The 144179-nt window shown below is 37.5% G+C and overlaps 10 protein-coding genes across 11 annotated transcripts in view; 6 read left to right on the top strand and 4 right to left on the bottom strand.

The window, feature by feature from the left end:
* The window catches only part of LOC114532144 (succinate dehydrogenase assembly factor 2, mitochondrial-like), a 5303-nt gene extending 2073 nt beyond the window's left edge, over positions 1-3230 (top strand). The window contains exons 2-3 of the mRNA XM_028553720.1: positions 1391-1426; positions 2746-3230. Of these exons, the coding sequence (XP_028409521.1) occupies positions 1391-1426; positions 2746-2968 (259 nt within the window). The 3' untranslated portion in view covers positions 2969-3230. The remainder of the gene's footprint in view (positions 1-1390; positions 1427-2745) is intronic.
* Positions 3231-3875: 645 nt separating this feature from the next.
* On the top strand, positions 3876-4876 carry LOC114532180 (alpha-1A adrenergic receptor-like). The gene has a single exon (XM_028553756.1). It carries the CDS (start codon positions 3917-3919, stop codon positions 4865-4867), a length of 951 nt encoding a protein of 316 aa, XP_028409557.1. The 5' UTR covers positions 3876-3916; the 3' UTR covers positions 4868-4876.
* A 24971-nt stretch (positions 4877-29847) lies between these two features.
* LOC114532127 (transcriptional regulator Myc-B-like) lies at positions 29848-37361 on the bottom strand. Its single transcript, XM_028553705.1, has 3 exons — positions 37259-37361; positions 36324-36969; positions 29848-31473 (listed from the first exon to the last, which is right to left on the bottom strand). Exons 2-3 carry the CDS (start codon positions 36964-36966, stop codon positions 31025-31027), a joined length of 1092 nt encoding a protein of 363 aa, XP_028409506.1. The 5' UTR covers positions 36967-36969; positions 37259-37361; the 3' UTR covers positions 29848-31024.
* Positions 37362-54029: 16668 nt separating this feature from the next.
* Positions 54030-61075, bottom strand: LOC114532128 (transcriptional regulator Myc-A-like). Its single transcript, XM_028553706.1, has 3 exons — positions 60869-61075; positions 60267-60764; positions 54030-56462 (listed from the first exon to the last, which is right to left on the bottom strand). Exons 2-3 carry the CDS (start codon positions 60760-60762, stop codon positions 55894-55896), a joined length of 1065 nt encoding a protein of 354 aa, XP_028409507.1. The 5' UTR covers positions 60763-60764; positions 60869-61075; the 3' UTR covers positions 54030-55893.
* A 31375-nt stretch (positions 61076-92450) lies between these two features.
* LOC114532130 (histamine H2 receptor-like) lies at positions 92451-93743 on the bottom strand. The gene has a single exon (XM_028553707.1). It carries the CDS (start codon positions 93387-93389, stop codon positions 92451-92453), a length of 939 nt encoding a protein of 312 aa, XP_028409508.1. The 5' UTR covers positions 93390-93743.
* Positions 93744-97665: 3922 nt separating this feature from the next.
* On the top strand, positions 97666-116048 carry LOC114532126. Its single transcript, XM_028553704.1, has 10 exons — positions 97666-97679; positions 112509-112613; positions 113220-113276; positions 113411-113550; positions 113709-113793; positions 113944-114100; positions 114235-114428; positions 114609-114762; positions 114873-114991; positions 115319-116048. Exons 2-10 carry the CDS (start codon positions 112578-112580, stop codon positions 115628-115630), a joined length of 1254 nt encoding a protein of 417 aa, XP_028409505.1. The 5' UTR covers positions 97666-97679; positions 112509-112577; the 3' UTR covers positions 115631-116048.
* Positions 116049-119667: 3619 nt separating this feature from the next.
* Positions 119668-128172, top strand: LOC114532125 (nuclear inhibitor of protein phosphatase 1-like). Of its 2 annotated transcripts, none has more exons than XM_028553703.1 (7): positions 119668-119731; positions 119802-119862; positions 120613-120763; positions 121688-121938; positions 123369-123513; positions 125786-125850; positions 126569-128172. In XM_028553703.1, exons 1-7 carry the CDS (start codon positions 119673-119675, stop codon positions 126884-126886), a joined length of 1050 nt encoding a protein of 349 aa, XP_028409504.1. In that variant the 5' UTR covers positions 119668-119672; the 3' UTR covers positions 126887-128172. The 2 variants fall into 2 exon arrangements, with proteins under 2 accessions (XP_028409504.1, XP_028409503.1); XM_028553702.1 differs by having other exon boundaries at positions 120610-120763.
* A 3956-nt stretch (positions 128173-132128) lies between these two features.
* LOC114532112 (serine/threonine-protein kinase 24-like) lies at positions 132129-133976 on the top strand. Its single transcript, XM_028553692.1, has 2 exons — positions 132129-132373; positions 132791-133976. The coding sequence occupies exons 1-2, from the start codon at positions 132149-132151 to the stop codon at positions 133604-133606; spliced, it is 1041 nt and encodes a 346-aa protein (XP_028409493.1). The 5' UTR covers positions 132129-132148; the 3' UTR covers positions 133607-133976.
* A 2474-nt stretch (positions 133977-136450) lies between these two features.
* Positions 136451-137260, top strand: LOC114532143 (putative ankyrin repeat protein RF_0381). The gene has a single exon (XM_028553719.1). The coding sequence runs from the start codon at positions 136451-136453 to the stop codon at positions 137258-137260; it is 810 nt and encodes a 269-aa protein (XP_028409520.1).
* Positions 137261-138753: 1493 nt separating this feature from the next.
* On the bottom strand, positions 138754-141073 carry LOC114532142. The gene has a single exon (XM_028553718.1). The coding sequence runs from the start codon at positions 141025-141027 to the stop codon at positions 138754-138756; it is 2274 nt and encodes a 757-aa protein (XP_028409519.1). The 5' UTR covers positions 141028-141073.
* Between the last annotated feature and the right edge of the window lie 3106 nt (positions 141074-144179).

Below are 144179 nucleotides of genomic sequence, written 5' to 3'. Positions count from 1 at the left end.
GATATAAATTTGGTTTGAGAAAGAGATGTTTGAAACAGAAACTACTTCTATAATAATATTCTTTTATGTTTGCATGGTGACATCAATAAGTAAATTTAGCTAATGTGTATAGGTACACCACATAAGTATTTAATACTGCAAAGCTTTCGGTCTGTTAACCCGGGCCTTCATCAGTGCGATTACCTGAATACACATCACTTAAATATCACGTACAAAGTGATTTATTTGGATGGCACTAAGTACTATGTACATAGTCTGATACCAAGTAATGCTGCCAGTATATTTTAACTTTTCCTTGCTATTGTGATAATATCATGTGATACACTTTAGCTGTTAATAATATTTTCTTTCATTAGAAATTCTAATTGGATCGGATTGTAATATATTAATTAAGAACTTCTCATTCTTTGCCAAAGCTAGACCTTGTGACTAATACTCTAGTAATTAAAGTACCTTGTTATTGCCTTTATTTGGTTCACAATATAATTGAGGAAACTGTAATCAAGCAGTGACTGGCTCAAATCTCATATTACTTACTATATTTGGGATATTTATACTTTGTGATATCCATTCAGTTTATACTTATACCTATTAGAAATTAGTATACACCCGACTATTGTCTATTACAAATCCTACATTCTGATTGGCTACTCAACCATTCTCTATTCGTGATGGTGAACGTTTGGGAAAAATTCGCTCGCGCGACCGTAAAAATTGAATTAATTAAATTATTTTTCGGTGTAATTGCGGTGTATCGATTATTTTCTCGAAATTAATATATCTAGGTACAGGGTGTATACTAAAACAATTAGACAACTCGCCTTCGTTGACTATTCGCTCATAGACAACTCGGACTCGTTGTCTAATTGTTAAATGGTTTGAGTGAAAAGATTTAGCGTACTTTAGTCACTAAATCACTCATGTTTATTTACATATTTAATGAAAATAATTACTTGGGCTACCTGTAGTAGCCGAGCCTAAGGTTTCGTGATTATTATTTTTTGTGTGTGTCACAGGCCTAAGGCCATGTTACACAGTGCAATTTTTCTTCCAACTAGCAACGCAATTCTACTTTTAAGAGATATAAATTAGTGAATAGTCTTCAAAATGTAAGCGTAAGAAACGCCATGGAGTATAATAAAGACAAAAGTTCGGTAGTTGCCAAATTTACATCTCTCAAAAAAAGAATCGCATTGCAAGTCGCAGGCAAAATTGCACCGTGTAACACGGCCTTCAGTCTTTACCGCGGACAGTCGCGTATTTACCGTGTATCAATATAGCTCAGTTTCAGTGCAGTGTATTTATTAAGCCCGAGTTAACGCCTACTGGGCGTCTTGTTGATTCGTAAACTATAGGAATTATAATATTAACATTGTCCTTTTTCTTTTAGGAAAAGAGGAATGTTAGAAAATGGCTTGTTGTTAAGGTAATTCATCAAAATGATGTGAGGAATGAAGTTAAACTTTACAATTATGGCCTCTTTTTAATAGTACATTAGAAATGATCGAAAAGTCATATTCGAAACATAGCTACTTGTTATAGCGGATTAAATCGCATACAATTGACAATCCAAGCAACAAGCTTGCCCCTCTCGATCAAAAATTAATTTCAACAAAGGGGTTGGCCAAGCGCTTCACTCCTCCCTCCAATGTGGCCCTGGTGCCAGTTTTTTAAAAGCTGGTTAGGGTAACGCAAATCTTTCTTCATAAAAACTTCCGATAAAACCAGCGTCTTCACAGCGTGTGGCAGCGTCTTCACACAAGTTCTCATCAAATGTCGCATTTATAGAATAGGCGGAAAGCACTTCTTGACGTTTCCCATGTCTCTGATTTTTTGAACACGAATTCATTCCATTTATAGTAGCTACTATATAGCTTTAGCGATTCAATACCAAACAGTTCTTCAGTTGTTTTGTTCGTAAAGGTTGTGTAGCCAACGATAAAATTGTTTCGAGTAATGGACCTTTCCCCTTTTAGCTTTTAAGGGCGCAATTGCTGACGGTAGTTGATTATCAAGGTCAATTTGAGTTGTGATTTCGCCGTGTTCATGCAGGAGAGATTCAGTTTAAGAAAGAAGCAAAAAGAATCGGCAGAGTTTTCTTACAAACAAAATCACTTCAAAGCAGAACGATATCGCAACCCAAAGTTGATTGATAATCAACTACCGTCGCGCATTGCGCGCTTGAATGCTAAAAGGGGAAAGGTCTATTCGGTTAAAGTAGGTGAACCCGCGCCATGGCCTTCTATAGAGCTAGGTGGTAAATGTCAAGATGCACAAAAAATATACAGCACGAAGTTACCTCTGCATCTTCACTTCTCGGGAGAGTTTTTAGCCAGTATTACTTCCAGTAAAATGGATCTGTGTGATTGGTCTTTCACGGAAAATTTCGATGCATTACGACATGAAAACCAGAAGAAGTCTAGCAGAAAATTTTATTTATATCGGTCGTAATAAATGAGATGCCCGGTTAAAATGTTTGCAAAAAATTATTTTGTTGTTTTTATCAAGTGTGTGACTCGCTGCTGATAAAAATTCATGCATTTCTTGTTTGATTTAAAGTGCAAATGCATGCCTTATGCCTTTACTTAGAAATATATGACCTTAATCTTTTAGTAAAAGCATCACCTTTATGCAGAGGGCTCGGTTTATACAGAAAGACCTTGGCCCGATTTTTTTCGATAAAGACCTCGCTCTCGTTTACTAAGAAGCCAATAATATATTTCATGATGTTTTATTTTAATTTAGTACATTCGCGGAAGGATTCCTGACAACGTCTAATGAAAAGTTATTAGATCAGTACGACACTCTGATAAATGAACCGACAAACGATTGGGATATTTACTACTGGATGACTGGGGTTAAAGAAACACCTGAAAAGTATGAAAATGAGGTGATGAAGATGTTGAAAAAACACGCGCAAAATGAACATATGGAAGAAAGAATTCGACAACCCGATCTAAAATTTTAGTTTTGCAGTCAGCAGTAATCGTATAGTGTGGTAACAGACATTGCTGTGCAATTGGGTGTAAAGAGATTTGCGTATAAATATCGGAATGTAGCAGTTAAATCTTTAAAACACGGGATATTATGTATTTGCTCCAGTAGGCATGGTCAAAGCACTAATAAATAGCTGTGGCGTTTCCCCATCGTGCGGCCACTTGGCTGAGAAGTGGATATGTAAAAACGCCGTGCATAATTCTTCCGGTTTGCGGCATATTGTTATTATACCTGCACATCTGTAAAAATGCATCCTACTACTAAATTATATTCGTTGTGCAAAGTTCCATGTTAGTGTATTTTTCTTCACTGTTATTTTGTATTTCTGTTGCCTGCGCTCAAGGAAAGTAATACCACATTTCGTATTTTTGGGTGACGTAATGTTTCCCTACGCCATCATGCAAAAGGCGGACTACATCCCCTCATCTGGTTTCTAAGTGTGTAAATAAATGTCGCATTGAAAATTCAATCTCTGCCAATGCGTCGAATATCTCATTTATTTTCTGTTCTCATTTCCTGCTTACGTATGAAATTATAAAAACCAATATATTTCATTTCATTTCATACAAATTTAAATTAAAAAAGGTTTTAACTCATCCAGACGAATTATGTTATTATTGCACAAACAATGCTGTATGAATTTCCACCGTACAGTTGTTCATCAAATGAAAATATTTACATTGAACAGAATGCCGCCTTTTATAAAATGTTCCGGCCTCTCTACACGTACGCCAGTATGCGTCATTAAAAACATCTGCAAAGCCCTTTAATTTCTATACATTATTTACAAAGAGGGTGAGATCTCATTTAAAATTACATGATAATATACCTCCCGGATCATCTCCCACGAACTCACTTTGTGTCGTGTGCGGAAAGAACTATACGTGCTGTGAAGATACGTTCATTCCCAACATTCAAAATGTTTTACAATTCCACCCGTCTAAATCAGAAGCCCATCCTTGGTTCAAATGAAGCTGCCTTCCTTGTTACCTTCAATTCACTTCAGATCATCTTTGGATCTGCTGCGAATTTACTCGAGATCATATTCTTTCTACGGAGGAGACATCTGCACTTGAGTGTGTCGGATAAACTCACGTTAAACCTAGCTGTGGCTGATCTTGTTTCCCTGACGACATATTTGCCTTGGCGAACGTACCTTTTGCACATACGAAGAGCAACTCGTGATTACCAATACTACACTTCCTTATTTGTTTTCTGTATTTTCAACACTGGAAACGCCATCGTCCTTATGAGTGTTGACAGATTTGTAGCCATTATTCGTCCATTGAGATATCATTCTTTGGCTACTGGAAAAGTAGTTTGGTTTGGAGTATCCTTATCTTGGAGCATAGCGTTTACACTTTCCACGGGACATTATCTAAGTTATAAGAAAGTATTGCTGAATATTCACGCCGATTACGAGTTTTTTTTATCGTGTTTATCTATCGGACATATGTTTTTAATGTCCATAATTTATATTGTCATCCTGAGGGCAGCGAAAAAGCAAGTTAAAGCTGTTTTATTGCTCCAAACAAACTTCCTAACTCCAGATTCAGACTCATCTAACTCGTTATTCATTTGGAACTACAGGAAGAGTGCGTATACAACGTTTTCTATCGTTTGTCTATTTTACGCCACGTTCTTGCCATATTCTGTTTACAGAATCGTAACGACATTTGATCATACAATTACAAAGACGTCAAAACGTATAACTTGGCGATGGCTAATGTCTTTTAGCTTTCTAAATTCGTGTCTCAATCCTTTTATATATTTTATTAGCATGAAGAGGTTCAGATCGAAATTAAAACATGGTCTTTTGAACATTTATACCAAGAACGTAGCCTGCAAGAACGAGACCTCCCATGTCTAGTAAGGTGCTCTCTATACAAGCTCTTGAAATATATATATATTTCATAGCTATATGCTTTATCATTTAAAAATTTATCAACAAATTATTATAATGACAATAAGAACTTTATTATAAGATAACCATTACTGATAAAGTGCTATACTTTTACCGTGAGGTCCATATGAAGATCAAATGATTCCGGTCTATTATTTTAAGGGTTTTTTGTTTTAGGGCCTGTTTACATGGAGCGAGTTATCCCGGCTAGGGGATTCAAGACTGATACGTTATCACATGCATGCAGTCACATTCACATTGTAGTACGATAATCTTTAAGAAGTACTTTACATTAACAGCCGATCTACATGTAAGAAGATCAAGATTCACCACTGGGATAAATGCCGAAATGAATGCTTTTTATAGATTTTCATCTCAATTTTTGTGATTCGTCAGTGATTTGTTGAATGAGTTGCTACGATAAAACGGAAAGCAAGACTTGTCTTCTTGTCATCTTTCTTTATTTTACAGCACAGACAAGATTTAGGATTCCTTAACCAGGAAATTAATACATTTGGTTTTCTACGAAAATAGAAAATCCATGATTAATTGGAATATTTTATTGATTTCAAAAGTGGATTTGTCAAAATAGTCGTTTACTGTTGAGAGAGATCCAGTGACGTTTTTCATTTCTTTTTAATTAAAAAGTTCGATTCTAGTCGTATTCGTTCTCAGTATGTTGTCAATAGAACTTATTAATTTCCATTTGGCAACCTTGCATATTCAATTAAGATCTCCGGACTGTTTTGAGGCATGTTTACATGAAGCGAGTTATCCCAGCTGACGAGGTAAAAAGCGCATCACATCAAAAGCTTAACCTGATTAGTCTTTCAGTACTAGGTTACCTGCAAGGTAGGGATTGCTGCGGGAATTAAAAACAAATTTAACCAAATATCATATAAGAACAGGATTGGAAAAACTGTACAATTGTTAAAAAAAAGTGAAATTTTTGCGTTGAAATTTGTGAAATATGTGTCACACGATCACGTCGCAACTAATTTAACAAAGGACGTGTTAAGGTGAAATTTTTCTTGCAACTTGGAATTCTGCTTGTAATCAGTAAAGTCAATGAAGATATGCCATATGGATTGGAAAAATATCAACGCAAAACACGTGCTTTGGCATTCTACATTTCTCAAGAGTAGAGTTGCTTGCAAGTTCCAAAAAAATTGCATCGTGTAACAGGGCTTGAACTAAACCGTAAAGTTAACAAAATAAGAATGTAAGTGACTCCTTTTGCAGGGCAATCCATTGTATTCGGCGACCCTTCGGCATCGTCGTCTTGCCTTAAATAGTTCAAAGAATTGCTATACTCGTTTGCTGTATTTTCGTATATGGCAGATTGCCCAGACCCACTATGACGATGAAACACGAGGCTCAATGATAAAGATGTAAAAATAAACTTCGATTATCAAACTAAACTGTGGTCTAACAATAAGATAAAATAGGAAATACTATCAAGCGCAGAGGTGCAAATGAAATCGAAGATATAATCAGTTCCTTCAAAGAATTGCTACTCATTTACTGTATTTATATACATGCGGCAAGCGACAACGAAACACGAGCCGCAATGACAAATATGTAAAACATAACACTTGGATTTTAAATTTTAAACACTAAATTACAGCTTTTCCTGAGCTTTTTACCCCTAGTAAACCTCACACTGAATTAAGCGCAGTACCGTAGTGTAAATGAAACCGAGAATACAAACAGTTTAATAGTTCAAATAAATGAAATTCGAATACGGCAGACTGCCCAGGCACACTATGACGATGAAACACGAGGCGCAATTACAAAGATGAAGAAATAAACTTGGATTATCAACACAAGCTGAGTCAAAACAAGTCCAAACAATCAGCAATATACTTAAAATACAATTTGATAGTCAATACTGTATATCGCGCGTCGTACGATATGCTAAACGAAAAATCTAGACATCAATGCGCGAATATTTGTATTGTGAATCAAAACAAATTACAGTAGAAATCAGGCAAAACGACAAGCAACTGTCAACCATATAATAAATGAAAACAAAGGCGAATGAAGAACAGAATGAATGTTAAATCTGGTCCTCTTCCAGACTTGGACGTTTGACTTTTAATCCATATTGGTATTTAATCCATATCACTGAAACGTGAGATTAATTTGTGCACAACTGCGCATACAAACAGGCCTGGTACAACTGCGTCACTGCGCACAACCACAATGCAACGTAACCCTAAAAATTTGCTTTTCACTGCCTACTGCGCCAATTAGACTGCTGCTACGCTCGCTTGCTTCAGGCTCGCTCGCTCCGCAGCAATGAATATATGCAGTTTTCACCTCGCCTAGCCGGGATAACTCGTGTGAAAGTGGTTTAAGCTAACTTAAGCTAACCAGCTTTTGAACAACCGGCCCTTTGCCGTTAAAATGTAATATTTTGAGAGTTGCAGTATCGTGCTGTTTTCAGCAGCGATATAAAAATGCCATAGCCTGAACATGAGTAGGCAATTTTAATATCATTTATACTTACGTACTGATTTCATCGATAACATTTAAGAGGCCGTATGTCGCACATGGCGTTGTATAGCTTCTTGCATAACTAAGGCCTGAACAGATTGCTGTCGACAGATATTTGCGCGAACAGATAAAAAATAGGAAGCGATTCTACTTTTTCGCGACGAATTTTTTCGTAAACCAATCACATCATCGGATTTCAGATATCGCTTCGCGTCACGCAAATAAATTCGCCTAGTGGAAAACGGGTTATTAAATAAATAATACATATACGCGCGTCTGCGAATTAGCGCAAGATTTCATGCATGATCATACTCAAACCTCGGTAGTACGTGCTCTCGCTGACTAGCGTCCAACGCAATCACAATAATGTTTACAAAATCAGCACGCAGCCTAGCCTAATATCAATTTAACTGATATATATGGAAGGCGTGAAATAATAAATGCCAGTGGTTATCATTGATTTTATCGCGGAGCTAGAATAGAACTGGGGCGTTACCTTTTTGAACGAATCAACATACACTATATATAAGTACGATATGCAGACTTGAAATTGTCGTTCAAAATTTTTGTTTGCTTTATATTTTCTATAATTTTGTCATCACCTTATAATATAATATAATACCATGCACTCTTGTTATTCCAAGAAAATTCGACTTTATAGTTCTATATGGAAGCAAAAAATTAAACAGGAAAAGACATGCAGTAAATGGTTCAGTATCAATCATAACTCCGGCCAGATACTCAATGGAACAATGCTGCATGCATCCATGTCGGAAAGTGCATGGATAATGTGAAACGAAAAGTGATAAAGAATTTTAACTGGATGAAGTTCCGGGAGTCCATAGCCCTATGTTCGAATAAGGGCTGCCCGTAAGTCTAAGTCCTTATACATGTTGAAAAAGATAGCTGGATAAATCGAAAGAACTTATTACATATTTTAGTAAGCATTTGTCGACCCCTCAGCATGTGTTGTTGGTCGACCCAAAGCAGTGTTAGAAGAATAATAGGGCGTTTTTGCACGTATCAACATAGATAAGTACGATGTATAGCCATAAAAAAACTTATCGTTTAGAATTTTTTGTTGCTTAATTTATACTTTCTATAATTTTGCCATTACCTTATACTACCACTCTTTATTTAGTAGAAAAATGGTCTCCACTAAAATTTTGTACGGGAAGCAATGGACATGCAATGAAATGATTCTTATCAGATACTCGATGGAACAATGCCGCATCTGTATCGGAAAGTGCACGGATAATGCAACCGCAATATTGATAAAGAAGTCATTGTAAATGTCTGTAAATATGCATTTTATAGGCACTGGGCGAAACTATAGCCCTATATTCGAATAAAGAACAAGGAGCGGAAGTGCGTTAGAAAAAGCTATAGCTAAGCTAAAGCTTGTCATTTTGACTTTTCAGACTTTTCATCTGCTAAAAGTTCAAATTAGCTCGTTTTCAACTGTATTTTTTCCACTGTGAAACTATAATTACTTCGATTAATCTCCTACAGGAATAATAATTTATTTATACGGCTGTGACTACGCCAGTGATTGCATGGGTCTGTTCTACAACTTCGATACCGCGCTATTTCCAGCGTTTAAAACGAAAGCTACTTCCCTATAATATACAATCCAGTCCGTGGCATTATGACAGCCATCATCATATTCTCATGGAAGGACGAACTTAGTACAGCGTATCGACATGTGTCTGAACAGTCTTGAAAATAAAATTCTAGAACAACTGAAGGAAAAGGCAAAACAAAAATGGATACCTATCCTGGATGTCAAACATTTACATACAAACGGTTTATTCGAATGATTTGGCGCGCGTGCATTATAATAGTCATGGTATATTGATAAACGCATCGAAATCTTGGTGTTCTCGTCGCTAACATTAAAATTGATGTATGGAAATGATTCGTGTGTCAACGGCATATTGACATTATGATATATGAGGACAATTAAATCAGGGTTAACGTATGAATTGAGCTGTATCACAAAGCATATATACATAGAAAACAAATTTTAAAAAGAACATTAGTCTAATGGTACTAAATTATAATAAACACGAATGAAATGCAAAAAAGTACACAAAGGACAGTCATCTTATTGTTTTATTTTTTGTTGAATTTACGTGAATCTTGAGAGCTGCTTTACCATAGGCGGGCCTGAATTTGACTTGCGCGTGTGATCTCGCGCGCGTGTCGCGTTTACTTCGTCTATATATTATCACAGTAATATTATGACAAGGTAGGCAAGAGTTCGTCAAAAAAATGTTTTTAAACAACATCTAAAGACTTGAATGGATTCATTTGTAAAACCTGGACTGGACTCATTTGTAAAACATGGACTGGTTTCATACTTTCGTTTGTAAAACATGGACTGGACTCATTTGTAAAACATGGACTGGACTCACAATAATAGTGCAACAAAGGCTGGAGCTCAACGTATTTCTTTTTCGACAACTTTTCAACCTATTCAACTTTAGGATATTAACTGTGATTTTTACTATGGTTCATGAGTTACGTAAATATAAATCTACGTTATAACTATAAGGGTAGATATAGAAAGATGGTAACTGATGACTTGCCAAAAAACTGAATACTGACGAAGTAGAAAAATTTAATAGAGCAACACACAGTTTATGTATAGAGTGATATATTCTATGGCGATACTGTTATAATATAGATCAATGATTAATTATAGATTGCATGCATGTTTTACAAATGCGTCCAGTCCAGGTTTTATAATTAATGAGTCTAATCCAGGTTTCAAAGTCTAGTCCAGTCCAGGTTTTGCAGCATGCCGCGTTTGGCTGATATCTTTAAGAAAGATGACGTTTCCTAGTAGGCGGATTGACCGGCCGCTAATAGGTAGAGTGACAGTATGCATGTATATGCATTCAGAGCCAATTAATCCTCTAAAACTCTTCCCAATTGCATTTAAATAAAAAGTTCCCCCTTTCGAATCACCTTAACAACTATGATTATAATATTAATACGATTACTATAGTTAGTGGCAGAATTTACCAATCAGAGTCATGTATTTCTAAGTTAACTACGATTTAACTACTCAAAATGTTGTTTAGAGTGACAACCGCCCCCTGATGGTATACGATTGCAATTATAGTTTACTATACATGACTCTGTCTGATACTTTTAAATACACGTTTGAATCTAGACCTGAATTTCTTCATGCCAATGAAATATATAAAAGGATTAAGACATGAATTTAAGAACGTAAACGACATCAACCATCGCCATGTTACGCGTTTCGACGTCTTAGTTATGGTATGATCAAATGTTGTTATGATTCTGTACAACGAATACGGGAAGAATGTGATGTAAAATAGAGAAACAATGCAGAATGTCGTGTGGGCGCTTCTCAAGAAATATACACTCGCACTGTATTGTGAACATCTACCTGATTCGTTTTTAAAGCCAGCCAACTGTTTTGAAATCTTTTTATGTTGACTTCTTGCGGTTTTCAGGATGACAGTGTATATGGACGACATTGCAATCATCTGAACGATGGATAAGAGCGATAAAAAGAACTCGTAGTCTCGATGTACATTCAGTAGTACCTTTTTAAAGCTCATATAATGCCCTGCACCAAGTGCCATGGCGAAACCCCACGATATTGCTACACATATCCACAGCACTCTACCAGTAACCAGAGAACGGTACCTCAAGGAGCACGTGATAGAAATAATTCTATCGATTCCAATAAGAACGACAGCGTTCCCAGTATTAAAAATACAGAAAACAAACAACGAAGTGTATTTTTTCGCGTCGTCAGTCGTTCTTCGGAGGTGCAGAAGGTACGTTCGCCAGGGTAAGTACGTCGTCAAAGATAGAAAGTCAGCAACAGCTAAGTTTAACGTTAGTTTGTCAGATTGGCGGTTGAATTCGTGCCTTTTCGTAAAGAAAAACCAAATTTCAACAGCGTTTGCGATCGATCCAACGATTATTTGAAGTGAATTGAAGATCACGAGAAATTTAGCCTCATTGGCACCCATAATATAATCAGACTTCATGACTCCACTTGAGCTCGCATTGTTATAAAACATCGCTAAATGTCAATAGCTGAATGTCAATTCTCCAAATTCCGCGCGGATTATATTTTCTGACTGAAAACTTGTGATAAAAAAATGATTAAAATATCTTTTGACGCAGTCGGAAACGTACATGATTATAATCGGTCTAAGTACTGACGGCACTTATGAAGACGCGGAATTAATGTTATATATGATGAAAAACGATAAAATAAGGAAGACATCTTTTATTTGCCATTATATTACTGTGTAATCTTATCTTCAGGAATACACAAAGACGAAGACTGCGTATATAGGTCGAGGGTCGACCGAGTACGTGCTTTTAATGTAGTATAATGACGTTTGTCGCATAAATTTGACGCATTTAGGGAAAAACAAACTAAAAATGTGGCATATCATTAATTATTAGAACAAAGATGACATCTTATAGCCCTGTTTCTCGACACGCTATGTCATCCCCTGTCGATATGTAATTAACATGAGAAGGCGTATTTCCTATTGAAAATCAAGCCTTAAAGCATCGAATGTAAATATAAAAGCTCGACCCTCATTAATTATTAATACAGCAGCGATCAATAATGCATGTCTCTGTCGATTCTGATTCAGATTGTGTCTATATCTTTAACGTGCGTTCACACGTGCGGCCGGAGGAATTTGACGACATGCATGTACGAAATCGTGTGGTTATGATGTTCATGCAGTAAAAATAGATACAATTTCGACCGGTTCTAAGTTAAAAAAAAAATATGAATGTTAAAGTGAAAAAATTTGTTAATTAAGTTAAAAATGCATTTAAAATGTGTTAACTAAAGATCAGTTATATGTTATTCAACCGGTCGTAAATTCTTTCAATCCCATGTGAACGTGATCTTACGTATACTATTTTGATTAACGAAAATGAGATGCGAATAACATATCATTTTAAACTTTTAATACATTTTTTTAACATTTTTTTCTTAATCTTTACTTACCATCAAAAGAAATAAGTCGGACATAAAATGAGTATATAAATGTGGACACCCCCCCCCCCCATTAAATAAAGCTAAGCTATAAATCAAGTCATATTGTATACAAGTTTCATATTTTTGTTTTATGCTTTCAAAAACTGATGTTAAGCTCTTATAGTTGTGAAATCGTCCCTTCATATAGTTGCGACGTTCGCCGTAAAAGTCAATGTTAACGCCTTTCTTATCCGCCGAGAGGCTAAGTGAGCCATGGATTTCTGTCCGGAGCCGTTTGGTCAGTACATGCGTTGTTGTTATCGTTATCTTGGGGCATATCAGTGGAGGGGGCAGACGTTTGAGGTGCTACGTGTCTACGTGACGCCAATAGCGACGCCATCACAAAAGTCAAATTTAACGCAATGCATTTATGGAGCACCATCCATGATACGCCTCGATGGAGCCCGAGCAATCTTTTGGACCGAAACCCCTCCTCCTCAACGCAATTTTACAAATGACGAGCTGCCTAAAAAGAATCAAATCCCTCTAGCAAGGTATGACGTCTATACAAGCGTATGACGTTTCCCCACGTGATACATAATTAACACGACATACAATATCTTGAATGACCAATAAAAAGTACGTGTTTTACTTCTGCACCGTGCGTTCTAATCTGAACGAGCTTGGAAAATACACGGATTTGCCTTGCCTCCATATTGTCGTAATTTGTAATTGTCGTGAACGAGTCACTTTCACCAATGAGAAATAGTCCGGATGTGAATTTGGCCGTTAGTATTTCTGTATTCTTATAATCATATCGGTCACTGCACACATATAGAAGTATTCAATTACATCAGCCACATAGACATGCCTACTGAAGACACTCACGACTTAATCACAACCAGGCAATAAGCCTGACTTCCATATTGCCGTGAATAAGTCATTTTCACTGATTAGAAATAGTCCGCAAATGTAATTACTCTCCCTGAAATTTTTTCCCACAAGAACGCTTGTTCGGTTGCCGTTCGGTTGCGGTTCGGTTGCGATCGACCGATAGAAATTTGCGATCGACCGATAGAAACTGCGACGACCGCAAGAGGAAAAATACTATCGGGATTGCCTTTCGCTTCCGAACGGAATGTTATATGAACTGCTGAGAACGACAACACAATAACCAAATTGGAAAAAAATTAGGAAATGTCCGTCAGACCGGGGTTTGACCAAGGTCAACCGCAGTTTTTGTTAGGTTATTTTTGGACAGCGCTGTAGCTGAGCTGCAATTATTGCTGGTTACGTGTTAAACGTGTTTCAAGAAGTTATTGAAGCGATTTCTTAAAAAATCCAATCCTACAGACATAGCAAAATATGTGTAGCATAGCAAAATATATGTAAAATAATATGTGCAGTATTGTGCATGATTATTATATAGTTACATCCCGTATCTTAATGTGATTTTTTCTAAAGTCGTTAATCAGTACGTAGGTTAAGTCGTGAAAAAAGCCGTAAATTGCAAAATGATTTCAAAAAAACGTTATAAATTAAAGGATGATTAAAATAACATTTACACGTTTAAAGATGTTCAATATTTTTCAACGTGGTAAGTTGTTATTTAATTCGAATATTGGCATGTTCACAATATTTGGTGCAATTTTCCTTTTTAATGCATGGAATCGAGCGAAAAGTTAACAAATGAAATGTTCTTATTCGAACACTCACAACTTACCCTCACGTTATTATCTTTCAAAAAGACAAAAAGAAAAATCACAGCAAAAAATGAACCTAAGATGGACTTTGTCTCATCCAATTCAGGCTCCAAAGTCCGTAAACTCTTTTCAGTATGTTTCCTTTCCATGTGTACCATATATTATTAATAGCTATATACAACGTATTTTATTGAGAAAGGTCGATGTTGCATGCTAGAAACTTAAAGACTATACAAAGACCTCGGTCTGATCACAGAGTAATTAGATACAGAGCTGGAACTATGCAAGTGCCTGAGATTTAAAGTGATAAGCAATTCTGCAATTTATCTTAAGTGCATAAAATGCTATATAAATGACGATATTGTAAAGCTTCGATTATTCGAAAATGTTTGAGCAAGAAATCCAAGCCATTTTGAACATTTCAGACACTTGCCGAGCATGCGCTGTTGGTCACTTTGCGCTGACGCGCACTAAAAAAGTGGATGCAAAAAGCGCCCTATTTAATTTCTATTCACTACCTATATAGTTCCAGCTCTGCATCTATTGTTTATTCTGTCACCTGATATTCCATTTCAGACCTTGTGCTCGGTAAAAATGTAGTCACTGATGCAGGTCAATTACACTCAGCTAAATATTAACTAACATGCATACACGTAAGAAGCACGCATTAATTATTTGCTACTCGGCAAGAAGCACACCCCTGTCGACATTCACTCGCTTTAGTCCATTAATTAAGAATCTCAGTTCAACCGTAAACAAAGCGATACGAGTCACTGTATCAGGCATTAAAAAATCGTCTCAAAATATCTTGAATTCCACCGTGTAATGATTCCACTCCCGAGGCCGGTTGCATCAAGCTCGTTTAGCTTAAACGGTGGTTAAGTTCAAAACAGAAAGCAAGTCTATCGTTTTATTCAACAAGTAAACTACATGTTTTTAAGCTTGTTACAAAGATACTGTTTACAACTACATATTCAGTGCATAATATTCAGTCAGGTTGACTCATTCCAAAGAGATCTAAGAGTATTTTTTAATTTTGACTTATCCACCGATTAAGCTAAACGGGCTTGATACAATCGGCTCCTAGGGCGGGTTGTTCGAAAGACGTTAGCTTAAACGGATAAGCCAAAATTTAAAAATACTCTTATAGATCTTAGGACTGGCTGAACCTTCATCTGATGCAATAAATATGTATTTCCATTCACTTCAATTAAACAATTTACATCAAAATATTTCAGCCGAATTGCTCGATAAATTGCTACATAATTTTGTTTTCCATTTTTGAACTTATCCATCGTTTAAGTTAAACGCCTTTCGAACAACCGGCCGGCCCCTGAAGAATAAATGCATTCAAGGGGCGTATCAAAATTATTTTTTTCAGCTGTCGCGGTATTGTGCCTTACCCATACTTTTAGAAATTAATATTGAAGACTAAAACACAATGGGAAATGCTGTGAAATCTAATATCATTTTTTCACAATTTTCGCGATATATTAATTAATTGTCTTCATGCAGGTGTCTCGAAATTGGAGATCATTATAAGTGACTATATAAAGTTGTTAAGTTCGTAACATAATTTATTTATATAAATATAATTTTCATCGGTGTATTGGATCCGTAAAAGAAAAAGCTGCAAAAATGGCAACAGGGAATGCGTCAATTTCAAGCGACCCAGACTCGCTACAATCCTATCTCAGCACTGAAGAACGAGTAATTTTAACTGTAGTGTTCTTAGTATTGAGTTGCTTTGGCCTTTTTGGCAACGGAGTTGTTATTTACGTTGTAATTTCTCTTCGACATTACCTTGACGTTCCTGCGAATATATTTATTCTCAGTCAAGCGTTTTCAGACTTTGGGACAGCATTATCGCTGGTTATTTATATAGTGCATATGTATGTCTGGATTTGGGACGTATTCTTTTGGTACACGGCCGTTGTTTGGTTGGCTTCTTTAGGGAGTTTATTCTTGCTTACTTTAAACCGTCTGCTTTCGGTGATTGATCCATTCGCCTATCCACGACGGATGACAGCGACTCGAGCAAGAGGATTGGTAGTCTTGAACTGGACATTAGCCCTAACTGTCACTATGTACCCACTAATGATACCGTGGAACACGTTGAACACCAATCTTGGACGGTACTACGTCGTTGTGACAACCGCTTGTGTAATATTTTTCAACATCTATCTATTTCGCATGGCAAGTATTCAAAGTAAAAAAATCAAACAGCAAAATCGAATCGTTACCGGATTACAGGTATGCATATTAGTTTGTTTTTCAAATTGGTAAACATGGCGGGAGTTTCAACAGAGTCGAGATATAGAAAAGGGCGAATGGGGTATTTGATGATAAACTAAGCAGGGCCAAAACTAGTGCGATCAAACGGGGAAGAGGAGGGAGAGGGTTTGGATGTTTACATATTCACACTCTGCCCGACAGATTTCTTTTAAAAACAACATTGCGGAATTTTTTTTACACTTGCTATTTTTGCTGCGATTTTATATTATGTGCGATTTTCCTCTTTTAATTGATGTGAACGAGTGAAGAGTGAATTGGTTACAGATGTTTAAATAGAGGCCATTACACCTAAAAGCATGCATTCGTATTTATTACTCGTTTACAAAGGCATAATAATATGTTAATTATGTTATCTTGTCTTTTATAGAAAAACCTAAAAGACGATTTTAAGTCTGTTCGGACTCTTGCCATCGTCGGTGGAACTTTCTTGGCATCTTGTTTACCATTCACAATAGTTGCATTCATCTACGGAGATGATAAAATGTCGATTGAGTTTCAAAGAAATGCTGCCTTCACAGGAATACTCATGCCTATCAACGCAATCCTCGATCCAGTGATATACTACTTTCGAAGTCCAGATTTTCGTGCATTTTATCGGAAGTTTAGGAGATCTTGTCAATCTCACGAGGTGAACTCTACCCAAACTAACCGTCCACCCAGAGGTTTGTGGGCGTACAGAGCGTCACGCCAGATAAAACCACTTGAAATTGTAGCTGTTTCAGCACTTTGACCGCGCAAAGGCGTAGCCAGGAGTTTGGGGAAGAGGCGAGCCAGCAAGAACCAAGGTGATGCCAGGCCGGCAGTGCGACTCGTGACAAGGTTCATGATATTAACATTCTGTGCAGGATTTTGTGGCATTAACGGATGGACAATTTCGATGGGCAAGATCGCGGACAATTTCGATGGGCAAGATCTGTGCGATAGGCAGCAGTCAAAGAATAATAAATACTAAATTTAATACATTTTTAGCCAAGCGGATCGAAAAAAGATTATTCAAAAATATCAGGCTTTATTGAGATTAATCTAGAGCTATAATAGTCATTCGGTTAATTTGTATAATTAGAGCTTCTTATTAAATACGAGTTCGAGAAAGAACAATAAAACAAACTTTCAATATAACATCTTGCAAACCCATGATAGGAGTTTCAATGTAATATTTATTTCGACTCGAGTACAAATTTCAATGTGATATTTATTTCGACTCGAGTCAAGATGAAACGTTTGATAAACCTAGCTTTGTTCAATATAATTATTTCACTTTCGTCGGACGAGACTGGTAATTCAAGATTTTCCTAAATACAACCGGGTTATTCATATCCATTTCAGATTTTTTTACTCTTACTCGATACTCATGTTGCTATGGATACATTAAGATGAATATTGGTTGAAAGAAAAATGTGAGATCGGAGAGAGGAATTCTTCGATTTGGAGGACGTCGACTCTTCAGAGGATTAATACCGTAGAAATATAATTCTTTTTATGTCCTAAGCCCGCTTTCTACTAGGAGAATTTATTCGCGCGACGCGAAGCGATATCTTAAAATCCAGTTATGTAATTGGCTTGCGAAAAAATTCGGTGTGAAAAAGTAGATTTGCTTCCGACTTTTTATCTGTTCGCGCGAACTAGTTCCGGCTGATGGAGAACGGGCTTTACGTATAACCTAAAGGCTATATAGCCTAAAACATATCATGACAGTTTTAATTACGAGATATAGCTCCTGTATTATGATATGCATAATTATACACAGTAAATACTCTAAATTTGTATTTTGCAAAACGCTATTGCATGGGATTACATCAACTCGTATAGCCAAAAATAAATTCATAGCGCTTTATTTTACATTTTGCAGCAGAACCTTGTCAAACCATTGGCAAAGTAATAATCGTTAAGGCTCCAGATATTGTACTTGTGTCACATTATTGTTATTAGACTGTCCTTTTTTATCGTATAGATTTATTTGGAATTTTTATTGTACTATAAAATGTCAAAACGATATTTGTGGTGTGTTTTATGCCAGTTTCGTTTATGTACAATACTGTTCCGGTAACACAAAGGTGTTTTTCCATACTGCCTTTTTCATTTTTCTCCATAAGATCACATTACCATAAAAGGCGTTTCAGCTGTCGTTCCAGCAATTTCTTCGTATTCGTTTCAGCTCAAGCATTGACCCCTACAATTTGTGAGGTCAGCACACAGTTCCATTGTCTAGATGCATGGCTGTAACCTTGGTCCACTTTTACCTGATTCTGGCATTCCCTAAATCGACTTTCAAACGTTTCTTAAATAACAATCTATATGAAAATAAACTGTACATTACAAAAGGCCTTAACTATATCGGCGGTGGACATTTTAAAAAGCAAATTTTGACTAAACATGACTCAATATATGATACAAAACGCATATTTATTTCAAAGTCATCCTCAAACAGAGTGAGATACAAATTTACTATACACAACTTAACAACACTGTTGAAGAGCAATCATCGTGATGTATACCCCGGTGCTAGGAAGCTTTAACGAAATATGATGAAATGTGACACAAGAATTAAATCTATCTATCTATCTATCTGGATATTAGTTCGATTTTATGTACAATATTATTTTACATAGCAATGTTTTAAGACTGAAGCGATTCTCGTTAAGTAATGCCTTTATACAGCAAATTATATTCCAAATTCTAAAACTCAATGTCATGCGCCACACTACAAGAACGAAATTCGTATACATGATTCTCAATTTAAGAGGTGATCAGTTCTTCGCTAATTCTACTGTTTCAGTAACTTTATAATGTGGTGTTTAAACTCATATTATTAATCTGACACTGCAGAAAACAGAGAAAAATTTCACAGTGTTGAAAAGGATTTGAACTCGCTTCCTCGATTAGTATGAATTCGATATTTCATTTTTGCAAGGATGCTTCTTCTGTGCTCTGCCATTCCTTGGATTTGTATGCTTTTGTCTACGTGCAATGGCGCAATGCATGCAAGAATCAATGAATGGATGGAGCCTGGAGGAAAATAGAATATGTAATCAAACCTAGGTTACAGGCTTATAGCTATATAGATAGCTGTTAGCTACTACTTTGTCTTTTATATGAAGAAATTGTTTGTTGTTCCGTTAATTCTGAGAGATCGCGGCGTTTTAGTAGCAGTTATAAGAAAAATTTAGGCCGGCCAGTATTAGATTAATATATTGTTCCGTATTAGTTTATTTTTAATACTCGTTTACATAACCACACCACTTTGTATTTCGTTCTTCTTTGTTCCCCACACTATTTTTGCTTCTTCCACATCGCCTATGACGATATTCAAGTTCGCATTATTCCATTTTTCTGAGAGATAAAAAGGATTCAATAAAAGGATGGTCCCAAACAATGAAATCGTGGATTTTAATTTAAACAAGGTTTCAATTTCATCAAACACAAAAACCATGCCACAACATCACCATATACAGCCATGCAGTACAATCAATTATACATGAAACCTTCTGTAAAGATTCTGAACAAAATGCCTGCTAATGGCCTTTCAGCCTCAGCTAACAGCGAGCTATAAGCATTCGTTCTAGCGCTGAGTTATGTATGAAGTACAAAACTGAGCTAGCGCTGGCCGCGTGCAGATATATTGGACTGATAAGAAAATAACTCCCCACATCGACGTAGTTCCGTTTCACAACGTTGTTGCGGTATCCATAAATGATCATAAACGATGTTGTGCGACTAAGAATGAAATAAACTTTGCAATATTGCAAGTATAATCATGACTTTACTATATTAGCAGGTCATTTCAAACGCACGCGATTTTTGTTACCGAAAAAATTGTCTTGAATTGATTTTTTGTTAATTGTGTTTTTAGTCTCTGGAGAGTTCCTCACGTATCCACCAAAATTAAATAAATCTGTAACATGCATTTTCTCGTGGAAAATTTGCCCGGTTTTTGTATTTTCCAAAATTTTAAAGCAAGTTTTGTAGTAGACTGCTCTATATACTAAATATAAACTGATCTATATACTAAATTGACTCAATGGAGAGACAGGTTCTTCTCCTCTTCCAGGTTTCGTTGGACACGCCACTGTTCACGTCATGCAAGCCTTTCCTTGAACGGCAAACTCGTTTGCAAAGCCATTCGTAAATTGATCAAGATACTTTTCCTAATTTATTTGGTATAAAATATTGCTCTGTCTTTGTGTCTCTACGAAAGTGATATCTTTTGTTTTCCCACGACTTGATTCGTTGTAATATACACTTTAGAACTGAGTTCAACGTCTGCGTGTGGTCATGAAACTATTCAACTTGTCGGTTAGTCATTGCAACTATTAATCTTCTTGGCAAACAACGTGCAGTTGAGGCCATGGGGGTAAACGTCTACCATGAAAAGAGTAGCCTTATTAATATGCAGAGTTAAGGACTAGGACTAATTGGCGGTACCCAGGTCTTTGGAGACCCCAGAAACTAAATATCTACCTATCGCCAGAAAAAATAGAGAAAAAGCATGATGGTACGAGTAGAATATGTCTAACGATAAATAGTGCTTCCACAGGATCAAATTTACCCGCCCCCTCCGTCCGTTACGTCACTCCTCGAGTCAACGTGTACGGCTGTATTCCGCGCTCACACTTGAACTCATTCAGTAGGAGATTTCCAGTTTGCTGTTCGTTGACTGTGAAAACAATAAATTTCTAAGAACATGAATGATTATAATAACTCGAAATTTACATAGCAGGACAAAATCGTCAGGCTGAATGGCTACGCCACTGGAGATTTCAATTTTCTTAAAACGTATCCATATAGTGGTATTTTCAGTCGAATAAGAGCTTGATTTTCTTTTAAATCTTTCCATTGTTATAAGAAAGAACTTTCTCATTGATCGAGGGTAACCAAATTTAGACGAGAGTATGAGTGTGTGACTGCATGAGCCTTTTGAATGAACACGTTATTAGACGTATATCAGTGATTTGCACAATCATCTTCAAACAATGTCATAGCCTTGTTGTATAAGGTAACGGTTCACATTTGCAATATAAAGTCGCTTTGTACGGTGTTTTAGGTGAAGATGCGCGCGCAGAAAAACAGGAGAGCTTGGGATGCGGAAATCCCAATGAACCGAAATGCGAGTTAATGAAACGGCCCAAATGCCGAGTGAAAAAAACACAACAATAAAAATGCTATTTTACCTTTGTTTGCTCGAAAACTTAGAAAATCTTTCGCAAACTGTGTACTGTACTTGGTCACATTTTGTGCATGCCCACGATGCTGTAAAGGAGAAAAATGGAAGAGCCATGTTAATTCTTCTTTTGAGAGGTGTTCTTCAAACTTTGAATTTTTTTGGAAAACCACCATGAAATTTTAAACGTGTTTAGTAAAGCAAGTTTGGGCACTCTTTAAAATTTTGATCAAATTTATATTTGCAGACGAGATTTTCAAACGAATACAATCGGTAAATTCAAAATACAACCCCGAAAACTTTTGATTCATTGCCAGCAAATGAAAACGAATTGACTACCTAAAAAATAGAAAGCAAGCTTAAGTTTATCATTACAACTATATATTCAGTGCACGATATTCAAGTTGACTCACTCAAGAGAGATGTAAGAGTGTTATTTAATTTTGACTTATCCACCGTTTAAGCTATACGGCCTTGATACAACCGGGGAAAATAATTAGCTAATTAAATTACTCATAGGGGGCGTCAAGTGCTGTTTTGTATGATGACATGATACTTATAGTGTGTATGACATCATATACTATATTATAGCGCCTGTACTATTCTTAAAAACGACTTGGCGAAACGTTTTAATAACAACTGCGGAAACAGCTTAGCTCGAGACAGTTCCACGTTGTTATATGACATCATACTTATAGTATGTATGACATCATATACTATATAGCACCTGTACTATCCTTAAAAACAACTTGGCGTAAAAACCTAATAACAACTGCGGAAACAGCCTAGCCAGAGACATTTCCACGTTGACATGTTCATTTGAATAACATGAAGTACATACTTCTAAGTAAGCATTTAAAATGTATGTCACCCTTGGACACACCCTTAAAGACATCGAGCTCGTGATAAAAATTCTTTGACTTCAAAAAAATATTTCTGGAACATATGCCAATAAAGACATCTTGAGATTTGCAAACTCGAGAAATGAGAGTTGAAGATTGGTATGCTGTGTTTGCACAGATGTAGGTGTTTGCTGGAGTATGTTATGTGCTGAATAAAATCGACATCAACAATAAATCAACAATGCTTGCTACGAATCTTTCAAACAGCCACTCTTATCACAATCCTTGCGCACAAACAGCTGGGTGGCCGCTGAAATAAGAAGAGGCACATGCATTCGAAAAATCCTAACGAACCAATTTTACGGAGTTTGGGTGGTGTCAACAGACATTGGACTAGACCATTTTATTGCACTGATGTGAATTTGTTTTAGCTAAATTCGGTCAGGTATGCCCATAAGGGTCTGAAAAGTGCATTTAGCTTTAAAAATACATGAAATCGTTATAATTATACTGTGTATTATGCAAATGAACAATTATAAAACGCACTGTTGACCGTATACTGTACGTACTAAACTGAACACTGTTCTAGAACAGAATGCACATACCATTACACACACTTCTGGCGCTGTGTTCTGAGTTATCCAGAACAGTGAATGGAGCAACCCTACTGTGTATTATGCGAACAGTTATAAAACTTGTTGTTGCATGAAGGCATATGTAATAAACTGAACACTGTTCCAGAAAAATATGTACATCCATTAGACACACTTCTCACACAGTGTTTTGAATTATCCGGAACAGTAAATGGAGCAGCCCTATTAACATCTTTGCTTGAGTTGTCCACGTGATTATTGCGATGCATTGTATTCAATATTCCTTTTCTCTTGTCGTTGTTTACTGTAAAAATCTATTCCTAATGCTTCAAATACGTACTGCATGCATAGATGTTCCTTCCCAAGCTGAATTTACTGAATATTGAGAAAATATTACTTGAATGAAGCTGCACTCTTATTCAATGCCCTATGAATTCCAAAAAAATTTTTTGGGGTCAAGAATTACACATCACGTGATGTGGGAGGGGCAGTGACAATACCAAGAGGAGTGCTTCCTATCTCTTTCGCTAGGTAACCGTCAGACTCTTAGTGTTAATTAAGGAAGGAAAATCAAAACAAAAGCTAGCTGACAAACAGTGATCTCTCAGACACACTCGAGAAATGTAAAGCTTGTACATGTGGAGTGGTAGTTACCTCAGTCACCTTGTAATGACCCCATAACGCTATTTCTACTGGTATACAAGCGAGATTTATATTCTTTGATAACAACTCATTTTATTGATCACCCAATTGATGAGTGTGACCGAGTGATCTCTTTGAATAATGAAAGACATATATTAAGTGTCGTTATGAGTTGGTCATTGCAATGAATGAGAGAGAGCCTTTCGAGAGGAAGGAAGAAAAAGTATCCGGATAAAATCTCTAAACACAGATGAATAGATGAAGCACATTACCCAGTGATTAGCAACCCGTGACTTCGACCTTTTACGCGGAGTGGCGTACTAAATGCATTAACGATCCTTAAAAACAGCATTAAAAACCGCAAAATAACCGTGAAAGCTAACAACAATGATGACAGCAAATATAACAACAATAACACCATGAGCAACGATAATATGCAGCGATAATGTAAACGATACCCAGTGCATGATTAGACTGAAAAAGAGGCAATCAACACATGTATTAAATATCCATAAATTGGTGCAGCAGTGTAATTCTGAAGTCAAATCTGGGTTTATGTTTTCAGACTAGGTGGCGGAAATGGATGTACGCTCCGTCGGTCTGTGCTGTATTTCAAGTGTTCAACTGTGTGACTGTAGGAACGTACGTTTAAGTAATCATATACAAGGTTTATAGCTTTTAGGTGAGTTTTTAGACGAATTCCACTCCTATTAATCGAACCATATTCCCCTAATATCAATTAGCGCTTTATCATGCAGATTTGGTTATTAAGGACCTCATAAGTAGAGCAGCTCTGTCTTATCTGGAGTTTAGTCACGGCCCTTGATTCCCGGGATAGCATACATAAACTGCTTTGTAATCATTAGCGGAAAGTAGACCCATGCAAAGTAAACAAGTTGAACTGTAGAGCCTGTTATCCGGTTGTGGTTTGTGCATTGATCCGATCCAGTAATCAGCAAGTTGATCCGCGAGAGTAATTCAAGAACGTCTTTATCCTGCTCTATATTACCATTGTATTCAGTAATCAGTTTGTCAGCCTGCATAAAATGCTTCTTTATTCTGCCTTGCTTAACAATTGGATCCAGTAATCCTCTAGTCAATCTGGGAAAATGCGTCTTTGCTCAACTTTACTTTTGAATTCAGTAATCATGAAACTACTCGTCAAACTGCGAGAATACTTCTTTAAGCTCCTCTATCTTCACTATGATGATCCAGTAGTCAGCTAGTCAACCTGCGGAAATGCTTCCTTTTTCTGCTTAACTTTACTATTAGATTCAGTTAACTGCGAGAATTCTTCTTTATTCTGCTCTACCTTAGTATATGATCCAGAAATCAGATAGTCAACCTGCACTGAAAATACTTTTGACCCTCCAGGGCTTAACAATACACACATTACACAGTAATATTGACCCTCAGAAATATTCCAGATACCGCGTCTTCCCTTTGTTATACGTGCCAACTTGTAAGAAATGTTCTAAGCTGCATGCAGCTACTGGATTTGACTTCATTTTTTGCAATCTAACGGACTGAAGGCTGAAGCCGCCACTATAGCACTTATACAGGCTTTCAATTCTTATGCTGCTGTTTTCAGAAAGTCTGTCATTAATGTAATAATTAGGCCTGGTGATAACAACAATATAATAAAAAAATTATATTATAGCTTAAACGAAAACCTGCATATATAAACGCTGTTAGACTCACAATTTTATATAAGAGCAGGTCCGTGCAATTGTATAACCTTTGAAACAATGACTAAAGCTTTTGCTACCTTGGCCCATTTGTTCTCAAATGAGTTTAAATTAAAGAAAATTGTGCCTGTTCTTGTAAATCTGCATGGGGTGCTGTCAAAGAGACACATTGAAAAAAATCTTTTGAGTCGACCAAATATGCGACTGCACCTGTCAATAAACAAGTGCATTATTTTGAATAACACACGTTGAACTACTATTGTCTGTAACTACTCTTTGACCAGTCCTAAAGTGTTTTAGATAAGGCTATCTCCGTAAAAGGCGGCGTTTATTATTTAACAAATTTCCTGTCCCTTTCGGCAGAGAATACACTCGTTCGAAATCAAAGCGCGGAGAAGTAGATAAGATGGTTAAAACATTGCCATTGGGTGATTTAGAATAATTATAACGCGGGACCCTTTTTGTGTCTCACCGCTGATCGCATTTTTTATCTCAATTATGTCTGCAAAGAAGTGCTTGCGAAGGTTAAGAGACCACAACGTTACTTTGCATTGCAATTTAGTTGCAGAAAATAGGTCAGTTTCGACAATTTTTAAATCTTTTTTTTTCCTTTTCAAAAGGGAGGTGATTGGAAGATTGCAATCACATGCATCTTAACAATTTCATGACCAGATTGCAAGATTATTTTTCGTGTGTTTTATCAAAACTATTACCGGCCATTGTTTAAGGAAGGAAACCGTAAAAGCTCAGACAGACAGTTGTCTCTCAGAAACGCTCATGCCGTGAGTGTGTGTCTGTGTTACCCGGCTTTTCAAAATGCCCGCTTCAGCGTTGATAAATTTTGTTTACAACTTGAGATTAACAGCATATATACAAGCATGGGATGACAAAACCCAGCGTGCATGGAAACATGTATGACCCAGCAATAAAAATATCCACTGAATGTATTGAGCATAAGCTCATTTCAATAGATGCATGCAAAAGCATTCGCGATTAAAAAACATCTGTAGCTTTAAGCTCTATCTGTCCAAGTTTGCAAAAAGTGGGTTTTTCGGGCATTAGATAACAGTCAATCTTGTATATATATAGATAATTTTAATTGGGAGAGCTCGAAGTAAACCTCCAGAGAAAACCCACTTATAATGCCTACGCTTGTTGGCGCTAGATACCATGATGAACTTATATCTATACAATAACAACCTGACGGAGGGGAAACCTAAGCTTATAAAATTCACACAGATTTGTAGATCCACAAAAGAACGTACTTTCAATATTGCATATACCAGTCTGTTTTAATGCGAAGAGCACACATCCTAATCCGATATCATTTCCTTATATAGAATTAGCACTAAAATTAATGGTCAATGGTCTGCCTTGTGGCTCCAAAACCTCTGGAATGAATGATTTTCTGGAAACATAATAAATGACTAAAAGTTTACTGGTACTAGAGGTGCAGAAAGTATACTTTCCATAAAAACAGTCATAAATCATCTCATATTGTTTAGATAAACGCTACATGCAGTCAATATAAGTAAAAACGTGAATGCAAGCAACATTTCACAAGGAGCTATATTGCGCCTGAATAGACCTTTCCGGTAATTGATTACGTCAGAACTTTACCGTTTCCAATTTAGGACGACCTTCAATGAAACGGATTTCAAGTTTTACTCTCGCGAGTTATGTGCAAAGATGTAAAACATCCTTCTTCAGCACATGTGTCAGAAAGAATTTTTAATTTTGACCAATAAATGTGAAGGTAAGCCAAAACACGAGAATGAGGTTGAAGGGCCGAAACCGGAGCCTCGTTTTCGTTTTATGGCTTAATTATTTCTACATTTATTGGTCAAAATGAGAAATTCTTTCTGACGCATGTGTCGAAGAAGAATGTTTTACATCTTTGGACATAGCTCGCGAGAGTAAAACTTGAAATCTGGAAAGGTTACCGGGAGGGTGCATTGTTCAACACAATCAAACCAGGTATTATTATCTAAATGTTTTACATACTCTTATCAGCGGCATGCATGATATCACTGACATTTCACTAATTTATCAGACTAAAAATGTGTCGTAGTTATTCACCAGACCCGCTATCTGTAATTGATTTGACAATATCAAAAGAGTGTTAGTTTGTATATGATTGTTTCACTTCGAATCTTACCTTTATAGGCTTCGTATTTACTTTTACGAGGAGACTAAGAAACTTGTATTGAGTGTTTTAGCCGAAAGGGCTCGGTCAGACAGTGAGCCGGTTCTCATGCACTCACATTGAGCTCGAGTGTGAGTAGGCTTTTAAGAATACAAACACCAGTCGCCGTCTGATTGATTTTCCTTTAAAGAGTTTTTGTCGAAATGTACATTTCGTGCTAGAGATGAACAACATACAAAAATTGAATGTAAAAATGTATGGAAACATGTCTGACCTGGCAATAGAAATATCCAATGTATTGAGCACACGCTCATTTCAATAGATGCATATATGCAAAAGCATTTGCGCGATTCAAAAATTTCTGTAGCTTTCACATTTTCTTCAGTTTCATAGCATCTTGATGAAAATGCTCAAATTAAAGAATGAAAACACACATTTTGCCACATTTTCCAAGTTAGTGTTCAGTTGCTTGAGAACTTTTGGAACCGTGAAAAAATCAATAATGGTCGGAAAAGGTTGGATATTGTCAAAATGGTGAATAGCTATGTTTAGTGTAGTAAATTAGTGAAATTTCAGTGATATCATATACACGCTGCTAATAAATGTAAAATCTTTAGATAATACCTGGTTTGATTTTGTTAAAGAATTCAAGCGCAATATAGCCTCTTGTCTGGACTCTTGTGAAGTGTTGGTTGCACGTTTTTGGTTGGATATTGTCAAAATGGCGAATAGCTACGACACATGTTTGGTGTAATGAATTAGTGAAATTTCAGTGATATCATACATGCCGCTAATAAATGTAAAATCTTTAGATAATACCTGGTTTGATTTTGTTAAAGAATTCCCCTTGTCTGGACTCTTGTGAAGTGGTTGGTTGCACGTTTTTGGTTGGATATTTTCAAAATGGTGAATGACACATGTTTGGTGTCAGTAATAAATTAGCGAAATTGCATGCTGCTAATAGGCATTAAGGCATATTGTACAAATGCATGAATGTAAAACTTTGACAATCGTGAACTATACTATTGAGCCTCGAGCCTGCGTTTGATACAAAACTTGTTTTCATTTTTTTCCGTTTACCGGCACTTTTCAGTAAGTTGTAGATAATTCAATAGAAACTTTGGATATAGCGAAAACCAAATGGCCGACTGTTAGAGAAACGTTTTAATAAAGGTTACCAGTTGCACGAGAAATGCTTTTAAACTTCAAAGTTACCGTTAACTGGCTCCTCTTTTTGTAGCTCGAAAGTGGCGGCATTCTACGGCATTCGCAGCAGTATTTTGCGAACATGAAAATCATAAAACGACGAAAGTTTGCCCGTAATGTTAGTCTATTATAATCATGCGTAAATGATTAATCATGAATATAATTTGGCTAAATTGAATAATTTCATCGCTTATCTTTCGACGTACATAGTTTGATGCTAATCACTGATTTCAGTCGAAACTTTGTATACCGACCAACCCAAACACCCGAGACCCGACCCACTTCACCGATATATGATTTGTCCCCAGAACCACGTGCACAGACGTATAATAATCACGAAAAAAGAGGAGCGAACGCAAATACAATACAAATTTTATTAACTTTTTTTGAAAACAAATTCACACTTTGCAAGTACATTACTACATTAGAGTAAAAAGTTTAAACGAAAGTTCTACCTATTAATTACCTATCTACAGTTAAAAAAAGATCATTAAAATTAATTTTATTTGCGGAAACTATTATAATAAATATATATATAATATATATTGTTTCCGCATATATAATATGTATATAGATTAATTACATTTAAATTTCTAAGCCAACTCCTACAGAGGTTATGAATATGAATTAAATCTAACAACAGCTACATTAAATTAACAAAATCCCGGCCAAATGAAAAAAAAATTTAAAGACTATGTTATATAGAAATACAAATAATGAAATTCTATAAATTTTATAAAGTTACTCAAATTTACAAATGAAAAATGTTCAAATTGTGTACAATATAATGCGGCCTTTGCGTATTGACCGTACATTCTAAATAACCTTTTTATAAAAATGTACATATATTTTCGAATGTGTGTTTCATGTTATAGAGGCTTAAATATTATGCATGTGATTCGGGTTTTTTTTTGAGCAGCAATTCTCAACACTAGGTACATGGAGACTGCGGTCCGCATTGACACTTGCGCAAGGCGTGAAATGTTATCGTTTTAAATTGATTTCAGCAAAAATCTTTAAGTTAAGAGGATACGAATCCGGTGTTAGGGCGAACATTGTCGACGAAAGAGCCGAAGTGAAACCACCTTAAATCCGAAAAGTATTGTACTGATTTGTACAAGGAAGGTTTAATTTAAAAAATCGACGATAAACTCGTGCAGAGAACCACTCAATCCGGTTTACTTATATGTTTTAAGGGCATAATTTCAGAACTTTTCATAGTGAAGACGAATTATATATAGCCATCTGCAGTCAAAGCTGGCTTGTTGTGTATAACTATGAAACATTTTACCAAATATGGACGACCTGATGTTGCAGGATGCTGTTCTGCTGAGGAAGTTAAATGAAGTCGGTTTGATGGGGTTAAGTACTATGTGGATAAAGAGGTTTTGAAGGACATTACAAGAGGAAAGCGTGGTTTGTTAAGAGACTTTACTTAATGAGGGAAGAAAAAAATTAATGCATGCATGCAAGATTAAATCCGATTCCTCGAGTATTTGAGTTTCATTGATATTCGTACGCAATATGGTTCAATGTTCACAACATTTTTAATATATCGCAACTGGTAGACTTGCAATTGAATTCAAATTTTAGCTATCAACGTCCCTATCTGATCACGGATTACCTGTCCAAACGCGCACGTCACAATGTCTCTTATAGTACTTCAACAGCAATTTTCAACAAAGGCAAGATGACAGCTCTTTGTCTCAAACAAATGATTCTGAATTTAGTAATCCTGAAAACGTCCGAGACAAAAAGACGGTCACCTCAGCTTTCTTGCCTTTATTCTTCTTAACCTAATTTTCGTTTTGCTAAATCGTGTGTAAGTTATATTGAGACATCCCAGCTTCAGTTACTATAGCCATTATTCGCTGGATATACCTACGTGCAAGCTAGTCAAGTTGGTTCAAATGTTGAGATGACCGTTTTATACAGCGTAGGATACATGCTAATTAATCAAGTTTGATACTTCAATTTTGCCACATTTTTAAAAGCTAAAGTGAAGGTTTTGGCGGCACGAATGTAAAATAAACGATTTCGCTAAATTAGATCTGCATCGGATGATCGCTAAAATTAGTTATTTGTTGATTAAAGATACTCTCACGAAAACACGCCACGCTTTTGAATAGATTTTTAAGTTCTTTGTTCTCAAAATCAACGGCCACGTGGCGTTAACGGCCAATGCTAATTTTAGAACTGACGACACCGCTTTTCGAAATCCCTTGCACGGCAGGCTCCATATGCCTAGTGTTGGCGATGAATGTATAAAATATTGATATTCCGTACAAAAATCTGTTATAATTCTAAAAAATATGTTATAATTATATCTATCTTGCTATTATGAAAAACACACGGATTAACATTGCATTGAGAATAGCGCTTGAGCAAGCATTTGTCGTTTCTTAAGCAGAATAAGCAGTCTCTGCTTCTCAAGTTCCTTATCAGCAAGCAATCTCTGTTCTTCTTGCTTTAGATATTTTACATACTCACAGGCTTTCTTCAAAATGAGAACTTTAGGCGCTCGGTCGTTGTCTTGCAGTTCCGGCAGGCAGTCACGCAGCCGTTGAAATTTCTCCTTCAACTCTTCGCGCCGTCTTCGCTCTAAAACATTGTGTGTTGCTCGAGTTGTCTCGCTATCCTCGGAGTCATCCGCGAGCTCTTCGGTGAGCACCGTTTCATGTGTCCCTCGACTTATTGAACGTCTGATCTTTCGGCCTCGCTTCGTTGGACTCTCTGGTAAAGCTTGAAGATTCGTTAGGTCAAACGGGCCAACTAGGTTAACCCTTTCGTTCATATAATTCGGATCTAAAAGATAGAATATATCGATTAATCCCCTTACATTACCCTGTAATTATCGCAAAATCGTAATCTTAAAGTACCAAAAACAAGCATATTCTATCAATATCAAGCGCGGTATTTGGTTTTAAGTGTTGCAAACACCATGATCTGAAATAAATTGGATACAATAGCCTGAAATACGCTAAATCCTCGACAGAAATGATACTAAAATTTTCAATCCAATCATGAAGCGCGGTAATTATTTAATCAATCCTTCCCTAGCTATTTGTGTAAATATATTTTTGATTAATTTGAATAGTTCATTAAGACATTATGACTATACCAACAGGTGGTCTCCATCCTTTGTGACGGATTGTATACATTCTAATCTGAAGCGATTTTTGAATTAACGGTCAATCGGTTCAAAATCCTGTGCGATTTGATAAATTGAATTGAAGTTCGCGAAGGATTTTGATCGCGCTCCTTGTGGTCGATCTAGATCAAGCTCGCCTCCAATTTGAAGCCGCAAGGCATTGTATTCATAATATATTACACCGTTATAGAAAGTGAAATATGATTTCAATGTATAGATTTGTCGTCATAACGTGCATATATGTTATTACTTTCGCAATCATTACTATATATTCTATTATGTTTCATGCCACCATATGCAGATTCTTCGATAAAAGGTTTTAATCGTGATAACATGGACCCGATTATACATAAGCTCATAAGGACACTCTCTGCTAGATTAATATATCAAATTTCAAGAAGAAATAAAACTTTGGATTGAAAGCTTTGCTGAATAATGTTCCGCTAATGGCTAACTGATGCATGTACATACGTGCGCATAACCTAATTTTTCCCACACAAACTATAACTTACATGTTTGTTCTTGAGCAAACATCTTTGAGAAAAGAAATCCTAATTTAGGTCTTTGCTTACAGTCGGCTATCTACTATAGTCTAGTGGGTTTGCAGTAGGGATTTCTGAGCCGAATCATATATTGATTGTCACCACAGGATTAAAAGCCATTAAAAGCGCGCGTAAATTTGGACTAAATGAAGGTGTGTAACTTGCTAAATTTATTCCGGAAAAATCCAGACGAAAATATGGATCCGCCCTTACACGGCCGGCTGGAGCAAATCTGACAAACCTGATTATATGATGCGTGTTGTAACTTTTTGCAACGCTCTTTAAAAAATCTGGCGCCGCAACCATGTACTGGCATTGATCACAATATTCTAAGTCAATATAAACATTTAAAGGGAAGATTCCTATTACGAAGTGCGTAGCACATATAGAGTCGGTTTTGTAAGTCGGCTTCATCCGATCGCATGAAAAGCATGTAGGATGTATATAAAGAGATCACCGCTTATATGGCTGCCCACATTTCAATACTCCGGCATGGTCCTTGAATATACAATGAGAATCTTGTAATAAAAAACCGTGATATATTGCTCAGTTTCCACGTTTGCATATCGCAGAGGCTGTTTTCTTCATAATGCTAAAATGTGTGTTGGTGGTCTACTGTTCAGGGAAATATTACGCCGGACTGGGTTGTGATTCAGTTGTAAACCTGTAGAAATGCTAGGTGTAGATACGACTTGCATAGTGTAGTGTATACAATCTCATTACAAACAAAGACTAAATATTTCTTTCAATTGCCTCGATAAACTTGTATTATAGGGTAACATTTTCCAGAATGACTGAAGACGTATCCAGAATTTTCGAGGGAAATTTGAGGTCAGGCTAGGAAATCGCTAGAGTCTGGTGGACCGGATATCTATGAAAATGATGGGCCTGCCTAAAATCGGAATAATCTTTCCGGCCCTTCTTATTGCTCTATTCTGAGCGTTCAGCGGATTCAAATATAGTTTCCGTTTCTTAATTTCGACTTTTGTATCGGCTAAAAGCGCGCCCTGATTTCTAAAAGGTAATAAAGTGTTTATCAATTGAATGTATGCCAATGTCGCAATTTTACTGTTTCATTCAAAAGATGCACTCATTGACAAAGAATAAACATCCAACAATGTGATTGGTTGATAGGTGCAATTAAATAAAGCTACGCCGTTATTGCCATGGTAGCAAGGTAATGAATGAATTGAATTAGAAATTTGAATAATCCCTTTACAGATTGAAAAACAGGTGTTCGAAAAGTCACTAATGCATTGAATATTTGAGTTGCTGGTAGTACAAAATTAATTATTTTTACTCAACAAAAAAGCTGCTTCCCCCGGCATATATTGTCTTGTTAGTTTATTGGTAAGAGGTTGATATATACGGCTTCATTGCAAAAATGTGAATTCGGAACGACTTTTGACTCAAATTACTGGGGGTTTTTTAACATTTTAGTGACATATAGTCTTCTCATAACAAAACAGCTGTGTGTGTTTTTTTCAATTGAATGTCAACAATAGGAACGATAGAAGACTTCGTAAAGAAGGGACAAAGTTCACTGTTACTGCTAGCTTGTATTTATTTACTGAATGTATGACAGACTTTGTCTTTGGAATCATGATCATAACATCAAACCCTATATATTTTTTATGTGTGGGCGCTTAACACAAAAACTCATTTAGCGATAACGCAAAAAACGTGACCCAAAGATTCATTCATACGAACTGCAATATCAATTCTGAGTGCATGACATACAAGTTTCAAGAACACGATCATTTAAGATAATGTTTCAGAGGTGCTGTATTTTAACTTTCGCATCCCTGTAACTGACTCCGAAATCTTTATACTTATATATAAAGACAATGAATATGATTTGCATGGTTCAGTTCTTTCCATTCCTCTGTAAAACGGTTTAATTAGACATGATATTCAATAATGCATGAGATACATATCTGGCCATTCTGAAAGTCTGCTCCCATTTTGTCTACATAAAGTTACGATTGGGTTTCATGAATGTCGCCAATCTTTGCAATTTGTTAAATCAGTTATGAATAGTCGGGTGTAAAACTCTTGCCACTTTATTCAATATTTATGTCAGAATATTTCGATTATTTTTAAAGCAGCAGCGGACTATATCAATATTATATTTTTGATATACGGCTAAGATACATTTCATCTCATCAAATCAATTTAATCTTTCTTAATGTTAAAGAAATCAGTAAAACTTTTCATTAAAATATCTTCATTAGGATGCTAATAAGATGTTGATGTGTTAATCTGCGGATACGGTCTTATATACGCTCTAAGACAAAAAGCCTAATTCGTCATGGGCATTAATTCTAACCATGTTGACATCAGACGATATAGGAAATGTTTATATTCTTTGACCAAAGGCAGACACAGACAGTGCACGATTCATCGCATCTGGTAAAATATATATAGGACCATATGTAGCATATATTGCTATATGTTTATAAATATATAGGCTACTTGTAATTTTAAGCTATATCTGTTTAACCGCTTCAATCATTTGCAAAGAGTATACCCCAAACCTAATGTCCATATCCAAAATTTGCAAAGGACAAGACCACGCGGTTCATAACTACTCAACTGTAACTAAAATTGCAAATCGACCGCGACTTTGTTGAATGAAATAGCACCCGTGAAGATACGAAGACAAAACAAGCTTTTCCTGTCTTCATTTCTGGGGGATATAATCCTTTATATGTTAAATTCTTTACCATAGTTCCAAATGAGGACAGCAGGAAACATTTGAGCCATATAATGATTGATAAATCGCTAAGCACACATCCAAAGTCCAAACAAATAAATGTGTCGACGCGTGCCTAATCACTTATAGCCCAACGTTGATGAAAAGCTTTGAATTTACGACTTGCGAATGATCATTTTATTGCCAAGATGATTTTCAGTAATTTGCGCAAAGAGATATGAAATATTTCCAGCCAAGCCATAACCCTTTATGTACCGAGAGGCAGGCAATATCGTTCAGGAAGGACTGATTGACTTTTTACAGCTATTCGCATCTAATTGTGATAAACTGATGGTGCTTTTGGGCAGAGAGACAAACATTGACCATATGTTACTTGGGCCGCTTAGCAACTCTCACGGACTGCAGTCTGAATGGGAAACTGTGAGAATTTACGAGACATTTCTCTCGTTCCATGGGAGTCTTTTACAACAATTTGAAAACTTTTGGCAAGCGTACACGCGCGAAATTCTTCGCTAATGAGTAACTATTTCGAAAGCAATAGGCGTACGGTGCACGCGTGCCGCAATGACTATCATATTACCGTGTGAGTACACAATAAAGTGTAGATTTCCTGTTTTGCCTACAAATTGCAATCTTTACATAGCTTGTACTTATCGACATCCTAAAATCGTTTGGGGAAATCGAAACACCGATTCGGAGTGGAAAAAGTTCGTATTCTTGCGGTCGTGTTGGTCATGGGTGAGTTCATATTTTATTGGCTGCCAATTCAAAGCTCGCACTCAATATATTCACCGCGGTGAGCCATACAGTCTAAGCGCTTTCAAACTAATACCTTCAGGGAATCTCTTGAACCTATAGTGTTCGGTGATTATAGCCACAAGTAAATGACCGCGTTTATTGGACACAAATTTAGGGAATCGTTTAAGTAAAGTTTAACACTGATTAGCGTATAAACAATTTTTAAACAGCATGGTGAATTTTGGAGCGTAAACTGTGTAGTACTATCCTGCGGTGACGAAAATTGGCTTCGCACGTGTGGCCATGGCTCGTGTCATAATATAAATCTACATGTAAACGAGGCTAGTGGCTAATTAGGCCGCATGGACAGATATACTTAAAAATATATACGAGAACACTTACAAATTTTAATGTAGTCTCAAAATAGCTTATTAGTATACGGTGAATATGCTCGGGTTTTGCGTAGAGGGTCGGTAACGTTAAAAGTAAAAGCGCGTGCTGAACTTACCCGAAATGATGGCGGAATTGCCAGAAGTTGCTAGGATTTCTCGTGTGATCAGGTGTCCCATCGTGTTGAGTGGTTGGATAGGGTTAGCATTGACGGTGAGTACGAATGACTGGCTATAAGCGGGCGATCGTACGACCTGATCCGAAATATGAACTGTACGTATACCATGTGAAATGTAGTTGACATCAGAAACGGTGGTAGGTCGGCTGTCGTAGGGTTCACACGTTGGTGGCTGTGTTGGTTGTTGTTGTTGTTGTTGTGTGGGTTGAGCAGAGTGCATCTGCCACATGGTCTCATCAAATATCGTAGGCGAAGTCAATTTTTGCATTTCTTCGTCGCTAATATCCAGCACTGGCAAGGAGTCCACCTCTGTGTCCACTAGGTCATCGGGAATCTCTTCGGGTACCACTTGAAGACCTTGCTGAAAGCCGTTCTGTGGTGCGGTTGGTTGCATAAACTCTGGAAAGCCTTGGTAGCATAACTCCTCTGGCGAACATGGTGGTGTTGGCAGGACGTTCTGTACTTTCTGCCATGAATCATCTTTCAACTCGTTGCTTGCATTGCACATGTCTTCGTATCCTGAGTCAATTAGAAATCCCATTCGAGGTTCTAGCATGTGACTATCAAGGCGCTCGTAAAACATTTTCTGCAAAAAGAAAAGATTGTGCTTGATGCATGTATACACTGCCCCGTTAGCTTACTAAAGACTGAAGTCGCTCGGTAGTAGCACTACAATACTTATATTTATGTCCTAGAACGTAAAAATGCAAATCCTCTATAATATCCAAATACGTATATCTGATCGTTAAAAACTCTTAAATCTGCCTAAAGTTAGGGAATAAATCCTTCAACCACGCAAACAGTTTTGATAAAGCTCTGCAGCACGTAATATCCCAGAGAGTTGATGCTACCGAGTATAATGTATGAATGTTTACCTCTAAATTTTGTTTAATTGTTGTTTTTGTCCTGCTTCGATTTCACTCGCTCTGTGCTCGTCCAACACTCGTCAACAACTAGAGGACGCCTGGGCGCTGTGCACTAATTTGACTGCATTCGTTTGAAATGTTTGAAATTAGCATATCTCAAAACAATAGGACATTGAGCTATTCTTAGCATTTCAAAGAGCATCCACTCATATAGCTTCGCTGGCATTTGTTTATATGAAACGGAATACGGTCTACGCGCCCCTGCAAGCTCCATATAAATTTCTCATGCTTGAGTAAAATGATCGAAGGGCCGGCGAATTTTTGATTTCTCGATTTCTCGGGAAGGATCAAAAGCACTTTGCAATCGCTACCAGTAACATTAAACTATTGGTTGAAAAGGCCACCGGTCTATGAATATAGTCACAAGCCGAAGGCTTATCACTTTTCTTTTCACGGACATGCATGCAAAGAAAGATATAATTATATATAAAATATTATGGATGCACAGATGTCGAACCTTTCGCGCTGGTCTATAGCGATCTAATCAAGCGCAGCTTTGTCTTTCAAAACAATCAATGGTTACATACATACACTGCAGTACTCAAAGTTTTACAATGCTTGTTTATATATACTTTTTATGCCACCGAACGCGTATATATAAATATACTGTATATATATTTTATATTGACTTGTACTTTTGTATTCAGTATGCGGGACTTATCATTAGGAACAGTAAAAATCAACCGACCAAGGGAGAGCGATTGCTATGATACAGATCAACAATAGTGTGTGCAGTAGACGACAGAATTAATTCAGTACGAATGCTGGCGCGCGTGTTCATTCGGGAGTGTGATTTTAACCAACTGACCGTAATCTCAAATAGCCAAACTGAACACCTGCGTACTTATCACTTGTATTTCACAGGAAGAGTGCATGCCAATGTACATTAGATAAACCGTGTTAATTTACAACGGTATATTCTGCAATGAAATTTTCCCGTTTTACTCGAGTAAGCACGGCCGGTTTGTTTGTCCCTTAGTATTTCGTTTGATGCGGTGGCAAAACCATTAATCAGGGATTAAAGATCTAGTATCTTCTGGCTAATATTAGGAGATCAATGTGATCAGTGTAAATCCGATCGGAGCGAGATAACATTATCCGAATTAGGATTTGTCGACATGAACGCGTGCCAAATTTGATCTGTTTATGAAATCGTGTCGGCAATCTGTCGACTTCGGAACACCCACAAATATGTTAACTCGTAATTAGCTTGCAATGATGACGTGAGAGAGTATACGACGCGGAATATGAAGACATGCAAGATTTTCACTTATAAAGCACTTTCCTATTAACAAGAGTATAGCAAAGAGGTTGAAAAAGAAATCCCAAACTTTTGGCTCCATAACTGAAGTTCAAATCTCATTAGCATCGCGTCATTAGGTTTGGACGTAGGCACACTGTCAGTAGCTTATATACTGTGACCTATCAATTAGTTGAAGTTTTATACTGATAGAGTATGGGATATCGCATATTTAGTAACGTGCACTTATGGCCGATAATTAATGTACTTTTCATCTGTTTTAATCCAAGAACAGTTCTTTAGTTTTTAATATTGTTTTGCAAGCCACCAATCATTACCACCATGCATATTTCACAATTTCTCAAATAGCCATCGTGTAATATATGGACAGAATATAACAATCAACTATAGCTATAGTCTCTTTGTTTTCTTATTTTTAGCATTGATTTTTGGAATGATTTGCCAAAGAACTTATGCAAAATATCGGCTTTTCAATCATTCATTCATTCATGCAATGGCTTCCTTTATCCATGAAAAATTTGGGTGCAACATTTGCTGAGAATCAACAGGTGTTATTTTTTTGAAATGACTTTAGGGCGTCATCTTTATTCTACTTGATATTGCGGTACGAATGGCTAAATTAAGTATACCTATGTCTACTGCAAGCGTATGTACAATAAGAAGTATGAGAACACAGTCGTTTTGTAACAATGTTGTTAACCTTAGCGTGAAATTTACACATGATTCTCAAAGTGTTACATGAATAATAATCAGTAACATTTTTGACATATTCGAATAAAAACGGTTCGTAATATAGCTTGGCAATTCTCGACGTAATGATCTGACAATCGCTACTGCACGTACATGAGAACAAAAGGTATAGTAAAAATTAAAAAATATCAAACATTTACATTATACGAACGTTCAAATGTCTTGGGAATCCCCCCATGCATACCTAATTTCATACAAAATTTCAGACAAAGATCGATGTATATACCACAGCAGTCCTTTATTTACTGCATGCTGATGCCAATATATAGGACTTTGTTTGCCGAGTTCATCCTTCCCTCGTTCATATATGCAAGTCGATATAAGCTTCTGTGTTGCACAGATATTTAAAAACATAGTATTTCCAATTATTTCAAAGAAAATAAAGACGAAAAGTAGAAAACGGAAAAAATTTCAGCCCGCGGCTAAATTGATAAGCGTTCGTAAGCTTTTGTGGACTGAAAAATAAAACAAACGAAAGAAACATTTTGCAAGGTGATTTTCCCAGCCCGTATTGAATTTTTTTTACAATAAGTAAAAACTGCAGGAATGCTAAGTTCTAGCGCGCGAGAGGAAAATTCAGGTCATGCACTACTTTTGTTATATATTTAAGAGCAATGCATGATTGTTATTTACGGCATATTTTAGAATCAGTCGTAGTTCCCCTTGATGTTCAATGGTTTGGTGCTATTGTATTTGTAAGGTTTATCTGAAAATGCCTCAGTTCTCAGTTCTTCAGTACATTATACTCATGCACGTAACTCACATTCACCTGAAAAGTTTCATACAATGCAGTTTCTTATATACTATTGGTGCGATCATTACAGAGTTTAGAACCAACTTCGTACCCAGGGAGGACTGCTCCTAATACACCTGAGTCTCGTGGGCAGCCTTTTCCTGGGTGCGAGGTTGGGTTGGAACAATCAATAGCTAGGCTACAATAAGAGTAAACCGATCATACATTATGAACATAGGCATGCACCATGTAGTAGATCGGAAAAAATCCATTCCTGGCTGTAGAAGGATATTGCGAACAGCATTTCAATTCATGCCTGTGCGACCAGTTGCTATGCTTCTGAGATTTGGAATACGTTTTTCCCTTGGTTGGTAGAATAACCACACAAAGTAATTAATTAAATATAATTGTGTTTACGTACCCTTTGGATAAATTATTTTTGAGTCAGTATGAAACGTTCGTAGATTTAATTTTCGTTATAACCTTAACATGAAGTAACACTGACAAGTTGCACTTTTGAAGCACCTTGTATTTTTAAATATCTAGTTATACGATCCAATTTTGTTGGATCAGATACTATTGTGTTATCATTGAACTGGTAATAAATATATGCAGCCAGCAAATCAGTTACGCCAGATGCGGAGCTGTCTAACAAATTTGGATCGTATAAGAACAGGTCTTAATTGAGCTAGAAGATTCGACAGAACAGGAATTCGAGGCTGAAAATATATAATTATGTATATTCCTATTCCTATGAGACTATATATCTTTGTTTCAACTCTCTTTTGATTAAAAAAATCCATATTTACATAATTCCGTATCGTACAGTATGTAACAATACTGTGTGTAACAAATGCAATTATGTATAAATATATACGAATACATTTCGTTCAGTCGCGCAGACGTTCACGACAATTGTGACATGAAAGTGAGTGTCGCAATATTTGCAAGATATAGATGAATCGATATAAAGAATGCTCGAAACTGACAATGGCTTTGTAATGAAATCCTTGCGTGGAGCTCTCTCATACTGTATATTTACCTTTTTTCTTACCTTCAAACCGTAACCCAGTGTAACAATGCCGCACTACGCTCGATTTTACCAGACTGTCAGACAATCCAAGGTTGCATTAACATGCGATTGTATATATTTGTACCTGAAAAACTTTTTGTCCTGGAGCTAAAGTAAGCGGTATCAGCTTTAACTTGCCGAAACGCGGAATAGAATATGACGGCGCTTTGCCAAGCCAGATGTTTTGAGCTTGTCAATAATATAAACTTCCTAGCTGGTTTCCAAAGGTCAAATGCAATCACTGGAAGAGGTGTTATGATATGTTGATATCCTTGCTGGCATATATTGGATTTTATGGGCAATGAGTTCTTAATGATATGCCTATACATGGAAGACGGCAAAAAATAACGTCTGTGTTTTCAAAACAAACTTCCTTTAGCTTGTGGATACTCCCATCGCCGTTTAGCCGAGCTTGGAGTTTCAAACTTCCGTTGCCAAACATATTTTTACCCACGCTATTTTTCCCGATTTCGTCTTTTATCAAATAGCAAACATTATTGATCTAGGGAAAACTGGACGTGACAGTTGCAAAGCAAAAAGTAAACAACTCATTTTAATAGCATGCATCGTGTGTATTGAATTCCTCGAAAGTATATACTCACTGATCTATATAATTATGAGGATTTTGATAAAATGCTTGCATCGGATTATACCGTCTACGGGATTGATTTCAGTGTAGGCGTTAATTGTAATTACGTGTAGTACTTGTAAAATAACATGCAGGTGACAAAAGTTATTCTGTATGATATCTATGTGGTACATGCAGGGAACGCCATGCATGGTGATCTATCCATTCTTTGCACTGAGGATTCTGTTTGATGTTTTTCGAGAAATTATCGTGCAAATGTTAAAAACTCAAATTTTGACTGTTACCATTCATTGAGATTACCTCTTCATTTATGTGCCTTCTCAGCCTCACCCCCCCCCCCCCTCCCTAGGTTACATATGACAATAAGTGTCAATCAAATTAATACATATTACCAACCATTTTACTAAAGGGAAAAAGAGGTGCAGTCCCCCTCCCTCTTCCTTTGACCTTGATATCAGTAAAGCGGTATTTACACTGACGTATTTGTCAAGATTGTTTCTCCGTTTCCGCTATGTATTGACCAACACTTGTTTGTAGAATAAAATCGATACGTTTTGGTTTTGCTTTGCTAATTGGAAATTCCCTGCCAAATTTCGATTGTTTGCTGGTATGGTATGGTAGGGATATGGTTGTGCGGGCGAACCTCACTTTTCGTTTCACCGACATTGTGTAGATATTATATGACCGAAGAAAAATACGAAACCTCAGCTAATTGAATAACTCCACCACGCACGGAAATGACGGAATTAATATGCGTAGTAAAGCGGCAGTACTTTTACGAACAGGAGGTTTTCGAAAGTCTCTGAAATAATGATTATTGCTATACATAATAAGACGATGTTGGTCAGATGGTGTTTACTAACTTGGTGTATTTAGCAACAGTGCAAAAGAACAGGTCATATGTATACAGGAGCCTCGAGGCGTAGCATCGAGTACACCATTATAGCCAAGCTCAACGAGAGAGAGCAGTTTATAACTTGCAGTAAATTCTGAAGAGTATAGCCTCTTGAAGGCAGAAATATGAATTAAAAGAAGAAAGGGAGCTTTTGAAATTTTTGACATTGCAAACGTTCATGCATGTCAGTTATTTTCCATTTACAGGGACATACCTATGACTTGAATAAATACATAAGCCAACGAAAGTTAGAATTATGATAAACCCAATTGAAAGCAAGACGCTTTATTTGAATGCCCCAACCTAAAACTGTGCTATTTACACACCACTGCGTTGATCATGCATTCAAATTCCCACAAAAGCTTCATTTCAATCGGGGGGACTTTTTTGGGACACCCTGTGTAGACGCTAGGAGCGAAATTTAAGATCAATTTAAAATTTGAAGCTCTTTATGTTTGTTATGAATCCAAATGCTTCGACGATAACAAAACCTACACCTATTTCATGACCAAAATATTTGTTAACAAAACGCATACAGAACTGATGTATACACAATCAACTAAAATCCGTCCATTGCTGCTCAAGTAACATTGCATTTTCTTTCCATGAAGATATAAGCTATATTACTTACGGCAATTAATATTATATAAATTTTGGCATTAGTAAAAACGGTTGCATTCTCTTGGAATGTTGTATTCCTCTTCCTCGTGAATTTTTTCATAGGCAATTCTATACGCACAGTGAGGTGGGATGATATTATGCCCAAAAGCTGAACCAATGGAATTGCAGACTGACTCATATACATAGCAAGTGGCCATATTGTATAAATATATACACACGTGTCTGGTTAAGCAAAATCGTGGGTGTAATTTCGATATGGGGTATCATTTGGCATGCACGATCGTAGGTTATCTACGTCCGTTTCCAACATCATCGTATGCGGAAGGCGGAAGCGTGCTATAGTCTTGTTTTTGCTGAGAGCGGACGTTGTCAAAGATTGATGGAAGACAGATACTTCACTGCAGTAAACTTTCCATCGATATTGTGAATAATCAGAGCCAGAAACTGATTACCTATTACTGACTCTGAACTTTTCGATTTATAACTTCCGGAAATAGGTGTTAATATCAAAACAAATAGGCTTGAAAATGTTTTGATTTCGCATAATTTAACAAATTTACAATCTCGTGTGTGAACAGTTGCATGAGATTTCAGTGCTTTAGGTAATAAAACAATCTCTTTCACTATATATATAACATTATACATCCCTTTGCATGCAATTCGAATTCTCACTTGGTATACAGTTTATCTTGGAAAAAAATTCACATGCAATATATTTGATCTATATTTGTCGCTGACAGTCTGAACTACCCCTTCAACACTAGAGATTTCATTTGGTACAATATTCAAATTCTGATCTTTTGGATGATATAGAGTTGAAATGCTCAAGTATGCATGGTTGAATGAAATAGCTTGGTATTATAGTTGTTTGTCTTCGGCTTTTCTTTTACACAAAATTTAGTCTACAATTTCCATGTAATTGATTAATACGCATATTTTGAGCGAACTGTAAATATTTCTATGTACACTCTACTCTAAACTGAATGTGTTTAAAAATAGGGCTGACTCTGCGATATAAATTATACAAGTTTTAAGTCTACTATAAGTGCACTATAAGAATTTACAAGTGTTGTAAACTTTCTGGTCATCTGCATAATATGTGTTTAAGGAAGCATCTGCTAAACTTCATGTAGAAAGTTTTGACGTAATTTGAGAAATTCGCGCTCCTTGTGCTCCTTATAATTTATAAAGAACCCGTTAAATCACATAGATTTACACGTGACAAGCACATGCATATGCCGAGGACGGGAAACCGGCTCCGAAAACGTGGGTGGTGATATCAAGATTGATCATGTCTGGCGTTTAGAAGGGGCTTCCTACCTATACGTACTGCATGCATTTAAATAAAATGTATTTTATTAGCCAAAAGTTGTTCGATTATTTACAAGGATACGGGCGCCCAACGCACCGTTCAGAATGACATTTGTTTGGAATGTAACTGCATGCTTCGTATGCTTATACGCTCAAGGAAATGTGTACTGTATAGATTACGGTATAGCGCCCATGCAATAGTAAAATTTATGCATGCAAATACCATGATTTAATTTAACTTCCTCATAGATAAAAAAGCATGCGCGAGTGGGTTGAGTTCGATTTAAATATATCTAATACAGCTCATGATAACGATGTCATTGCAAGATTGTGGCAAAGGAATGGAAATATTTCACGTTCAGAATCGTATATTTATGTGTAAAACAACAAAACACTGATAAGACAACTTTAATGTTTGCACTCAATTATGGAAATAAATTCGTTCGGAAATTTTTTTGCTTACCTGCATTCATTTACTGTACTTTTCACGTGAATTGAAATGAGCGAATACTGAGCTGCGAATGCTTTAATTCATCTCTTCCCTCTCGTCTATTAAAGGAAAGTTTCACACAAAATCGCATCAAAAATAGCAAATGTAAAATGAACTTTAGCGATGAATAACCGCTATTTTATTTTGCGCATGCGCGGGTAGAAACGGACGAAAGAGAAGAAACCTGCAACATTTTGAGTGTCTCGGGAATTTCAGGGAATTTCGTGAGACGAAATTGACTTTGCTTCATGCAGTAGGAAGCAAGGAAAGTTCAAAATAGTGGAAGTAAAATTACTATGCAACGCTTTTCCTTGCGTTTTCCCGCGAGATTAACTGATGATGCGTTGGAAGACCTGGATGATACGAGAGGGAAATTCCAAATAATTTTATTAAAATTTCACAAATAAAACATCCTATATTTATCCATAAAACTACGAATTGAGCATGAAAATACAATAACTGTATGGCTTGATAACCTTACTGGCTTAGTTCCTGCACTGCTTGCAATCGACTTCGAGTCAATTAGTAGCACGTAAATCAAAATTGCTTCAGCAAATAGATACTTTACACAATAGATCAGAATCAATATCAACATGAAGTACCTATTACCGTATTTCGTCAGCCGAAACGTTGTTAAACTACATGGACAATTGTGCCAGAGCCTTTGACGTAATGCCTTGTTGTTATCGCGCGTTTGAACGCCATCATAATCTCGAGTACCCTGCACGACACTCGAAACTAACTCAAAGCTACTTAAAAGGTCAGTTCATGATTAATTCGGCAGTTCATAACTGCATAACTAATCACATGAAAATTTTTCCATCAACAAGACGTGCACTTCCTATATATAATTAATTTTATATTTTTTTGCCCCGAATTATACTAGAGACTGATCATTTTCCTTCCAACTTGGGACACATGTTTTATCCCCATGCAGTGTTCGTTCGTCTATCATTCGTTTTCCTTGCTTGCACTATATCATCTGACAAATTTGTTGGATTTTATCGTCAGACGAACCATTATGTTTTTCCCCGCGTTTCTCAATACAAACGATCATTTTCATTTGGGCAATTGTTTTGAAACTTTATATAAGCATAGAGAGGACATGAAACTAAAACACTGTTTTAGAGCTCTATAATAAAGCTCTACATATGAACATTGGAAACTACATCTTGACTCCGACGACCTTTCCCCTCCTTTAAGTTTGAAAATGTGAAAGAATGTGAGATTTTGTTCACAAATATTTTCATTACCGGCCCTAATAAGGTTCATTTCTAAGGTCAACCTCTGCGCAACATTGCACAAAAAAGGAACTAATTTCCACACATTGGAAGTGAAAGTTAGCTTTGACAAAGCCAGATATATATCAGTGATTATCTATATTACTATTATCTATATTATTCAAGTATATTATTAAGGACAGTACTTGAAATGGATTCTGCTTGTCTTCAGTTGTTTTAAAAATATTTAGTTCCTGTTTGCCAAGTTCCTCTTGTGTTAAAATGATCGGCGTGACAGATATTTTTAAAACATGCATTAAAAACTTCCTACGTTAAACATTCTCTTAATTCTTTCTTATCAATTATCGCGTCTTGCTTTAGGTCAAGTTTTATTTAAGAAACTTTATACCACGTGTGCGTATGTGTCTGTGGGGGGGGGGGTGGATTTCGTGTTGTATAAAGTTTGCCTGGAGTGATTATAAAGGTATGTCAACAGGCTAGTGTTAACATTATGCGTGCAATTAATTCTGACCTCATTAGCTTCACTTCAAAACGCGACAAGTGGCTTTTACAGCGCCTTACGAATACGAAACCCGTTATTTTTGCGGGGGTTTTGCTCACGCCATAATGACGAAGCTCGTAGCTTTTGGAAATCGATCAGTGGAACGACTTTTGCAAACTTGGCGCGAACAAACAACACGTGAAATGACGAATCTCGTACCAGTAATCGGAACTTGCGTAGTCACTGCAAGCCAAAACTCCCTAAAGCTTTATTATTATAAAACGATCGAGTGTCGGTGAAAGCAATTGGCAGTTAACACAGTTAAAACTGTATCGCACGTGTCCGTCAAATATAGGTCACATGCATGTCTTGTCACAATGGATATTCACAATGTTTTACACCCTGTAAATGAATTTGAAATTTTATAGTTAAATGTTAAAATGATTGCCAGCCGCACCCAAGGGATCGATACGCGGAAATCTGCAAATCGAAAACCACATTAAAGTGGCGCAGTCACGCAAACTTATAATAAAGACAAACTTCGCAAAAACCCGCGAAGCCAATATGCGGCCTGTGATAGCTAATAAGTGTTTCCGTTCGAATTCAACGTTTTTTTTTCAAACATGGCCAAAACAACCAAAAATACAGTATGCTTAGCATATCGGTTAACCATCATTGTATCATGCGACCTTTTTAATATGGGAAAAATAATAATATTGTTGTTTTTCCATGATATCGTTGTGTCCAGTCGTGATGAATCAGCGGAAAGGGGTAAAAGTATTAAAAGTGTACGTTTTCCGTATGGTACAGTCATGGTTTGTCGCAAAACGCCAGCAAGTTGCTAACAGACTGTCGATCCTACTGCCATTGCGCCCAATCGATCCGAAATTTCCGCCACTTGACTATCAAACACCTTTTGGTTAAAAAGAGTTTCTCTTCATGATAGTTCAATAGTATAGATTATATAGAAACCAGAGAATGTAGGCAATCTCATTCTCTTACGGAAAAAATGACTTAATGTTGAAAGACATCGTGAAAGTCAAAGACGAAATCAGTATATAGTATAATCATTATAAAGTTATATCAGGTAGTATAGCAACTTCTTTGAATCTATCTGAACAGATCTTTATGAAATGATATCAAAATTGAAGCCGTCTCGACGTTTACAGCTCAGGGCCTTACGTAAGGAGGGTTTTATGACAGCAATAAGCCGATGTGTCTAAAAGCATTTCTTAGGCTTCACTGAACACTTCGTATACAGGAAGACGTCATAATTGTCATTACTGACTGATAATTATCCTTTTTGCTGAAGAACCATCACCTCGAGACATAGCTCATCGAATTTCCCCGCTGGATCGAAGGTCTAAAATTATATCTCATATACAAACAACATCTTTGGCACATGTTACACGAAATTATCGTCAGCATTGACTGATCAAGTCATTGATCACGTGGTATCCACGCGTAGCTCATCTCAAAAATTACCACCAGCCTGGTATAGCTTCATGTTCATATGTGTGGCTAAGAATGGCGATTTTGTAGTTGTGAAAAATTGCAAACTGCCGGGAAAATTTCCTCTTGTAAGAAACAATGTATCTTTCGTTTGAGCGTATATTGGACAGGCTCTGTTTTCGCCACACCCAATTTATTAATATTCGAGACGGCACGACTAAAGTTGTACCTGCATACACCCAATTTTTTCGTGCTCGTGCAGGCTGAATGCACAGCCCGGGCAATGACGAAATTGGTACAGGTATGTTGGTAACCGGCGTGTACACTACACTTCAAGGCACATTATGGCTAAAATGGGTACCTGCATGTTCCAATTTTATCCGTGCTCGGCCATTGAATTGGTAGCCTGTGCACGGATGAAATTTGGCCCGGGTACCAATTTCAGCCGCGCCAAAAAAATTGAGTGTAGACAGGGCTTTAATTTAGTCGTACCGTGGGCGTTGGCAATGAGATGAGTGTAGTTTAAAGATTCCCATTTACACTTATCGCCAGTGCTCGGCCATTGCATATTGGTAGGCAGGGACGCCAGAAGGATCACGTTGTTAGGAGGGCGAAAACGAGATTTGAGGAGCACTTATAGGGGGAAAATAAAAACAAGTGAACATCAAGGGGCCAGGGGTTGATTTTGGATTCATGCACTCTAGGTTGGGGTTGCTTCTGATTGGTTGAGGGCTACGCTCTACCACTGAAGATGACTGAATCTTGTCGGGTAAACGAATATTCCTAGAGAGAAAAAGAACTGCGATTACATCCGATCATCGTAAATTGAACCGAATTTTCTTCGGGTTAATAAAAGAGATAGTACATAACAAAAGTACATATTTCTCTGTATGCGAAGTCGTTTGATGAGAAAAATAGACGACATGACGGGATGATGATGTTCGCAGAAAACAAAACACGTTATATAGCCTCACACACGTTAAAACACGTTAAATAGATAATAGCCTCGCTATATACTCAAAAGACATAACAAACAATATAAAATCGTTTCTTAACCGATTTAACTTCGAAAAGTAAAGGTTTTTTTAAGTAAACGACATGTCGCCATCTTTTTCATTAATCTATAGGTTGATTCATTCAAAGCCGAAGGCATTTTCTTGTTTGTCTTTCGCAGCTTTTGAATGCTGGCAAAAAAATGTGGTTGGAGAACTTAATATGCCCACAATCCTGGAATGACAGGCGTTTAGATTAGAATCTATGCATCGCATCACAATATTTATGGTTACCTTAGCGTCTATTATGCGCAATATTTGTCTTAAATTTAGGTCGCAAAGTCAATATTTGGCTTAACTAAATTTGGAAAGCTTAATTTGTAATTAAATACGCGCGTGCCGACATCAAAGTTGAAAAGGAGTCGTGAGGGGGAGTTTGAATGTCTTTTAAACAATTAACACATTCACAGTATCCAAATGAAACGCACGAGCGATTTGAGACAGAAACGAAAGGGCTTAGCATCTTATCAGTAATGCAAATAATTGTCATTTTGCAATTAATATTACCGAGACAGGTCAGACAATGAAATAGGGACTTGAATGGCGCCTGGCTTCCTTGCGTGTTTGTTAATCGAAATAGGACGAAAAAGTTGAGATATTCTGTCATTCGTGTCGTAAAATGAATGCCAAAATATCTCAATTTCGTCCCCGCAGACTAGGAGTATGTGCAGGTAATAGTTGTCACGGGGGACATACGTGCGTGCATGCATGCTACGTTAACCAGTGTGTGTCCAGCTTCAAGAACTTGAACTTTGTAAAGTGATCCGTGGCATTTTGTTATTTTACTCCAAAAGCAAAGATTTTGGTCGGGATTAGGGAAATTGTTTGAGCGTGCATGGAAGACAAGGGTAATAGCAATGACATGCATTGTAGGAAGAACATTGTACTGCACACAGAGGGGAACATTGTACTGGATCACAGAGGGAGGAGGGGGTTTGGGGGAACGATCGAGCACTATTCCACAGTATACAGAATGATTTCAGAGTCCGCCGGAAGACTTGTATTGTATTGCTAGCACCCATTGGAGCAAAAAAATGTTTGTTTTCAGGATAAATTTTACATATAAATTCTACAAATTCGCAGAAAATGTAACGTCGTAATATTTTTGTAAAAGACTCAAGCCAACCCCATCCCTACTCAGCGGCTCGTAAATATTTTTGAGTAGCCGAAACCAATTCAAAAGCATAAACTGCAAAAGTTGTCTTCAGAATTATGTCTTCAGAACAAACTTGACACTTAATATATTACTTGCCAGAATGTATTAAGCATCATTTGTTAGATTATGTGTAATTTCAATCGCCAGAAAGATAAATATTTGCAAGCTAGTGTAAAGATGGGGTGATTAATATTCTTGCGTTGTTTCATATTTACCCATTCATTTCTTAAGTTAAACAAATATATTTATTTTGCCGTAAATTGAGCATTATAGCTTTTTCCGGAAGACGAAGTATGTTTTGGCAAACATTCGTTACTAAGGTATTTTCGGTTAATTCATTTGCATGCATTAGGAGTTGTATACCATTTAACATGTCTAGCCTATATATTTCGTGAAATATATCTTGATTGTATGAATGAATACTATTAGTATTTTTGCACATGCAAGTGAATATGTATAACAAATCCTACATTCTAATTGGTCAAATTCGACGTATTATGCTGCTATATTCAGTTTATGTTATATTATAATTATTCAGACCTTGAATATAACAAAGCCGAAATTGCAAAATGGCGGCTAGCCGTTTTGCATGTGGACGTTTCTTACAAAGAGAAAGAAATTCCCGATAATTGTTAAAATTGAATAATTGTTAAATACTAATTTATGGAGGCAAGTTTTATAAACTAGTATCAAGAGACCAGACCTCGTATGACATTAATTATATTCGCTTGGTTTAAAGGTTGCGTGCGATATAGGTAATTATTGTCAATGGATGGTACTTACTTCACTTGATGTCCTAATATACAAAGGAAGGTTTTAAATCTATATTTGCATTTCGACCTCGTATGACATTCATTTGATTCGTCTGGTTGAGTGCTTGCGTGCAATATTTTGGTGTTCTGTTTGGAAATAAATTGAACAGATTTTACTTACTTTAGGATACACTATACTGGGATAAAGATTTTTTCTAACTTGCAACAGGACTCGTATATATGACATCCATTTAAATCGTCTGACTGGCAGAGTGTTTGCGTGCAATATTTAGGTGTTCTGTTTGGAAATAAATTGAACACTCAGATTTTACTTACTTTAGGATACACTATACTGCGATAAAGCTTTTTTCTAACTTGCAACAGGACTCGTATATATATGACTTCCATTTAAATCGTCTGACTGGCTGAGTGTTTGCGTGCATTATTTAAGTATCCTGTTTGGAAATAACACTTGTCCTATAATTTCATCATTTTCCTTGTCCTATATATAGGATGCTGAGGCGAATATTGTTTTATCTAATGTGTATATCAAAACATGACATTCATTTAATTTTCTTGCATGGTATATGTAGCATGTGCGTCCAAAATGTGTACGTATATCCTGCAAGTTTGGCGATGAAATGAACAAAGTTTTGTCGAATTTGCCAGTCAAGATCTCATGTGACATTAATTTAATTCGTCAACGACTGGTGTAGTGTTTGCATGCGTGCTGAATATACTTTAAAAAAAATACTACTGATTTCACTTGTTCCTAATTGTTTCCGCACTTTAACGCGCGTGCCATTTTAAGTGCGTGGTTTGGTCTAAGTATAGGTAATAACAACAGCGATGTCTTCCAACATCGTGTGTCTTCCAATATCGTGTGTTCAGGAAATTGTGATCATTAAAATTTATCCTTCAACATGCAGTTATCCTTGATATATCGTATTATATTTAGTTTATTATTTATGTTAAATAATAAATAATAATAATTATACAACATCTGTCATACATAGTCTAAAATGAAGTAATAATTATACAACCCGCGTAGTTTAATTTTTGGCAAACTAAACAAAACAATAAATTGGCAAACATCTACAGTCTTTACAACATATAGTTAGTACGTCTTATTGCTTCTATATTATGAAAGATGAGAACACAGGCAAACAGACAAAAGTTGCGTGCAATACTATCAAAAGCGTGCAGGTTAAATTGTCTAATTGTGATGTTATTTGTTTCTTTACACGTAAATCTTTACATGTGTCAGCACCATTGTTATACGTGCTTTCATAAGATATTTTTGATAGCTTCTTCCGGAGTAAACTGTTATGTTTTTTCAAATTGCAAAGAAATTCTTTCAATTACTCTGGGTTTTTTTTACTTCACACAATTTCCATACAACACACGATTCTGATTGGTCAATTCACTAACTATAGGTAAAATTTATATAACTATCCCTTTTTTAAATCCGGTCACAGAATATTTTTCAATTCAGTTTGAGTTGTCAAATTTTGAACTACGCTAAATCGCTTGAGTTTAAAATTCGATTGCCCACTAAAGAAAAGAATATTTTTTTCTGCCTCGTACAATGCGCTTTTTTCTTTTTTGCGTGGTTGCTCGCGTGGTAACTCGCGTGTAAGAAAAACGAAGAGCAAAAATGCATTGCTTCTGGGTAGGAGGCAGATTTTTCCCCGATTGGCTTGCGAACTGATGCATGCAGTCTACAATATTTCGTGATATTGCTTTGCAAAAAGTTCAAGCAAATCATATTGGGGCTTATGGTGGCCATGTTGAACTCCAAATTAGACTTTGAATTTTTTACCATGCATACCAGATGCAGATAACTTGGTTATGTAAGGACATGTAACAAAGTAGAGCAATTTTCAACCATGTCCATGATAAGCACAAAACATTGAAACCATGGAGAACGCGCGCGGTGTCCGGTAAAATGTAACTTAAGTTATATCCACTCGCATACATATATTTCTTAGTTATATCCACTCGCAAGTTTAGGTAGAACTGATAGTGTTCTAGTAGAACACTATACGTAACGTAAGTAACGTACGTAACTTAGACGTTATTGGGCTTCCCTCGCTAACTATATATGTAATGTCGTTATCAGTTTCAGTGTTTTACCTGAAAATATTTCTTCCGTTCCCTGTTTTTTTTTTAAATTTACCGAGAATAGATACACACAGCGTCTGCTGAACCCGGGCAACCATTGGGCAAAATCTTGACGACAGACATTCAACCAGGATCTCCAAAACTTCATGGGCACTATTTTTCCATAAACGTCTGACCGAAATTTTAACGTAGTTGGAGAGTGGATATCAGGTCATATACGACGAGTAATAAAAACAAAATGGCCGCCAGTTTTGCTTCGTTCTAATCACCTCGTAAGCTCATATACGACTAGAGCTCGACAGACGTGGTATAATTGATGAAAATGATGGGAATATCTCGTAATTAAATTATTTTATCTTTGCTTTCTGGTTGAAGGTTTCGCCTTCGCACAGTATGTGTGGAGACACAAGCTGAAAAAGTTCTGATTTAGGTGCATGCGTCCTTTACGTTCACTGATCCAGGATCATTTATATTATAAGGCAAAAAATTGACGTCAATTGTATCAATTTGAAAGTCGCAAGGAAAAAATCGATTCTCCATCCTCAGAATGATCACTCGCGATGATATAGAAAATCAGCTATAGGTTTTCATTTGCATATGCATGAAATAAACCCTATGGATGCAGTGCGATTCAGGTTATGGAAGTTTTTTGCCGGCTAATAATATATGGCAGCATAATTTTATTATGGCTCCGGGGTTCCTTAATTCAAGAATTTGAGCACATTTACGACAAGTATTTATATGGAAATTTATTGACGTGCACGTTATACAATTACTATATAATTATATATAATTCGTTACATATTATTGTGCATTACATTATTATGTGCATTAAAAATTGATTCATATGCTATTCGACTAAAAACTATACATGCTCGCCTTCTAAAAGCGAATTTATTTGTTCTAAATGATTATTATAAAATCAGCGCATTCATTCACTTCTTAAACAGTGTGTATATATAATTACATACAATTAAGAAAGTTAAATCAGTATGGGGGCTTTCCGCGTTTCGAAATAATAGCACAAAGCAGAAAATGGCGGGAAATTCGCCGTATGTGGGCAGTTAATTTTTGCTTGCATGCATGGCTGCCAGAAAAACATGCAGTAATTATGTCGATAATAGTATCGCTTACTTTGTTTAACTTTAAGATTGTTTCAGCTCTATGGGTAGGAGATCGATTTCATTATATTGTGCATTGTTTGCACTAACGCTACCATGCAAAAGTCGTTGTCTCAGACTTTCAAAATAGATTTTTGATGCTATTCCCGACGACCTCAACTTCGAGGCGAGAAAGCAAACAATTCTTATAGCTCACGGATGACCCGCATTCGTACTCTCAGTTACTCCCGAATGAGTTGATACAATTTCAAAGTGGATTTTGAGTATTTGTACAGGACTGTATTTTCATGAATCTTTTCAAGTCGGAAATTGAAAACTAAATTTCATAACTACAAGTTGAACAACCAAAAGTCGCCTTCCTCTTTTCAGGTTTTACAAGAATTGGTGAATTTTCAAAACCTTGGTTTAACTTTCATTGAAATTCATCTTCATTCAATCAGAAATTGCCATTTCGTAATGCATTAAAACTTGCATGTAGTGCTCATTAATTTGATTGGGTACATCAAAGTGCAATTGGTATATATATATATATATGTGCTATATATGTCTTGATACAGTGTGTGCAATGATTATGACTGTGCAATTTGTATAATATGTACTATTTTTGATAAAATATAAATATGAACAATGTCGCATTCAATGAGATGTCATTGCTAGGGAGTTCTCTATGCCACCAATATTGGTTCCTTCATTCTGAAGTTTAATCTAGTCAAGATTGAAAGCAGTTCTTTGGACTATTTTTTTCCTATAGGTCTAGTGGAAAAAAGACTATTGTACACATGCACACAAGCTGACCACACGAAATGCTTATTTTGCATAAAGGCGGTCGAGAAACATCGTATCAGCTTATCTCAAGCTATTAGAGTTATCGCAAACAGTGCATAATTATAATGATTATAGTTGACGAACATGAGAAAAATGAAAACATAAAGATCAAGCAATGATAAACAGTGTCATTTTGATCCCAATACTGGCGACATAGAGAAACAACATCCTATATACGCATGTTTATAGATAATGCAACATTTTGCCTTTCGCAACATGATTATGTACATAATTATACAGTTTATGTCATTTGTTGTCCATAAAAAATTGTTCCTATTCACTATTTTTTTGTGTTATGCGCTTTGCATATACATATAGGAATAATACGTTGAAATTATAGCTATACTAAACAGCTATAAAGAATATAGTGGTTTTCTTATTTTTTTGGATTTGAAAATGATATTTTCGCATAATTCATGCTCCATTTTCGCATATAATAGGCTACAACTATCTAACTAAGTTTATACTTACATGCAGTATTCAGCAGTTTCAATTGCGTGATTAGCTTTGTATTAAACCACGACAAATCAACAAGTTGAATAATCGTCCTCTTTGTTCAGAGAATTCTCCTTGAGCATTTCAAGCTTATCTTATAATCAATGAATGGAACGCGAAAACCACTCAAAGATACAGCTGATCGATCTGTCATTCATTTGTCCTAAAAAGACAAATTACGGTTTTGCATTTCTAAGACTTTCCTAAGGAGCTGATCTTTGCGGTTCTTTTGTGTCTTAATCTGTTGTACAAGAGATCTTTCCTCAGCTTGCAGCTGTAAAATGTAGCTGTACGCTTTCTGTAGAATTGAAACTTTCGGAGCACGATCGTTGCCACATATATCAGGAATTGAGTCCCGCAGGTATTGAAAACGTAGCTTTAGTTCGTTTCTTCTTTTCCGTTCTAAAACATTGTGTGTAGCGCGACCAAGTATCTCGCACTCGGGATCAGATTCATCTCCTGATAATACTCTTGTTTTTTGTTCAGAACAGTTTTCTTTATCAGACTCGCTACAACTCGATCTTCTCCTTTTTACTCCAGACCGAAGTTTAAATGAATAATCATGATCAGTGTTCTCGCATTGTGGAGTGCTTTCCGCTTCTTCCACGATCCTCGACTCCGCTCTGTCGCATTCCTCGCTTTTTTCCGATTTTATTTCTTTTCCTTCCTTTTTTACGGCGTCCATTTTTGGATTTCCTTCGAGTCCAACAACATCAACTTCTACTTCTTCGTCTATATTGAAAAGGTCACGATAGAACATCAACAAAATGCACACAATTACAATGAGCAAGGGTTTCATAGGAAATTATCAAATATTTAGATCTTTATTATTTTCAATTCAGATATTTTGCAAAACATTGAAAAATGCAACATCGTTCGCTAAAAGGATAGTGATTTTGAAATAACCAAATTTACTTCGTTTCAAAAAATGTATATAGTTACTTTCAAAGCATTTTGCTTGCAAGAACATGCACCTTGTGTCAAGAATACCTTGTGTTGATATTCAGCACTGACTATATTAATCTATTTTCAACGGGGAATCGATCGCGTTTCAAGCACCTTTATAACTCCAAATTGTTGACCGTTGAATTTAGACAATTTACCAATAACTCTTTTTATTTAGTTTAATTCACGTATATTGTTAAAACCTGTTAAGTATAAAGGATATTATATGTGTGCCGCTTTAAACGAAGCACAAATTCCTTCCAATGAATCTATTCTGTAGACAGAAATACTTCTTTAGCTATGAGCTGGATGACCCGGCAGCTGTTAATCGGGTGAATCACCTCATGACGAGGCTCGCCTTTTATGATGAGAGAAATAATTAAGTCTGAAATCACTAGATAACATTTGAAAAATTAATACATGTGCATTAATCAGTTCCATGCAGACGAAAAAATCTGGAAAACTTAATATTCATTCACTAACTGAACTTCGAGGAATCAATACAACTGAAAATTAGAGTATAGTGTATAGTGCATGTATAGCATCTATAAATATTGTATTTATAAAGCATTAACTATTGTATATTGTTACTAATATGTTTAATTAAAATTGTTTACTCTTTCAGCGAGACATAGGGGCGTCAAATCTGTTTTTTGGCAACTCCCATTTTAGTAATTTTCAGTGTAAATTAATGTTTAGTTGGTTTTCTGTATAGCACTTTTTGGCAAGTTGTCTTCTTAACTAAGAATACAAGTGCGTAAAATATCGTGAGGCGTGTACGAGACTCAAAAACGCATGCATGTGCGAAGATTGCTTGCCGGAATTATGCAAGAATCTTCCAGTAGCTGCGTTAACTTGGCAGAAGAACAAAATCTTGCTCACCATTAATGCATGTTACAAATGCAATTTCAGGTTACTTATGTGAAATTCTCTGTTTGACCAATAAAGTTCTATATAAACCTTATGAAAAGCCGCTTATATAATACACATTTGATTTATGAATTTCAAGTAGCTTTCGAGTACAAAGCAACTGGTCTGATTTATTAGGAAAAAAACTTGGTCACGGCAATGCGTTGGAGTAGTGTGTCCGCATAGCCACACTTCATCTTTACTCTCATGTCTATAGTGCATAACTATTCATTATTAACTATCTATGTTAAAGAGTTTTATACAACCGGCCCCTGATTTCAATATTGTGCTATATAACTATCGTGAACAAGTAATTTTCCTCGATGAGAACTGAATAGTCCGGATGTCAAATTGTAAATTTTCCCCCTTCAGATATTGGTTATTGTTGACTGCACACAAATAGAAATATTCCATCACATCATTCACCTTGACATATTCACGATTATTACGACCGAAATAATGGATGGATAACGTTGCACGCGGATTGATGTGTAGAATTTCGTGTCGGAATGATTTATGATCGACATGCTTATAATGTATATAAATTATATCAAGTTTTTGTTTTCAAGAATATAAGCCATATGAAATATATTTAATGATGTTGATTGTTAAAATTCTGTTAGAGTGATAGTGTGATATTGTTCACATGTTGTGATAATTGGAAAGTTGTGAAATCTTTGCGTGGGAATTTAGCGAAAGTTTTCCAATACAATATTGATTGTGTCGAATCGTCAAACATCATACGAGGAATGATACGCAAAACGAGAAACTATTGGCATCTAATCGGGTCAAGCAGGAACAAAGCAATTTACTTTGCTTTATATAATTCTAAACTAACGTTTGAAAACGAGATAATTGTAAGGTTTATGACTGTTCATGCTTTTATTACTATTATCAAAAACTGGATTATTTATCTATAATTATTGCTGCTTGTACGTTTATAACTGTTTATCACCTCGTTCTCGCCTATTTGCTGCCGTTTCAACGATTCGGTCCTTGTAATATACTTTAGCTCTTGATATAGGAAACGCATTATATGCATACATGACTATTGCATATTGATACAAGGGATAACAACATAATTATCACATTATACCTCCAGGTGACTATATAACATGCAAGTAACCATAACGGAAAGCTCACGTTTTGCAGTTCGCCACAAGATATATTTCTTTTCGTGTTTAGGAGGATGTAGGAGATATTTGTTTATGCTGAACTAATACATTAGACACGTAGAAAAAAGCATTTTCGAGCTTGAAAGAGAGGCTTTATTAGAAAGTATTCATCTTTTCCTGAAATATGGATATATGGCCTCGCGTGCGTTTCAAAATGTTGACAAAAATGAACTTTTTTAGTTTCAACTGTTATTTTCTCATCTAAGCGAAGAAATAGGATCTATTTTGCAAATTTTTTCAACCGTAGCGTATTAAGTTGCTTGGTTTGAAACCAGACAGTCTTTTAAACAGTTTTCAATTCTCAAAGACTTGTGATATTGGTTGAGTCTGCAATATGGCGATAATCATGAGCGGGAAATCGATCTTTACACACTGTTATTCAAATGAAGTTCCGTTTTAAATGAGTTTTGATGTATTTGCCGATGCATGTTTTAAAAACTTTCAAATCTATTCAGTGAATACTTGCCAACGCACATCTGTGTTTGTTTAGTACACATCTCGTCATTAACAAGAAATTAACATGACAAAAATAAGAGAAAGATATTCGTGCAAACTCCATGCATAATATATTGATAGCCAGAAAGCGTTATAAAAAATAAACAAAACAAAGCAATTATGGCGAAGGGTAAAATAAAAGACGAAATCTTTATTATATATAACACGTGAAGTATTTACTTTTAGGAAGTATAAGCGATAAGTATGCCCTACTACGCAGTATAAATTATATATTATTCAAGCGATCTCAACATAATTACAGGAATCCTTAGACCTGCATGTAAGTTAGTTTCCAAACGGTTAAATATTACCTGTTGTCGCACGTTGGCAAGACACGCATAAAAAACATGAAAGAACTTTTCAACGATTTGTTGAAAAGTCATTAAGAACATGTTATCGGTGACGCTATAATTATGCGTGTACTTGCATGTACTATATATACAGTTCCAAGCTATAGGACTGTTTATTGATCCGTTTCGTTTTGTACTTTAGGACAAAAGTAACAATTACTCAGTCGTCCATGCAGGCAGTGCTGGCAAAATACCAGCTAACCAACTAATATTAAGACAGAAATATTACATACGCCACGGTACAGCTATGCAACCGTTAGTTCATTGTGTGACTATATTCAACGCCAGAAGGCAAAATGCAAATTATACTGACACAGCACTGACAGTTACAATTTAACGCACATTTCTACTCTTCGATTCCGTTCCGCAATTGTCAATAACAATATCAAATCAAGACAAATCGAAAATCTGATTTCACATGGTTATAGTCGATTTATAAAATATTCATTTTACCGCCATTTTCTGTTGTTTACTATACATTCAACAGGTCCAGACATTTTTACGATTACAAATTTTAAGTTCTACAACAATTTTTTTAGCAAGAAATAATCTTCCGGTTAGCTTTCAGAGCTTAGTTACTGAGTAAAGAACACTCTTTCTACTTTATATATTGAAGAAACGGTCATGACAGCTTGAAATATAAAGAGCTTGATCTTACTAACCTGTGTTATCATTGTTATTGTCTAGAGTAGCTGTTTTTCCCGCCTTTAGTTGATCGTTAAAATAGAAAGGCCAGATCTCGCTTGGATCCACATACATTCGTAGATTACAGTCAATCAGTGGCGGTGTTTTCGTGAGCGGTCGTAATTTTTCAAAGATTCGTCCTTTCTTAGGCGATTCGCCATTCCACATACAATCTCTAATTAGCATACATTTCAAATCCTTTGTGCGCGACGCTCCTGATAAAATCTCGTCATTTTCGTTAGGTTTCTCGTTTAGGATGGATTCGTATGTCGGACTACTGTCTGGCGACGACGGCGGGGTCAGAAAGATCGTCAACGGCCATACTTCGTCACTAATGTCCTCTTCTTCAACATCATAATGCTTTTTCGCCAGTGGAGAATAGTCGTAATACTTGAAGTTTTTTTCCAGCGACACTACACCAAATATATCATCCACTTCGCTCTCCAGATGATCCATCTCTTTCGATGAAAACATCCCTAATTTTTTTCAAATATATAATTTGAATATACTTAGTTGTACGTACAATATACTTGAAGTAAGACACTTTACTCCTTACTGGAGCGGGAAAATTGTCCAGTACCTTGTTATTTCGCACGTTGTCAATCCTCGAGTTATATGATCCAATAATGTACGAGTATTCTGTACACACTGCCTCGCGGCGTCCTATAGCACTCTTTGTGAGTTCTTACATAAAACGCTAGTTAGCTCTGACTGCTGGCCGATGAAGCACTTCAACAGTTTATATACATCGTTCATTCAGCGCCCTATTCAAAAGCGCGTAAACAAAAAAAGGCTGAGCCCGCCTACTACATACAGGAATATAAAGTTGCTTTCCTTTAGGCGAGACCCTCAAAGTCACTCTCATCTGATAAACACAATCCTATTCACCTTGCTGCTGTACGTAAATGGAAAGAGCTATTTGGTTATCAAAAACACGGATGAAAACTACTCCAAATATTAATTTAGCTGCTTATTGTATTGGTTCTATAGCACAATAACACAAAAGAAGTCGAAAGTTTCGCAATAGTTCGCACGAAACTTCAGCAAGGTGAACGGGATAGGGAGCATGGAGTATGTTAGGCTTTTCCTTCGGGGAGAGAAATTTTGGGGAAATTATATATATTTTTCGTTAGTCTTTCCACCACCTGTTGCTTGGAACATCTGGCGCTGAGGGTTAGAAATGCTAATTACTCTAATATCTCTTTGTTCGCAATGTGTTTGGCCGCGTGGCGGTAACAACATACCAACCAACCGTAACAAATTGACAATATCATAATGAGATTTATCTCCGCGTTAAGCTCCCTCTTACAAAATGCAAACAGTGAGTCTCGAACATGAAATCTATCGTGTAGAATCATTTGGTCACCGAATATTGCTTTCATTACGATGGGATATCGTGCTAGTAAACTTAGCGTATAGGTCATGGCGTGCGACCGGAAATATGGCTGCGTATCAAAAAGACTGCGCTCGAGTCTTATCGCTGTCGTCATCTATATATAAATTAAATTGCTTCCACGAGACAACACGTGCCTGATGTCAATAATACAGTGGATGACACAGCCGCACACTTATTGAGTCGTATCATAATGGCTTACCGTCGAGCTGCGCAGTTGGGTTATCGGAACGAAGTATAAATGAATCAGCAAGCAGTCTCTTTAATCTTTACAAATGAGTCAACTTGATGTTAAAGTTCAATAGTTGCGAACAGTCGAGTTTATCTGTAGCCAGGGTGTAGGTTTATGCATTCTGTAATTGTAGCATTACGATGGCCTCCTACACACCACAGGCATCCCTTGTGTAACCAGAGATGTCAAGTGAGAGACATCGCGTTAAAAATTCAGTTTTAACAGGAACTACGAGTATAACTTTGCGAGATTCGTCAGGTTCACGTTTGGCTACGCGGGTTTTTCCGCTTTCAACCGCGTGTTTTTTGTACATACGCTCGTATACGCACGTAAAAGCTTAAGCCTTCTAAGTTGTTGTATGGTTAATTTTATGCCCGAAAAACCACACGAAATCATTAACGGAATCCAAACTTCCAAGCGTCTATTCAATTGCTGATTTTATAAGTGTCATTTGATTTTAAATCATTTTAAACTTTTACGCGCGCGTACATACAAAAAACGCGACAGTGGAATGCAGCCCTTAGCCTATATCTCGCGAAAGTAAGCAGTGAGGACGGCAATTTTAGTCTACAATTCACTATCAAAATCCCGTCGACTGCTATAGATTTCCCAAATAAATATTGCGAACAATTTTAGTAAAAAAGTGGAAAATTTCCAGCATATTTCATGAATGAACTATCAGTACAGTTACTGTTGTATTATAACTAAGCTTTGGGGAAAGTATATCTTAGACTCTAATGTTAGACATGCACGCAAAGAAAGAGCACTACTTTTTTTCCACGCACGCATATTCAAACCAGAGCAGTAAACCAGTATGTAAACACAAACTTTATTCAGAACCTGGCATGAAATGTGGTATAACAACTGCCTACATATAGACGAAAATCGTCTTCACGTTTCGGCCAGAGAGGCTATATTTGTGAGGAGAAATAGTAAGATAATATCATTGCTGTTATACTAACTCTCGTGACGAAGGCCCTTCTTACGTAGAAACGTGGATAATTTTTTTCTATTTTAGGCAGTTTTTATACCACATAACCGCATTTGTTGCAGCGAAGTTGTTTGAAGTCGCTGCCACGCTGGCTGCTCCCTGGTTATATTTACTCAGAACGTAAAGAAGTTGTCGCAAAAACTTTTAGGAACTTTCAAATTACTTGTTGAGAGCTCTGAAATACATTAATTTTTATTTTTCTTTCCTACTCGGTGCTGTGTATATTGCGCATGCCTTCACATACGTCCGAGTTCTGGCAAATAAACCCTGCAAAAAATCTAACTTTGATAATGAGGAGGAAGGAATGCATGGGTAAGACGCAATGATTCTTCGAAATAACCTCAAATAAATCAACTATCGATGTCTATTTAATTTAAACATCCCATCCCATTCCATTCCGGTGTTACGTCACAATAATTCAGGTTAGTTTTTCCGTGGCGGCCTAATTCAGGGCTGGGAATATCAATATTATAAGATGGGAATATAGGAATGCGGCCTGGGCTAAAATGTTAGGAAGGATCACAATTGACTTTCATTTATGGATCGAGTGTTTCGCGTATACAAAATAGCCCTCAATCGGAACACGCTGACAGTTCCTTGACCATTTATACGCCTAGCTTTGCAGTGCAAGAATTTCTTGACGGTAAAATTATGCTCACGAAAATTGGTAGTTTTGATCGAAAGATGTACTTTTGTACATAGCTTTTGAAGCGATTTTAATTGAATAATATCAACTGTTATTAAAAATCATTAGTCGCGATGCTCAAAAAGCCACGAAATTTCTTTGAGGTCATCAACAAGGCGCCCGTCGTTAAGTATTTTAATTACGCCAATAATGAGAGTTTTAATTTTGTCTGGAATAACGGCGGGTTTAAATGATAATTCAGCTAATGAGATTTATGCGGTACAAAGCAAAAACCTCAATGACTTTCATTTTGCTTCAGATCATCTGATTTTAATATTTCATTAAATACACGAAGTAAATATATATGCACGATATATATTTGCTCTTCTTGAAAAACATTTAAACTGTGGTCAAGAAAATGCGGTTAAAAATATTGATAATAGGGTAAGATAATAAGGTAATATAAGATTGCTTTTACCGATCATCAGTGTTATCAAATATACCCAGGTGATTTTCTGTAGTATCAGTAGCAATTTTCAACTTTTCAACATTTCAAAAGTGTCAACCGGGGTTTTTTATTTAACTAGTAGGTTTTTTCTACACTGCCTTATTACTATCATCACAGTCACTCACAGAAGCATAAAATCAAATTCTCATTCGCCTAGTTCATTACATGATAATCTGAGCATTAGGGCTTAAAATGCTACACTGTTTTGCGAGGCATAAACATATAATACTGTTTTGAGAGGCTGATACTGGAACCTCTCCATATATTCCATCTTTGTGTGGTGAGGAATACTTGCGTGCAGCGTCTGAATAACGAGCAGAAAACAACGGAAACAGAATAAATACCATTGTTTAGAGTCTCAAAAAAATTATAACATGAAAAATTTATGCCTGGGCGTGTGATGATAAATCCCTTAACAATAACATGTTATTAAAAAACCTACAAAATTGAATTCTCGACACAGACCGAACGCGACGCAAATTTTTAGTTTTTAGAAGCATGTATATATGATTAAATTTTGGAAGCATAAAAGTTTGGAATCTACGCCTATGGTCTATGGATGCCAGACCAGTAAAATGCATTATCGTTAAGTAATCTGCAAGAAACAGCATGCATGCATGATAGATTAAAATTTATTTTCTTTTGATAAGTAAAAAAAACTATAAAAAATCGCGTCGCGTTGCCAAACGCGTCCTGTCCGTGTGCGCCTTAATTTACACGGCATGATATTGAAAAACACTGGTAAATATAAATTCTTACATCCTATTAAATTTTGAATTTGTAATAGGAGCCGAGCTCGTGCATTTTCTTGCGAAATAAGACTAGATAATATTGATGCAAAGGAAATCATGACGCAAAACTAATCGTCCAATACAAACATGGAAATACAGCTAATACACGCTTGAAATATACACAACATCTTTATTGTTTTAGCTCTTAGACAGTAGTCGTTTGTGGGATAGCCTCGCACAGTTTAGTGACTCAGCAAAGAATCCAGTGTTAGTATTACGAAAATATGTACGATATCAAATAAAGTCAATTCAGGTGGGTAAACATGACAAGTTAGCCCAAGAGCAGGATTAATTTTGTGATTAAATCATCTTGACGTATTTTCCTAAGCTGTTTAATCCCTTTAATAAGCACACGTGTGCATCACAAATATTGACATTATATCTTGGCGATCGTACAGCATGTCTGATGACCCCTGGTCTATTTATATATATATACACAATATAACGTGCAAGCATTGCATGAAGTTTCTGAAACCATAGTATGGAAATTCCGATGCAAATTCCATTTCCAAACAGGTGAGGATAAATTCTTGCAATTGTTTCAACCTGTACGCTAAGCCCCCATAACTATGGACTAAGAAATCACATACAATCGCTCCCAAAAAACTTCAGGATAGTAACTTTAATTTATAGTGCGACACCTTGAATTCAAGTACTTTACCCTAAATAGTACTATCGATTTGTTGAGGGGATTTGAGTTGAGTAACACTAGGTTTTTGTTGGCCTTAAAGCTTCAATGTTGCAATACCACGGTGCAGTGAACCAAGACTAATTTGAATATAGTATATATGAAAGACAAAACATCCATACAATTATATAATATTAGGAGCTAATTCTGATAGGTGTAAATTACTTTCAACGAGGACTGTGGTGTGATGCAGGAAAGCTGAGGCTTACTCATGAGCTATCACAGTAAGATTGTGGATTGAATCAGCACGCAACAAAATGTTTTGAAGAAACAGTTTAACTTTTTGAATGATGGGTATTATTACTAGGGCATTGTATACGCTTTTAATTGAAAAAGAGCAAAGAAAGTGGATCTAAACACAGCTTAAAAACAGTCGATTCAATATGAAAAACATTAGGCTCACTTGATTTGTGCGTTGATTATTTTCTCAGTTCTCTTAATTAAAAGTGCAGAGCAATGCCCTAAAGACGAGAATTTTAAAAGTGTAACTAGATGTGGGCGTATCAAAACCTGCTAGTTCCCAGATAACAAGTATATAAAAAAAGAATTTAAACACGTGCAATAATGGCCATGATTTAAGTCCTCGAAAATCCAATAAAAGCATGTGTTGCCTTTAGGTACAAATCATAATTGATTTTATTCTTATAAAATTCCACAATATCAACACAGCCCGGAAATTTGATATGTTTTGAAACACGGGTAACAACTAAAATATATCCACATTTGCATGTTCATGAAGAAATATGTTGAGAATTTGCAAAAAAAATATTGTGATATGTCGATCTTAATTGTTTTGGAATTTGAAACAGTTTTATAAACGAATTTAATTTGTTTATGTCAAATTAATTTAGGTGGGACATATTATAGGTAACAAGTCTACGTTAAAGACTTAATTAACTCAGACTGCAGTCGATTATAGAGGCAAAATCACGCCTAAGAACGTACTGTATTGTCGTAAGGACCGTTTACACTTGCAATTTTTGCTGCGATTTTATGTGCGATTTTCATCTTTTGATAGATGTGAACGAGTGAATTATTTACGGATGTTCAAATATATAAGAGCTTTTAGACATCAGCGCATTCATAACTATGCATTGTGGATTTTATGTGAGTGTACGTACATAGATATATAAATATCGTCTATATCATATAAGCTAGCTGGTCGATCGGTTCGAATGAAAATACGGGTTATCTTCGTAAATAATTGTGCTAAAATAAACACCCACCCAAAATAAGTTTTAAGTCGATATAGCTACCACTATGACCATAATGCAAAATAATTCCCTTTACATATAATAATATATTTCCTTTATATTTCCTTTACGTATAATATTATATTATAAGTCTTGTTACGCAATTCCAATTGGAAACTCATGGAGGCACTCAGTTTACTTTTAAATAGATGAATAATAACCCATGGTGTGCTTTGTTCAACATTTGGCGCGAAAACTGCGGTTATAGAAGATCATGTATACTATTACGCTATTCTCAAAGACAAAACATCGTCTTATTGAAAACGTAGACCAACCGATTAACGAACACAAAAACTACTGTAAATAGATTCTTTATTTCTCACAAGCTTTGGCTATTTAGCTATTCAGGTAAATTATTTCCTTGTTTAAGGGTTCCCTATAATCATAGATCATATATACTGCAAAACTTTACGACCATGCATATAATTTATACAGAATTGAAAGTATTTCTATACTAAACATATATATATAGCTAGGTTTGGTTGAGCCAGAATTACAGATCATATAGTTTTGACATGAGCATTCCACGACTCGTGCCTGTTCCTAGCGTATAAATTTCATTTAAAGCACGAGTCTCTGTCAATTAAAGCCTTCTATTTGTATTGTAGTTGTAATCTGTGGAAATATTTTAATTAAGCACTTCTATTGTATTGAAAGTGATTACTCAAGGGTACCCCGATCTGATAAGAGGTGGATCATACGATCTTTCATTACCCTTTTCAATTACACAGTTTTGCATTCGTATGTCTTTTTAAGATGCTTTTATTAATTATGATACCATCTCTTCCATTGATAATGTGAAGTCAAGGGTAATATGGTAGATTGTGTGATATGTAATTACACCTGACCATTGTCTGGGATCATTTATCATTCTTTGAGTGGATAGTATAGACATTTCACGCTGTTTTGTCATATCATACACCTGGTTAGCTTCCTCCTTTGACTAATAACATCTTTGTGCATTTGTCCTGCACTGTAGGTAACCTTGATATTTAATAAACTAATAAGTGAGCCTTGAAGGGTATAACAATGCTTGAAAAGTAACCGGGTCTTGATAGTACAAGCATTATATGATAATCATTGACGCCATAATGGCTCTTTTGTACTCACTATCTTTACTATTTTGGGCATTTCAGAATAGTTCTGGCACTTTCTATATGCGATGTGAGAGTATCAGATGTCAAGATCAACTTGAACTTTTGCAGAAAGAAAATTTCGCATTTCAAGCAGATAAGCTTGCACTTCCAACACAAACATGACCAACACTACCAACTCCAACACGTCATGATTAGGCCAGTATATCCAATTGGAACTTTATTGATGTCACATGCAAATTAAACGTTTTAAGTTTGTTTTCTTAAACGATCCACACTCGTAAATAACTTTTTTTGTTAGACCTACCACTATGTTTTGTATTTTTGCGAGATTGGAAAATAACTAGTATTATACTTCCCCCTAGAGTGCATATGCTCCTATATATGCTTTCGGGACTTTATTCTGTGTATGTTCCTCATGTACATTCATTCTACTGGCGATCGTATACACTTGCGATTTTTGCTGCGATTTTATGTGCGATTTTCATCTTTTGATAGATGTGAACGAGTAAATTAGTGCTACGAATAGATAATAAGGAAAGCGAAATATCAAGAAATTCCCAAAGAATCTCAGGTACATAGAATATAATACGCTAGCTGGTTCTATTAAGTAAAAAGGTAATACATAGTCTGTTTATCGCACCATGATTCATTCTTTGAAGCTACTAAACTTACAATAGCGGCAACCCACCGTTCCAAATAGTAAACTGACATTTTAACGTCGTTCAATCATACAAAAGCTTCATAAAGCGTATCAACAATGCAGAAATATTGGCTATGTCATAATTGTTTTCCTAGTGGAAAGAACTATTAAATCAATAGCAGAACCGTGCACATGAATGAACGTTTTAAGTAAGTCTACAATGTCAATATGATCACATCCTAAAATAGCCGAACGTATACGGTTATCTATAGCTCACTTGAGCTAAACCTTTTTTCAAACAGCATGCATTATAAAAGCCTTAATTTCATATGGTACAAACGCAAGAAATTTCGATATATATATATATATATATATATATATATAAAATATATATATATATATATATATATATATAAAATATATATATATATATATATATATATATATATATATATATATATATATTTTTTTATATATATATATATATATATATATATATATATATATATTTATATATATAATAATACTTATATGAAGTACAATATTATAGTTTCAGGAAAACAATTTAACAAAAGCTTAATACTTCATCATAATTTCTTTACACTTTTGTTGCACTTAATCGTAATAGCGTCACATGCATGATTTTACATACACTGTGTACTCTGTAACATATTTCGATACAATAAAGCTTACTCTGAGGACTATATATAAGAGGACTAACCACGATTGTAATTCACGATTTGCGCAATTTCGTGCTTTTTGATCTATGTAAGATAATCCAACCAAATTACCACAGCTGAAAAGAGAGTATCAAAATCAGTGCAAATGCAGAGTTTGGTTGCGAAATGTCGTAACATGCGAAAAATATAGCCTTGCAAAGTTTGCAAATTTGTATATCATTATCATCTAGGCCTATTGCGCCAATGAGGCGCACAGGGCCTGAAATATATGTATATGCTTTGTATATACTTTTGTTCAATGCACCGAAATTGTTACCACATTCGGGCCTTTGCAAGGCTATATTTTCGGCATTTTACGACATTTCGCAACGAAACCTGGCATTTTTACTAATTGTGATTTGATTGGATTATCGTGCACAGATAAAAAAGTAGTGTATAATGTAAAAGATCTATTAAATCAACATCTGTTTATTTGACCATATTATATATTTGCCGATACATATAGCAATAGAGATTGTTAAAATAAGAAGCCAATTGTTCGCTAGTGACACTTTTGCTATATGCATGCGTAATTAATTATTTAAGATGAGCAAGTGAAACAGTCATTGCAAAATAGAGCAGTCTTTTTCACAGTAACTATAATTAATTGTGTCGGATGATCAACGATATCCAACTTTAGCAAACAACAAGACGCCAATTCTGGCGGTAACTGCGTCGCGCCAATCGTTGCATGCAATATTTCCTGGATAAGTCAAAATTAAAAACCTCTTAGATCTCTCTTCAATGAGTCAACTTGAATATCAAGGTTAAAAACATTCAGTTTGCTTGTTGAATAAAACGATAAACCTGCTTTCTATTTTGAACTTAACCATGCACCGTTTAAGCTAAACGGACTTGATACAACCGGCCCCATGCAGTTTGAAACTATTCACATTGAATAAATAAAGCTAATAGGTTCTGTCAGTTTTGGGATGGTGGTAAGAAAGAGGGTCTTTAAAGAAGTATATATGCATGTATATTCTTGGTTGCCATAGATACACGACGTTAATTATACCAGTTCGCATTTAAAGAGCCTATTTGAACATATATTTAATATCATATAATATTGACCGCGCGATATTGGCTAACTGAAGAAAGATTTATAACGTTAATATTCTCTTACTCCTTCATTATATGCATAAATACAGGCTTGTAAATTTAGCTAAATTATAAAAGCTGCTTTTTACTTATCATCCTAAGCGTTTTTCGATCGTGTGTGCACCCAAAAAAAATTACAATATTTTTTATGTTTATATACTATTAACTCAACTAATGCGCATCAGTAAATGACATATTAAAACTGCACAGCATTTAATGCTATTTTTTACTTAACGAGTAAAAGAAATATAATTTGAACTTTTTCATACGTGCGCAGAATCATTTGCACCATTTGAACTTTTTCGCGCGTGCGCAAATGCACGCTTTCATAAAAAAGTGCTTTAGTGCAAAGCAGACGTATAAGTATAATAAAGTAGTTTACTATTATAATAGTTTCTAGTGAAGCTTGAGTTTCCTTTGGCGCACAATAGAATCACTATATAGACTGAGCTAAACTGTGTGTATATATATAGCTATGAGAAAGGTATCTAACATCCGGCTAACGCACTCATAGTCTTAAAACAACTGCATGCAAGACTTGTTTATTGTACTTGGTATATTGTCAAATGAATTTAGCCGACCTGGATGTACCTACGCACATGCATGCACGCACGCACGTATAAAGATAAGGGAAAGCATTTTGTATATACAAAACTCGGAAGCTGCATGGTTTGAAAATATCCATAATATATATTTGGATGCAATGAGCGCTCATGCAGGGTTTGCAAGAAACGTATAATATATACGGATTGAAAAACGTTTTAGAAACCTTTCAGTCAAGGAATAACATGGAAGAGATTGAAAACTATGTAAGTCTTTAGAGATAGATAGGGCGCTGTTTAAGGATAGAAAGCAATGTTGTAAATAGGATCAGTCGAAAAACGTTGAAAAGGATTTCAATGAAGAACTTCGAGGACGTATATTTAGCATCACTTTTCTAAATTCAAAGGATTGTGTGGCTTTATTCTGTGGAGTTATTAATAGACTTCTGAATCAAAGTTCTAATGTCGCATGCATGCGTGTTGTAAGACTGGAACACCCCACTGTCAAAACTCGTATTAGTTTAATAAAGAATTTTTAATTTGGAGCCGAACTGTCCCAGCTACAGACTATACAGCGGCGTCATTTTTGGAGCGATGCCACGAGTTCACAGGGGGCTCTATTGACTAGAACTCCACTAAACTTGCAAGTTGCATGAAGCTATTGTGAATATGCCAAAACTATATAGATAGAATGGAGTATATATATATTCATATATACAAGAAGATCATTAAACTGATAAACATGAAACAGCCTTGACCTCCGACAATTTCAAGCAGCCAGATACATGCAAAAAAACACTCCATGCTGGCTAATATAGAACTGAACTAACTTTAAGATACAGATCAACATTGCACCAATTTGAGCAGTTTCTCCTTTAAAGCATTGAAAAATTTACTTTAACCAGTCTATTGTCGTATAAAGATTAGTCAAATTAGCTTGCTGTTTGAATTTCCAAAAATCTATAGCAATGAAGTATTGATCCACAGTTGATTCGCACTTATACGTCTCCTCTAAAAGCTCATCACATGCACTGAAACTTATATTCAATGGGAGATATGAATAACTCTACATAACGATTCCTTTGCAATATTTCCAGTCGAAAATAGAGCTTGATTTTCAATGTTTTACTTCATACCTTTCCATTGATTAAGAAAGGACCATCTCTTTGATCAGTAAAAACATAATTTCTGTCACACTCAATGTGTGTGAATGTGAGTGAGCTTTTTGAATACAGGCGTTTATTAACAAATCCTATATATATGCACTGTCTAATTTTTCATTTCTGTATGTTCGGCCATGCATGCATATGATGAAAAGGTTTGCAAAATAATTGCAGCACTCTACAGATAATATTGAGTTTATTAAATAGACTTTAACAAATTCCTATTAGAACCTAATTGGGTTCCGGAGGATTATTTTGTATATATAGTATACAATAAGTTATAAACAAGCAATTATATAGTTACAAGTTAAAGTGAGTCACAACTCATGTATTCATGTATTTCCCAATATAAAATATTACTTTTGACTGAATTTTGACGTTTGGTTGAATAGCATGAAGTTTACATAACCCCACATCATTCTCTATCTAATAATGTTCACCTTTGATGAAAGTTTTCACTTTGCAATTAGAGTTACCTCCTGGACCCCCAGGATAAAGTATAGTGCTAAAGCTTCCATAGCGTCCGAACCTTTGGAGCCGTAAGGCAAATCACAAAAGAGCAGCTGTCAATCTCGTTCTGATACGCGACGATTACGAATCTTCTCTATGGTCTGCAGAATCTGACAACTGAACAAGCGAAGCAGTGGGGCGTGGGCGCCGGGATTCCTCCGACGAAAGGAAGGATATTGGCCCTGTTCTATTATTCAAAATAATAACATTTTAATTAACTTCTTATTAGATGATTGTCATTGTGTGTATGATCGGCGTTTCAACTCTTTAAAGCCCGTTAGCCAGTATACAGACAGCGTTTGTACATAATTGGTAGATCATATAGTTTTTTTTATTAGATACTCATAGCATAGTTAAATGTTTTATACAACTGCGCCAAGTTCAAATGTTCACACAAAATGTTCACACTTTTTGCGACGAATACAGTCGCTAATTCCCTAATCACGTTGCTGAATTTCGCTGTCGGCGCGGACAAATTTGCGTCGTGGAAAACGGTTAACGATTGGCAAATTCTATCGCTCCCAACTTTATACACTGGCTCTAGCAAAGGCTTTCGTCAGAAAGATATGGTCGTATATGTCGGAATGTAAAAAAAATGGAAAAGAGTTTTGAAAGCAAAATCTAAACATTTCGTTTCGCGCGCTTTTCTTAACCCTCGCAACATTCCCGCGTGTTTGGATCAGGCCGTCAAAACACGGAAACCATCAAGAAATTGTTAATCATTTATAGTGAGGAGAACTGAGCAAATTATTTCCCAAATTATTTCGTCGAAATTCCCCCCGACGGATGAACGGATGGTCTATAAATAATACAATATACGAAAATGTTTGTGTGTAGGTGCGTGTAGTCCACGCGAGACGTGACGTCAGAAAAATAGTATCACATCCCAGCAAGAAATCGGGGACTGGAACGTGATATCCCGAAAAATCAACTGCTTATGTGGTACAAATACTGTTTTCCGATGGGACAATTTGAATTTGAAGCATAATATACGCCTATATTTGTACTCTCGAGACAAGGCAAAAGACCATATGATCTATATTTATTGGCCGCAAAGTGCGACTTTTGAACACAACAAAAATTAACAATTTTTTTAAAATAATCTCCAGATAATCTTAAAACGAACGATTGTTCGCCACCTTCAAGCTGCAACAAGGTCACGTTGTTTATGTATCCAGATTTCGTCGGATTCATGTTTAAAATGGTCGCAAAACCTACTCATTTATGTTACCATCGATACTGCTCAAAGTCTGTTGTTCTGTGCGCATCAACTTTTAATAACTTTTAAAATAATGTCGACAGTCAAGCTGTAATCTTTCGCAAGCGAATATACTCATCTGATTGAAGATACATCATCGTCTGGTTCTCTTTCGACCTGGACGAGTTACATTGGGCGACTGTCTTGGTTCCTCTGGTTGAGAGTTCGTCGCAGTATCAGCTTCTTAAATCATAAACGCCATATGAATGATAGAAGCTTACTTAAGTAGGTATACTCAGCCTTTATTTCAGGTTAATATTCTTTTTTTTACAGAAACTACGGTAAAACAGTTCTTACATGCACATATAAACATATAAACATATAACTGCATCACCTTCGTTTTGACAAAGTGTTTCATCGATTTCATGAGGCCAATCAATATTACAGTTAGAACATTTTCTTACGCTTCTATAACGACCAATAGAACAAAAAAATTAAAATATACTTTCAATACCGTTCTCATGATGTTATAACCTACAGTATTTGAGTCCGGGTGCAATTTAGCCTAATCCATCTGCCCCCGCTAGTATTTCAACTGCCCCTGCCACTATTGCTACTACTCTCGCTGCCACACCTATCTTCGCTGCCGCCCCTGCACCCACCTTGTACCACTACCACTCTCACTGCTACGCCCATCTACACTGCTACACCCGCACCACTGCCACACCTACGTTGTCCACCCCCCACTGCCACCCTTCCACCCATCTTGTAACACTACCACTCTCACTGCTACGCCCATCTTCACTGCTACTCCCATCTTCACTGTTACCCCCGCACCACTGCCACACCTATCTCCACTGCCACCCTTCCACCTACTTTGTAACACTACCACTCTCACTGCTACAGCAATCTTCACTGCTACCCCCATCTTCACTGCTACCCCCGCACCACTGCCACACCTATCTCCACTGCCACCCTTCCACCTACCTTGTAACACTACCACTCTCACTGCTACGCCCATCTTCACTGCTACCCCCGCACCACTGCCACACCTATCACCACTGCCACACCTATCACCACTGCCACCAAAACAATCACTACTGCCACACCTATCTCCACTGCCACCCTCTGCACCTACCTTGTAACACTACCACTCTCACTGCTACACCCATCTACACTGCTACATCCGCACCATTGCCACACCTATCTCCACTGCCACCCTTCCACCTACCTTGTAACACTACCACTCTCACTGCCACACCTATCTCCACTGCCACCCCTGCACCTACCTTGTAACACGACCACTCTCACTGCTACGCCCATCTACACTGCTACACCCGCACCACTACCACACCTATCGCCGCTGTCACTCCCGCACCTACTACGTATTACTACCTCTCCCACTGCCCAACCCATCTCCATCGCCATCCATTAATAATCTGCTACTACCTCTTCCACTTCCACACCTATCCGCACTACCACTACCTCTGCCACACTTATCCACACGGCGACTCCTGTACCTACTTCGTACCACTACCACTACCTCTACCACACTTATCCTCTGCGACTCCTGTACCTACTTCGTACCACTACCACTACCCCCTCTGCCACACTTATCCACACTGCGACTCCTGTACCTACTTCGCACCACTACCTCTGCCTCACTTATCCATTCTGCGACTCCTGTACCTACTTCGTACCACTACTACTACCTCTGCCACACTTATCCACTCTGCGACTCCTGTACCTACTTCGTACCACTACCACTACCTCTGCCACACTTATCCACTCTGCGACTCCTGTACCTACTTCGTACCACTACCTCTGCCACACTTATCCACTCTACGACTCCTGTACCTACTTCGTACCACTACCTCTGCCACAATTATCCACACTGCGACTCCTGTACCTACTTCGTACCACTACCTCTGCCACACTTATGCACACTGCGACTACTGTACCTACTTTGTACCACTACCACTACCTCAGCCACACTTATCCACACTGCGACTCCTGTACCTACTTTGTACCACTACCACTACCTCTGCCACACTTATCCACACTGCGACTCCTGTACCTACTTTGTACCATTGCCTCTCCCACTGAAACTCCCACTACCACACCTATCCTCACGGCCACTCCCACTGATAATACAATGCAGAAAATGCAATTTGCTACATCTCACCTTCCTTTAAAATATCTTGCCGCGCAATGATGATGTATTTTGAAATCACAAGCAACACAACTTTGCCCCTAGTTAAGAATTAAAAGGAATTGGAAAAATTATACACGGCGACTAAACTGATTGTAAATCTACAGTCCAGGGGTGTCCAGTCGTAATATCAACAAACAATTTGTTTACATTTTGTTGTTAATTTTTTTTTAACTACGACGAACGGTCGCCTTATCCCAAACATTATTGGTTAAATGAATATAGGAATGAGTGTGCAGAAACGAGTGCGAGTCCGCATCCAAAACATGCGAAATGTAAAAATCATTAAATACTTTTAGGCACGAAGCGCATGCTCGCTGGGCATTTTTGACACCATTATTCCCTTTTTAGTGAAAAAACAGCAAAAACAAAATACCACAGGCGATAGGTTCGATGAAGAGGTTATAATTTATGAAGGATGGAGTTTATCTGAAGACAGAAAATGCAGATAATAGGTGTGAATATACCTACCCGAAGAACAAAATCCATACATATTTTACAATCCATCACGTAGTCTTCATAAACTCTCTTGAGGTACGGTTGAAGTTCCAGTACAGCTCGAGGACCGAGCCAATAATCACCTAACGACTAAATAAAGATTACTTATTTTAAATAGTTAGAAAAGAGAAAAGATTCACCACTCTCACGAAGAAGATGGACGTTTTTGGAAGAAAAACCAAAAGGAGTTTATTATCTTTGTCATGGTGATATTTTATGTCAATAGCCATTTTCTTTTTAATATTTTCCGGTCATGCATTCCAAGGAAACATACATCCTCTTCGTAATAGTAAATAGTTGCTCAATACTTTTATCCTTAATGATAATCTTTACGACCTTGTAACATAACACCTTGTAAATAGATCTAATTAGCTTATATATATTCAAATTTAGTCTGAAAGATGTCTTAAGTTAAAGACGAATGTTTAATGGCTTTGTTAAAGTTATATGTTGGGTTTTCAATATTCTAAGAATTCGTTTCCCGCCAGGCATATCTCTGGCTAGGATATTGATCAATAGTTGTTCAATGATCACGGACCATCGGTCGTACATCATTAGAGATGAACTGCGACTTGTGAGAGAGAAGAAGTTTACCTGAGAAAGCCACTTGCCTTTTACCCACATATTGAGAAGTTTCTAGTGATATAAAAAAGTAAACAGTTTTCGACATAAAACAATTTGTCCACTTATATAAGAAAATATATCTAAGGAGAAACAGTTTTAAAATGATCAATGATTTAAAATTTTCAAAAACACGACCACCATCTTGAAATGCGTTCGTGATGGATCCTGAGGGCTGGATGGGGATTTGACCGCTTTCACGTTTGTGAAAACGTTTTTTAGATCACTATCTTATAGAACAGCGAATTAATCGTGAATTTCATGTTCCAACCATAGCGTGCGTAAAATTTATGACTGCTGCTACAATGTCTTCAAGAAAGTGTTGTCCACAGTAAATGTGTCGTATGGTTCCTCATAGTAACTACTTTGCAATCGGCAGCACTCCCCTCACTAAAGAAGACTGTGAAAAATTGTCACCTGCAGTAAACGCAGACTATGGAGAGAAGTACCTGATGCAAGGGATTTACTGCAGAATCTCTGTTTTGCATCTTAACTGCAGTTACAGTAAAACTAATAATCAATTGCCATGTACCTCAGCATGTGAAGCACTCATCGATTTCTGTAAATCAGCAGCGCCGTGAAGAAGTTCCACGGAAGTTGCCGTTCCATCATCCGACTGGACAAAAGTATCCAACTGAAAAGATTAAAAAAATAAAGATATCATGTGATCCAAACATAGAGATTTAGACATCACGTGATCCAAACATGGGTGGAAGAGAAACAGGGGAGGGAGAGAAAGCTCTGGCGGGGGAAAAGCTTGGAGGATACGTTCATGAACAATTGAGAGCAAATTTCTACTACTCTTAATTCCATCTATCATACCATGGCAATTGTAAACGTCTTCGGCCCGAACAAGTTGTCATCAAATAACAGACCATTTAACGAATATATATTCATACGAAAACTGTTCTTCAGCAAAAATTCTTACCACTTTCCTGAAATATTCCACGTCATGTGCCGTGTAGCTTGTCGCAAGCTTCGAAATTTGATCTTCACTACTGTTCACCTAGACCAACACAGCGAACACAGTATAAGCTTACCATCACCTACTCGCAAGCATCACCATCTACGCTCGCTCTGTTCAGCAACCCCCGGTAGCTCAGTGACAATCTTGAGCATTCCTCCTTACACTTTTTTACGATTCAAAGGGAAGTAACTCTGTTTTGTATTTGTAAATTTTGTATGGGGCAAACTCGAAAAGGCAATTTAGGGGAAAAAAATAACTCTCTTAAGGCTAATTTCCACTCCGGAAAACGAGCAGCGGATCGGATCGGATTTTTTTCCGAGCCTGGTCCGATCCATGAAGTGATTCGGATCGGATAAAAAAAAGTTAAAAACTATTGAACTTTTTTACCCGGTCCGGACGCTTTCGGATCAATATAAGCCAAAATTTCAACAGACGGCGCACGGGCGGATTATCTTTCGTTCCGATCCGATCCGATCCGCTGCTCGTTTTCCGGAGTGGAAATTAGCCTTTAGTGAACGTTCCAAAAATATTTTTTGACGATTGAAAAGGCGTATTGTATATTATATTGTGAGATTCGTGGATAATTAACGAGTCTAATTTTGGTTATATGTATGCATCTGTAATTCTCCAATTAGTAATTCATATATTAACTTTGATACAACTAATCTTAATTAGTATTCATAACTTTGTTAAGGCTATTCTCCATTACCGTCTGCTTCACTCGCGCGGCGGGGCGGACGTAATGGAGAATCGCCTTTATGGATCTAATGGACAGCCTTTACACACATCCTGAATATGCATTAAGCTTAATTTATTCATTTCACAAGCACGTTAAAATACTCGCGGCCGATTTGTATGGGATTTACAATGCCTCGTTCTAGTTTCTACCACTCGCCATTGTAAATACCCATACAAAGCGGCGTATTTTAACTAGTAGCCACTAATCATACCAATCCGTAGTAATATTTCCCGTCATCTTCTGAAACGCCTTTTCGTATTTCCAAAAACAACGGTTGTAGAGCATTATTAATGGTGTTTATACATCTCTGGAAATTAGCTGGATCAAAATTATCTGTGAAAGAAAAGGCATTTTTAGCAAACGCATCTTCTGCCCGATCTAGTTACTACCTTTTTTTTACGTACCCAGTCCGCAAAAAGACATGTACATAAATGACTAGTTGAATATTAAGCACGTGTTACACGGTGCAATCTTTTATGCAACTTGCAATCACAATTCTAGTTTGGGTATAGATGTAAATTAACAATTAGAAAACTTTGGTCTTTTATACACTCTATATGCATCGACTTTTATTACACTTGAAGACTCTTTACTAATCTATCTAAAAGTGAAAAGCTATGAATTCGCGAGAAAAATTGCATGGTGTAACACGGCCTTTAGGGTCGGTAAACTCATCCGAGACTGGAAACTCGACGGGGAAGGGGACAGGGGCGGGGAGTGGGGGGAAGGGACGGGGAGAATCGGTCAAAAAGGCCTCGGTCCGTTAGGTCTCAGTAAAAAGATCGCTCTCGTTAAATAAGAGTTAAGATAGTAATACGAAAATATCTGTAATTTGCGGCATGAAGGTGTTGTGTCAAATGGTAATCTGAATAATAATATGCTGTAAGCCTTTAAATTTCTCACGGTTTTTCACTAATGGGTAACAAAACAAAATGCTTTATCACTTTATTCACAGTGCTCAGAGATATTCCAGTGTAATTCCACATGTAGCAATACGTACATTGGGCGCGAATGTGAATTTTTGCGCAGGCAGCAATGCTTTTTAAAGCCTTCAAAGCTGTTAACTTTATTTGTTGTATAGGTGGCATGCTGTGTATTCTAAATGTGATTGGTTCATTCGTAGTCACATGACTTTAAATAAATGCAATGTTTCCCGCCAGGGAAATAAGTGAAAAATTCTTGCCCGCTCGACTTCGTCTCGGAAAGATTCAGACTCTTGGGAAAACAAAACTCACTATTTCCCTCGGGAGCATACATTGAGTGTATAATATTTACTGGGATATTTTGCTAATGCTCTGGCTTAAGGCCGTGTTAGAGGATGCAATTTTTCTCGCAACTTTCAATGCTATTCTACTTTTGGGAGATGTAAATTTCGCGAAACTTTCGGGCTCATTATGCCATACATAAATACATTTCGTAAATTCTTCACTAATTTACATCTCTCAAAAGTAGAATTGCATTGCAAAGTTCATGAAATTTCGCACCGTGTTAACGAGGGGCATCAATGTTTTTCGCTTTTGTCCGCCGGTCGAACAATGTGAATTAAGCAGAGGGAGCGATTTTTGTTTTGATACTTTTGTTTGCATAAATAAAGGCTATATCCAAGCAATTCAGTCATTACGCAATACAACAAAATTTTCATTTTTCACTAGAGTCTTGACAGATGTGAGCTTTGCTTTAATGTTACACCATTGATTCTCCAAAAGCTGCTTTTTCGTTTCAACGTTACGTGCGTGCACATACGAGCAAAAAACGCGAGAGAAGAAAGCAACCCTTAGGGCGAATTCATTATCGCAATTTTTTGCACGTACATGCAAGTACGTACACACACGCAAAAGTCTAAAAACTTCTAAGTTGTTGTATAATTAATTTTATGCCAGAAAAAAAACACACTAAATCATCAACAGAATCCAAACTTTATGAAATCAACGATCTATTTATTCAATGATTTTTATTTGATGATTTTTATTTGATCAGTCAAATTATTTTAAACATTTACGTAAGTTGAATCACCGACAATTCGTTTTGCAACTTTGTCTGAAAGAACGAAAATGCTGAAAAACAAAAACTTGCTTTTATATTAGGGTGCTCTTCCATTATTAGGTGGAATTCTACGAAATTTTACGAAATCTTTGGATCGATATTTCTTTTCAATTGTGCTCTGTCTGGCAAGTAAATCCTCTTCATAGTCGACTTTTTACAATCAAAATGAGATTGAGCGAAATAATTATTCCGTGCGATCGAAGAAACCCCACCTAAACTAGGAAACTGTCTTTAAACGTGCAATACTGTGGCAACATTGAGAAAAAGTATCGCGATAGCATGATATTGAAATGAAGCATAGATGCAAATTAGCGTTGTTAATTTTTTATTATCGCTCTTTGTTTTACTTTTATTTTAACTTATGCAAATCACGCGTCACACAGCGCCGGTTATTCTTGTCATAAAAACAATAATTGAACATTATTATAACTAAATTCTCACATGTTAAAACTGGCGGAACTTTTCCGAATGTTCCGCATTTTTCACGCCCGCGGTTTTTGACAGAGGAACCGACAGATTAGCATAGAAGATGAGAAACACTATATTCCTTAATAAAAAGTGTTTAACGGGGCTGAGTAAAAACAGCTGTAAAAACACCCCAATTTAGAAATTAAAAACATCGCAATTCAAGACCCTGTTAAACGGGGCAATTCTTCTTGCAACTTGCAATGCAATTCTACTTTTGAGAAATGTATTTTTGGGAACAACGTATCTTTTGTGTTACACTTCATTCATTTTTCTTCTGCAAGACTCTTCACTAATTTACATCTCTTAGAAGTAGAATTGCATTGCAAGTTGCAAGAAAAATTGCACCGTGTCGCACGGCCTTTATTCACTGTCGCTGCTGATGCAAGTAATGAAAATTGAAGTTAGGAGTTTTTCTAGCAGTTTTTCCAAATATTTGATGAACTCCTTAAACCAACTGATAAATTTGAGCAAATGAATTACTCGATAGTTTTCCGAACGCTTCTATTGCAGCGACTGTAAGTTTCAGTTTTTAAGTTAATTACTTTAGTGGACATGCTGTGCAGTTTTCAAACTATAGGAGTACTAAGGGATTCAAAATCCCAAGCGAGTTATGCAATCTGCCGACTAAATTTCCAACTGCGTACGAAAATAATTATATTAAAATTTACATAAATACAACAGTAATTAATGCTACTTCCCACACAATGGGTTTCTATCTTTCGCTTGCCCAAGTTCGTCCAGACGGATGATCGGTCTCTACTCTAGTATAAATCGGCGCAGTCGTTACGATAAGAAAAATTGTGATCTCTTACACACAGAGAGCCAGGCTTTTCCTGTAGTGTTCACCTACTTGTATACTTATATAATCATATATAGTATAAGCACCTTATAGTCCTTATTCAACGGGCGCTTTTTCTCGGCCAAATGCAAAATATTTCTTAAATAAATAAATCGCTACACGCGAAAATCATCGCTAGTTAGTAGTGGAAAACTGACACGGGGTCGGAACTGCTTTCTTTTGGCAAATGCTTGTTTTTCGCACAAACCGTTAATTAATATAACTCGCATTTAGTCCTCATGTTGCCGAAGTAAAAATAGAAGGTTTCAATCTTTTAAGATTAGACCGCCTTCATAAACGAGGTGGAGGGGTGTGCACGTATGTTCGTAAAGAACTTAAAGCATCTGTCATAAAGTCTCTGTCTTCTATCTCTGAAGACAACTTCCATCAACAATGGATAAATGTTCAGTATAAAAAATCCAAATCGTTTTTAATCTGTGTAACTTACAGGCCACCTGACTGTCCCTTGAACTGTTTGGAAGACGCTCTTAAGCCAAACTATATGGAAGCTTTATTATTAAACAAACCAATCCTGATCCTAGGAGACCTAAATTGTGATGTATTGAAGAGTGGTTGCGCAGAGTATAAATCTCTTGAAAAATTTTTAAATGAAATGAACCTTACCCAAATCATCGAAACCGCAACGAGGATCACGAATTCAACTTGTTCATTGCTAGATGTCATCATAGTGTCGTCGAAGTCGTTAGTTAGCCGAAGTGGGGTATTAAACGCATCTATCAGCGACCATTTGCCAGTGTACGCGGAACTCAAACTTAAACCTCCTAGACAAGCCACAAGATATATCACTACGCGTAGCTACAAAAACTATGTACCTAATGACTTCTTCACCGATCTAGCTAGAAAGTCAGACTCCCTCTTATCCGTTTTGGAAGAGGAAGATGTAAATAACAAACTCGATCGCTTTAACCATGTTGTGCAATCAACACTAGATGTTCACGCACCGATTAAAACAACAGCGATTCGTAACCGACCTTGCCCTTTTATCACACAAAATCTTAGAAACCAAATGAAAGAGAGAGACCGATTACACCATCAATTCCTAATTACGCGTGACACTAAGGACTGGGAAAATTACAAGATCTACCGAAATAATATTAAAAAAAGCTCTCAGGAAGGCAGAAAATGAACATAATTCTAATGAAGTACAGCAACACAAAGATACCCGAGGTCTATCTGGAAAATAATAAACCGTCTGGTACCATCAAAGAGCCAAGAGAGACAAATTTACACCAAAGATCACAAATCTATCGCAAACGAATTCAATCAATTTTTTTCATCAGTTGGTGAAAATGCTGCAAAGAAATCTATTCATCTAGCAGCTGCTAATAACATCGCTCTGCAGGAACCCTATGAAAAAGTTTATATACCGGAAAACGATCAATTTTCGTTTAGGGCGGTATCTTGTTATGAAGTTCGTCGAGTGGTGTTATCTTTACCTAACAATAAATCTCCCGGCCCAGATTTAATTAACCCAAAGATAATAAAAGACTGTCTTCCAGTCATTTTGGGTCCTCTTACGGATATTATTAACTGTTCTTTCCGAACTTCTACCTTTCCACTGGCATGGAAAAAGGCAGAGCTCATTCCTATACATAAAGAAGGTGATCATGAACTACCCTTTAATAACCGACCAGTGTCACTACTAGCAGTAGCGTCGAAAGTGTGTGAAAAATTAGCTCTTGAACAATTGAATTCCTACTTAATCAACTACAAGCGATTAACTCCCCACCAAAGTGGAAACAAAACACTCCATTCGACGGAAACATTAAATATTTTCACCACTGACTCAATCTTAGATGCCATGGACAAAAAGAAGCTTACAGCGCTAGTGTTGCTGGATCTCTCAAAGGCGTTCGATAGTATAAATCACCAGAGGCTACTCCAAAAATTATTCAATGTCGGAGCTTCTAATTCCACAATAAATTGGTTTAGAAGTTACCTAACTGACCGCTCTCAAGTCACTCGTATTGATTCTACAATATCGGAGCCACTATTATTAACTCATGGGGTACCTCAGGGGGCCATTTTATCGCCACTGCTCTTCTGTATATACTTAAACGATTTACCCGCTACATCCTACAATGGCAATCTGGAATCATATGTAGATGATACAAAGTTACTGTTATCGTTTCCTCTATCAGAAGTTGACAACGCTGTAAAAAACTTGGAACAAGATCTACATATGATCGCGACTTGGTGCTGCGAAAACAGTCTTCTGGTCAACCCAGACAAAACTAAATTTATGATTCTTGGAACAAGACAGTTGATAAGAGAGCTCGATGTTAATATCTCGGTTCCTTTCATGGGAAAGCTTTTAGAACCTGTTGATTGGGCGAAAGATCTAGGAATGTTGATGGACAAACACCTAAGTTATGACAAACATATCTCTAAAGTAGTATCATCTTGCCTCCACAAATTGTGCCAGATAAACCGAGTTAAAAACAACTTCGATAAGAGCACACTCACCATGATAATATCCTCGTTAGTGATCAATAAAATGTTATATGCTCCACAGTGTGGTCAAATACAACAAATGCTAACATGAAGAAACTTCAATCGGTTCAAAATTTTGCAAGTAAAATAATCACAGGATCTAAGAAATATGATCATGTAACCCCATTACTTAAAGATCTGGAGTGGCTGACTGTCGACAAATTGCTCTATTTCCGTGATGCGGTTATGACTTATAAATGCATGAACACTTTAGCGCCAAAATACCTCTGTGATATGTTCGAGAAGAGAACTTCTATTCATAATAGGTCAACTAGGTATTGCAACTTAGTACAAATACCCCGGTTCAAAACAAGTACAGGTCAACGGTCATTTGCGTATAGAGGAGCTGTGATTTGGAACAACCTAGATAGTAAACTGAAGGAATGTACATCACTTAAGACTTTTAAAACTCATTTGAAAGATCATTTACTGTCATTTTAGCCTGTTATCGACATTGTAAATACTATTAGCTTTTTAACATTCTATTAAACATAGTTTAGTTTTAATTGTAAATTATCCAGTATAATATAATTATTTCTTAAATATTGTAAATAGGTTCTGAAAAACCCTTCTGGGAGAAACTATTAAATTATCTATCTATCTATCTATCTATGTTGTATGAGAAACAACGCTAAAATCGAATACTCGAAAGCAATATTCGAGAGATCAAATACGTGAAAAAATTCACTCCTATAGAAATTGCACACTCCATATAGTACGATAGAGAATAAATTGTCCTTGTACAGTACAACGAATTCCCAATCAATACAGGTAATAAAGTGGTATCATCAACGTAATACAGGCTACAGACATCTAATACGCCCCTCATGAAAAACAGCAATGCTGATGAGGCTAGCAATCTTTGTACGCCCCTCATGAAGAACAGCAATGCTGATGAGGCCAGCGTGTTTAAATACGCAAAGTATTATGTACGTATGTATGTATGTATGTATATGTATGTATGTATAAGAATGCCAAAGAAAATTATTTCGAATGCGATTTAGTGACTGAATGACTTGACGAATTTTTAAGTGGGCCCAGTTGGACCTTGGCGGGATGTCCTTCAATTGGATTTCAAGCGGGAACTCTTCTGGCATGTAACATTGGCGAATGTACTTTCGTCCATAACTCTGTTTCCACGTTTACCTTTCTGGCAAAATCGGCGGAAGTGTGAGCGGTATTTCTTCATGCCAAAGAAATATATCAGGGGATCAAAACACGAATTCAAGAATGCAAACGCAATTAGCCAACGATAAGCGATGCGTCTTTCATTCTTCGATAGACCTTTATTGGCTGTTGAAAAAATACGATATGTTGAATAGGGTAAGAACACTGCGTAGGCCGAACACACCATGATAAAGGTTACACAAATCGTCCGTTTTAAAGGGTAAGCTTGTCTTGCAACCGTCTTGGCACGAAGTTGTCTCTTGATGTTCTTCACTTGAGCTCTTGCTGTTCGTATTATGATAAAGTAGATGACGGAGAGCATAAACACATGTAGGAAAGACAAGGCAGTAAGGAAAAGTTCGTATTCTGTGTGGAAGAGAAACACCAAACTGAAATAATGACCGACTCCAAGCAAAATGGCCGTTATCCACGAGGCAGCAATGGCAATCCAAAACACTTGCGATGTAAAAACTACTGTATACCTTAATGGCCAAACTACTGCAAACCATTTTTCAATTCCTATCAGTACGATCGCATTTGAAGTTGAGAATGTACATGCAAAAATAGACGTGTAAATGTCGAATGCCGTCAAGCATTGAGAAGAAGGAGGTATGATCTCCAAGGAACGTACGTAGCGAGAGCGAAAATGTCAGCTATTGTTAAATTCAAGATGAGTTTATCAGCTGCTGTTTTGAGGGAGCCTCTTCTTAGGAGGAAATACAGCAATACCATCGAATTTGCGATGCAGCCGAAAACGCTTTGACTAGCCGTGAACACGCTAAGAAACATCGTAACCCTTGTATCCATTAGATCCGCCATCACCAAAATTAATAATATCCAACTGTTCTATCGGATCTTGTCAACACAGTCAATATTGATGACAGAACTATAGTCTATACCGTTGCAATATGTCTATATTTACATCTCTGATTCGAAGTTTAACAGCTATATAATTGAGCATCAGATAAATAATTCAGAAACGCTATAGGCTAATAAATTATTAACATATACATCATAACATGGCAATCTTTCTCAAAAGCATACCGAATTGAGTTAACAGTCGACGCTTACGCAATGGGGCAGATTCATTTCTGCCTGTGAAAGACTGCTATTTCCCCAACATCGGCCCTGCGTTCGGCGCGAACATGTGATATAATTTATAGATCTTCATCCAAGGAATGATAATTTTGACTTCATACATAAAAACAGCACGGTTAACCGCCTTGTTTTTGTAAAAAGTTCGACTATAAACACACCAGCAGCTTATCCTAAACACACTAGCCATTTATCCTAAACACACTAGCCATTTATCCTAAACACACCAGCCCGCAACGGCTAATTTGGCAGCTGTATATTCATGTGCGCAAAAAGACACTTTCTTTTTAAAAGAGTTATTACTTCGGAAAGTAAAATTTACAATCTCTCAACGCAGACACTTGGGGCCGGTTGTATCAAGCCCGTCTAGCTTAAACGGTGGATAAGTCAAAATTAAATAACACTCTTACATCTCTCTTGAATGGGTCAACTTGAATATTATACATGCACTGAATATGTAGTTGTAAACAGTATGTTTGTATTAAGGTAAAAAACATTTAGTTTGCTTCTTGAATAAAAGATTTGCTTTCTATTTGAACTTATCCACCGTTTAAGCTAAGGCTTGATACAACCGGCCCGTGGTTTCCAACTGCATGGCCTGGTTACATGGATGCTCTCGGTTACTTATAGAGGCCGTTAATTTAATAAATCCCATAGTTTTCATCATAAAGCAAAGATCAGAAAGAAACTTGTTTGTCTATGAAGCAAAGCTAAAACTGATGGCTTGGGTTATTAGAGAAATTTGCTCAGCAAACACGACGTGACGCCCAGGACTGTGTCTAGGACGTCACAAAATGGCGTAATACGTCCATCTATATGGCTATGATTACGCCATATCAATGCGCTATCTTCAAGGCATCCTGGGCGTCATATCGTGTTTGCTAAATTTCGCTATTTAGAGATGTAAGAAAACGTCAACACGATGGTCGCCATGGTTGGCTTTTTATCGTAATTACATGTCGTGAATAAATCATTTTCATCGATGAGAAATATTTCGGATGTAAATTTGTCTTTATTTCCTGTATTAATTCAAATCAGTCACTGTTGACGGCATACACGTAGAAAAATCAATTATACAACAGCCACCTTAACATGTTCTCGACAATTACGATGCCTGTTTACACTTGCCAAGATTTTAGGTGCAATTTTCTTCTTCTCATGGATGGGAACAAGTGAATAAGTTATATATGCATGCTTAGAAAAGGGCTCGTCAGTGAACTCAAAAAAGACTGAAACGATAACCCATAACGCCACCATTTTGAAGCCAATTGAAGGCTTTCACAATCTCGCGATTTACTCTGGCAACGAAGGCTCTGGGATAATCCAAACTACTGTATTGAACGAACAATCACAATCGTTTCTGATTTCGATTATCCCAGAGCCTAACATCTGGAAAAATTGCCCGCGCTGACCAATATAATCGCTGCATGGCACTTGAACAAAAAGTTCATATCTCCGCAAAAAATTGAATAAAAGATATGTAATGAACGCGCCAAAGCAAATGCTTTCAGCCATCTTTAAAAATAAACCTTCCTCTTATTAATTAGGGATATAATTTAGTTAGCCAAACTCAGGTGTCAATCAATTTATACGTCATAGGTTATCAAATATGTAGGGTGGTGCACGAGTGTCTAGAGGGAGAGTCGTGATAGTGAGAGGGTCATTTATCTGTGATCCGAATAAAGAGAAAAAACTAACGGAGTGTGTTGGCTTAAACATAGTCTCTAACGGCAATCCTCGACACAAGTGGCACCTCCGCAACGGGATAATTATACTGTGAGAAATGGAAGAGTTCGAGAAACAACTCGACGCGAAACGCAAACTGATCGAAGCAACACGTGTAACGAAAGATTGAAAATCGAAACACAGCAAGCATTGAGCGACAGAAAACCACTTTAACCAAGAACGTGAATGAAATATACGAGCTAAAAGTGGAGGTACAAAGAAGTACGAAGAACAAAGGGAGATGATCAAACAGAGATTAAAACCTGGACGGACGCCATTGACAACGAGACTTGGGACAATACGATCGCGAACGCCCTTAAAACAACGAAGGCATGAGAGCAAGAGGAAAACCAACATGAAAAACGACGTGAACAAGAGACCCCAGCGGAAGAACGGAACGACCGGCTTAGTGTAGTCCCTGACTGCAGGCTAGGCTTTTTAAGCACTAGAACTAGAACAAGAACTAGAACAAGAACTAGAACTAAAACTAGAGCTAGAACTAGAACGGACGATGATGGAACAACAGATGCAACACGAACAGAAAATCAAAGCGTTACGAAAGGAAAACGAGGCTACCTAAGCTTGAAATAACGAAAGTCAACGGGACGCCTATATATTGGTTTCACTTCTGGAATCAATTCGAAGCAGATATTGATAAAACCGAAGTTGCGCCGGTAAAGAAGTTTTCTTATACCTAAAGGAACTTGTATAGACCCCAAAGTGAGATCATCGATTGACGGATTGCCATTTTCGACCGAAGGATATGAACGCGCGAAGAAATCCTTAAAACAAAGTATGGAGACACGAGCGAGATTGTGAAGGCGTACAAAGAGCCAATACCGGTAAGATCCACGCCTTTTAAGTAAATTGTTGTTTAACGTACAGTCTTTAGAAACATTGGGAAAACTTAAAGAAGTAAACGCGTATGTACAAAACATCATGCATCTGCCAACCATACAAGGAGCCAATACCTGTAAGACTCACGCCTCTTACAGTAAATTGTTGTTTAACGTACAGTCTTTAGAAACATTGGGAAAACTTAAAGAAGTAAACGCGAATGTACAAAACATCATGCATCTGCCAACCATACAAGGAGCCAATACCGGTAAGACTCACGCCTTTTACAGTAAATTGTTGTTTAACGTACAGTCTTTAGAAAAATTGTGAAAACTTAAAGAAGTAAACGCGAATGTACAAAACATCATGCATCTGCCAACCATACAAGGAGCCAATACCTGTAAGACTCGCGCCTTTTACAGTAAATTATTGTTTAACGTACAGTCTTTAGAAACATTGGGAAAACTTAAAGAAGTAAACGGGTATGTGCGCATGTGTCTAGATAGTGGGATTTTATTAATCTAGTTGACGCTCTTAGGGAATGGATGGAGCGAAATCCTGCCAAAAGCAACGAAAGACCATCATACTAGGCAAAACCAAACGCATTAGATGCGCACCAAGGCGAGTGAAAACAGGGACGGTGCGTCTATTGTAGTGAGAAAAGCCCCACGAACAGAGGGATACTGAACATTGTAATTCAGAAACCGGACGTGTTCGATCGATTATTGGAAAAGTGTAGCTTTTGGAAAACCCTGAGAATATGTGTATGGATCTCACGATTCATGCCTAACGCTGGGAAAGTGAAGAAAAGCAAACATGGTCCCTTGTCAACTGGAGATGCAAAAGAACAAGAGATTTGGTGGATAGCAAGGGTATAGCAAAGGAACCAGCATTTACCCGAATTCAAAGAAGATTCAACCGCGCGAGACTCAACCTTAACTCGAACGGAAATAAGATTCTCGAATGCCACGGTCGCATACAAGGAGACTATCCCACCTACCTACCAGACAACGACCCGTACACGGAGAAACTAGTACAGCACTCCCAAAAGGAGACCCTCCACGGGGGAGTGGGGCTGAAGATGACGAAAGTGCAAGGGGGATACTGGATTACACGGCTGAGAAGACTCTCCAGACGCGTCATTAAGAAGTGCTTCGGTTGCAAACGATTACATACGATTTCCTTCCCAAACCCACAACCCGGGAAATTACCCAAAGATCGAACCGAGGGAGCATTTTCTCTTCAAGTCGTGCGGGTCGAGTACGCAGGACCTATATGGTACCGTAAACGAGGCAAGAAAGTGAGCAAAGCATACATCACCATATATGCTTGTTCATTGAGTTGCGCGTTGTACCTCGAGCTGACGACGTCCATGAGTACCAAGGAATACCTATAGCAACACTTAAACGATTCATTGCAAGAAAAGGACGGCCAGCGAAGGTCTCCGCGGACAACGCGAAGCCGTTCGTTACCGGAGCAAAGTGCTTAAGACGCATGACGAAAAGTTTAACGATTTCCTGGCAAAGATGTCAAACAAGTGGCAATTCAACTTGAGCCGAGCACCCTGGTGGGGTGGGCACTATGAGAGGTTGATTGGACACGTAAATCAAGCTTTGTGTAAGTCAATTGGCAACGGATATTTATCCTGGTCGGAACCGGAACAATTATTCTGGACATAGGGTCACTTGACCCTAAATAACCGGCCGCTGAGCTACGTTGAAGATGATGTCCAATGACCAATATTAACAACAAACGCGTTGCAAATTCGGCCAACCGAATATTCTACCAGAACAACAAGAGGATCGGATCGGAAACTCAGATCTCCGAAGCGAGCGAGGTACCTTCGGCGATGCAAAGACGTTCTTTGGAAGAGATGGTCTTGTGAATACTTGAAAGCCCTGCGTGAACGACATAACATGAAACATGGCGGCAAAGTCCTCCGGTTAAAAGTCGGTGACGTAGTTATCGTGAAAGGCGAGGAAAGAAATCGAGGCAAGTGGAGAGTTGGAATGGTCGACAGACTAATAGTTGGGGAAGACGGCATCGCTCGAAAGGGGAAAGTACGAGCGGGCCAGAGCACATTAGAACGCGCAGTTCAACATCTGTACCCGATGGAGTTGTCCCGTGACGTGGCTGCGAAGACTACAAAGTCAGGATCAAAACCAGCGAAACTCAGAGCAGATGTTCCTGACCACGACGGAACGCAGCCGCGATAGCAGAATCTCGTATTCAAGACATGGCGGATAATGATCAAAACAAGGCTAACTTTAAATATACAATTTGTTAAGTATAGCGAACAATTTATATAGTAATTCCTAAATGTTTATTCAAAGTTTATAATTCGATCATTTACGTTAAATTAGCTATAATCAGGGTTATCATGGACGGTGAACGAAAACAATCCATATATATTCATTTCGCTGAAATGGAATAGGGTGAGTGTGTTGAGAACTATGGGGATATTATTAATTAAGGATAAAATTTAGTTAGACAAAATAAGTGTCAATCAATTTATACGTCACAGGTTATCAAATATGTAGGGTGGTGCATGAATATCTAGAGGAAGAATCGTGTAAGTCGTGATAGTGAGATTTATCAGAGAAAAACGTGAACGTGTTGGCTTAAACATAGCTCTTTAACGGCAATTCTCAACAGTAATACAGCCACAGCGCTTAAAGAATAGACCAATCGTCACGTCGGAGACCCTATACCAAAAACCACTAAAAAAACGCGACAAGATAAAGCTCAACAAGCGATGTTTGCAAACAGTCGCTAGTATGCGTCAATACAGAAGTGTTCTGTCACGTAAAAATCTGGTCGCTTGCTTTTGCATCGTTCCGACGTCCCCGCCGAAGACCTACATGGTTCTTCTCAAAAAATCCCTAAATGTATATTATTTTAGTTAGAGAGATATTTACAAAGCAACTAGCAGTATAGGGAAGATGTATGTTCCAGGCGGACGCCGTAATACACGTCAATGCCCATGCAGCTTAAATCACATCGCTCTGCAATTGACACTGACTTTCTCTTGTAACATTAGAGAGCGCAGGCATTTCCTCTGCAGTTTCGCTGTTGATTCGTGATAATCGTTGTCTGAACCTTGTTCTGTATTTCTTCATGCCAAAGAAATATATCAAGGGATCAAAACACGAATTCAAGAAGGTGAATGCATTTAACCAACGCCAGGTGACATGTTTTTCATCATTCGATATACTTTTATCAGCAGTTGAAACGACTCGATACACAGCATAAGGAAGAAAAACCGCGTAGAAAAAACAGACGATGAGGAATGTTGTACGGATTGTTCTTTTCATGGAATAGTGTTGATTTGAAGTTGTACTTGTGAAAGAACCAAACCGTCTTGCCATCTCCCTTGCTTGGACTCTTGCGGTCCGGAGTATAACAGCGTAGATGATAGAGAGTATGATCAACTGTGAAAATGACAAGGCACAAAGCAAGAGTTCGTATTCTTTATGAATATCGATTTCATAACTCACGGCATGACCGACTCCAAGCAAAATGGCTGTCAACCACGAAACAACAACAGCAATCCATAACACATTCGACGTAATCAATACTCTATACCTTAATGGCCAAACCACTGCAATGAATCTATCAAATCCAATCAGCAATATCGCATTACCGGTCGAGAATATACACACGACAAACAGCGAGGTGTAGATTTTAAAATTCCCCGTCGTAGTCCTGAGAAAAAGAAGGTAAGATCTCCACGGTACATACGTTACGAGAGCAAAAAAATCCGCTATACATAAATTTAGGATAAGTTTATCAGCTGTTTCGCTTAGAGATCTTCTTGACAGAAGAAAATACAAAAGTACTAACGTATTTGTAATACAGCCGACAACACTTTGACTGGCGGTAAACACACCAAGGAATGTTGCGACATTTGAACTCAGTAGCTTCGCCATTACCAAATATTCAATTTTTCTTAACCGTTTTACATCACAACATCTCTTCACTGAAATGACCGAATTCGTCTGTGTCGATTGTTTAAACAGCGGTTTCTCAACATCCAGTTAACTCCGAATTAATGAGTTTTTAAGAAGCGAATGTAGCTTTTTATTGCAGATGAATTGATACGTCTTTAATTATGTATATTTGACCCTCGACCGATGACAAATATAGCTACATGACAAATATATTATACCAGCCGAGTAATAATTAATCAAAGTTATTTCGCTTATTTTTGAATGATCATTCTGAAACCAAAAGTAATAAAATTCTTTCTTTCAGGCAGCCGATTTCCAAGGACACGCGGGGCAGTTGTGTACATATAAATGTACACGTTTATACAGCTATATCAATCAATCAATTGTGACTGATGTCCAAAGAGCAGATGTTAAAGTCTTGCGGACATGCATTTTTTTTATCTGACAAAAAATTAAGACAAAAACTGTGACGAAAGTGACAAGATTAAAAGATTAGTAAAGAGGAACAGCGCAGTGCCAAACAACATCTTGTGGAAAATTAATTGGCAATCCCAATTCGTGCATCCATTTTAATTCCAAAGCAAAGGCAAAAGGTAAACCAAAGGCTTTGGCAAAGCAAAAACGTAATGTCACAGGGTCAGGTGTACGACGCATGCAAGTCATTTGTATAATATACGTTTATAGCTGATTGCGGTGACGAAATCCTCGCGCATGCCCGTTTGATCCCAGAATACAAGGCATGCCCACCTCCTTCACCCCCTTCCCAAGGGTATAATGCCGATACGGGCATTTAGCTCAACGGTAATATACAATGAATTGCCCAAGAAATTGAAGGCGAAAATTAAGTCGAAAATTGATTAGTCCGTGAAAATACTGTTACAAGATGAAGAAAATGAATTGCTCAAAATTTGTCAGAAAATGAATTGGTAAGATAATGAATTGCTCAAAATTTGTCGGAACGCTTTTATTTCCGCAGGCCACAGTGATATCACTGATCAATATGGGATTAATTGTCTTACAACTACAAGGGCCTTATCATAGGCTGTGTGTAGGAGGTCTAAGTATAAAACAAATAATGTCTTTTTCTCTTCCCATTGCCAAATGTGTCAGGAAAAAGTGATGCAAGTGCAGAAGTTAGGAAATGAAGTAATAAAGAGAGTCTTCAAATAACTCTCATAGTCAAATTGGATTAAGCTACACTCTAAAAACATCCTGGTTAAAATTTCCTGGTTGATGTGGAAATAACCCTATTTGGGTTAAACTCGGTAATCCTGGTTGAAATTCCTGGTTATTTCATGTTTTTAAACCAGGAATACTTGTAACCCGTTTCCTGGTTAATTTGTTTTAACCAGGAGACTTTAAAGGAAGAATACCTTCATCAAAAACAAAAAAAAATGGCGTCGCATTTTTGGCGATTTTTGTTTTTTCAACTGGCTGTAGTATGTCTGTTTTGGCACGAACAAGATAAAAAGACAATCGGAGTCGTATAAAGCGAAGCGAACGATACTACTTTGTTTGGGTAAGAGATTTTTATGGTCAATAATGACGTTGTTTGTCCGATAAATGAAGTGAGTGGAGTGCAGGTTTTAATACACTCAGGGTGAAGTGGCGAAGCTATAGCCCGACAATTTTGCCACGCTATGCATATGAGAAAATTTGTGTTCATATAAATGTCAGACAATTTACCTTGATAACAGAGTATTGGTGCTTACTGGTCCTTCTTATTTTAGTCTGACCATATAATTTGAATGTTACATCGTATGTAAATTATTCAACATAACTGCATGGGTAAATACATTGTTATTATTTGATTCAACCTGTTAGGTTTTACATACATAATAAAAAAAATAAAATTATGATTATGATCATCCCCTTCATTCTGTTTTGTAGACATTCCAATTAGGAAATCTTGTGTTCTAGTATATGCTGAGTGAGTAGTGCAGCTATAGGTTAACAATGGAACTATCACTGTCTAGCAAAGCCCTTAACACAGGTTGACGGTGTGAGATAAGATTCATACTTTGCATCAATTGTAGACGAGAACTTGCCTTTTTATATTTACTAAGCATTAATTACAACAATTAAGAAATATTTCCCGCCTTGAAATAGATTTCCTAACTGCTCCTGTTCCTTGTTATTTTTCACAGTCACTAAATGATTTGAATAAAAGACCTCTTACCCAGTTTAAAGAGTGCTGAATTTTCTGTATTTTAAAATTTACATGCCCCCCTTTGTCATCCCCCCCTATATGGTCTTGCCTTAGACTTGTGGAAATGACTCTTCCCATAACAATAGGCAGGGCTTAGCTGGGCTGCTTCATAGGGGCAGGGGAAGGGGAGTATAGTCATATTCATGTTTATCTACCACAGGAACAATAGCCTACAAAATAAATCAGTCTCCATAAGATGAATGTTTGAATTAATATACACATGTACCCCAATAAAGCTTCTAGCTACAGCCCAGACAATTTGTAGGTTACTTGATTTAAAATGGCTGAAATTTAGCATGTTTCTTATTTTCTGAGCATAAACTCTAACTTATGTTCATTTAGAACAAAAGCAAAATCAAAATAGTGTTAAATATTCTGACTGTTATTGATATTTCAAGACATTGAGTACTTTAAAATGCAAACAAAGCATTTATTTAAGTTAGGGACTGTACCATACCTTTAAAATATCCCTAAAAATTATAAAGCCCCACCCCTTAATTCTTCCCATTTGGATATATCCAGACCTTCTAAATGTAAACAAAAAATTAACTGATTAACACTACTTTGGTTCACTATAGATTTAAATGAATATGAGTTAGCGTTTATGTTCATAAAAATTAGAAGCATACTAAATTTCAGCAATTTTAAAATGAGTAGCCTACCCATTGTTATGAGTGGAACCGATGCACAGAACTTTTATATATCCCTCTAAAGCCGGGCCGCACACGACACAATTTTCGTCGTACGATTTTAGTCAGTCGACTAAATCCTTGCATGTGCGATGTCGTTTTTTATCGATTTTTAATATCTGGCGATTAAAATCATACCTTTACATTCGATATAATATCGAGCGTTCTTTACGTATACTAGTACACATATATAGTATTTTAGGTTCATTTTGTTTGACTGTGCCAAACCAAATTAAAACAGATTAAATGACGTAATGGGTAAATGCCGTAGTGGAGGAAATTTTCTTCGGGTATACGTTCCTACCCCGTAAGTACAAGCCAATGAAAACCGAGGAGTTTATACGAATAAGCTCCCAACCTGACTTTTCGCGCTCTTTTGTGTTTTTTTTTCATTTAAGTTTTTCGTTCAAACGAACTATCGAAGTATTCCGCAAAAAATACGCCATAAAAATAGTTATATGGATAGATTTGTATCGGAGAAACTCAAGGAATGGAACCTTCTTTGCTTGCAAGAAATATTTGAAGGTAGGATCAATACAAACTTGCGGTTTTTGCATTTATTTTCCACTTGTAAATATGTTTTCAGACAGAAGACATGACTATATATGTGGCTTTTAACATTTGAAATATTCGAAAAATTGTTGAAAATATTTGATAGTTGTGTATAATTAATGCTCCACGCCTCTACCAAGGCACTTTTCAAGACAGACGACAACTTATGGTTGCATTTTAAAGATATTTGAAGGCCATTTTAATACGCCACGCACTTACTGCAAGATTTGCTTCGCACTTTTTACTCTCTTCTTTGACTATACATGTATTTGTATTTGACAAAAAAAGGAAGCTTGTTGCTTTTGAATTGTTATTACTATATTTTTGCTGAATATTTAAAACAATGTTGTTTTTATGCAATGTCAATGCTCTGTCAATGCTTGAATATGAAAATATTTTTTTTATTTGACATTATGATTTTAAATATCTGTGAATCAACTGCAAATATTCTTTCAATAGATTGAGCCCAATATTTTCTAAAGTGCTTTAATTCTAGGTTCTTTCTTAAGTTGGGGGCCCTTCAGGTTCGGGGCCTGGACAAAATGCTCCCCTCTCCGTGGCCGTATGGTGTTGGCAGGCACTGTACAATATTAGAAAAGATTACAAAAATAATAATAGGAGGAAATTGCACACTTCTATTATATATGCATGAAAAATACCAATAATTTTGCACTTCTCATTTAATGAAGTTATTTTCCATTATTATAGAGATATGATTGACAAAGAAGCTTTGGAACTCTTAGATGAAGCATCTGTAAAGGAAATGGTTGTAGCTATTGGGCCTAGACAAAAGCTGCTAAAATGTTGGTGAAAGAAAAGGTATACAATAAAGCATTGTTTTCTTGTCGATGAACAATGGGCTACATTTGCTCTAGGTGTGATAAAGTAGTGCATGGAGATGGAAATCGTCTTATTTGGCATATCAGGAATCGACATGCTTTAATGTCAGGCCGTATGTTCACCTGCCCAATTACGTGTGGGCAAGATGGATGCATGCAAACATTTCGGTTTTCTGTTGCTTTAAAACGTCACATCGAAAATAAACACAAAAATATCGATCCTAATTGTGATGATCGCGAGAACAATGGCGATTATGAAAACAATGATGATAGTGATGAAAATCCTCCCAATAATGGGCCCTTTGATGACATTCCTCCTCTCAATATTGATAACATGAGATCTCAGATTCTTAGTCGAGTCGAAGTCACTGAACTGGCGGCATCTACAATTGCTAAGTTGAAGTCGTCAAGCAGTGTTGTCCAATCAACAGTAGATAATGTTGTTAGTGAGAGCTCAGACATGTTTTCGCAGATGATCGAGTCATTAAAGAACAAAACTGAACAACTATTAGATAATAAAGGTATAGCTAATGAAGATCCCGAAAGACAAGATCTTATACAAATGTTCCACGATTTCCAACATCCTTTTGAACAGTTAGGTACTGTCTATCAACAGCAGAAGTATTTTAGTCAGACCGGTCATTTTATAAAACCCCAAGAGGTACCTTTTGCCATTGCTTATTATCCACGCAGCAACCCAAACACTGGCCATGTTGATCAAGTGGCAAGACACGTCACATTTCAGTACATTCCTCTCAAGAAACTTCTCAAGAACATTTTGGAAAGTAAAGGGTTCATGAGAGCTGAGTAGGTAGCCCCCCCCATCCAGCGAGGAAAACACGCAACGCGTGGACCCCACGCGGGATGTCGGAAACTGTCGGATTTTCCCGAAGAGGTGCGTGGTCTCCACGCGCGAGTAGAATAGTGCGCGAGGGGCGGGGTAAACAATAAAGCGTAAATACGCATAATAGCGTAAATACGCATATTAGCATAAATACGCAGGATATGTTTGACAGCAGTTTGCTCAAATTACACAAATGCCGGGTTATTTATCACACAGTAAGAATTTGCGAAGAGTATATTTTATTTTACTACTGAGAATTACACATTTGTATGTTCATTTTAAGAGTTCATTTCTTAAATATTCTTTGTATGCTTTGTGATGATTGTTCTCATCACTTGTGAACTGTTCTCCTGTTGTTTTAACCGTGTACTTAAAGATAGGCGGGTTACAAAAAAAAGGCAACGACACCTGACTCTAGTGGATCAGTTTGGTATGAATCTCCTTTCCAATAAGACAGCTGGTTCAATGCACTTTGAACTTTAGGATCTTTTACGTTCATTAAGGACTCGATCAGTATAAAATCTGGATCTTTCGTAAGTTGTTTCCAGTGCTGAGATACATCATCATACCACTTAAGGTCTAAGACTCTTGTTACTTCAACAAACTCACTCCATATCATGCATGTATTGTTAACTTGCTCTATGGCTTCGAAACCATACAACTGCCATGTCTCGTACTCATCTAACATTAAACAGTCTTGATCTCTTACTTTACAACCACAGCAAAGTTTACTGCGCATTCTTTGAACCTCGCGTTCTACAGCATTGGCATACATTACTTCTAGCAAATGGAATACCTTGTTCGAACTTTCCATCGTCAAAGTTTGTGTTCAACTGAATTCAAAGTTTTCTCACAACACAATCTGACTAAGATATGCAAGGTCAGACGTCTGAGGAGACATCTAAGATTGTCATCCGATGATCTTATTGGTTTTCAGTGTTGTCTTAGAGTATAAATTTGGGGCATAAACGCTGGATATCATCATTGCATGTTTACGAGTTTCACTTGGAAGAGCTTGTGTGATATATTTTAAGTCAAGATTAAGCGATGAGGTGCTTACACGGGGAGCCTGCTTCTACTGCGACAACGAAGAACGGTTCGTTTTGGTTCTGTGGTCAAAGTCCTAGTTGTAATTTCTTTTGCACGGAAGACGATGGATATCTATTTGAGAAAGCCATTGCTGCTTGGAGAGTTACGAATCAATCACAGCCGCAATGTGACACACATAAAAAACCCACAAAAATGCGTGTGGTTAAAGATTTAATGAAAGGAAGTTTTGGAAGACCGTTTTTTGTATGCTCTGACAAGAAGGATCCATGTTCCTTTTGGACGTGGGGTGATGTGAAGCCAACAACGAAACCGTCCTGTCATCATGGGCTATCGTGTACATTACAAAAGGTGAAGAAAGAAGGCATCAATAAAGATCGTATGTTCTTTTGCTGCCCCAATGGGAGAAGGACTCGTGTCGATTTTTTGAATGGGTACCCGAAGAACAAATCGTGTTGAAGAACCGTTCATACCATTATATTACCGAGATCTTTATCCTCAGTAGAACTGAAACGTTATATAAAACTTTATAGAGACTTTATTTTTGTTGACATAAATATAATGTTTTACACCCATCTGTATCATTTGTGATTTCGCGCTGCTAATAATGGAGGTCATCTTAGACGAGCTCAAAAGAATAACGTCGACATTAATATGAAAACGTTAACTCATCATATCAATTATTTACTTGTGCAACACAAGTCTACATACCAATCGGCGGTTTTAAATTCTTCTGATTTGGTAGTTATTTTTTATGAAATCAATGTGAGAACTTTGGTCGCGCAATGGCCTACTTAGCATTGGTTTCCTTGATGAAAAACTCCGAGGAGGTCACGCGTGGAGCCGTAAGGCTCGTTGCTACACGACTTCAGAGCCTCGATTTTGAGGAGTTTAAGGTCAAACAGAGCCTTTTCGACCGAATGATTTCTTTTATCAAACACATTTTCTCTCTATAAAACACATGGACATGTATCATGAAATTCATTGTGTGTGTATCCGCGATGGATGTGCGATTTAAAACGCCTGCAAACTTTTATGTTTGTGGACAAAGCCAAAGTGGGAAATCTTATTTGGTTCGAAACATGTTGCATAACTTAGAAGAACTTTTCAATCCAGTTCCAACCAATATAATATACTGCTACGGTATATATCAGCAAGAATTTGAACAGCTGTTGCAAAAGTTTCCTAATCTTACACTAGTAGAGGGGTTTCCGGACAATTTATACGATTTGGTGAAAGGACACGATAACTCTCTTGTCGTACTAGATGATTTGATGTCTCAATGTTCCAACGATCAACGGGTAGCAGATTTATTTACGCGTGGCTCTCATCATCGAGGTATATCCGTTCTCTATCTTACGCAGAACTTGTTCCCACCAGGAAAGTTATCACGGACGATAAGTTTGAATTCCCACTACATGCTAATATTCCGAAACCCACGTGACTCGCTCGGTATTGCAACACTAGCAAAACAGATGTTTCCCAATAACATGAATTATCTTTTGGAGGCATTCCATGATGCTACAAATAAGCCTTATGGTTATCTAATGGTTGATTGTCATCAGTTGACGCCGGAGAATATGCGTCTCAGAACATCTATTCTTCCTGGAGAAAGACAAGTCGTCTACGTGAAACGTACTTAAGTTACGCGCGTTGACCAACGGCTATCAGTATAAACATGTCGAAGCGCATGAAAGAAAGTCTTCCGTATCTTCAAGTTATGGTAAAGTCTAAACCTAAGTTGCGTAAACTGCTTATCGAACATTGTCCTGCAGATGTCATCACAGCTATTTGCGAATGCTCTTTGAATCTACTTAAAGGTATTATTCCACTAACACCAATTCAAAAGCGACGTTTAGTGCGCTACAGGACACATCTCCGTGCGTTGGCAAATAAGAAAGTGTCAAGAAAACGAAAGAAGCAATATATTAATCAAAAAGGTGGGAATTTACTTACAGCTCTTTTGCCACCGGTCCTAAGTGTCCTCGGAAGTTTGTTAGCAAAATGAAGCATGCAAAACGAATGATACTGGTCCCCGAGGACGTGTTTGCTAGATACGAACAAAAGCAAAAAATTGAAACGTCGCCAATTGTAAGAAACATGATTAAGACAGATGGAGAAATGTCAGATATTCTTCAACGCTCTGATATTGATGATGCGCAAAAACAGAAACTATACTATGCCAATCTGGAACGTTTTATGAATCTCAGGCAACAAAAGGATGAGGAGGTCCCAACTGTTAGGCTGGCTACGGAGAAAAATACAGAAAAAGACGACGGGGCAAACGAAATTAACCCCCTGCCCGATTCCGTGATTGTAGATAATATACCCAAAACAATGCGTTTAAGAGCGACAGCATTGTTGAACCGTTTGAAAACGAGACCTGACGTTATTTCTTGGGATAAGACTGGAGAAGTTACCTTGGACGGTAAAAAGGTTCCACGTTCAAACATTTCTGATTTGATCAGCGACGCTATGAGAAGAAGAAAGAATTTTAATCCTAAAGGATCGAAAGAATTTTTTACTGTTTTGTCCAAGATGAACATACCTACAGACATTGTGAGAAATGAGGAAAGGTTAAAACAAATGGATACTCTGTCTGCAGGAGGAGAATCCGTTGTCAGTACACCCAAACGATCAAGCCCATCATCAGCTTATTTTGAAAGACTGTTGAAGAGACATGATACACAGGAGAAAACTCCAAAACAATGGATTAAATATTGAATTTTGTAACTGCATGTTCTAATGAATAAATAAATGGTTATTTTCCAACCCGTTTTAGTTGCTTTTTTTCTCCACACACACACACACGTTGATTTCTTTTTGACAACATTTATTTAAACAACTTTTTACTTTGTTGTTCTACAGCATTTGATTCTTTCAACATTACTTTAAAATTATTTTTAACAAAATGAGATACTTTTTCATCATTTAACAATGTATTTTTACTAAATAACTGAACAATCTTATTCATGCTATGTCCACGTGCCCTATGACTAGATAAATATGCAATATTGGCCACAAACATCCGACCAATTGCTTTGCAGTTTGCGATTGTTAAATTCATAAGAATATCCCTTGAAAATGTTCCCAAATGAGTAGAATTCCGGCGGCTGCCCATAACTGTCAAAAAATTCTCCGTTATGTTCTGATGGAAAGTAAAAGGCCACCCAATGCGTTCCAGGTTCAGTGCTTGGATCTGTGTTTGCAACAAAACCGCAAGGATAATTTTCAATTTTTTCAGGTAATTTGTCACTTGGAAACACACCGCAAAATTTTTTACTTGTCAAAGAGTCTTGTTCCAATGCGCGGCTATCTGTCCGGTATTCATCTAGCCGGTATAGTCATATATGACGTTTCTCTCACCATCAATCTGTATCAGGTTTTCGAATTCTGCATAACAGACAAGACTCACAGCTGCTGCCGGCGCACGAGAGAACTTGACGTCAACTGCGAAATTTCCTTTCTGAACAGCATTAAAGTGCGTTGAACTACCACACATGTCTGGCGTCAGATCCAATGCAAAAAGCACGTTTCCTCCTATGTATTCATCGCGTGAGATATCATTTCCAGTGTTGTAGTTCATCTTTCCCGTACCAGAGAACATTGTGTAAAATGCTTCAATATATCTAGGATTTGCACCGGCAAAGGAAAGTTGCATACCTTTCAAGGGTACTTCTTCGCCATTCACAGACGCTCCAATAAACGACATGTTGAAATGTTGAAAGTTGAATGGATTTTGTTTGTACGCGCCATTGAATCCCGCACTTTCGACCAAGCCACAAACAAATGATTTCGGGACAAGTCCGTTGAAAATGTTATCTTTTCTTAGGGAGGGATTTCCAGCTGGAATAATGAAACTTTTACATTCAACACGACGGATAGGATAGATAGCAGGACCTTTTTTCAATGCAATCTCATGGGCCATGGAAACGGTTGGGCTAATTTTCACCTTACGTATTTTGAGATAAACATCCACAATTTTACTCTGTAATCCGCATCATCTTCAGAAGCCATCAAACAAAACTCGTTAATATTGCGATTCAGAATAACTTTTAGGTCTACAAAGCTTAACAGGAGACGTTCTGAAAAGAACACATCACTAAATATAGGTCCAGCCATTTCAATCGTTTTACTCTGGCTGCTGAATTCATATCTCTTTTTAAGACCATAGTTGGTGTTAGCAGCAACCGCTATTGCAGGATTGGACACATCAAATTTTCCTGCTGTATCTTTATAAAACAAAGCCGCGGTGAGTTGGGATTGCTTAGCACCAATCCCGAAATTAAGCAGCGTCTCCAAATACGCACGGTATGCATACGTTCCAGTAGCTTGTGTCACTTGCTTTTCTTTCAAAAAGACGTCAACTTGTTTGAAAAGGCTGTGCAGAAAATTGTTTACAACTCCGACTCTTTCGTCTGCGTCAAGATCTTGCCCATTAGCCTTTGTCACTTTTGCTCTCACTACAAGAATCGTTTTCGACAAGTCAACGTAATCATCAGTTCCTGGACACAGAAATGTGATTGGACCACCGTCTTCTACACTGGATACCGGTTGATGATCGATCCAATGTCCTTTTTCCAATCCAACTTGTGTTGATGGTATTCCAAATAAATCAAGTTCACTTTTCATTCCTTCAGGAGATTTTGAATGCACAAAATTCATGTTTAACCAAATATATCTTCTGCACGAGTTGTTCTCCGCTTCTTGGTCTGTCTGCTTCTGGCTGTGGATGTTGATGCTTTTCTCTTTTTAGTCGTTTTGCGTCTCTTGGGACGACTTTTCCTGTTAATTGATGCGTTTCTCTTTGTTTTCCGTTTTCCACTTCCTGTTTGAGCGTACGTCTTTATTCGATTAACGGCTTTTCCCTTTGCGATGTTTACGGCTTCACGCCCTCGACTTTTTATCGCTGTCTTCAGATTTTTTCCCGAGGCAACATCTCCTAATAGATTAGCTCCAGTATTCAGGGCAATGTTACCAAGAGCTTTTGCTCCACTTTTTACAATTGGCATGACTGCCCTGGCAACACTTTTAAACAGACCACCTAGTCCAAAACCCATTTGTCCATGACCCATTTGCCATGGTCTGCCTCTGAAAACAGACATACCACGCCCTTGTTGTGATCAAGATAGTAACGAATGTACGGGTTACTCATTTTTAGAAATAACTGTGCTGTCTGAGATGTAGTGTTATCACCACCTTCCCGCGTTCAAATGGCACGGGATCGCCTGTGTCGTTCCTTAAAAGAATCTCCACGTCCTCAAATGATTTAGTTTGGACTGGCACATATTGTATGTTTGTGAACGTCTTGGTAATGATGTCCCCAGACTTTCCCTCGACCGGAATGCTTCGGAGTAACTTTGCGTTTGTATCACCGACAATCTGAGGTTGAACAACGTCACAATAAATGTATATTGTTGACATATCAAACAAGTCTGCAACATAAGGACTAGTGGTCGTTTTTGTTAATTTTACTTCCTTTCCCCCAAATCCTAAGATAATAGACATTCTTCCTGCCAAAACCAACCGATAGCCACTTTTTAGGTGAACTGTCACTTTTCCGGTTACGGCATTGAACGTTAAATTGATGTTATCGTTACGGGTCTCTTTTTTCAGAATCTTGTTGGTGGCTTTGAGAAGGTCTTGCATTGTTTTGTAGTAACCATATTCTACAGATGCCGCCAAATAAAATCCTTTGCCGTCATCCCAATATATATTATTATCATGTTTCTCTAGAGTATACCATGTGTTTGGATAAGAAACGGAGTACAAACCAACTTCCCAATCACCATTCAAATCAACAGGTTGTGGTAATTTAACACGGTAACTGGTAGTTTTGTTATCGGGAAAGATATTTAAGGATGCATTGCTGGGAAGCGTAAGATAAAAATGTGCTCTGCTCATCGTGAAATACAGATGAATATAACAACGAAAGTACACGTTTAAAGGTTTTTATTTATTTCTGAAGCGGGTACCCATGAATTAAACTTGTTCGGGTACCCTAACCATTTTACAAAGTATTGTATATTATCACCCCTCCCACGTTTCTTAAGAATCTTTTCGACTTCGTACACGTCGTCACGTTTGACGACCTTTTGCAATTCCTTATCATAGAACGTTCCATCGAGTTCCTCATCGTCATAATCTTTTAGCTTATATACCGGAGGATCGCGAGGAATTTGCTTACTTATAGTAAATATTTCTTTGGAAAAATTTGGCAAGTAACCTTTCTCAAACTTTCGTTTTAATTTGCTAATTCTAACTTGATCACCAATGTTAAATTTGTACTTTACATTTTTTCCAACATTATGATCGTCATACAAAGTATGCCATACTTTCTTTTCGTTTTCAATGCTAACATCCGCAGGCTTCATCTTAATGCTACGATGAACACTATGATTGTAAGAATAAACTAAATCTGGCAACATGTCAATGTATCTCATGGTTTTCTTTGCTGTAAAATACCGCCACATTTTTGTTTTCAAAGTACGAATCAAGCGTTCTACGATTGATGCTTTGGTCTCGTTATACGTATTGTACAACTGGATATCTTCTTCTTTCATCAAGCCTCGAAAATGTCTGTTTAAAAACTCCGTTCCTTGGTCAGTCATAATTTTTTCAGGTTTACGTCCAGAGGAGAGAATAGTTTTGAAAGCTTCGACCAGGGAAGGTCCTGTTTTATTTTTCAACGGAATCACCCAGGCGTATTTGGAGAGGACATCAATACATACGAGAAGATATCGATATCCATCATTAAATTTCTGCAGGGATTGTAAATCTGCCAAATCCATCTGCCAAGACTGATCAATATTACCCGTAATTACGCGACCTCGTTTAAAATTACGACGAACGGGTTTATGTAAAGTGTATGTGTCCTGTTCCATTAACCATTGCTTGATTTTCTTACGGCTTATTCTAAATTCTCCTTCCTTTTTAACGTCTTTATATAAACGATCCACTCCACCAAACCCTCCAGATCGTTTAGGATCATAATAAACGCTAGATAAGTATTCGTTCATGTTCAGGCGTGAAATGAGGGTTTGACTTTTACTCTTCGGCGTTTTCAATACTTTCATGCGTCTCACTGTGCAATTGAACAATGTCTTGTTCCGCGTTGTCAACCGGCTTGTAGTTTTTAATGGTTTTACTGTTATAACCCACTTGCAAATGCCCCTCAAGATTAAGATCGTTGCGACCGAAACTTATGCCCAATCTAAACATCTTTTGTCTGTTGTGATCTTTGTTGATCTTAGGACTTTTTCGAAAGGAATTACCCATGTTTACACTACGGCTCTTGCTGAGGCACTGAATATGTCGACGTTGTACTCGTTGTATAAAACATTTGCAACATTAAAAAACCATCAAACCTGTCTGGAGAGCCGTGAAAGAAAGATGTCTCCATACAAACCTCTGGACATTGACAACAAAACGTTTATGTTAGGTCATCGTCGGAGACGTATCGAAAACAAATTGCTAAAGTGTTACGCTAAAGAGATATCAATGATGATATCTCAACTAGTGGTTGTAAATTGTGATGGATGTGTTATGGAAAATTTATCTCAGAAAAATCATCAATGTATCACTATGGAAAAGGACGAACAGTTATGCATGTATTTTGACGAGGCGTTGTCAAGAATCTCAGAGACAAAGGTCACGGAGGCTTTTATCGAAACCCTAACGGACATTAAACCCTGTGTAGACAGTCCGGAGCTGCTCAAATATACGCGTGGTAATTGGAGAAGTAATTTTTGTGCAGATCGAAGACGGATGCTAAAAGAAGAGACTTTTAGGTTTTTGTAATAAGCGCTGTGATCGCGAAAATCATATGTATAAAATGACATAATTTTAAACTGTATCCTCAGTTTGCAATATGCCAGCCAAGTGTGCACACAAAACGATGTCTCCTAAAGCATCTTCAAAGAAAGAGGTTTTATGCTCGAAATCAACTGGGGTAAATGATCTACGTAAAAGGGTTATTAAAAAGAAGAAAAATGTTAAAGACGAGAGAAAAGCCAAACTGCACAAGATCAGGAAACTCAAGCTCAAGCGAAGGACTAATCATACTACGATACACAAACGAATTAAAATGGTGGTTATCCGAAAAGCAGGGGACACGTTTAAGTGTAAAATAATCGAGAAAAAAATACTCTCATGATAAGACAGTAAATCTGCCAGAAAAGCCTTTATGCCTCAGCATTAATTTAAACGCCGAAATAAAACCAACTTACTGAACAAGATATTGGGAATCAAGCAAACAGCGAAGCCTTCTATGATAATCAAACGATCCAAAGCTGTGATGAAGACAGTGGGAAAGATATGTAAAAGAATCGAGAAAGAACTGTTCATACTAGGATTGGGAGAAGCTGTATCTCCTATTTTGGCCTTTTTGGCCTGACTTTGGCCCGATTGGCCTGACTTTGGCCCGATTGGCCTGTACTATGGCCCGATTGGCCCTAATAAAAGTCAGTAATCAGAGGAAACAGCTCATTTGCACCCTGTTCTTCAAACCGTAGACATGGCGAAGCGCGTTTGTCGTGATTGTACCGTTCCCAATTGTGGTGCAAAATACCTTGTAAGATTGGCAAATCATCTTGCGGATGTGCATCTGCTCGATATTGACCAAAGAAAGAAGTACCTACAAGAAGCCAAACTACAGCCGAAAGGGAAATGTGTTGTGTACAACAGAACAAATGAGAACACTCTTGATGATGAGAACAGACATGAGAACAAACGACAGCAAGACGTGGTGTATGAATTATTAAGCACCAAAGAGATAAGCAAGGAAAACAGCAAGCCCAGAGTTCTAAATACGAAAAACGTCAGTGTTGAACATACAAAAGACAATCCAAACAATATCCCAGCGAAATGGTTGCATTTTTAGACTAAACAGACGGGGTAGAATCTGGATCATTATACCACAAACTGAAGACTGAGAATGATCAAAGGATTCCTTTCAAATATTTATTAACTTTGAGAACAATTTATTAACTTTCAGAACAATTTATAACTTTAGCACGTAACTTAAGAGGAGAGTTTGTTTCTATGTAAACCCCACATTCAACACCAAACTTTCAAAAAACACCTTAATGCATTCACGCATGCGTACAATATTAAGATTTTATAAGGTTTGAGCATTTTCCAAACATGAAAAAAAAACACCTCCTGTTAATATATATAAACATGTAACTTCAACTTTATAAACACGTAACATTGTAACATAACTTTGTATTTCATGCAATTGCAATAATTTATAACTTTAAAACGTAACTTATGTATTGTTCAACAACAATAAAACTTGATATTCCACTCGTCTGTGCTTATGATTTGGTAATGCCCATAAGCAAGAGTGTTCACTCCATCCTTTAGAATATAGCGTTTGTCGTCATAAGGGCTTAGACCAATTTTGTTCAATTTAATAGAACTTTGCATCAATGGAAGAGAAATAGGTGTCTGAAGCCGAAAAAGACCAGAAGGCGTGCAAGTTCGTGCAAAAGAAAATTCATAAACTGCCGTTTGGGGTACCGCGGGGTGTCAAGACATTCGATATCTCGCAATTAGAAGCAATCGTGGAGAACTTCTACAGAAGAATAAGAAAAAATCCAAACTCCGCGATTGCCTACAAAGGCGGGATAATTGAAAGGGATCTCTTAACAAAACTAAGAATCCCTTCAATTAATTTGGAATGCCTTGGTTGTCCCAAGGCAGATAAATTATTCGATCAGCTTGGTTGGTTGGAGACCTGCGGGAACCATTTGGATGCCTGGGCGTATCAGCACTGCGCAAAAGTTGAGGTTGAGGCCTTCGCGATGTGGTTGGAGAAGACGTAACGCAAGAAAATAAGAAAAACGGTTTGTAAACGAAATTTCGATTCTATTGAGAACCTTATTTTAATCATAAAAACAATATTTTCTTCATCACTGAACTAAATCGTTACTCTTCCTCATACGTATTTCTAGTGTATCGTTTGTTTTACCATATGGATACCTATCTTAGATGAAAGTCAAGCGGTTTATTCGAATGATTTGGCGTGCGTCTCAGTGATATTAAACCCCGTGTTAGTGCGAATGAAATGCACAAGTACACACGCATCGATTGAAAGAACCACGCTCCGTACCGATCATAGACAAGAATTGAAGCGAAGAGTGTCTTATTTGCTGTAAAAATGAAAGTAGCTGACTTAATCTTTTATTGTGGAGAAGATGCTGTGCACCCAATTATCTACATGCTCTTATCCAGCTTTGAAAACAAAATCTTATCCACGCTGGTTGAAGACGAAAACGAATGGAAGATTGTTTTTGATGAAAGACAAACATTTACAAATAAAGAGTTTGTTCGAAAGTTATGGTGTGCATGCGTAGATCACGGATACGTTGAACTCAAATATTGGATTTTTAAGCATTATGTCGATAAAGTAGACATTCATGTACTAGGTGACTAAATGATGAGAACAATCATCACAAAACATACAATGAATATTTAAGAAATGAATTCTTAAAATGAACATACAAATGTGTAATTCTCAGTAGTAAAATAAAATATACTCTTCGCAAATTCTTACTGCGTGATAAGTAAACCGGCATTTGTGTAATTTGAGTAAGATGCTGTCAAACAAACGTATCCTGTGTATTTACGCTATTATGCGTATTTACGCTATTATGCGTATTTACGCTTTATTGTTTACCCCGCCCCTCGCGCACTATTCTACTCGCGCGTGGAGACCACGCACCTCTTCGGGAAAATCCGACAGTTTCCGACATCCCGCGTGGGGTCCACGCGTTGCGTGTTTTCCTCGCTGGATGGGGGGGGCTACCTACTGAGCTGTCTTCGAATACCAACCAAGTGATGACGGAGTTATGCGAGACTTCCATGACGGAGAATTTTGTCGCGGCCATGTCTTTTTTTCGAATTCGAGAAACATTGCCTTGCTTTTATATGTGGACGACTGCGAAATTGCAAACCCACTCGGATCAAAAGCAGGTATACACAAGATAGGTGTTGTATACTGTACAATCCTCAATTTACCACCAAAATTTCGATCCTCTTTATGTAATTGCTACTTAGTTGGACTGTATAATTCAGGCGATGTTAAAACCTACGGCTTTGACCCTATTTTGCAACCTCTGGTGGAAGATATTAAAGAACTAGAAACGGACGGTCTTCAAATAGATACAGATGTGTTCCAAGGCAGGATTCAAATTAGTGTTGCACAGGTAACTGGTGACAACTTAGGTGTTAATGGTATATGTGGTTTTGTGGAATGCTTTCTCAGTCACCATTTTTGCAGAAACTGCAAAATGCATATCCAAGAAATGCGTAGAGCACTAACAGCGAACAATGAGCTACTTCGTAATGTCGACAACTATGGTGAAGATTTATTACGAAATGATCCCACTTCAACGGGTGTAAAAGCTGCGTGTCTTTTGAACAATGTTGAAAACTTTCATGTTACAACAAACAATGCACCTGATGTGATGCACGATTTGCTTGAGGGTGTTTGTGGACTGGAGGTTCATGTTGTTCTTGGCAATCTTATCCAAGCAGGGTTTTTTGATCTTGACACTCTAAACAGCAGAATCACCAGTTTCGATTATGCACCATGCGATTCCAAGAACAAACCATCACCCATCAGTAATAATAAGATTCAACACCCAGATGGTGCAACAGGCCAGACAGCATCGCAAATGTGGTGTCTCATTCGCTATCTCCCACTTATGATTGCAGATCTAGTTCCAGAGGGTAATGAACACTTAGAGCTCATTCTTCTCCTTCTTGAGTGTATGGACTTCATCTTCTGCCCAGAAATTACTACACAGGAGACATATTTTCTAAAACAACTTATAAAAGACCATCATGATTACTTTCTGCAGATATGTCCCAATCGCAATTTGAAGCCAAAGCACCATTTCATGACACATTATCCACAACAAATACGTCTACTTGGCCCACTAATAAACTATTGGACAATGCGATTTGAGGCCAAGCATCGGTTTTTCAAAAGACTTGGCCACATTGTTTGCAATTATCGTAATATTCTAAAAACATTGGCAGAGAGGCAGCAGATGTTTTTATGCTACAACCTGATGTGTGGAAAGGAGCTTATCGACAGGGATATTGAAATTGGGCCAGGAACCTCTACCCTAGTTGCCTCTTTGGAAAAAGCAGAGTTTTTGAGCACTGCCCTTCATGTAAATCTCTTCAGTGAGGTATATGTTGCTAAATGGTGTGTAGTCAATGGAATAAAGTACTCAAGAAAGTTGTTGGTTATCACAGGAAAATCAGAAGATGGCCTGCCCATATTTCAGGAAATTATTTTCATCATTTGTGATGGAAGTCATGTCAGACTTGTTACAGCACTCTGGGAAACCATTAAATATGAGCGACATACTCATACCTACGTTGTTACAAAATCAGCTGAACCAGTTTGGTCTATAACTCTGGTGGATAATATATATGATCGACAAGCATACCATGCATCAAAGGCTTATAAAGGAGATTGGCTCAATTATGTTACCATACGCCACAGAATACATTGATAGGTTGGGCACTTATTACCAACATATTAGGGCCTGCTTATATGGTCCTGTCTAGCCAGGACGGGATGTTTTTATCCCGCTTGTCTGCTACGTACAGCTATGATATAACAAGGTTGCTACAAGCTTGACAACACAAGATTGTAAAAATATTGTTATATTATGCATATGTACTGTGCAGTCTTGTTAGGACAGCCTTGTAACAAGTTGGATGATTAAACAAGCATGTTATTTTACAACTTGCAAACAAGTTTCCCAATACTTTTCAATAGCTTGTTTGCAGTCTTGTTTCATACAACTTACAAACAGAAGTGTAAGGCCAGCTATTCCCTGGGGCTTGGTTGTATATCTATCTATAACATGTATTTGTGTACAATTCATATTTTAGTTCCTTCCTGGGACTTCTGTGACAACAGTGAGTGCTGAGACACCTGTGGCAGTGGCAGTGAGGACTGAGATGTCCAGTACAGCAAGTTCTTCCAATAGGAATTTTGTAAGCTTAGAATTTTCACAATTATGCATTAGAGAGGTTAAGATACCGCAGTTCCAGTGTACGGGTACCCTTATTTTGTGCTATGAATATCCATCAGTGTTTCTCAATTTTTTCGAAGATTATCTTGACAATTATTTTCCAGTAGACTTGAGGCAAGCATGATTTGTATCTTGAAACGTGCAAAAAACAAGATTATTTTCCAGTAGACTTGAGGCAAGCATGATTTGTATCTTGAAACGTGCAAAAAACAAGAAATTCCAATAAACAAAATATGGCTACCCGTACCTGTATACCGAAACCGGGGTTCTTAACCTCTCTATTAATTACCATAGCCTTGATGCCCAATATGCATTCCATGTAAGTTCCATGCTGGATTTGGCAGTGTCGAAATTTTAGTGTTATAATTCGATGAGAAAAAGCAAAAGAAATTCAAATTTAGTAATATTTACATACAAACACAAATTTTTAGTATGGTCCCCTCCACCATTACAACTTCTCGATCTTGTGTCAATTCACCGGCAAGACATTCATGATTCTGCCCCCGGAATTCTCCCGGTTAAACATTGAACTTTTCTGCAGATTTCAGCTATAAATTTTACATTACAGGCTTCAGATTCATCAAAACACAAAGAAATCAATGCAAAGAAATTAAAGGCTGATTTTGTATGTTCCATATTAATAATAATCACCGACTATATACTTAATGTTATATTACATATACTTAATGTTATACGTAATATTTTAGTTTGGCATTATTATAATGCTAATTAATTAACATTAATATCAACTATATTTAGAGCATCCGATCAATTCTTGAAAATTCTGCACTTGGCGAAGAAATCCTGTTTGAATTGGATAACGGGAGACTACCCAGAAAACAGAGATTGAAGATGGTTCAGGTTCTTGTAGCCGAGATGATTGAGAGATTTGGGGACAGGTTGCAATTAATTATACTCTACATATACTGTACAACGTATTACATAATCAAAATCAAAAATACAATTTTTTGACATTAAAAGATGGCATACAGTATCTTTTGTTCATTCATAGAATTTAGAGTTCTTAAATATAGCCATTCTTTGATTATTTCAACAGGCCACGAGCAGATGTAAAAGTGTCCATGGCCAGAGCTGTAGTTGAGGAATTCCCCTTTCTTAAGGATGAAGAAGGCCAAGGATTTGTAAGCTTTAATGACAACCATAACATTGAACAACTTTTTTTTCCAATTTAATTCGCCCAAGACATTAAAATTACACAAATATAAAGAAATAAATATCGCAAGTCAACATGAATGTTGCCCATCAATATACATAATTCAAATGTTTTGCAGGAAGCTTGGTACACTCCTGGGATGGGCATTCATTCAGCTACAGGGTGGCTTGAAGAGAAATTGAGAAATGTCAGAAGACGCTCAACAGAGGGGAAAAAAGTTGGTGTGTCAACTAGTGCGCCAAGCTCTAAGCTTGTTAAAGTTGGTGCATTACCAGGTAAAAAGGCCATTGCATCCCATACTTTGTACAGTGAGCGTAATTCCCACCAGCGCAGTGACCGAATGACAGCAATTCAAAATATAAATGGTACAGCACAATGAACGTAACGTAATCTGTTTTCCCTATCTCAGAATGCATAATAAGTGATGATGAATACATGGGAATGGTAGAATGGTTAAAGCATCACATCGAACCACTCAGCAAAGTAAAGCAATACATGAAGAAAACATCAATCAGTCGTGCTGCATGGATTAAGGAAAACCCTCAACTATCAGTCTGTGATATACTGAAAGAACATCCAAGGTTGTTCGACATACCTGGTATGGTGAGTATTGTACACAGGAAAATTTAACAGGAAATTCCTATCCTAGGATGTGAACATGAAGATATTCTTTCTTCATCTATGGAGTGGCATTGCCTGGAAGGACTGTCATCACAATAAAATGGAGATAGGATGGCATAATTATACCACACCATTTAACTGTTTGTTTATTTACCTATCTAGATTGAAATAGACTTTGAAGAAATATTTGGTGAAGTTGCAGATAATCTTTTCCTAAAATGGACACCATCTTTTGCTGAAAAAGTTATTGCCTATGCTAACAGCCAAGCAAATTGGCACAGTTACCTCCATGTTGACATGCAGAAAGTCAACACTGGTAAGCTGCTGTAAAGCATGTTTTGTCTTTTCTGTCACACAGAACATTTACTGCAATTAGCAAGCAGTTTGTTCTACAATGATGAAAATAATTAATACTTTTTCTTCTAGATGAGGAAAAACAAAATGTTGCAATTGTGCTCTTACCAGCAATATTTCCTACTGGACGCAAAGGGAAAAAGAAAAGCACCATTGATGATGCTATCAAGGTTTTTGTTGATGTTCAACCAGTAAGGATGATTTTGTATCTATGAATATTTATTCTTATTTATTTTGAAGCTAATCCATGAATTTAATGGAGTACATTATACCTACACTATTTAGGCCACTCTCTATATTGGGGAATTAACATCTACATCTGCCTTAAATTAAGCATTTAGTACTCGCATACATAAATTAGTGTATAATTATCCAACTTATATTATAAATGTCAACATGATGAGTAAAATTCTCAATCTGCAGAAACCAAACTGTAGACTCAGAGGTACTGAAAACTAGTCTGATGACTGCTCTTTAACTGCTTTGATTTAATTTGGAATTTTCCCCAATATAAATAGATTGGTACCAACATGCCAAAATATCTTGAGGAAAACTCCACTGATGAGCCACAGGTTCTGGTTCATGGAAGTGTCACCAGTCCTCAACAAGTGTTTGTTGTTAGCAAAGGCAGAGCATTGGAGAGGTCAAATTTGTTGACTGCTATCGACACCTGTTTCAAGATGTTTTATATTATGGATATCGAATACCCCTGGCAATGTGGCATCACATGGGAATTTTTCCAAAAAGTAATTTTTGGTTTGGAGGACAGGTGCAAACATAAAAAAACTGCTCCGTCTGTTATCTCCATACGGGCTGCATTAAAGGCTTGATTGTTTATTGTGTCTTTCATACTTGTCATTGCTTCTATCTGTTATTGCTTCTATATATATATTTATATATACTGTACCATTGTTAATAAAATGCTTTTGTGATTTTGCAATACATTTGTACACTTGATTTTTATATTCACTATTTTATATGCGATGTTCAAAAAAATCAAACAGATATATTGTAAATAACAACACATTCCTGGTTAATGTTAACCAGGAACTGTAGTTAATATTCATCTACCAGGCTTTCCTGGTAGATTTTGTTGAGTTGTATATTGACACTTTACCTGGTTAATACTTAACCACATTTTAGGTTGAATTTAACCAGGAACTGTTGTTAATATTCTTTAACCAGGACTTCCTGGTTGATTTAACCAGACTTGGTTAGGTGGTATACTGACACTTTACCTGGTTAATATTTAACCCCATTTTGGTAAAATTTAACCAGGATGTTTTTAGAGTGTACGTACGCTGAATTTAAGAGAGGCAAATTAATATTTACCATTTCACATTTCAAAATATGGCACAAACTGTACTGAACTAAACTTGAATTTGACTTCCACTGACATGTTTAGGGTCATTCTTATTTTGATATTTGGCAGATACTAGTCGTTGCTCATTTAATGCAAATGTTGTCAATTTTCACACCAGTTGAGCAGCTTATACTCAATGTCTTTGTGTGGGACTTTGTATGTCTTTGTGTCAATATCTTTTTTTTTTAACTTTCCAATCCATTCTAATGCTAGGATAACTTTTACAGTTATCTTACTTAACTTAGACACCAGCCTTAAGTTGACAACATTTGACGTAGACATGCCATGCACGTGGACACTGGTGCGGGACTGCCCGTGCCACAAATCTTAATAAGTAGTTGTATTAGACGGTTTCCATTACTGCGTTAGCTGAATACACTACATAATGCTTTGTGAGTATTATATAATTATAACTACTCTTGAATCATTCTTGTGGTGGTGTTCACAGTATGTAGTGGGGGTCTACTTATTTATGGATATTATATATTTGTGTGTGTATTTTTGAACGTATTTCGTACGTACGGGGGTTGCACCTTGCATGGGACTTCGCTTCCCGTTTGTGCATACTCCTTTTAAGTCAGAAACTTACTCGTTATGCATAATATTAATTATATATGTAATGTACTCAATAAATATTAAAAGCAAGCGAGAAGTTGAAAAACACAGAACAGTATCATGCAAAATGGGATAACCTCTTTTCCCTGATTGTGAAACAGGTCTATTTATAAAATAAATGTTCTGCATGCAGATGGTAAAATTTCAAGATCAAGACATTTATCCATCTATATCATGATGCTTTGTATACAATTGTATAAGAACAGTCAGAATATTAAACATTACCTTAATTCATTATATTTATAAATGAATATTAGCTGGAATTTACGTCCAGAAAGGTAAGAAACATGCTAAATTTTAGCAATTTTAAATCAAAAAGGCTGGCCATTGTTACGAGCAGATCTATATAAAGCAGAAGCAACTGCACCACTCTTTTATAAAAATTACAAATAGCTAGCACTTGTCCTTTGTACTAATCTAAAATATTGCAGGCTTTTAAATATACATACTCCTGCATCTGTGAATGACAGCACTTGGAAATTTAAACATGCAATGTTTCCATATCATGTAATGGAAGAAATTGCTATACCGTTGTAAGAAACATGAAATAATAAACTCACCAGGTTGTAGTACTGGGTTCAACTTATCGTCAGTCAAACCCATTGTTCTGCAGTAACATTGCAACATTGCCCCACAAGATGGGAGCCATTTTAAGGAATGCAATGTTGAATGTGCAATATACTTTAAAATCCATCAGGTGCAATTTGGAAAATATTCTGAGCATTGTGGATATAAATTGGAATGTTGCAATTGTTTATGGGCTAATTTAGTTAAAATCGGTCCAAACATGGTATCTGACACCAGTGGGCACCACTATAGCAGGACCATGTGTCAGAAATATTCAAATAATATATATTGTTATATAGGTGCTGTGTACTTTAAATGTGATTGGTTCATTCCTAGTAATTCGGAAAACAGTGAGTTTTGTTTTCCCTTGAGTCTCAATGTTTCAGACTTTTGGGAAAAATGTTTCAAACATTCAGACTCTTGGGAAAACAATACTCACTATTTCCCTCGGGAGCATACATTAAGTGTATAATATCGCTATTGTCATCTTCATACCTTGAAATACTTCAACACAACTTGAATATGACTCTTTGGCTTCTTTCTCTGACATAAATGGCCTTGCCATAAAGCATTGAAGATAAAGACGGTGTGATTTCTGCATTTTGCACCTGAAATTTTTTATTTAGACCAATTTTAAAGTTCTCATATGCTGTGTGTTTACAGCATATGTTTTCAGTGACAATTTTCCCGCGAACTTCTGAACGGCGTTGAATTTCACTTTGAAATGTGCTCCACCCGATCGCGGGCAAGCAGTAAGCCAGTGAACTCTATATACAAACTGGAAAGCTAAGTAGTGATCAGTGATAAACTGCCTAGTGCAGTAGTGCCCAGGGGTGGCGCCAGAAGGAGGGCAAGGGGGGCTACAGCCCCCTCGTCGGGGAGCTTTAGCCCCCCTGTCGGGGAAAAATTTACAATTCGTCGTGGAATGAACGGGAGATATATGAGTTGCCCTCTATTGTTTTTAGTTCTCTCATATCAAACAGATAAACTTCTTCAAAATTTAACTTAGTATTTTATATTGTACATGGTTGGTAGCATAAAAATTTTCATGAAAAAGTCCGTGATAAGACTCTGAAATGCAAATTTCCAAATATCTAGAGCAATCAAACTTCAAAAATTTCCACCCTCGGCGCCAACCAAGCTGGCGCCTCGTGAGCATAGGCTCCAAATCTAAGGCATGGGACTGTAGCAATAAACCGAAAGCTGGGCTTCCTACAATTACACGTTAAATAACCAGGAGTTCAGCCTCAGCCCCCCTGTCGGGGACCTTAGCCCCTGTGCCGGGGAATTCCTTGCGCCACCCCTGGTAGTGCCTACCCATTTATTCCCATATTCCCAGTTTTCATTGTATACATTAAAGTTCGCTGGCCTATCCAGATGATTCCAGTGAACTGATCTGGACGTTCGTTTTAAGATAATTGTTATATAACTATAGTCCCAAATTTCTACACTTAATAGAAACAGTAGCGTAGCCAGCCTGACGATTTTGTCCCGCATGTAAATTTCGAGTTATTATAATTACTCCGGCTACCGTAGGTACGCCGGAGTCTTAAAACACCAGCGGCCGGAAGTTTTGGGCGTCACAAATGCGACCTACGTTCATGGAGTTAACCGCTTTTTTCCCCGAACGGTTCACGGGCTCACGTCAAAATGGCTGTGGATTATAAAGGATTTTTAATTTTGGGTTTTCCATCAAATACTGCGACTGTTTTCCTTGGCATTAGCACTCGTAGTGCGTCGGGTTTTACTCGTAGGATTTTGGCACAATCAGTCGTTAGATCATTGGTGAATATTGTAGCTTCGCAGGTTTGCATCATATACAGTAACTTCGATTTTAATATACTGTATACAGGCTGTGCCTGTTTATTAACTTGATATTTTGTGGAAGATAAACGAATTTAACAAGCTTTAACAATGTGTGGAAATTTTACATTGGAACTCTAGGGCATTAAAACTCTACAGATGTCACGTATCATTGTTGTCTCCGTTTTATAGCTCATCTATTAAAATAATATTGGTAGCAACAGCTAAATTTTGCCCTCAAGAAAGAGCAATATTGCTCTCAGGCATCATAAACCCCTGCCCGGTCTCGTTATTTTGACGGACGCATGTATATGGTACGCCACCTGTGCCGTAGCCGGAGTGTACGCCTGCCCAGGCGTCTTGTTACTCTTGTCTTTAGAAATTCATTGTTTTCACAATCAACGAACTCCGAAATGGTTTTTCATTAGTTTCGCTTTTGCGAGCGTGCTTGCTGGTTTACACGCGTGGCGCGCGCGAATGCTGCGTGACCATGCGTGCCTCATTAGCTTCCCGCGTGAGGAAACATGGCGGACAAAAAGCCAAAAAATGTTCCAAGTCCGGCTGCATTTACTCCACCAAAATGGTAGTAGTTTACTCTCTTTTTTTTAATATTTCGTCTCTAATTTTGTATTAACTCGTATGATTCGTTACAGGGCGGGAAAACCTTCGGCTGGATTACATTTGGACGTAACGAAGAATGGTAGCGTTGTTGAGGTGCAGTATTGATCAGCTTGATAAATGATAACTGACCTAATTGACAGTATAAATGCCTCAGTATATGTTATTTTGTTGTTCCGTCGTTAAAAATCGGTAATATGATCAACTTGACAGCAATTTAATCCACACAGCATATTCTTCTATACTTAGCTATAAACTGTAGTGTACAGTTAAGAGGTATTCAGTGATGTACTGGGGTCTGGGGTATTGAGTCCACTGACTATATACCATAAGTGCCTTAATATATGCATCTAGGTTTTAATGATTTCAGTTTTACTCATTTAATTAAGGTACTTTTATGCAGTAACATGAACACACTGTCATCTTAGGGTTGGACCCCATTATGCCAAGCGAGTACTTTACATTTTACCCAAGTAATTGCATGCAATAGTAGTCGCTAAATGGTTAATGTAAATGCCCAATGGTTCATGGCTGCGATTAGGGTTTTTAGGGTTAAATCGTTTAGGGTTAAATCATTAAATTGGGGCGATAGATTACTTGGGTATGGTAATTAAGGTGTAAAATTTCCTGCCAAGATATTTAAGAACTTTTTCTTCTTGTTTGTGAGTCCCCAAAATTTCCACCAAAATTGTTGGCAAAAGGGCATGATTTTTGAGGCCCTCTACTCCAGCCATAGAAACTTGCAACATTTTTGCTTGAATGTTGCAACTATATTCCAGGAGGTCTAATGGTGTTCTGGTTTTACAGCAGTGTGTGCTCAATATGTTTTTGTTTCTTATTTAGAAGCTGATTATTGATCAAAAACCTTTCTATCTGTTTGGAAGAAATAAAGATTCCTGTGATTTTCCATTGGATCACACCTCATGTTCAAGGGTTCATTCTGCTTTAGTCTTTCATAAACATTTAAACAGACCATTCCTTATTGATCTAAAAAGCAGTAAGTACAATGTTTTGATTTGAAGAAGTTAAATAAGTTCTGTCTGTACCCTGAGACAAACTGACATCCCAGCTTGGCTGTAACATATTGTACATAGATAATTCTGAGTGTAATATATCTTATTGTCTGAATAACTGGACTGGCACCAATCAGAAGTTTGTGAAGAAATTTGAACTAATTATGACTTTAATCTCCAAACATCATAAAATAGGAATATTAATATTAGTTATGTACCTTGGTGTGGATACATATTTTAACTAGTGCTAAATATTTTCGTTCGAAATGATAAAAATGAACGCAAATAGTAATGCAAACTGTATTCAGGAAAATGTTTTAAAATGGCAAAGAATTTTAAACCAAGCAATCATTGCATGACAGAAATTATTGCATGACAACAATTTTTGACAACAATTGGATTGTTTATGGTCTGCCATATTACACACCTGCATAGCAATAAGAGGGTGGATGAACATGCAACCCTACCACACTTTACTTCCTAACCAAATTTCTTATTCTTGGAAAATGCAGAAAATTGTGGAAAAGAGGGTATATGCAATGAAATTTTGTGCGCAGTAAGCCATCATTTCAGTGATAATCTTTTGATAATTTGCAAGAAAAGCTTAATTCTGATTTAATTCCCCACCTTTATACCCCTTCGCTCATTTCCAGCTGTGATGGCATAGCAATATGACCGTGGGTGAGGATGCAACCCCCCCCCACTTTTCTTCATTACCATATTTCTTACACTTCAAAGACCTGAAAGATAAAGGGCAAGGTGGTGTATGCAATGAAATGTTTTGCTATCAGCTATCATTCCCTAACCTCATTCACTCCTCTCACTTGTTTTGTGCTTGCAAACCTCTGTCACCCACCTATGCATCTGGCACATATTCATTTCATGTTTTTTTTCACTACACGTTTTAGCTCATGGAACATTCATTGGTCATATTCGTCTTGAAAGTGATAAGCCAACTCAACTTCCTGTTGAAAGTGTCATTCACTTTGGCGCATCAACACGGACGTACACGTTACGAGAAAAACCTACATTACCAAGCGCTATGCAAGCGACAATGCATGGTAATAGCGAACAAAATGTGGATAAAGAGGATAATGAGGATAATGAAGGTTCAACTGGGGGATTTTTAGGATTGCCGGAGTCCGATACAGATCTTAAGGTGAGTTCCGTTTTAACATTTCAACTTAAATTAGAGCTATAAAGATACAGAAACTATAGGAAGGGGCCGGTTGTACAAAATTCGGAACCACATTTCGGGCAGTTGAATGGTAGTTAACTCCCGAATTCACGATTCTGATTGGCCATTTCTGTTTTGGACTCCCAGCTTACAGCCAGTTACACTGAACAATCACTATCATCATTTAGTATTCCACTTCTGTGTTTATTTGAACAAAATCTAAACATCGATAGTGGTTTAGAACAACAAGGTAAAGATACGAAAGAGTTCAGTTAATTTTTTCAGAACGCTTACGTTTAGAATTTTCTTTGAGAGTTGTAAATTACTGGAAAATGTTTTCAAAATGTATGTATAAGAAAACTTCCGTGAAGTGCACTAAAGTTTCGTATGTAGTTGCCAAATTTACATATCTGAAAATTTGAATCGGATTGCAAGTTGCATGAAAAATTGCAGCGTTCAACACGACCTTAAAGGTTGTTTACCACTTCGATCTTAACGTATCGTATTTATTGCCTTCCTGGGCACTCGGCTAAAACTAGTGACTTAAAACAATAGGTTACATTACGGTTCCGTTTGAATAAAGACAGCACACAACCAATTTCTACCATCAGCGTACTCTGCGAAAGCTTGACGTTAGGAGTTTCATTACGCTACTGTGAAATGTTTTGAAGCGAATTTAGTTTTGGTAAGAATAAATTCCCCAAAAGTTTCAATTATTTTGAATAACCGCACAGGCTCATATTCTGCCTATTATGACAGGTTCGTGTTGCATATTGTCAATGTCGTATTTTACTGTTTTGTTTCCAAGAAGAATGAAAAAATATTGAATCCAGCATCGTGTGAACGCAATGCTGAAACGAAATAATATTTATGCTGTATCGTGCGAACATTTGAAACCGTGATTATTTTCTATCGGCAACTGAGTTTTATACCGGCCTCGTGTGAACCTGGTCGGCTGGTCCTAATAATGATATTTGTTCTACACTCGTTCTCCCAAACCACCATCATGCAAGCTTTGACCTATTGAAATTATTAATTAACTCAAATTCGAATCTCCTCGTTTCACGAGAACGACACAAGACTGCAATCACAGCTTTAATACTACTTGAACCGGGGGCTGCTGTAATTACCACTCAGTTTAAGATAACTATTGTAAGGTACCATGAAGTTTCACTCAATGCCCTGTTACAATTTTTTTTACAACTTGCAATGCAATTATACTTTTGAGAGATGTAGATTACTGATGAATCCTCAAAATGTAAGTCTAAGAAACTTCGGTGGAGTGTAATTTACGCGGAAGTTTCGTTGTTGCCAAGTTTACACATCTCAAAAGTAGAATTGTATCGTGTAACAGGGCCTTTACAGGCGTTGAAACACGATAGAGGTATAATTTAAAACTTATTTCTCACCAGGATTTGACAGATTTTAACACGGCGCATAATAAAAGACTATCGTCTATTGCAATTGAAGAATCCGGAACTGCGCTGCCGAAATTAAAAAGACGACGCGTTTCCACTGGTATATCATTTAAGGATGGTTATGAAATCATAAATCCAGGTAGGAATACATCATTCCGTATTACCCTAAATTCAATACTAAAATCAGTACTGCTATAGAAATAGCATCACAAATTTATATAGATTTGGAAGTTTTGTTCCGAAGCATTGAAGTACCAAAATCTTCGCCGTGTTATTTATTACAACTTTCCAAAGTGAGACGAAATTTGCCAGCGTATATATATTTCACATTTTCAGTAATTTGCACTCAAACTTTCCAATTTTACTAGTTTGAGGATGCTCTACCCTGATGTATAGCCACAACCCAGTGCTGTTGTTAGTTCAGCATTTAGTTGATAACACTGAGTTATTTCTGTTAAGAATATTTTCTGTTTCTCTATTGCTTGTGAGTTGTGGTCTTACAACCTCGCAAGCCAGGGCAGTTGGCCGGGCGTAGGTAGAAAAGTCTGCACAAAATGGTTTCCTGACGAAGTTCACTAATTTCGTATACTGTATATCGCGGGAAAAAATAACGACCTTTAGCTCGAAAGTACAGGGTGTCCCAAAACAGAATAAAGGATTACTAAACGGTTTTCTACGCTTTCCGAAAGTCTCGCAACATCCCGAGTGCATGGATGACGCAATCCTGCGTGAAAAATTTTTGACCAATCAAATTGCGTGTTTCACTGTAGTTATTTTATAATTCGCTTTAATACTTTATGTATTTTAATTTACTCTGTAATCAGATTGATTCAATATTGACACTAGTTTAATAAGCTTGACATTTTTGTGTCTCTGGTACACTATTTCATATATTTTGTACTGTAACAGTGTAAGTGAAAGCAAAACCAACCAAAGATGTAAGAAGCTTTTCTAATAACTATATATTGTATGCGGGTTCCGTTTTTTTTTTGAACACCCCAATTCCGGCCATTACGAACCTTACAGATACGACTGTATTTTCCCACTTACTTAGCTAACAATTTAATCGCTGTGATGTTAGATCGCGTATTTCCTAAATCTTCGCACTCGTTCGGACAAGTCGTCGTGTATAGAGTGTACTTTAATACTTCAAAGCCCAGTTTATAATTACTAAACTCAATTTACTTGCTCGCCTCTCCTAAAATAGGTACCCATACGAATCTCATCCGTGCTTGCGGCCTTCTTACTTACACTGATAAAATTAGGTACATACAAGTTCATGCAGGAAAAGAGGTTTTAGTAAACAGATCGTCGGTGAATTCCACAGCTACCTGGTGATCTGCTTATACTAAAACCTCTTTTCCTGCATGAAGCTTTGTCAAAATAATCCATTTTAGGGCGCCATAAGAATAGCAACGCTATCGTACAATACTTAAGGCTGCTTTCCACTTACGTATAAAAATATACGCACGTGCACGTACGCAAAATTTTAAATGCTTTTAACTTTTTATTTTTTAACATCTATAGGTCAACGTATGCATACTAAAATACGCAGAAAACTAAGTTCCTTCGATTTATTCACTCAGTGTTTTCTTTTACGTGCGTATGGACTTTTACGTGCGTATACGTCCGTATGAAAAACGCGTAAGTGGAAAACAGCCTTTACTCATATATCCGTTGGCTCGCACGAGGTAGCTACAGTATCTAGGTTTGAAAGCGCTTCGTCGAACTGGCCGCGTCGTAAATTGTAAACACCCTGAATGCCGTTACTAGGTAGTGCGGTAAGGTATATAATAACTACTAACCTACTAAAACTACAGAAACGAGCTGCAAGACTAATTCTTGAATTACCAACCGAAGTACCCTCAATATTACTTTTCCGCCAACTTAATTGGATACCTATTTTCAACTTGATAAAATTGAGAAAAATTCTTATGGTTTTCAATACTTTAAAAACTTCTTGGCCACCAGATCTTCGAAGGTTGTTTGTTTACGTTCGCGACTCTCATCCAATTCAAACTAGATCGACAACGACTGACTTAAAGATCCCTTTAGTCAAGACGGAGCAGGCTAAATCTAAGATATCTTATAGTGGTGCAAGTCTATTCAATTCTTTACCTTCTGAGTTAAAAATCGTTGAAAATTATTCACCTAACTGTTTTAAAAAAAAGCTTAAAACCTTTTTTCTTCAATTAAACAATGAAGTTGACCATGTTAATGAATTTAGCTGCACTGTATGCAAGCATATCATTCGTTGCCAATGTTTCTCGCGATGAAACCTTTCATATTACCTTTCGAGGGCCATTGGGAAGAATACCTTAAGGTAACAATGTGAACCCCTCATGAAATAAAGTTTTAATAATAAATAATAATAATAATAATAATATAACATATTTGAATTTGTTTTGCAGAAGACGTTGATCCATCAGTTGGTAAATTTCGTAATATGATTCAAACAAGTATTGTGCAGGTTAAGGTATGATGTAATTAAACCGAGTAGCAGTACACTGTATCATGCATGACAGCAGAATCCTTTGTTGCTCCAGGTTACTTCTAGAAATTTAGTTTAATCACTTTTATTAACTACGCGAAAATCGGGCCTATATTTTAGCCGGGCAGCGTCAGCCAGCTATCAAGAGGGTTGTAATCCATTTTGATGTATATTATCGATTATCATATATTTTATTTTTTATGAAACTAGTCGAAATTTTGTTATCATGTTTAGTTACAAGAACTATGGTATAAACTGAAATAAAGTTAATATTAAAGCCCCGCGTTAACACTACACTTGATTTATTGCCACGACAAGGCTAAAACGGGTGTATTTTATCCGTGCCCGATCTTTGTTTTGGTAGCCTGAGCACTAATGCTTCTCTCGATGGATCGTGGAGATTTGGGTATGGGTATTTACAATATTTTAGCCGCACTGCGCCAATAAATTGAATGTAGTGTAAACAGGGCTTAAGTTGTTTCAACCTATAATTTTATCAATTATTACGCATGTTTTGCTTCGAAAGTTGATATTCAGATTTTCCGCCATATTTTTCATAATACGGCGCGTGCGTAAATGTGCTTCCGCGGTGTTTTTTGTACTAAACTTCAATTCGCGTCAAAAAACAGCGATGTTTCAACTCGAGATGCCCTTGTCTGTAACAACCGTACTCGTAACGTCTTTCCACTCTTTTATTATCCAGGAACCAAGGCATGCATCAAAAATTGGCAGTATGACAGAAAGTATCACAAAGAGAATGAACAGTTTCGCTTATCAGGAAGAATTATACACAGACCTTCCAGCTCTTGACGGCCATGAACATGATACCGCGTTACATTCAGTACAGAGTGGAAGTAGAGTAACTGCTGCGCCGGACGTTGAGGGACCCGAGTATACTGATGTGGATAGAACTGTACATGAAAACACGTTTGCACCGTCTATGCCGCAAGAGGCGCCGAAGAAGAAATACGCAAAGGAGGCATGGCCTGGCAAAAAACACGGCTCGTCGCTTTTGATGTGAAATGTACCCTAAAATTATCGCTGGCAAATCGATATTTGCGCATTTGCAGGGATAGTCTCATAAATGCGTGCAATTCCTAAATCCATACCAAGCCAATGTGCTCCGTCTACCAACCTTTGTATATTAAAACTTTCCATGGTCATATTGTATAGAGCGGTACGCCACATTTTGCCGTTTACGCTGTAGTAAAGCCCTGGAAACTGTATCTTCGTTGCATCGTGGTCAATCGTCATACGCATGCGCGATAGCATTAGTCACGCACAGTGAACTCGAATAAAACTGGAATGATAACTCCAAATAATGTCCAGTCAATTGGTGAAACCGAGTTGAATATAAAATGCCCGTTAAAGCGGGAGCCGCCCGAGCAAAACAGGCTTTCAAAAGACGCAAGGAATTTACCCGTTCTAGATAGACGTTCTAAATAGGTTTGCACCATTTCACATTCATAAAACATGTTTTTTGGAAAAATCTAAGTGTCAATGTTTAATTGTTTTAAGCTTTTATTCATGCTGAGATGAGATGGGCTTCGGCGTTGTTTTGGTCTTGTAATCTCAACTCTTCGCCTTCACTGCGGCCTTCTTACAATTTGGCTTCAAAGACGGCGGCCAAGTTGTCGTTCCAGTCTTTTTAGAGTTCATTGATCACGCATGCCCTGGCGTTTGACTGCATTTTTTTAACTGGATAGCTAAATTGACGTGCAATGCCTTTCTCGTGCTTTCGGCTGCGCAGCTTGCAAAGAGTGGGTTTTTTAACTGTTATAAATACGAGATTTTATGAGGTCATTTTATTAGCTCTAGCTTATTAAGGTGGTGTTATACAAAAAAATAATTTTATTTTGAAAAGTATAAGAATCTGTTCATGCTATATTGCAAGCTAAGTTGTTTTGAGTGAAAAAAAACTTGTAAGTGACTTCAATCACTATAGTTACCCAGACCAGACACACTCAACTAGAATAAATAAATCTTTTCCAGTGTTAAACGTTTTACAGGATATAAATATAAAATTTCTACGATCTGCCTCAAAATAAACCCTCGTTATTTTACTTTGACTGAACGAAATACAACACTTTTAGGTTCACGCGTCCAAGCCGATTGCCTTTAAAGTCTACCATAAAAATTTTATCAAGATAGCTTTACTATTTTGAGTTATCTTCTCCCAAAATAAGGCGAATGAGAACCTTAGTTTATTAACAAAAGCGAAGAAAAGAGTTTTGCATATTATATTCATAAATTATAGAGAACAATTAAATAGAACAATAAAACAATAGAATAAGTCAATCGACCCCTTTGGTTTGCTCGGGGTGCAACCAAATTAATAAAAATTAATGACGTTTACCGACGTCGCGGAATTCTCGTAGTCTTGTAAATCCTGAATGGCAACACGCTACCTAATATACAGGGTGTCTAAAAAAAACGCAACTACTTGAATATGCAAGAACTAATACCGTTCTAAAGCGCAACAGATCAGCACCGGTAGGAATTGAAAATGGCTCCTAATCCTTCATTTAAAATGCTAAAAGTCATTTTAGTTGAACTATGGTGCAAACCCGAACAATATTAATATTCTTGCATATTTAAGCTAAGACACCCTTTAGTTCTATGTTGATGACAACTTTGAACAATGTGGACAACACAATAGCACTCAGTCTGGTTCAAATCAATATTGCAACTAACTGATTGTTTTCAGGCGTGAATATAATATTTTTTAAAGGTGAGTTTTATGGTATACATGTCAATGAAAATTTAAAATTAAACGAAACTTACCTGGAATTTGAAGTTTGATGATAATTCTATCAAATCTGCAGTGCTATACGAAGGGTTAACATGAGATGCACGGCTCGCGCTGCCGTGAGTCAACCTAGAGCGGGAATCCACTGAGGGCGTGCATCTTACGGTAATCCTCCGTACTAATGCAGATTTAGTAGAATTATCATCAAACTTCAAATACCAAATCACAGTGACGTACTTCCGGTTAACATGAATACAGGGTTTTCACAATGGAAGGAAATTTCCTTGCAATGGACCTTTTCCATCAGTAATAGACCAACTTTTTAATTAGGCGACAAAAAGGGAATTTCCGATTTCCGAAAAGTGCATAATAAACTTAGTAAAATTGCAAAGTTTGGCTGCAAAATATTGTAAAGTGCAAAAAATATAGCCATATGTATTTGGCAATTTTGTACACTTTTTTACTACGTACGACCGGAAGCTTGCAACTAATTTTAATTAGTAACGTGTTACTTAAAAGTAACACGCTTCCGGCCGTAGTACAAAAGTATACAAATTTGCCAACTTTGCATGGCTATATTTTCCGTACTACTTGACATTTTACGGCCAAACTTGGTAATTCTAGTAATTTAGGTATGCTCTTTTTAGCTCTGGTGATTTATTTCCTCCCTGTTACCTACATCGTAAGTCTTTCTATTCTGGAAAAAGGTCCAATAAACTCTAAAAAAACGTCTATTAGTGGTAGTGTTCCGAGTTCCATATTTTAAAGATAGCCCCTTTTGTACTTTTGTTTTTTGGAATTACGTTCACTTTGTTATTTTAGAATTAAGTTCAGTTTTAAAATTTAAATTTCAGGTTGTGATTGGCTGATTCGAATTAGCTAGCCAATCAAATCGCGTATCGAAAATGTAAGCAAGAACTTCTAAACGCTGCGTATAAATATTCTGACAAAGCATGCAGGATATTGATTACATTACGGACTGTACCAAATCTTTGAACTACATTCATTCTAACTGAAAGAGGTGGGTCACAGATATTAGAAAACTGTTTGTGACGATCTTGAGAAAGAGACAGTCATAAGGAAGGTTCTGTTTTAATAATATATACGATAAACACAGTCATCAAACCTTAAACTTTACATGAAAAGTGTCATAAACGCATTGCTACAAAGTCATATGTTGCAATGATTGTTGCAAAATTTGATATTCTTTGTATTCGTGTCAAAAATGTGAATGTGCAAGCAAACTTCTAAACGTTGAAGATAATAAATACTGCCAGATTTTCACTCCAAAAGCCTGAGAACTAGTTTCGTTTATCGCTTGGAATGCGGGGGAAATCCGTTCTCGGCAGGTCGTCTTCAACATCACAATATGAGGTTGTTTGATAACAAATACCACTGTCGACAACACCTGATTCTGTTCAAAGATTAGGTTTGCTTTGCCGAAAACGAAGATGACAAAATTTTGATCTAAATTATTCGTTTCATTCTCCAAGCTGTACGACGCTCTTTATTATGACTTAGAACATAAACCATTGAACTGATTGAAGGTGGGTAAGTAGATTATAATCACAGTAATTTGCTTCAGCACTGTAGAAATCAGAAGCGACTAGAAATTATGTTATGGTTGAGTCGCATATTTGTGCAATGCATTGCGTGTCACATTATTAAATTGCAAAACTAACTACAACATGGAAGAAATCTACATTAGTTAAGAACAGAAGTTACATGAGTTAAGAAGTGTTCATGTCAACCTCAGACTGGGGTTACCTCAAATGGGGGTATTTTGTTGAGCTAAAGTTTCACACGATTTCATTTTGGTGGAGCCAATTCACTTGTGATGTATGGAATGTAACCTGTTATTGATAAAGCAGTTCATTCGTTTTATTTTATTCCCTGCCCACAAGCACACATATACACTGCAAGTCACTGCAAGTCCGACGAAATTGGATTGTGTGAACAGGGCTTTAAAGTTCGAGCGTTGCAGGGAAATATAAATTACAATATATTTCATTTAATGCTGGGTTCTTAAAGCACAAGTAATCGCGGATTGTAGTAAAATACAAAAGAACTGGTCTCACCGTTTTTGACGTGCAAAGAAAAACGGTCCTTAAAGATCCAAACCTTGATAGAAACGAATGTAAAAAGTGAGCCCTGTAGTCAGGGACGAAAATCTATTCGTCGTGTGTCTGAAAATCTGATTTCATTCTAAGTCAATGAATGTTTTTGTTTAGATTTTTCCTCTTGACGAATAAAAATGCTGAAATACGACTGACAATTTTAGTGAGATTATTGCCGTCTTCTCACAGAGCCGTCGTTAGAAGTTTAAATAGCATGTTGATTCATAAATCTATGACTTTGTTTATAAACAGTTAAGTAAATCGCAGATCACTGATCAAAGAAATCAGTCAGGCATAGGACGAATGAAAATACACCCTCTAATTCGAATTTATTTTCAATTAAAAACTGTCTATGATTGTATTGCACTATTTATTTTTTCCCTCCCAGTGGTGCTTCTTTGCTAAACTAAGGAACTAATCTATGGTGCTTGTGCTATAAAGCCTCTATCTAAGCGAATAGTAAAATTTTGCTGAAAGTCGAACAACGACTAATCCCAACGAAACTCAATAGGTTTAACCACTGCTGATGTTGTTCACCTTTGAAACTATAGAACAATGAAATTCCTAACCGCTCAAGGTCCCTCGAAATGAAATTGTCTCATTTTTACATTCTCAACGTTTATAATAGAAATTTCAATGGAGAACGAAGCAAGTGGAAGTACAAGTGTCCGCAAATATGGTTCGAAACATCTTCGAGACGATGGAATAACTTCTCAGGGTCCAATGCAGTCTACATCATTAGCAATTGTGAAGTTTTTGGTTCAATATTGTGGTGCTGACTTAAGTTGTAAAGATGAGTCGGACAAAACTGCTTTACATCATGCTGTTGATGTTGGTGAAACAGACATTGTCAAATATTTTGTTGAACAATGTGGCGTTGACGTAAATGACAAGGATGAAAAAGGGTGGACAGTTCTGCACCATGCTGTCACTAAAGGTACGCCAGAAATTGTAAAATATCTTGTTGAACATGGCGCTCATGTAAATGACAATAATAAAAAAGAGTGGACAGTTCTGCACCATGCTGTCACTAAAGGTACGCCAGAAATTGTAAAATATCTTGTTGAACATGGCGCTGATGTAAATGACAAGGATAAAAAAGGGTGGACAGTTCTGCACCATGCTGTTATCAAAGGTACGGTAGAATTTCCAAAATATCTTGTTGAACATGACGCTAACGTAAATGGCAAGGATATTAGTGGGTGTACAGTGTTGCACTATGCTGTTATTAAAGGTACGGTAGAAATTGTAAAATATCTTGTTGAACATGGTGCTGATGTAAATGGCAAGGATATTAGCGAGTGTACAGTGTTGCACTATGCTGTTAGGTTTAATAGATTAGAGATTGTCAAGTATTTAGTTGAAAAGGGTGCTGACGTGACTCTTCACTAACAATCTTGGCATTAACATCCTCAAGATGGCTGTTGTGAAAAATTCAGTTGCTTTGATCAATCTTCTGTTGGAAAAGAACATCGCTGTGTGGAGAGCTGGATCATTTCTTGTTGAGGGAAGACATATAAGTCTTCTTGAATTGAGTATTCAGCTTGGTCATGATGAAATTACAACTATCCTCAAAAGGTCCATAAATCATTGTGAGAAGATTCAGATGTTGAAAGAAATGAATTGCAACCAGTTAAAAGAGGTAATGTTTCAAACATACACGAGTTTTTTTTAAAACAGAGCCGTACAAGTTATACTTGATAATTCCAAATATGTCTATCTGCAGGGGCGTAGGAACCGGGGGGGTTAGCGTCAGGGGCACGTGCGACACCAAAATTTTTCAAGGGCCAAAAAGTGCCCTTTTTATTAACAAAACCTGGAAGCTGGTGCCCCCCCCCCAATCTTTGGATGCTTCGTACGCCCCCGTCTATCTGCTAAAATATCATGCATGGCGGACTTTCTGTGAAGCTATCTCGGAATAGGGTTTCCATGGTAACGACTTCGTATGAAAAATGCCTTAGTAACTGAGCTTTGACTATTTGCCTTCACTGATAACAATGCTCAAATCGTTTTCGCTCCTAACTTTCACAATAGATAATTTGTACTTTTTCGTCCATAGACAGAAACACCGATGCAGGCTTTTGTCGCAAAGAATCGATTCAAAATTGGTGCTGGTGGTTTTTCTTGTGTCTTTGTTGGTCTCATGAAGGATGGAAGTGAAGTTGCTGTTAAGAGAATTTTGGTACAAAGTGAGGATGAAACAGTTGAAAACGAAAAGGAAATCATGAGTCTCATTGAAACAAACTCTCCATTTATAGTTAAATATCGACATTTTCACCGTGACGATACCTTCTTGTATCTTATTGTTGATCTTTGCGAAGAAACCTTGAGGGAACTTGTTCATGCATGCAGTATTCGACATCTAAAAGAGCAAGGTCCACGAATGATTAGGGAAATTCTATCAGGTCTAGAATTTCTTCATGGCAAAGGAATATTGCACAGAGATCTAAAACCATCAAACGTTCTGGTTGATATCGAAGGTTGCATGAAATTGGCAGATTTTGGAATAAGTCGCGTTGTTAATGAAGATGAAACGACAGTTGAAACAGTTGCAAAAGGTACTCGTGGATGGATGCCACCGGAAGTAATTGAAGCAATAGTTAAAAAAGAAAAAAGTCGTTTTAAAAGGAAATCAGATGTCCAGGTCGCGGGTATGATTGCTTTCTTCATCTTAACTAAAGGTGAACACCCTTTTGGATCTGAATTAGACCGAATGAAAAATATTTTGGAGAATAATCCTGTCAATTTGGAGAAACTTGGTGATCGCCCAGCTCGTAGGTTTGTGTCGTGGTTGATTAATCACAAGATTGATGATAGACCTTACGCTCACGAAACACTGAGAGATATCTTTTTTGCAACTCCGCAAGGAACATAGCGAGCAATTAGACAACAGCCTCGACGTTTGTTTGAAATGACGAATCCTTCCCATTGGGCATTGCATATTTTTTACACTTGAAATATCCTTGTTATAAAGTGCTTAACACAACGTGTTGTTTGTTTAGGTAGAATATAAACATTACTACAGTCCTCAATATATTGTACACTTTTTCAAAAAAATTATTCATAACTGAGGGGCTGTGCACATGAGCCAGGTTATAGAGATGAATTTAAAAAAGGTGTTTGGATTATCGAGAACTAGCCATTTCCAGCTGATCTGAGATCATGACGTCATAAAGCGTCTCGACAAAACTGAGTTATCATACGCCTGGTGTTATTTGTCCCTATTCTATTAACTAATAGTATAAAGGGTGAAAAATTTAAATTCTAATTTACAGTTGAGAAAAATGTTTCAGAAACTGATCATTGATGAAAAACCTTTGTATCTGTTTGGACGAAATAAATATTCCTGTGATTTTCCACTGGATCACACCTCATGTTCAAGAGTTCATTATGCTTTAGTCCTTCATAAACATTCAAACAGACCATTCCTTATTTATCTAAAAAGCAGTAAGTACAATGTTTTGATTTGAAGTTAAACTTAAATAAGTTTACCAGGCTCTGTCTGTACCCTGAGACAAACTGACATCCCAGCTATACTGTAACATATTGTACATGAATAATTCTGAGTGTAATTAAATATATGTTATTGTCTGAAAAACTGGACTAGCACCAGTAAGAATTTTTTGTGAAGAAATTTGACCCAAATGACTTTACTCTCCAAACATCATAAAGTAGGATTATAAATATTAGTTAGGTATCTTGATGTGGATGCATTTTTCAAAACTAGTGCTAAATATTTCCACCCAAAATCATGAAAATGAATGCAAATAGTAATGCAAACTGTATTCCGGAAAATGCTTTAAAATGGCAAAGAATTTTAAACCATTTTTAAACCATTGTATGACAGAAATTTTTGTATGACAACAATTTTCGACGAAAATTGGATTGTGTCTGGTCTGCCCTATCACACACTTGCATAGCAATCAGAGGGTGGGTGCAATCCTACCGCACTTTACTTCCTGGTTAAATTTCTCATTCTTGGAAAACTCGGAAAATTGCATGATAGAGGGTGTATACAATGAAATTTTGCAGTAAGCAATCACTTCACACCTTTATACCACCCCCACTCTTTTTCAGCTGTGATGGCATAGTAATAGGAGGGTGGGTGAGGATGTACCCCCCCACTTTTCTTCAAGATCATATTTCTTACACTTCAAAGACCTGAAAGATAAAGGGCAACGGGGTGTATCCGAAGAACTGTTTTTCTTTCAGCCATCATTCCCCAGCTTCACCCTACCCCCCCCCCTCACTTGTTTGTTGGGAAAAACCAACATTACCAAGCGCTATGCAAGCGACAATGCATGGTAATAGTGAAGAAAATGTGGATAAAGAGGATTATGAGGATAATGAAGGTTCAACGGGGGGATTTTTGGGATTGCCGGAGTCCGATACAGATCTTATAGTGAGCTCCGTTTTTTTTACGATTTTCTTTGATCAAAATGTATATATATATTAATAAATTTCCGTGAAGTGCACAAAACTTTCGTAGTTGCCAAATTTACATCTCTGAAAAGTTGAATCGGATCGCAAGTTTCATGATTGCAAAATTGCAGCGTTCAACGCGACCTTAAGGGCCGTTTAATACCACTTCGATCTTAACCTATCGTATCTATTTCCTTCCTGGGCACTCGGCTTGAACTAGTGACCTTAAAACAATCGGTTATATTACGGTACAGTTTGAAGTGGAGAACAGCTTTAAGAGTTTGTAAGGGAATGCAAACCGTAACAGTGAACCCATAACCAATTTCTACAATCAGAGTACTCTGTGAAAGTTCCGATATAACCAGGGAGCAGCGTGGCATTGTCTTCAAACAACTTAGCATCAAAAGTGGTATAACAACTGCCTAAAATAGACAAAACACTTCTTGACATTTCGACCTGAGGGCCTTCTTCAGGAGAGTTAGTATGACTAACTGTTTACAACTATATATTCAATGCATAATATTCAAGTTAACTCATTCCAGAGAGATGTAAGAATGTTATTTAATTTTGACTTATCCACCGTTTAAGCTAAACGGGTTTGATACAACCGGCCCCAGTACCACTCAGTTTAAGATAGCTATTGTAAGGAACGATGAAGTTTCACTCAGTGCCCTGTCACACAATAGGCAGCCCGGTCACTGCTGTTACGTCATGCCATTATATATAATTACAATAAGGCTGGCAACTCTCTCGCAAAAAATTAATTAGATACATAATACCATCGCTTAAAACAAAAATACTACGCTAGGTTCTTAAAAAAAAAACAGATACAAACACCTTGGATATATTGACTATATTTATCTGTCATTTTTAGACTTGAAAAAAAAACTCAAAAATGCTCAAATTTGGCGAATTAAAAGTGTGTTTTCGTTGAAATTTTGCGAAACAGAGGCGGGATGCAATTTACTTGACAAACGTCATCATCGGAGAATTCGTCGGCAAAATTCTGATTGGCTGCGGCAAGTTCGGAAAATAACGAAGATCTTTTTTCTTCATTAAGTTGGCCTTCGTTATTTTTCCTGTGGCTACGCGGTGGCATTTTTTATGCAACTTGCAATGCATTTATACTTTTGAGAGATGTAAATTACTGATCAATCCTCAAAATGTAAGTCTAAGAAACCTACACGGATCTAAGAAATTTACACGGAAGTTTCGTCGTTACCAAATTTACATCTCTCAAAAGTAGGATTGTATTGCACGTTGCACTGTGTAACCGGGCCTTTACAGACGTTGAAACATGATAGTAAATGGCAAGAGAATTGACGCGTGCACAGTCTTGCACTCCGCAGTTAAAAAAGGTACACTAGAAATAGTAGAATATTTCGTTGAACAAGGCGCTGATGTAAATGGAAAAAAGACTAACAGGTGGACAGTCTTGCACTCCGCTGTTAAAAATGGTACGGTAGAAATAGTGGAATATCTTGTCGAAAAAGGCGCTGATGTAAATGGCAAGAAAAATGACGGCTGGTGTGTGATGCACGCTGCTGTTGCTAAAGTTGCGATAGACGTACTAGAAATAGTAAAATATCTTCTTGAAAATGGAGCCGATGTAAACGGAAAAGATACTAACGGATCGACAGTGCTGCACAGTGCTGTTGCTGGAGGTACGCTAGAAATAGTGAAATATCTTGTTGAAAATGGAGCTGATGTACATGCAAAAGATACTGACGGATGGAAAGTACTGCACACTGCTGTTACCCAAGGTAGGCTAGAATTAGTAAAATGTCTTGTTATTAAACATGGTGCTGACGTAACTCTTAAAAGTAAACGCAGTGTTCATACTCTTGGCATTGACATCCTGATTATGGCTGTTGAGAAAAATTCAGTTGCTTTGGTCAATCTTCTGTTGGAAAAGAACATCGCTGTGTGGAGAGCTGGAACATTTCTTGTTGAAGGAAGACAAATGAGTCTTCTTGAATGGAGTATTCACCCTGGTCATGATGAACTTACAACTATCCGGCTCAAAGGGTCCGTAAATCATCGTGAGAAGATTCAGATGTTGAAAACAATGAATTGCAACAAGTTAGAAGAGGTAAATATTTTTTAAATATATAAAATGTTGTTTCAGTGAGTTTAGGTAGTAACCAAGGTTAATAGGAGGTTTACGATCCACGACGTGGTAAGACGACAGCGCGCATTTGGATTCGTCCCGGTTTAACCAGGCTCGTGTGATGTGTGAATACTGTTACAGATTTATTGCCTTCATTTATTTAAAGATGAGGTAAAGTCCGTTCCGCGCATATATTCCGCGCAGCAACACATTGCATCAGTGGGGGAGCAACTTTTGGAATGTTAATGATATGCGATATTAGCGCGTTATGTTACAAACGGACAGTTCGGGAGCACAATTATTTTATTCTATGTCGCAAGGCGAAGACGCTCGAATTGCGAGTGACGAAGATAAGGCTGGTAGAAAAAAGCAATATTATGCTGAAAGAAATGCTCGAAGAATTTATTTGTTGAATGAGAACGCGAGATAGCGAGGCTATTTGTCGTCGTTAAAGACGCTACCTTCTCGCTTGTCCTACAATTACAAATATATAAAAGTTTTAAATAACGGCCGGTTTATCTACAAGCTCCGCTTTATAAAGCTTCGCTTTATATTTTCTTCAAAATATAATAATATTTTCTTCAAAATATAAAAATATTTTCTTCAAAATATAATAAAAAATAAGTATATTCGTCGCAGATCACAGCCGGACGAGCGAGAAAAAAAATAAGAAAATTAAAACGACACGATCGGACAGATACCTCATGTAAAGATTATATAACCAACGTAAACAAACATTGTTATGCGCAGAATATATGCTCAGATCGTACTTTACATCATCTTTAAACACTCGAGGGGACAGTCCAAGTTTGTCCTTAAAAGGGAAACTTATAGCGACAAAAATTCGACACAAGGGCGACAGAATCAGTCGCATCAGGCGACAATAAAGCAATGCTGAACGCGGCCGGCGTGGATTTGCATTTCGTAGAAGGTCGGTAGCAACTTTGATTGTCGGTAGCATCATTTACAGCTTCGGAAGTCGCCGTGCACTTCGCGACACTTTCTGAATAAAAAATCGACAAGAAGGTATTTTAATTTGTCGAGAATTGCCTCCGTTAAAGTAATCTTCGACAAAATCACAAAGTTTTATAATATATTTTGTAGTTAATCACGTTAAGTATTCCAACTGGTTATTACAACTTCCCACGAATTCTCTAGTCACAACATTAGATAGCACACGGGCTATTAGATCTCTCTCACTCACTCCCTGAACGTCACAGTCCAACTGCTCAGTCTCTGTCTCGTGACCACCTATATCTTCATCTCATCAATCATTATACTATACTTCATGCGATACCTAATAAAATAATAAAGATCTATATGAATATTATCTGTCAATTCCCGACACACTCCCCCATATAGCTCAAATGAGGTATATGTCCATGAAGGGAATGACTTCGTTTTTTTTTTCTTTTTTGAAGTTCATTGTTCACTTCCTATAACAAAAGACATACAATTTTAACTAAATTTAACTAAACTAAATTATGTGTTCATTGGCAGTCTTCTTCCACTTCTGCGTCTTGCTTCAACCGCATCTTCGCTGCTACTGCTGCGTCTCGGGTGGGGCGAGGGGTAAAGATTGGTGCTTCGGGGTTAGGGCTCCACTTCTTTCTGTCGCAGGACAACTCCAACGGGTAGATATGCTGGACTGCTCGCTCGAGGTCGCCGTTCGGAGTCCGTACTCTAACTCCCCGTACTACGTTATCCTTTCCCTCAATCACGCCGCACACGACTCCGAGTTTCCACACGTTACGTCTTTTGTCTTCGTCTTTAATCATGACAACTTCGCCGATCTTTGGGTAGGATTTCTGTCCACTGACTTGTTGTTTGTGCCGTTCGCGCAGACTGCGGACGTATTCTTTCGTCCAACGATTCCACATCGCTTCTTTACACCTTCGTAAAAACCTGGCTCTTTTGCGCAATTCACTATCTCCCAGATGGTGGGCGTCGACTTCTGGTAGGACATTGGGGTTAATGCTCAGCATTGAGCATGGGGTTATTACTGGTAATTGAATGTCGTCCTCGAGGTAGGTCAACGGCCGATTGTTGAGAGCAATCTCGACGTCCAAGACCACTTCTTCTAACTCCTCCAATGTCAGTATTCCATTGCCGATCGTTTTGTAGAACGCTTGTTTGAACAGGCCAATAAGACGCTCGAATTGGCCTCCCCACCACGGTGCACGACTGAGATTGAACCTCCATTCGATTGCGTTATCAGCCAGGAATGCATGAAATTTCTCATCCTTTCGTGATTGCTTCAACCACTTGTCAGCGGCCTTAAAGGTTTTGGCGTTGTCAGAGTATATGATCTTTGGCCGACCACGTCTCGCGATCAATCTTTTCAAGCTCGGTATGAATTCTGCTACTTCCATTGAACGCAGGATCTCGAGATGTACTGCTCGCGTTAAACTGCACCCATATAGCACAAGGTACGCCTTTCTCTCCGCCTTTGCTTTTGTACGGTATCGTATTGGTCCCGCGAAATCCACCCCAACTACTTGAAACGGTGTTGACCCTTGCGTCCTTGTTGTTGGCAACTTACCAGGTGGTGGCTTCTCATACGCTCGAGCTCGAAATCTTACGCACCCGTGGCAAGCCTTTCGCACTTGTTTCACCAACCGTCTCAACTTTGGTATCCAAAACCGTTCACGTACTTTCGCCATGGTCATAGCGACCCCACCATGGAGTGTTGCCAGATGCGCTCGTTCGATTACCTTTTTCGTGAAGGTGGAATTACGGGGTAGGTACATGGGGTAATCTCCGTCAATCCGACCGCGACATTCGAGAATTCCGCTTTCATTAAGCTGTATGTTCAATTGTAGCCGTATATCCTTGAACTCTGGACCCTCCTTGACTTCACTTTGCGCTCTTCTTATCCACCACAACTCGCTATCTTCGATCTCTTCTGACACTAGCGGTCCCATTTTCCGGTTTTTACGGGTCACCATACAATTCTTCACGAACCGATTGATCCAGGCGCAAATTCTAAGCACTTTCCGCAGGGAAAACTTGATGAGCAGTCCTTCAAGGCTATCGGGGCTTATTGGTCGTCTCACCGTCGTCAAGGCTTGTGGATTCTTCGTCGGTTTTATCTCATCTTTCACCTCTCGCGTAGCTTCGAGCACTTGTTTTGGCGGCCATTTGGTAGGATCTTTTAACCATTGGGGCCCATTACTCCACAGTTCGTTTCCAACGACACTTCCACCACGACTACCCACGTCTGCGGGATTCTGTTTCGTCGGTACATGATGCCATTCCACTCGTGTATGTGCTTGAATCTTGGCCACTCGGTTTGCAACGAACTGGCGATATTCGCCTTGACCGTTAATCCAGTAGAGCGCTACTGTGGAATCTAACCAACAATGGACAGACGATACGGCTCGCTGATCTATTGCACTTTCTACGTTCGACACCAAATTAACTGCCATATGTCCAGCGACGAGCTCTAGACGAGGGATGGAGAGATCACGCTTCGCCACTCGTGACTTGGCGCACACCAAGCCTTGTGTTGTTCCATGTTCCTGCTCCACAACCGCGTAGACCACGGCCGACACTCCGACCTTACTCGCGTCGCCAAAGGCATGTAGTGTGATGGCTGACACTGGCTCTTGATGCGGAGCTAAGGAACGCGGAACTTCGTAGCTTCGAGGCAGTCCTTTGCACCACTCCTCCCAGCGTTGTTTCGTTGTCTCAGGCAGTTCACCGTCCCAGGGAAGACGAGCCTCGCACATCTCTCGAAAAAGGTTCTTTCCCTGCAACGTCATTGGCGATACCAATCCGAGTGGGTCGTATACTCTCGCAAGTTGGGATAACGCACTTCTTTTGGTCGTCCCATGTTCCCCACAACTGAGCGTAACACCTACTGGTCTTCGTCTTGTCCCATGGGAGGCCCAGAGTTTGGTTGCGGTTCTCATCACCGAGCTCTTGCTTTGCGAACGTGACTTCGTCGTCATTCGTTGATGGGCTCTCAAGTTCTTTCACATTCGAGTGCCATTTGTGCAATCTGAATTTGGCGTCTTCGAAGATTTCACTGGCTCTCTTCTTCTTTTCCTTTACCGTAGAAATCGTTGCTCCCCCCGTCATAAGATCATCAACGTAGAGGTTCTTACGTATCTCTTCAACTAGGGCAGGGCACTTCGTTTCCCACGACTTCAAATGAACACTCAACACACCGTTTAGTAGGAAGGGAGAACTCGTTAGCCCAAACAACGCTCTCGTGAACCGGTATACAATTGTGTCATCACTTCCCGGCGGTTTCCAATGAAACCTGAGTGCATCACGCTCGGATTCTTTAATCCTAACCTGTAGGAACGCTTTTTGGAGATCACCCGTGACCAGGATTGGAAGGAATCGAGATCGAACAAGAATCGACCAGAGAAGATTTTGCAAACAGGGACCTGGGTTCAGGCAATCATTCAGAGACGGCGACGTCTTGGATTCCCTCGCTGACGCGTCATACACGATCCGAAGCTTAGTCGTTTCTGCGGAGTTCTTGACGACCGCTTTGTGGGGGATGTAGAATTCCCTGTCACTCGCTACTGATGGAGCTAACTCGACCACTCCGTCCTCCAACTGCTGCTTTATGACGTCGTTGTAATCGTCGTACCGACCACTGGATTTTAGTCGCTTTACCAAATTCTCCAATCGTCGTCGACTCCCCATTTCATTGGCAGGCAGCGGGGGGTGATTTGGTTTCCACGGGAGCCCCGTTTCATACCATCCCTCAGAACTTCGCTCGAGCTGTTCCTGGAATTCCTGGTACACAGGAAGCTGATCGTTTTCTGCACTGTCTGCGATACCAAGTACGTCCAGACGGCATAGCTTGTCGAAGTCTACTTGTGAGGTCTGCGTCATGAGCATCTTCGTTTTCTCGAACTCGGTCCCAGGACTTAGAATCATCCATCCAAGCTTAGTTCTCTCTGCCACTGGATCTCCTTCTCTCCCGATGAGAGGCTTCGTAGCTGTCTTTATTCGGGCATAGTCGCCGCTTCCGAGGATGACGTGGATGGGTAATTGGGTTTTCGTGGAGTGATCATCCATATGTACCTCGCTAAGGTGTTGGTAACGCCTTATCAACTTTTCGTACTCGGGGTTTTCGATGAACAGAAGCTCGCTCTTATCAACCTTGCTTAATCGCGTCACCATTTCGTATCTTCCGTCGAGGGAAGTTATTTTTACGTCATATAACTCAACTTTTGCCTTGCGTGATGTCAAGAGCATATCAATTTGTTGGTTTTTAATTTCACTCGGCTTGATGACAAGTGTGTTAATTAACTGAGCTGAGGCGTAAGAGCTCCCGGCGCCAGAGTCTATTAACGCACGGCAAATTAATCCATTTACTTTAATCACGACTACAGGAAATATGCCCTCCCCTGCCACCATCCGTCATCAACTTCTTATCTCCGGAAGCGTGCTGCACAGTTTGATCGCAAATGGAAGTGTGATGACGTTTGTTACAATGTCCGCAGGCAGATTTACTGGTGCAATCAGCAGCGCGATGGGGTTTCATGGCGCAATTAAAACAAAGCCCCTTTTTTGCTAGGATTTTCTTTCGTTCGTTTACTTCACTAATTTTCTCGCATTGTACGGCTTTATGGTTTAAATCACCGCAGTAAACACATCCCTTGGGCATGGGCACGAATCGCTGGTTTTCCTTTCGAGATTGGAACATTTTCCTCGAGCTGCTCTCCGCGTTCCCCGCTAGAGTTAGTTACGGGGTTTCTCCTCACCCACTCGTTTACGGCATGCGTTAACTTTACGAAATCCCAGGATTCCCACTCAGGGTCATCACGCACCAAATCCCCTCGAATTCCCGATATCTTATCTAGAGTCATTGGTACGTACCCCTTTATATCGCTAAGTTTCCCCATAGTCTCAAGTGCTTGAACAGAGTGTGTAAGTCTATCACAAAAGTTAGCAATCTTACGAGGGTTGGTTCCCGAAATATTTGGTAAATCCAAAACCTCATTCACGTAACATTTCTCGATTTCCGGCTCCTTGCCGAATTTCTCTTTCAAAATAGCTTTTGCTCTATTATAACCCTCGAGCCCAAAGGGAAGAGACTCGACACTACGCTTCACCTTCGGTTCTAGCAGCTCTAGCAGATACGTGAATTTCGTCATTGGTGCTAGTGAACTTTTGTCAACCGCCTCAGAAAATTGTCCCCAAAATTTCGGCCAGTCAGTAAAGGAGCCGCCAAACTTGGAGATGACGAGTTTGGGTAATTTTGCCGCCCCAGTCGAAACTACTTTGGGTTCTTTACCTTCCGTTTGAGGTTTGGGGGCCGAAGACAATTCAGCTTGCATTTTCATTCGCGCTTCATGCAACAACTGTTCCTGTTTTAACTCTTCCGCGTGCGTTAGATCTCTTTTGGCCTTTTCGGCTTCAGAAAGGAATTGTTCTAGATTTTGGATGGCCGTGTCTACAGCGTCAAATTTCAGATCTAACTCATCGTTCCATTCCCTAATTTTTTCGAGATCTTCCTTTTGTTCGATTTTTAACGCTTCCGCGGAGCGTCTGCACTCATTGGCCTCGTTGGCCGTTGCTTGCAACGCGACGAGGTGTCGCTTAATTGCTACTCGCTTACCTGCTCTCAGCAGTGTCTTCGACTTCTGTGTTGCGATTTCCAACTGCGTCAACTTGTTCACGAGATTGGTTTGTTCTTTTCCATCCATGTTAACTCCAAAGTTCAAGCGTTCATATATGTTTGCTCAAAAGTTCAATGTATCCCGTCGGTTTGGTGCCACTATGTCGAGAATTGCCTCCGTTAAAGTAATCTTCGACAAAATCACAAAGTTTTATAATATATTTTGTAGTTAATCACGTTAAGTATTCCAACTGGTTATTACAACTTCCCACGAATTCTCTAGTCACAACATTAGATAGCACACGGGCTATTAGATCTCTCTCACTCACT

Source organism: Dendronephthya gigantea, unplaced genomic scaffold (assembly GCF_004324835.1).
Source record: "Dendronephthya gigantea isolate DGI-Jeju-01 unplaced genomic scaffold, DenGig_1.0 000078F, whole genome shotgun sequence".
Lineage (NCBI taxonomy): Eukaryota > Metazoa > Cnidaria > Anthozoa > Malacalcyonacea > Nephtheidae > Dendronephthya > Dendronephthya gigantea.
Note: the sequence above shows the minus strand (reverse complement) of the source record. Positions and strands in the feature narration are given on the sequence as shown.

Excerpts from the sequence above, each read along its gene's own strand:
- LOC114532180 (XM_028553756.1), top strand. The coding sequence starts at position 3,917 with ATGTTTTACAATTCCACCCGTCTAAATCAGAAGCCCATCCTTGGTTCA.
- LOC114532127 (XM_028553705.1), bottom strand. The coding sequence starts at position 36,966 with ATGTTTTACGAGCGCCTTGATAGTCACATGCTAGAACCTCGAATGGGA. Across the intron at positions 31,474-36,323 it reads CAATTCCGCCATCATTTCGG|ATCCGAATTATATGAACGAA; the intron begins GTAAGTTCAGCA and ends TCTATCTTTTAG.
- LOC114532128 (XM_028553706.1), bottom strand. The coding sequence starts at position 60,762 with ATGTTTTCATCGAAAGAGATGGATCATCTGGAGAGCGAAGTGGATGAT. Across the intron at positions 56,463-60,266 it reads CAATAACAATGATAACACAG|ACGAAGAAGTAGAAGTTGAT; the intron begins GTTAGTAAGATC and ends TTTTCAATATAG.
- LOC114532130 (XM_028553707.1), bottom strand. The coding sequence starts at position 93,389 with ATGGCGAAGCTACTGAGTTCAAATGTCGCAACATTCCTTGGTGTGTTT.
- LOC114532126 (XM_028553704.1), top strand. The coding sequence starts at position 112,578 with ATGTCCAGTACAGCAAGTTCTTCCAATAGGAATTTT. Across the intron at positions 112,614-113,219 it reads GTTCTTCCAATAGGAATTTT|GCTTCAGATTCATCAAAACA; the intron begins GTAAGCTTAGAA and ends TTTACATTACAG. Across the intron at positions 114,763-114,872 it reads CATGCAGAAAGTCAACACTG|ATGAGGAAAAACAAAATGTT; the intron begins GTAAGCTGCTGT and ends TTTTTCTTCTAG.
- LOC114532125 (XM_028553702.1), top strand. The coding sequence starts at position 119,673 with ATGGCGGACAAAAAGCCAAAAAATGTTCCAAGTCCGGCTGCATTTACT. Across the intron at positions 119,863-120,609 it reads AGAATGGTAGCGTTGTTGAG|AAGCTGATTATTGATCAAAA; the intron begins GTGCAGTATTGA and ends TTTCTTATTTAG. Across the intron at positions 125,851-126,568 it reads CAAGTATTGTGCAGGTTAAG|GAACCAAGGCATGCATCAAA; the intron begins GTATGATGTAAT and ends TTTATTATCCAG.
- LOC114532112 (XM_028553692.1), top strand. The coding sequence starts at position 132,149 with ATGGCTGTTGTGAAAAATTCAGTTGCTTTGATCAATCTTCTGTTGGAA. Across the intron at positions 132,374-132,790 it reads ATTGCAACCAGTTAAAAGAG|ACAGAAACACCGATGCAGGC; the intron begins GTAATGTTTCAA and ends TTTCGTCCATAG.
- LOC114532143 (XM_028553719.1), top strand. The coding sequence starts at position 136,451 with ATGATAGTAAATGGCAAGAGAATTGACGCGTGCACAGTCTTGCACTCC.
- LOC114532142 (XM_028553718.1), bottom strand. The coding sequence starts at position 141,027 with ATGACGTTGCAGGGAAAGAACCTTTTTCGAGAGATGTGCGAGGCTCGT.